Source organism: Pholis gunnellus, assembly GCF_910591455.1.
Source record: "Pholis gunnellus genome assembly, chromosome: 2".
Taxonomy (NCBI): domain Eukaryota; kingdom Metazoa; phylum Chordata; class Actinopteri; order Perciformes; family Pholidae; genus Pholis; species Pholis gunnellus.
Genome location: NC_136536.1, coordinates 12,048,737 through 12,192,915, shown reverse-complemented (window position 1 = coordinate 12,192,915; position 144,179 = coordinate 12,048,737). Strand labels below are relative to the sequence as shown.

Here is a 144,179-nt window from a genome sequence, read left to right as displayed (position 1 = left end):
AATAGAATACAAAGGCAGGCTCCAGTAGTTTGTCATGTGTACTTTATCACAGGCCACTAATTACTGCACAGACCTGTTAAGCACATGCAGGCACACACTCACACATACAGAGGACACTAATTACACAGTCAAATAACTATCCTGCAGCTCATTTTCCCTGCAGACAGTCTTCCTGCCCTTTTCCCCTCCACTGCTTGAAAGTGGGTCAGGTGATGTCTTCAGGTAGAGCGCGGGAATCACACACATGAAAGAAAGAAAAGAGACGCAACTACCCAAAGAATACACGAGGAATTTTACATGTCCTCCCCCATGTGTTCTCCTTGTTCTGTCATTTATATTGTCCAAGGACAGGTTGAACATGTTATCTAATTATTCTCCAATGAAAGTGTCAAAATACTGATACAGATGATAACCCAACCCCAGAGGGACTGCAGCAGTAGCCCACTCTGCACAGAGCTGATGGCTGAAGGTCTCAATGAGCTATTGACCCTTTTACATAAGCACGCTGACTGATGGCTGGGAACTCTTAATTTCTCATCGTCCATGAATGTAAATGAGAAGGCACAATTCTAAATGGGGAGCAGCTAAGAGCCCAGCCACCAATATCCAATGCTGGGTATCAGACAAGTAATTATTCTTTATCTGCCACCACATTCACAGCAATTATCTAGAATACAGTTTTATTATTAGCAGGATGGGGAAGAGGGCACAGAGGGTATGGGATATGGGATCGAGTTAGTTGGGGTTGGGGGAAAGGCGAGTCATTCTCCGATGATTTATGTTTCATTTCATTCTTGTGACTACTTTGAAATTGCATACACTGGCAATGTTTCATGTTAGAATGCAGTGCTCATAATCTTGACCACACTCTTTTCTTTAACCTTAACCAACTTGTTTTAGTATACCAACCATAAATGAATGATCTCTTATCTGAGCCACAATCTAACCTTATCCAAACCATATCTTTAGCTGCTAGCCAGGGGAAAAAAAAGATAAGAAAACAATAGAATAACACTTGCATTGAATGTTTTGCAGAAAGTGCAGAGACAATATGTTTGATATGTTTAAGAGAAATGTTAGTCGAGGGAGATCTGTAATTAGCCAGAAAAAGAACCCCTAAAGCCTGATAGACACAATTTGTGTAAAAAAAATCTCATAATCTGAACAAATTTATAACTAGATTCAGTGTGCCCTACACTTTCCTGTGATTCCTTTATGCCCCGAAATCCATTGCTAATAAAACCACTGAAAAACACCGCTCCTAACACCTCCAGAACTTGTATAACATTTACACCTTTTCTTTGGTATAAAAGTAATCCAGTTATAGAATACTGTACAGCCAAACAGGAATGGCTAATGAAGCATATTTGAATGCTGCCAAAACGTAACATTTTTTTAGATGTAGCCCACATAAAAACTCACTGAATCCATAACAACATGCTTCCGGTTTACCAACTGCAAGACAAAAAATAAGGAGGAGCGATGGATTCCGTAAATATATATTATTTAAATATAAATTTGAGTGTTTGGGCACAACTGTCTTGATTTTGTCGTAGGATGACCCTTAGTGTTTGAAAAACCTCTGATCTATAGAATAAAGTAGGCAACTGATAGTTTCATATTTCTTGTACACAGTTGATCTAGACTAGTTTTGAGGGCCATTCATTCTCCAACCATTTTAAATCCTCAATTCTGTTTCCAGTTCCCTCTCACCTTCAGGTTGTGCCAAGTCTCAGCAGAATGGAACCATTGATTCTGTTTTGTATTCAGCCGAGCAGACCACATGGAACCTCATAAAGAAACTTAAGAATGCTTTTCCACTAACAACCCCACATGATGCCTGTAATCACATCTGAGTACTTTTTCATTGTTTAAAAAACATCTTTTTTTTTTCCATCGGGCAATTCGTGACTGAGTTCTCTTGTGCCAGCTGGTGCATTTCTGTTGCTGGACAGGGGCCCATGGCTAACGGGGTACCCCAACATTTCTAGACAGAAATGTAGATGAAATAGTGAGGACAACAGGAACGTGCAGTGAGTTCCCAGAACTCCACAATTTGCATAGAACCCATTGTTCCCCAGATATAAGCACAATTAATACAATTATCCTACTCAGAGAATAAACGAGTTTTTGATCCGTCACTGCAATCCCCACAAATAGCTCAGTTGAGATGTGTTGTGAGATGATCAGCATATTTGTGTGTCAGTATGTGAGTCAGCACACCTGCACACCTACAATGTCCACCCTTTTCTATGCAGCAGAATGTGTGGAAGTGAGAGAGGGATGATGAGCGTGAGTAACAGACGGAGTGAAGGAGAGAGGAGGGCGCCGATCCAACTTATGACAGCAGACTGCAGGGGAGGGGCTCTGTCCTGGGTGACCTCTGCTGGTGCTGCAGCAGGTGATCACTCACTCACAACACACTCACACACAGATGTAATAGCCTACTGTATTGGCAGGTGCATGCAGTCACTACTAGAACATGTGCACACACTGACACACACACACATTTAGACAAAGTCATACTGACTCCGTGATTCTTTATAGCTCCAAGACAAGAAACTGTTTTCCTTTCATTTCACTGTGAGCACCAGGAAATCCTGATTTTATTCCTAATTCATTTTTGCCTGTAGGCATCTAAATAGCGCTCTGCAACAGGCATTGTCCTCTTTGACAATGAGCCAAGAAACTTAATTACCACATCAGCTTTTTTTTTGTCCCTTCATCCTTCTTCATTTTCTCCCCTCACCTATCTCTCTCCCTGCATGCCTCCCTCTGGGGTCCCTCTATATTTAGAGATTGACCTTGGAAGTTGCCTACCTGCCTGTTGAGAGCAGCCAGGCTGATGAGGATCACTGCTTTCATGATGAGATCTGTCCTCACCTTTGGAGTAGAGTACTCTATTATTGATTCTGGATGTGGTTTCACTTTATGTTGTTCTCACCAGCCTTCGAAAACAAGAGAGAAAAAAATCGATGACCCAACTGGTCTGGAGGTGTGGCTTAGCTTAGGGAGGAAACTTGGGCGTATATTAATGATATCTATACTGCATGAGTATGCACAGCTGAATATGTTTGCCGTATGAAGAGATCTCCTTTACAATGAGGCTTAGCAGCATGCTTTGAAACATTCATTGAATTCGGAAATCTCCCCTATTAAGTGTTTTCTTCCCACACTGCAAGCAGCAGTTAAGTGCAGCCTGTCTAGTCAGTTCAATCAAATCAACAGCTAATGCATATGAGCTCCAGTCTGTTGCCATTCTGTCGGTGGTGTGTGTCTTACTTGACAGGGACTTGTGGCAGCACCCTGTCAGAGCCAGCATACCGGAGCCTCGTTGAGGACGGCAACACCCGACCCCACAGAAATGATGGTGACAGGAGCGGAGGACGCAAGGGAGGACGGAAAAGCGAGGAAAAGGTTGGAATGACGTCAGGAAGAGCTCATATATGCGTTGCAGAGAAGAGGCTTGGTAGAGGAGCAAGTGAGGAGACGAACATAGTCAGCAGGAAATTGAAGTTAAGTGTGCAGAAAATGAAAATGAATGGAGGAGACGGGACAACAGAGGTGGAGAGGGTAGCAGATAAAGGTCACAGTGACAGAGTGATGAGTCATCCAGCAGAGCACAGCAGCATCTCTCGCTGTTTCACACTATCACCCTCTTCACCATCTGTTTGTTTTGACAGCAAAAAACTGAGATGACTGGCAGCAGATCACCCCAACAGCTAGAAAAAAAAATCTAATGTGTCATCTGGGTCTGAATATGCTGCAGATATTGTTTTGAATGTTTCTTATTTGTGCGCCTGCATGTGTTTGAGTGCGTTTGTCTGAGATTGTTTTGTGTGTTTACATACAATGCACATGTCTGGATGGGCAGTCCCACCTTGTCTACTCAGCTTGTGGCTGGAAACTGTAACCGATCAGCCAATCAGCATCCAGAATTAGTCAGAAGCACTAGCAACAGCATCATCACCCTTAGCAACCATCCTTCCCAGCTACCAATGGCATGGCTCTGCTACTGAACATGGAAATAGCACATAACTGCAAGTCACAGAGAAAAATGCATTGTAGGTGGCAGGTGTGAGGGAAATCAAAAGTTGTATCTTCTCTTCTATCATGTTTTGTATGTTAGGGAAATTTGTAATGATTATTGTATTCATTTCAAAAGAGAGTGAGAGTCAACGGTTTTGGTTCAAAGTGCTTAACAGGGGCAGAATTACAAACATAAAAAACACAATGTGACCATATAAGGGCCAACCATTTACATTTAAGAATGCACAAAAAAACAGAAAGTACACAATTAAAACATGGCTTAAAAGCAGGCCTATAGACATGAGTTTTTACCCAAACGCCAGTCTAAACAGGCGTGTCTTGTGCTGATTTTTGAATGAGTTCACAGAAACAGCAAAACGTAGGGGTGCAGGCAGAGCATTCCACAACCTTGGTGCTACTGCCTCAAAAGCTCGGGTCACCACGGGTCTTAAGGCGAGTCAAGGGACACACAGATAATTTAACATGTGTTGACCTGAGTGAGCGGGCGGGTGAATAAGAGTGAAGTAGTTCAGCCACATATGTAGGAGAATTAGCTGTGATCCTCTCGTGCTGACATCTGTGTATGTGTGCGCGTGCACATTCAATCTGCTGTTGGCCTCATCTCCACTTGGACTGCTGTTCAAATGGAGTCCCTGCATGGTGAGACCCAATCTACCCGGGCAATACCCTGATCCTCTTCCAGACACACACTCAAAACACACAGACACACAAAATGACGCACGACCCACACTCGCCCTTCTCAGAAGTCACGGGCACATAGACACTGATGATATTATCACAGACAGCTTGATACCTTCAGTGCACCTGAAGAGGGCCGAGTCTGTCCTACATGGCCAGTCTCTTCAACTTGCTCGACAAACCTTCCCTTGTTGCTATGGAGATTTCCCGGTGAAGCGCCATGGCTGGCGGGGAGCTTTGATGACGTCATAGGTATTTTTGTGATCTCAAAGGCAGATATCTTTCACCAACATGTTTAATAGTAAAGCCAGAGAAAGAAAGAAAAAAAACAGCAAAGAGCCAGATAGATAAATAGTTTAAAAGGGGATAAGAGTTGTCTATAGTTGTGCTGCACTGATACACATCTGGAGTATTTAGTCAACAACTATGACCACATTTCCAATCACCTTAAAGAAAGGCGGTTTGGTACTTGTGGACACACAATAGCCTAGAGATGTGCCAGAGTTATTAGCGAGCTGGTGGGCTCACTGGAGCAATAAAGCACACTTGCTCATACACAGGATGACAGTGTGATGGCTGTAAACGTCTGTGAGAATGTTAATATTTACCTCCTGCGGCACAGAGATGATATGAAGTTTTCCACTGGACTCATACACAGTTCAGGTCTCTTTAGGGTTCAGCCATGCAGCCTAATGTGCGGCAATAATGTTCTCTTGAAATTGGGACTCACTATTTATTTTCCAAGCCCAATTTAAATCCCTGGTGATGTTGCAGTTATTAAATCTGTCAGATAGAAATAGAGTATTTTATTTGTCAATGTTATCCGTCTGTTGCATTGATGTTTACAAATAGATGAAGTATAATCTCATAAAGAATTGGCCCAGGCACCCTGATACAGAGAGGTTCAGCACAATCACGGTGGAGACTGTTGCTGCGAGCCAAACACCATTTTTTTCACGAGGAAAAGACTGTCACTGTGTACGTCTCTGCGTGGGAAACACTTATTAAACAGTGACAACAGCAGTGCCAACAGCATATTTATGGATGCTACGATTATCTTGTGAAATTAGATAACATTGAATGATTACAGCTTTTATAATGTCACTATTGTATTTGTCATGCACAGAATTACATTTTGATATTGTAAAAGCACTGAAAACACGTATTATCATTTATTAACACCATACTGGAGTGAATGATATACTGTAAGTGGATTAACTGTATAACATCCACACAGAGAAAGTTGTTTCAAATGTCTCGAGTCATGACATAATCAAAACATACAGTACTCACACATATCAGGCAAGAAGGTCTGTAATTGGACCTAGATATTCTCCAAAACATAAATGAGTATTCTCTCAGTAATTGAGTGAAAACAGACTGCAGCTCCTCCAAAATAAAGACAGTACAACTCATAATCTCTTTATATGGGTCATGTTTAAGACAGCACAGAATAACACAGAACAAAATGGAATACACAGCCTCCCCCTGACATTATTCTGCCCCATCCCAAAAGAAAACACCAGTGCACTCTGGGATAAAAGAGAGCCATTCACAGGCATGGATATGTGTGAGTGTGTGTGTGTGAGTGTGTGTGTGTGTGTGTGTGTGTGTGTTTGTGTGTACAGTGCATGCATGTCTCTCTATCTTTCTCCATGTGCAGGTCAGGGGAATAGCTGCAACTAGCACACACACATAAATATATATATATATATTTTTACATATTAGCAATACAGAGCACACAGAGCTAAAAAAAAAAAAGGCATATGGCTAACAGTCTTTGATTTGTATCACAGTTTCATATCAGAAAATCCCGGTTGGCCTCAGTTGTTGCCACTTTTGACTTGCCGCAAAAGCTGTTTGTCAGTTATTGTCCGTAATGTCATATCATTACCCAGAAATATGAAAACAGAATGTGTAAAGTCCAGCAATTAAATGTGCTTTGCAAAATTGCTGGCTGTCCTTTTGAAGTTTATATAGAAAGCAGTATGGAGAAATGTCCATAGCACAGTTCCAGCTGAATTCTGTCACTGCCTGAATCAGTCTCGATCTTTGATGGTTCCACTCACAGTGTGTTAACTTCAGAAGAGAAGCAGTCCGAAAACTGCAGCTACAAAACTGTATGTAGAATATGTTATATGTCTGTTTTTAGTCATTCTTGCGATTACATTTTAAATTCAGTGGTCGGGTGGGTGGGAGCTATGCACCCAGTCCACGAGGACAGCGGTTAGGAGGAGGGTAAGGGAAGAAAAATGTATCCAGTTGAGCTCTTAAATGTAGCCAATCTGGCCTAACGGGAAGACCAGAGTCATTGTGCCCCTAAAGAGAAAAAAGGGTCACTATAGGTTAATGGATAATCTATAAAGCTGAGCAAACATTTCTAAGAAAATATCAGTGAATGTTAGTTGAAATGTCACAATGTCACATTTATTTTCCTTATCAAACGGAGTCTGATTACCTAAATGTGAGGCAGTATAATTGGGGTCAGGGGTTCCAGAAGGTTTGTGCAGAAAAATGGAACGACCTTCATCTGAGAGTGAGAGTGAGAGAGAGAGCGAGAGAGAGAGAGAGAAGAAAAAGAAAAATTGTTAGAGCCACACAGCATAGCCAGACCCATCAAACCAAGGCTGCTCCTCTTCTCCCTGCTTTCTCATTACCACTCGTGCATAACTCAAACAAACTGTAAACACTGTCAGTTCAGACGGCGAGGAGAGGAGAGGAGAGAGGAGGGGACGGCAACTTTTGGATAAGAGAGTCTCCAAAGGTCCTGTAACAAGGGCACATTTTACTAGAACTGTCCCCACTGACACATTTTCCATTAAGCTGTTTTTGAGTGGAGCAGATGTGCATCCTAACTGCTCACTCACTGCAATTTACTCTGTATTGGAGCAACAACTAAATGTCTACACTGTAATACACTTAAAGAAAGAGGAGCAGAGGTTAGGAGAGGTAATTGGAGTTTGTTACAGAAACAAATGTGAGACTGGATTAAGCTTCAGAGATACACATTAGCAAAGGGGGGAAGGGTAGAAAAGACGAATGTGCATGGTTAAGTACCTTATTTTAATAAAATAGCTTCTAGACTGACCAATCCAGTTCAATGTTGAACAAGTAGCTCCTGTCTCCTCCATAATACATCTTGCTCACTGATCGATAGATCAGTGTTTCTCCTCACTGAAGCTTTTATGTGACCTAAGAAATGAGTAGGCAATTTAACTGATGACCAATACGGAGTTTTTCACTGAAAATATATGACGTCAAGATCAGGGGGCAAAATGGAAAAGAATAATCAATGAAGAGGTCATTCATTCTGTGGGACCTCCCACTTTGCCTTCAGGGTAAGCCAGTTAATGAGACTCCACTATTTTCACTCAACCATGACTGGAGAGGTAAACATAGTATTTGTATACTTCCACACACATGTGCCCACAAGCACAAGTTCAAGTGCACACACAGTCAAACTAAATAGATTCAGAACATGGCGGCTTGACAGATTCCCCAATCCTGCCCTTTTAAAATGTTATCTCCCTCATCCCTCATTTGAATTAGAGTACAGTCAATAAACCTATAGTGCAAAGCAGTTTCAAAGACAAGAGTGATGTACAGAAAACATTATTTTCAATGGGCCTTAATCCAAATGCACACACTGAATCTACAATAAAGATGAATTTTTATAAACATGCTCAAAGGAACAAAGGAAGACAACGGTCACAAAACAGGTGAGCCACCTGATCTGTTAGGAGATGATGGCCACCAGGGAGCATCATTGAGAAAAGATGGGCCTGTTGTTGGTGCCCGTGTTTATTTCATAGACCAAGTCAGCTGTAAGTTAACACTAATACAAGCTATGACAAAAAAATACAATATTTGGGGATATTGAGTAAAAAAGTAGTTGTCTAGTAGCTAGTAGTAGCTGTTTGACCTACACCTGTGAGATGTAACTCAATCAGATACCTTTACCTAGACAAATATGGCCTGCTTGAATTGCCAAAAAAACAAAACAAACACTGGTTTCATAGCTAAAGGTAAAGAGGTAGTTCATACTCTTTGTGAACTACCTCTTTACGTTTAGCCAGGGGCATGACAGTGATCAGAACCTACCAGTTGTATCAGTGGGAGAACAGCAGCCTCTGCTGAGCGACCCCAGTAGCGCACTCGGGACAGCCAGACACAAAGCGCTCCCAGTCCATTCATAATTCCTCACGCGCCGACTCTCCTTCCACTTCTCCCGGCTCATCACCTCTGAGTTGTGCCTGCTTAATTTTGGGCGGGCAGCGCAAAGTGGCAATTTGTAAACAGACCATCTTACTTCAATTTTTCTTTGTGTCAATGCTAAAGTCACTGAGTGAGCTTGTTGATTGTCGATAGTGGCGCTGGGCATGCCTGATCATGTATTTTTACGCACGCAAAGCGTGATGACGGAACAGTCTTATTAGAGACCGAGGACAAGCTTTTTAGACGAGAATCTTAAAATACGCTTCCAAGCCACCTGGAAGGTTACTGTGGAAACAAGGGTGCCATGGCAACGGTGACTGGGGTTACCGCGGAAACCACCGTCGCCATGGCGACTGCATCACAGCGGGCTATATTTGAGGCATCCAAAGAGAAAGCTCCATCTTTGATCGCTGTATGTGTGCGTGAAAGAGGGCTGTGTTTCTCCGCTTTTACGTGTGTCTGGCACCGACGAGGAGACACCGACAGTCGGCGTGCTGCTGTGTTTATATGGTGCCGTTTACGCATTAAATAGACTAGTGGGGCAGTCCATATCAAGGAATTAAAGGGGATTATTTTTAAAGACATGTAGCATTTGGACTAGACTTTAACGCACAATAAAGGCATATAACAGAACGGTCTAATTGAGATAATATATGCAGAACTGTGTTTTCAGACAATGTGTTTAAACACACACATTTTTAAATTATTCTGAATAATATAGGCTATGACTGACGGATCACGACTCATAACGCATGTTAATACTTTATGAGTTGTCTTCGAGTAACATACATTTGTATTCATCTTTCACAGTTATAAAGCTTCTATGTTGTAATTAAAATATTGGCTATTGCACAATAATAAGCCTAATACTTTAAGGAGCTCTTTCTCTCCAAGCGCGAAAAGAAAACAGAATTTCAAATTCAGATCACCGACTTGGAACATCCTGATTCTTTTAATGGAGCACAAAGCAGCGTCTCTGAACAGACAGGGATTGCTCTCTTTCTTTCTTTCTTCGTCTGATCTAGCGCAGCTTCCCACTCTGTGGTGCGCAGCGACAGAAGCAGCTGTGTTTACGCACCACCCCTTCCTGTGTTCAGGGCCACGGCTCTATAATTGGCTACACGTCGGTGAAAATCTTTTTGTTTACATTCACACAATTCTGCGAGTCGATTTGCGTGGTAGTGGGGAAGTTGGGCGGCTGCTTGAACGCGCTGTTGATGCCATGCTCCTCTATCACCATATACTCGCTCTTGCTAAGCGAGGAAGAGGAGCGTGTCTTCTTCAGCTCCTCTGTGTCAGTTAGCGGCTGACAGCTGCCCACGTGCAGGTACTGTGCCTGCTCTTCTCCCTCCGTCTCTCTGTGGTAGAAGTAGTTGAAATTTGAGACGATGACAGGTACAGGCAGGGCAATAGTCAGCACACCAGCGATGGCGCACAGAGACCCCACGATCTTTCCCCCGATTGTCACGGGGTGCATGTCCCCATATCCCACGGTGGTCATGGTGACAACAGCCCACCAGAATGCGTCCGGGATGCTGCTGAAACCCGAATCTGGGTCGTCTACCTCAGCAAAGTAGACAGCACTTGAGAAGAGGATGACACCGATGAACAAGAAGAAGATTAGCAGGCCCAGCTCACGCATACTGGCCTTCAGAGTCTGTCCTAAAATTTGGAGCCCTTTGGAATGACGCGAGAGTTTGAAGATGCGAAAAACTCGAACGAGCCTGATTACGCGCAGAATGGCTAATGACGTGGCCTGCTGTCCGTTTCCTTGCCTCTCTGCCAGCTCTGTGCCCAGAGTGATGAAATATGGAATGATGGCCACAATGTCAATAATGTTCATTATGTCTTTGGAGAACGTGGCTTTACTAGGACATGCAAAGAAGCGCACCAGCAGCTCGAAGGAGAACCAGATGATACACAACGTCTCCACAACAAAGAACGGGTCAGAGAAGGGGCTGGTGAAATAGGGGAGTGTGCCATTAAACTCAGGTGCAATGGTGATCGGATCCCTGTTATCGTCCCTGAACTCCGGCAATGTCTCTAAGCAGAATATGACAATGGAGATGAGAATTACCAGGACAGACACTATCGCTATGCCCCGTGCGGGACCCGAGCTTTCTGGGTATTCAAAAAGCAGCCACACCTGTCTTTGGAATTCATTATCTGGCAACGGCCGCTCCTCCTCCTTTATAAAGCCCTCATCCTCCCTAAACTTCTCCATAGCCTCCTCACCCAGCTCATAGAAGCGGATCTCCTCAGAGAAAATGTCAATTGGCACATTAACGGGTCTCCTGATGCGCCCGCCAGACTGGTAGAAATAAAGAATGGCATCAAAGCTTGGTCGATTGCGATCGAAAAAGTATTCGTTCCTAAGAGGATCAAAGTACCTCATCCTCTTCTTGGGGTCCCCCAGCAGAGTCTCTGGAAACTGAGAGAGGGTCTTGAGTTGCGTCTCGAAGCGTAACCCCGAGATGTTGATGACGACCCTCTCGCAGCATTCGTGATCCGGTTCATATCGGTCCAGAGAGTGGTGGTCCGGGAGAGCCCCCGACTCTTCTAGCATGTTGTCACACGCGACAACAGTCATCACGTCGGCCTCTGTCTCTGTGTATCCGTGGTTCACCAGGTTGTCGCCCCGGGTTGCGCTTGGCGGGGGTGATTGCAGGAGGCTGAGGTGGTCGTCCATGCGCGGATGAAGAGGCATTCAGGGGCGGCCGCCTCGCCCCCCCGCGAACCCTGGTCACCCACAGCCGCCACCACAGCCTCTTCTCCTCCACTGTCTCTCTCACTTTCTCCCTGCGCTTCACTTTTACTCTCTACTGTTGCTGTTCCCGCCCACGAGGAACGAGCTGGGTTTATAAACAGGCCATCCACCCGCCCATGGCGCGCCATCGCTGGGTATCTTTCCCTGTCCTCCGCCAATCGCAGGACGCAGCGATATACACAAGAAGCAACAGACGAGCGTCATTCAACTCCATCGTTTGGGCGTGCCCGCCTCCATCTGCCCCCCCCCCCCCCCCCCCCCCCCTCCGTCTTGTAGACACGCGCTCCAGCACCCACACAACAGTCATATTTAAACAAGGTCATTGCCCACAGATAGGGCATTTTCAAATAGGCTACTCATAAATATATCAGAGCCTAATTCTTTTTTGGGGACATTCTTAAAAGACACACCAGCATCACGTGTTACCCTTTGTTAGACTATATATTTTCTTCACCCAAGAAACATATTTGGGTGTGCGATGGTATAATTAAATGCGTTTGGAAATAGACTATTGCACTTAATTCTGCCGTCACAAAGTAATGGTTGGAATGATTGGCATTCATCTGAAACCTGAAGTTGCCCATAATGCCCTTAATACCTGCGTCCCAAACGTGTGAGTGAAGAGGAGCAAACAAGGACAGCGGTGATGGTAAAGGAGTGGAGAGAACAGCTCGATGTGAGATAGAAATGTTTTGTTCAAGTAAAATAAGAACAAATATGTCGAATAGTAACACATTTTTAAAAAACAAGTATCTAAAGAAATACAAATTGATATCAAGGAACACACAATCCATGTCATATTTCAGGGCTAATATTGTAAATGTCAGAAGGGAAACTACACACAGCATCACTGGTGACAGATGTGATCAGATATAATCATAGAGGAGAGAGAGAGAAAGAGGTAGAGACAGAGATATTAATCCTTGCCTTTCCCATCTGAAACGTGACTTGTTTTTTTAGTTTCTCTGATTATTATCATGATACATGCAAAAGCAAGAAATAGGACGTATGTCATTTTAGCAATAATAAAAAGAGTGTGATGATTCTTCACAAGCAGTTTGGGGAAGTATCAATTTCTAAACTGACCACAAAAAGTTTTCTTAGTCACCTGTTATTGCTCCAGTTGTCTCCTCTAATTGCTCAATTTAGTTGGCAAACATTTGTATTTTGGTTATAGGGACTTTCTGCCCCTTGGGGTTGCTGTCCAAGGTGCTGAAATAATAAAAACTGTGAGAGTTACCAGGGACCAAAACATTCTCACCTGCAGGTGGACATATTTTCCTTAATTAAATCAACCTGAATGGAAGGAGCCAAAGCATTACAGTAACTACACTAAAGCCTGATGGAGAAGACAAGAGGCCAGAGAAGACTTATAGACGCTAGCGGTTATCTGTAATCTGTAGCTATAGTCAAGCTGATCATAAATGCTGTGCTCATGAATTATATATATTAAAAAAACACCTGTGGTTTCTATTTGTATTTCCATTTTGAACTGAGTATTATAGTTGTTCACTAAAGCTGAGAGGTGTGCTGAAAACCAAGTGTTTCATTGGCTCCACTTTTTTAAAGATTTAATTTCTCATTAGCTGCCTATTGACTTAACAGTAATCACTTCATTTGTAGAACAGGATCATGTTTTGCCACAAATGTTCAAACAAGCATTTTCACAAAAAGGATTTTCCTCATCCTCTTTGTTCTTAAATCAGAACAATGAGGACGAATGGATAATTACTGTGCATGTGTAGGATGTTCTTTTATGATAAGAACTTGATCACCTGCATGGACAGTTTGTGGAGAGGGATTTCCTCAATACTTATATAAGCACATATTTTCACAAGGTTAGAGAAAATAAGGACAATTCCCCAAAGTGAGGACATTGTGCTGGTCCTCACTTTTATAAAGAGCTGCTCTGGGTTTGAGGATGAATATAGTCAGTGAAAGGTCTTCATAAATAAATATTACTGCCAATACCAAACACATGTCTATGCTCCCTTGTGTGTGTGTGTGTGTGTAGGTTGGTAGGTGGTGGTGGATATGTGAGCCGAGAATAAAATGAGAGAAAGCATGAAAGTGGACTGGTTACTGAGCTAAATCTACTCCACAAAGACAATACCAGAAATCAAGAGTTTCATAAAACCAGCTCTCTTTCAGTCTGCTCCTCTGATGACTATAACCAAAGGAGTCACATTTTACCTTCGTTCTTTATACACCATGTAGTGCACGCTCAGACAACAAATCAACAAGTGGAGGGAAGACAATATCAAAGACAGGATCGGAGGAAAGAGACCTCAGGCTGATTGTGAGGGATGACTGTGTGCTGCTCATGAACATCTGCTTCCTCCAGATTAAATTAAATGAGCATTGAATGACTGGACTAATCTGAGAAGTCTCCCGTTAACATGGGCAATGCGTGGCAACACCCAATCTTACACATACAGCCACACCGTAACACACCCACACACAAAAACTTGTACTACACTTGTATATTGCATTCACTTACATTTATTCCTTGCAGGCAGGCATACCCTATAATGTCTAACCAATCTTGACCCTGAAGTGTACATTTTAAATGTTGCAACAGTGGGGCACCATTAGTGGTTTTAACCAAATGAAAGGTAATAAATAAATAACGTTATAGCAAATAGTTAACCTTATGCAGACCAGCCTTTGGTTCCAGAAGGGAAGCGAGTCACCAGAGAGAGAAACAAATACAGATACAAATTCAAAGGGGTATATTGTACTTGCGTTTCCACTACACTTGTTTAAGCTATTGCTACTAGCTACCTTTCACTAACTTAAAGGGGACATGTCTCCTATATTCAGTGATTATGCACACATATTTGGGTATTTGGAGTTCCTACTAACCCACAAACTGTGAAATGAGACAACCCAGCCCGTTTTTCTGATCAAAAAACATGATTCAACAATCCATTCAGATTTGGCTCCCCTTCTACGTCACATGCAGGCTCATTATCAGAATATACAACCCACGGCTTGAGAACGATCTTCTCAAGCCATGCACCCTGAGACTGTATATAAGAAATGGACGTAGTCATTGTGACATCACCCATTGGTTTGTGGACTGCCGTTTTGAAGCTTTGAGTTAGGCCCTTTGGCCGTCGCCATCTTGGATTACACAGCACAATTCTATGGTTGTTGTAAAAATAAATGTATGGTTAAATAGAAGAAATACAGAGGACACAATTAAAATGAGATAACAAATAGGTTGCAGTGACAGATCCCCTCTCTGGGTCTAAGTGTTAAAATTCTGACAATTCTATATCTACAGTATATGCATGACAATGACTGGTGAGGACTGTATCTCTGCTCCATTCAGTGTGGAGTCTGTTTTCCTATTGAGGCCACATTGAAGCTGTCTTGTATTAAAAGGGCCAGTCGGTCCACAGGGATAGAGCTCAGAGACAGCCAAAGGGCCTTTTAATGTGGTTTTGACTCTCCATGTTAAATATAGGACCACCCCAACTCCCTTATTAACCTACGAAATTAGGCTACCCGGCACATTGCACTTGAATGCCTCAAACTGGAATGTGGCTGACTGAAAGGCATTGAAACAGGCCCAAAGAGCATGTGAGGGGGAAGTGGGTCATTTTGGAGGAAGAACAACTCAGCTGGCTGAGGTCATGGACATCTGGTTGCACTTGAGAAAAATGGGCTGGTTTTGATGTTCTGCAAGGGATGCACAGCAGCATCCACTCACACAGTTCCTGGAAAAAGGGTGAAGGTAATGTCTTTAAGAGAAAACTAAGGGTGGGGATCATGATCATCATCTGGCAAACCTGTCCTAGCGTCAGCCGATCAGCATTTCTGTGTGGTTTAACTGTAAGCTCTGACCCCACAAGTAGATTTGCATTAGTTTCTCTCAAAAAGCATTTGCTTTCAGGCCATCGCCACATGAAATATTAACATTTGCTCCATTACCACCGACCACACTATTGCCACCATACAACTGTAATGGAACATTTCTTTTTCTTGTTTGTCTTATTTGTTTTCCTTGTATCTAATTAGGCTATGCTACTGCCAATCCACCCGCGCCAATGATTCTTCAGTTTCTTTCCTCTTAGGGTGTTTGTGGGAGTTTATTTTTGTCTTCACAATGAGTCCCATGTTGATGACATGCCAATTTACTTGTACACAAATTGTGCTAGTTTAACAAAGTTGCCTCTAATGGCATAAAACAGCCATTCTAGTGGCTCTGGGAGGCTGTATTTAGGCACAGGGGTGCTTTGAGCTAAATGCTTACGTCAGCATGATGACATACTGTATATTCTGAAAGTATAATGTTTATGTTCATCATCTTAGTTAAGCATTTTAGAAAGCTAAAATGTTGGTGCCAAACACAAAGCACAGCTGAAGCTGATGGGAATGTCATTAGTTTGCAGGTGGGACAAATTAAGCTAATATTTTGACCTGATGGTGGCGCTAGAGACAAAGTCAGGGGATCAACAAAGCCGGTAGAATTCATTATCTGGGAACCATGCACGTCTGTTTTGTGCCAACCCATCCTGTGGTTGTTGAGATATACCACAAGATATGTGAAAACTCTAATGTGCTTGTGGCGCGAGTGGAAAAATCACAAGGTCACCAAAGTCAGTAGGATTCAGCCATGAATTTCATGGCAATCAATCCAATAGTTTCTGAGATATTTCAGTTTTGGCCAGAGCGATGAACAGACTGTCTAACAGACCAACATTAGCATGGCTGTGCATTAGCATGGCTGTGATGGTGCAGAGACATCCCGGATGTCTGTGTGGCTCTGGAAATAAATGTCACTTGATCACATCTTTCTTGAGCTGTGGAGAAAGTTTAAGTGCTTCTCTGATTATATGCCCCCGGGAGAGGCCTTAGGGAATGACAGGCGGGCTAATGTCAGAGAAAGAGACAGACAGAGAGTCATCTTTTATTCATTAAGGGACAGCGGTAAGAGTCTAATTTATATGGTGTCTGAGTTATGCCATCCATTTAGCTACACAGAAAATTTACATTAGTGAAGTAACCTTATACATTTTTCTGCAGTTTTTTTTAGTTTACAATGAAAAACTCATGTTGGAAGTAATTTGCATAGCAGTATTTTTATTGCTAATGAACTGGCCTAGCTGATGACAAGTGCTATTGTGAGATTCAACATGAGTCTTTGTTATTGCTCTAGACAACTAATTAAATCCATCAGTAATATATACGATGAATTATATCCAGTTTCTAATCATTCCACTTTTACAAGCAATGTCTTCCTGTTATATAGCCAGTGACATGCCCTCAACTCCAGCATCCTCTCCCTATCCACACACACACAGACAGTAAAAGCACACAGGGTTGCTGTAATCTCAATATCACAAAATGAAGGGGAGGCCCATAAGGACATAGCACCTGTGTGTGGATGAATTAATCAACTGTTCATATTAGCATAACTATAGATATTAGGGCCAGAGTGCAGCTGCACAGGACAGAGGAGGCAGACAGGAGGAGAAGCAGAGAGGGGGAGAGAGGGCCATCTGTAAAACAAAACCTGACAGGCCAGGTCCTGCTGTAACCCCGGCAACAGAGAGAGGGACGAGGGGAGAAAGGTTGCGGGGAGAGGGAGGAGTACGGCTGGAGCTCGCCTGGCTGTGGCACTCTGTTATTGTTTGAGCCTGATGATCATGTCTGCATGCTGAGCGGAGACAACGAGATGAACAGATAGTGGGCGTAATTGACAGCATGCATGTGGAGCACCACACGTGGTTTCACCTCACCAAATCCACAGACAAGATCAGTCTTTGCTCGGTTCCACTTTTTCTGTCTTGAAACGAAACTTTGTGCTTTTTTGGGGTCGTAACGATAGGGTTTCTGGACACTTCCTGCATGACTGGAGTGGAACAAATATGAAGATGTAGCAGTAGGCAAAAGCGTATACATAATAGATACAGTTCCACCTGACCATATCAGCTGCAGCAGCAACGGAGCCGGGGCTTCCCTGCTCGACACAACAACCATCAGTTCCATTTAGATACAGACGGCTGAAGTAGCTTGAACTGAGGACTGAATGTGTTATCCATATTATAGCTCTGGAGACCAAGCAGGGCTTTGATGAATTACAGAGCCTTATAAATGTCTATGAATTAGAGTGTTTTCTCCGTGTTCTGCCCTGGACCCTACTGAGTAACCAAATCTTTCTCAGTCTGAGAAGTCAGAATGAATAACAGTTACAACCATGAGAACAGCTGCTGAATAATTGCATTACACGACAGTCACTTCATTTGTCAGTCTATAAAATATAAACCAGTGTGCTCTTTTCCTTGGTGGCAGATCTGCAAAGAACTGGGAAAGCCATGTTCGTGGTACTCTCAGGATTAGAAAGGCATTAATGTGAAAGCCCCAGCCTCCTCTCTCCTCTCTTGACATTGCTCACACTTTCATTTCTCACATCATCTCCTCCTCCATGTCTCTCACCTCCACTCATTCCTTTCCACACCTTATAATCTTTTTCTTATCTGCCTAACTTTTTAACGTTCTGATCCTCTCCTTAGAGGCATCTCCTTTTTTACTCCCTGCTGCATTTTCTTTTCCTTGCTTTCCTGAAGTTCCTTTATTCAAGTTAAATAGTCCGATGATAAATAAAATTAAAATAAATAATATTTTTAACAGGTGGCGAGCCAACGCTGTTCAGTAATCTGTAGAACCAAAGCTATCTCACCAAAGTCCATTTAGCTGTTGGGTCTTTTCTTACAGTGGTCCACTGAAGTTTCCCAATATATAATCCACAAAGTTCGATTTTGACCCTTTGCTGTACAATCGCCAGGAAATCCTGCTCTTTTACCGGTAAAAAACGAGTTGCTTCCCCTGTCTGTGCGCTCCAAAGTCAGTAGGCTTCATTCTCTGGGGACTCTAAATGTTTGTACACAATTTTCTGCCAATCCGTTGAACAAATGTTAAGATATTTCCCGGGATAACTGAAGGTTATGATCTGCTTGATTCATTCTCAGGGGACCATAAGGATACAAATATTTCATGGCAATCCATTCAACAGCTGTTGAGATATTTCAGTCTGGACTAAAGTGGTGTACCGGCAGACATGCAACTGGCAAACAGACATTGCCATCCAGAGAGCGATGCTAGTTACAAAAACACACATTCTGCTACTTTCAATGCAACAACCGCGTGAGACCTCTTTCCCACCTTGTAATGGCATCAATAGGTGGAAGGGTCACTTAACACAATATGAATAGAAGCTGAAGTGTAAATGCATGATAGAGGACTTCAAGGAGGGATAACATTCACTGTAGGCCACCCTTCAGCACCATTTCCATATTCCTCGTTGGTGGCTTTCTCCCGCTGTGCATTTTACAATTAGATGAAAAGGGAAAAGGAAGGTGTTTGGTCCCCAGGATGTGCGCATATGTGTGTGAGTGAGTGTGTGGTGTGTGCTTGAGTGATACCATGGGAGGTCTGATATCTTTTCAAAGCCTGCCTGGACTCCACAGAGGCCGAGGCAATAAGTCATTAATAGAACACACACACACACACACACAATGTGGCTGGAGCTCCTTGGGGGCCTCTCTGGCCATACATCCTTGTTAAGTGGGCCAACCTGTCTTTGCCAACAGCAACTGTGTGAACGTGCACTTTTCTCCTTAGTTTTCTTTGCTTCCTGCCATCTCACTCTTTACCTCTCAACATCACATGTATATGAAACTTGTGGCGTCTATTCTTGCAGCATAGCTACCAATCTCTTAATTATCAGAGCTCTGCAGTACATCTCGTGAATGCATGCGAGTGTGTATGTAGAGGACATTTAAGGAATCCATTAAATAATTGGTAGTGGCCTTGAGCACGAGGCGCATACAGGAAACTCTAGTCGTGCAGATTCAGCAGCCTTATCTAATTAGTTTACTGTCATTAACATATTACAACACGCGTGACAAGTTAGCTTCCTCCCCTTTGTAAAACCCAGCAGAATGATCATGTTTATGCAAATCATGGTTAAAAAGTTTATTCCCTTTAACGATTGATACAGTCAAGGTTAAGTTTGAATGATGAGGGTTTATAAAAGGAAAGTATCGACACAGGAGAACGACGAGTCACCACATTTGCATGCACTTTCGCTGACTATGAAAAAACATGATTATTGGTGAAATTCACTATAAGCTTCTACAATATTCACAGTATCTGGCATCATGATACATTGGTACATTTCAAGAAACATTGGGTGTCTAGATAGGGCAAGAACAAATGTGTTAATGTGTTATGCATACTTAATTTCAACCTATATGTAATTAGGCGGTTCGATCCACTAGTCCATGTCGATGTGTCCTTGGGCAAGACACTTAACCCCAAATTGCTCCTGCAGGCTGTTCCTGTGTATGCGGCCTATGAATGGGTGTGAATGATTAGTTAGTCCTGATGGGCAGGTGGCACCTTGCATGGTAGCCCCTGCCATCGGTGTATGAATGGGTGTAAATGAGTGAATGATGACGTGTAGTGTTAAAGCGCTTTGAGTGATCGGAAGACGAGAAAAGCGCGATACAAGTACAGTCCGTTTACCATTCAAATACACTGTAACAAAGTTAATTAAATCTTCTATAATTTACAATTTGTTTTAAGACCAGTGGTCTGCTTAGTCTACACTTTTTCCATATTTGTTTATGTTTTTGCATGTGTCTTGCTGCATAATCATCGTGTTTGCTTGGATGTTTTGAACCTCAGCTCTCTGTATTTTGCTGCTGTTGCCCTACACACCCTTTGAGGATTATATCTGCTGGGCCTTGCAATAGCAAGCAGCATGGTTTCCCTCCTGCTGCCAGAGACTTGCTGGGAGGAAAGTTTCCTGTCCACTAAAAGAGAATAACTTTACAGGATTCAGGATTTTTCCAGCTAGTCCAGTGCGCTCATTGTTTGACAGACATATCTGCCCCACTGCTTCCCTGCAGAAACATCTGCCCTCACACAAAAAACGTACACATTTGTTCTCACGGCTGATGGGTTCGTAGAAGTTTGACATTGGAATATGTTGGAGCAATCTACTAGTAATATCCAGATTGTTTGAATATCAAAACATGACTGAGTATTTTCAATAACACCAAATGTGTGGAATAGGCCAACTAGAAGAATATATGGTGTTAACTCAAGCATCACTCATACAGTTACCAAAGTGATCGTTACTCCTTTTGTTTAGTACTGAAATTCTGGTTCACTATTAGATTACAATACTGTCATATCGCAGTGAATAGTTTTCATTCATAAAAAGAAGATTGTTGGTAGGAGTGAAAAGTGCTAATGCTATACAACTTTCACCACTGAGTGCCTTTCAATGGCTGCAGATTAACATGCATGTCAGGACTGACACAGGAGCCACTCCAAACACCAGCTCTTCTCCAGTCAATACACACACACACACACACTATGAATGTGCAGTCTCTCACTCACACACACACACACACACACAGTTCGTGTTTGTGTGTCCACTATTATGTTTTCCTCCATCTTTCTTTCTCTCCTCTTGCCCACCATTCACTCATTCATCAGACTCATCTTCTTTCCATCTGTCTTCATCCCCCTATCACCGGCCTCTCTGAAAGGTGTTGCCTTGATAAATTATTCAGTTTTGGCATTTAGAAATCTCTGCCCTTGTGAACAGCGAGCACACATTTAAATGTGTGTGTCATATAAACTCTAACCTCAACATGTGTTGTATCCTCTCCCCACCAGTACATGACATATTATGTTTTTTTCCTAAATCCATAGACGTTGTGGTTTCTAAATTAAAGGAATGTTGTTTTTTTTCAAAACATAATTTGAATTAGTGATTTACAAACTGAGAGACTACACATGTATAAGTGAAATCAAATCGATACCGGATGAACAATAACAGGGAATTTCTAGATGTTAGTGGCATGAAAGGATGTGAGGCTGAGGCATTCAGTGCACATTTTAATACAATGTTCAAAGGTTGAAACACATTAACATGAGAGGCACATCTGTAGGCAGTGGAAATAAAAGGACAGGAAGGCCTGGCACTAATTACAGTAAAACAGGAATATTGGAGGAAATCGTATTTCCAACTGGATTGTTTAATTAAAGGGGAACATTTTGACAGTTAATTCCCGACTCACATAGTTGTCATGCAACTTGAGTTTTACTGGAGAATAAACTCTTCTAAACAATTCCGGGGATGTCTCTCCTGCTCCAGCTTCTTCAACTAATAACTGTAAAATAATTTGCTGTCACTGCTTTGTTAGTTTTGCAACACATATATACACATATATCAACAGGTTGCCAACCTGTTTCTTTGAGAGACTTTTTTATTATCTTGTCACTGCTCTTTTTTAAAACTCTCGTTGTCATTTAGTACATTGTGTGCCTGTGAGCCGGTGCTCGTTAATTAGACACACAATTGTTGTGAGAGAGGACACTGTGATGAAAAAACGAACCCAATTCCTTGCAGCTCCCAGTAAAAGGGTACAGATATGATTATACCAAGCATGCACACACACACACACGCACACATGTACAGTGATACACACATTTTCACATGAACATATACATGAGCACATATATGATTAGTGTCAGCTCTTGCAGTTCAATGATTTATCCCTCTGTCAGGGGAGATAGAGAACATCTCGTCAGATGGATCCACTAATGTAAAGACTTTACGAACCCAGTAACTTGGAATCATTGGAGAGACAGGCACTTCCATTAAAATAGAAAAACTTTCAAAACAGTCGAAGAACTTAGTAAGATAATGACTCCTGTATACTATTTTAGTGAGTGGCATCAAACTGAGATTACACAGTGCTAATTATATTCAGAGGAAGAGAAGAGGTATATTAAAGTAAGTACAGAGGGTATTTTTGTTCTGTCTTCCCCTACAGAAGAGGGCAAAGGGTTAATAGCACTGAGGCTGCAGAAGGCCTGAGCAACTGGAGAAATTAGAGCAAATAGAAACTGCACAAAGACCCACGGAGACAGGCATAGACATACATAATGTGGAGACACATACTCACTCACCACAGACCTCCCCAGCTATCCACTTTGACAGATGACTTCCTCGGGCGTCTAGGGGATGCGAGACAGTGTGAATTGAATTTCAGGGAGAAAAAAAGGGGAACGCACACACTAATGCACAGAAGTGCACACTCACACACATGGCCCATGACATTGGCACAGTTAAGTCTAAATTACATTGTAGGTTCCCTCAATCTCTATAAGGCCGAGGGTCATTTTGTCCCCCATTATGCCTCTCCATCCTCCTTCCATTTTACACCCTTTGTCTCCTCCATCTTTAAATTCACTCACCACTCATCCATTCTCCTCCTATTTGGGACTCATCCTGGATGTATTTTGTGTTGTCTTTCGAATGGGTGTTATTTTTATGGTGCATCCATAAATGTTCATATGGGTGTATATCCTGAGGGAAGACACTTGTTTTGAAATATGAAAAGAGAAATCTGTGACACAGGAGAACTGAAGCTGCAGAAACCATGATTGTTCTTGGGGAAGTAATTTTAGACTCATGTGGCCAAGGAGGCCTCAGAGTAAAAATTCTGAGGTCATTTACATAATCACACTTTGGCTAAAGGGCTCCATCACTGAGCATGTAGGTTAGATGGGGGAATACACCTGGGAGAAAGAAAATTCATGTAAGGCAAGCTGGATGTACAGGGGATCGGAGACTTCCTTTCTCATGCAAGTTCCCCATCCTCCTCCTGTAACAAGTTCTTGTTGCACATGGAGCTGCAAGTCAAAGTCTACTAATTTTTACACCCAGTGTTTTTTATTCATATGCTTTTCTTTTATATTTTGGTTGACTGTAAATATATACTCGAAACCGATCTCATGGTAAGCATATAATTAGCATTTCACCAACCCTTCCTCGTGTCATTAGAACACAACTTAGTTTTTTTTGGGTGTCACTTTACTCAACGGGGTTAATTTTGTGAAATGTCTTTTTACGTGTCACTTTAACGCCACATCAGTGGTTGCGGTTATGTTCATGCAACACAGCCACTTAGTTTTAGGAGAAACATCCAAGTTGGGCTTTAAATAACATGAACTAAGTAAAATATGTACGTAAACAACACAACAAAAGGCTGTTCTCCCACTAGATCTCAGTTCACGGATAGACACTATAAAAATGAGCATACTTCCAGACTCCTCTATTTCTTTCAGTCACTACCAATCGAGACCCCTGAGAAACAATTCAGAGCCTGGGATAAAGTTATTTTGAGGTTCAAATATGAAACATTACAGATTGGAAAACATAAAGGGGGCATGCCATTACCAACCCTTAGGGCATATTTCCATGCAGCTCAAATTAGACCAGTCATTTATTGGTGTACCAATGATTATAAAGCAAAATGGAAAAACCTAGAATGATATGTAGAAGGAAGGGAAATTCAAAGCCTATTGGAGACAGAAATATAGCAAAAGATTTTCTTGAACAGATGGATGTTGTCACCCGATTTATGTTTACTTAGTTTAAACTCAACAGCTTCGCTACGGCGAGTTTAAACTAAGATTAATCGCTCTTTCCCCCCTACATCGAACATGGACGCGTTTACATTGCAGTCGGTACAGACTGCATGGCATACACATGGCTACATGGCCTTTCTTGCAATAAGCAAGAAATGCGTTCTTATTGCATGCAAAATACTGTACAAATTGTTTTGTCAATTCATACGCCATTTGGTAAGAGCAAAATATTCCCTTTAAGCTCCGTTTTTGGAGAAAGAAATCAGAAGGCCGTCTTTACTTGAACATTGTAAGAGCGATGTTCACTGACGGAAATATCTAGCTTCTTAGCTGCTGAACGCTGCAGCCAGCTATTTGCTAAATATGTTATATGGTCCAGGTCTGATAGGGTACAGAAGGTGTTTTTTTATTTTTCACACAAAACAGCTACCTGCCGCAGCCAAAAATGTGTCAAAAATGAAATGTTTCAAGCCATAAAACCAAAACAATGAGCTAAAATACATTATAAAGCCCCTTAGAGCTGAGGAGAACTGCAGAGTCGGGTAATAACTCTCTCTCAATGTTTGTCATTGTCAAAATATTGACAGCAAGTAAATAATCCCTTGTTTTTCCAATATCATACACAATGTACGTGTCCACAAACAAAGGTACGACGGATACACTTGATATCTATGTCTATTAATACAGCCATCAGGCTAACTAAAGACACATCAAAAGGCTACCTGAATCTCTTCTGCTCAGCCCTGTGTGAACCTACAAAACAGTGACCTTCAGGAGGACAGAGCAAAGAGGGAAAGACAAAGTACATGGAATCCAGGAGGGAGGGGAGAAGTAGATTAGAAGGGTGTGTGTTTTAGGGGAGGCGGTCATTCCATTAAACTGCTGACTCCACTCTGGCCTGTGATGGCCTTTACCATAGCAACAATGCCTGATGGAGGTATCTTAATAATGTAACAGATGGGAGAATTAAGCTGCCAATCAAAGAGATTCAGTCTCCACTGCACTGAGTGAATTATTCACCACAGGCACTGATTAGAACAGGGGGAGAAAGCGAGAAAAAGAGGCTGACAAAGGTGTGGAGAGTGTGACAAAGGAGAGTGATGTCACTCGGGAGGAGAGGAAGAGAGACAGACAGAGAGGAAGAAAGAAAGGTATTCTCCTGTTATGTAACTCAGGGGTTGAAAATAGCTTGTGGCTTATTTCAAACAGCTAAAGACAAAATAGCATTTGTGTTGAAGGGCTCTGCTGCAACGTAGTGTGCTGCCCCTTTTATGTCTCCTTATGTAGTAAACTGTAGTAAAATATAACGCCTTGTTTTACATGCTGATTTATGTCTGAACCTTTTCTTGACAGCTCCCCCGTTTCTTCTCCGTTGCTCTGACAGCTGTGAGTAACTGCTAATAATTCAAAAGGTGAAAATGCACACTTACACACACACACACACACACACACACACACACACAGGAAGCATATACAAACATGTCATCTTCTTGTCACTGACAGGAATGCAGATTTGACAACCAGCTGCAAACACTCGACAATGACAAAGGACAATGACAAAATATGGTTGATCACTTTTCATCCGATTCAGTCACAAATGATTTTTATTTTCCCCTCTCTATTTGACTCTGTCTCCCTCAATCACACGCACACACGCACACACCACTTCCTGCCTTTTCAGTTAGCAATGCTTGAAACACGACGCTTCCCGGCAAACCTTTAGTCATTAGGATGCAATTAGCAACTTTAATACATTGAGCTCATATATAAATACAGCCTTCATCACTTCAGATATAGCAAAGGGCAAGGCAGGGATGGAAAGAAGCTGATAATTAGAAGCCCGTGGCACAAAAGGAAATGTGCTACATAATCATTTACATGTGCGTGCACACAAGACAGACATGCAGGAACACACACACGTTTTGCAGAGGTGAATTCACCTCAAAGTTCCCAGATCTTCAGGATTGCTCCACAACAGTATGAGTTGAAAACAATGGAGATGAGTATATTTCTATCAGGAAAAATTAAGTTATGAATGATCCAACCAGGTTCATCAGCTTTTACCTTTCTGGTTAGCTCTGTACTGTACATCTAACACAGCATGTGAGTGAAAACACACCAGTCCAAATGTGCAGTAGTGGGAAACCAACCAACCAGCCAGCTTTTCCTTCATGACCCAGTTTAGTGTTTTTCCAGGATTGTGGGCGACCCTCCGTGATGGAGGACTGTTGGATGAAACATCGTGTTTCCACATGCCGGTTGTGTGGGGGTGAGTGTGTGTGAGAGATAGAAACCGAGTCTGCTTGTGTTTGCATGTGTGTGTGTGTGTGCGTGTTGAGGGTGGTAAGGCACTGCTGAGCTTTGTTTTTGTCATGATTACACATGGTGGAATAACACCTCAGGCAACCAGATGGAGTCTCTCTGTAAAAGAGCATACACAATCAAGTTCATCTTTGAAGTACCATTTATTCACTTTAAGAATGGACATACTGTACAGCAGTGAAACTGGCTCTCAAGAAGCCTTTATTTGAAAAGTTTAGACAAAAAATATCACTAAAACAATTGGATGCATAAGATGTGAAGAAATTCCCAACAACTTGTTCCAGTCACATATTATTAAGGGTAACATTTGTCACATTTGTCACATTTCTCTTGTCTTCTTTCTACAGGAAAAGGTTACAAACCTCAACATCTGTGGGAGCTTAATATTTGCTTTTCTTTATTTGGTGTATAGCTGTTAAGTATTATCCTTTCATTTATGTTGGATGGGGGAAGTTGAAATTGGAAACTTGTCTTCTGTGGAAAGAATGATTGCCTGTGGTGAAGTGTTTATTTGCATGTGTAAAAGTACATGAAACTTAAATTCACAGTTTCACAAACTGTTGCTGAGGTGGCTTTGATGAAACCTGAAATGGCTTTTACAGGTTTGAGAAGTTTTATTCAGAAAGATTATACTGTGTACGTGTAATTTCACATGGAGCATAATCTTCATAATGGACATATTCACCGTGTACCGAACCTGAATCCAGATAAAGACAAACACAATGATGAACCAATGATGAAAAATGCACATCGAACACATGACAGTTGACTAAAACTGAAGTTGTATCCTTTCAACCTCCTTCAAGTTAACGCAAGATCAATATGATCAACAACTACCTAGCTTACCTCCCATGTCTTCCAACAGACATATTTAGCAGATCGTCTTACTTGGATGGGTTTGGCTTTTGTTGCAGTATTTGATATTGATAAACATGCACTTTGCCTTGCTGCAGTCTGGAAGCAGCATGTTCCATCATCTCGTTATACGTATAATGCACCTTTAGTCATTTCCCTCTATGCCAAGGAGCCAGTGCTTAAGATAAAAGACCCTTAATTAGATGAGATAGTCTGCGAAGCCACAGCAGCGTGCTCATTACTCAAGTACCTGCACTCCTAGAGAGCACATTTACAGGAGAGCCTCATGTTAGGGTAGCACATATATCTGTTTGTTCTGCTTCATAGAACTCTCCTTTTAGAATTGGGCCATTAATAAAGTGATAAGAGGCTCCATTAGTGAAGGTTATGGCAACAGGCCGAAACAGCTGAGCATGATGTGCATCAATGTGTACAAGCCCCGGTTTAACATTGGGGGGGGGAGGCTGAATGTCACCGACACAATGTGTGGCGTCTGTGCGGCTGAGCCAGTAACCCTCTCACTGAACTATTAGCACAACACCTTAAAGAGACTCCTGGGAGATCAGCATCTGTAGTTACTGCTGCCCTAAACAACAAACTGGCAACTCACACTCAGCATGACACGAAAACAGACATGCTCAGTCTACAGAGTTTAATCCTTGTGGCTCAAGAAGAGGATCCAGGGCTTCACAAACCTCAAAGACTCGGACTGACACTTAGATTAATTGTTGCCCTTTTTTGTTTTCAGCTACCATTTTCCACTGAGATCGACACAACGACCACTGCTGCCCCCTCGTGGTCTGAATGAAACTGAACAGGGCAACCAACAGTAAAGACAATAAGTGGAAAGTGCTGCACATGCTTCACATCATGAAAACACAAGAGAAAATGTGGAACACTAACGTAAAACTAAATTAAGAAATAAAAAAGGAGGGAGGAAAGGTAAGTAGAGGAAAAGGAGTATTTTTCTTTTTAAAGAATGAAAGAAAAGAGACATAGCGGGAGACAGCCCGCCTTTGTACTCTAGTACAAAAGAGCAGACAAAGAACCATGGACACCTGATCACCAAGGCCTTGGACCAGAGAGAGAGAGAGAGCCCGCAGGAATAAAGAGAGAGACGGACGAGGGCATGGGGTGCATTTGAGTATATGTGTGTCTGTGCAAGTGTGTGTGTGTGTGTGTGTGTGTTTTATCTGGGGAAGGGGTGAAAGCCAAGAAACAGGTCCCCATTGTGCAGTATGGGGTAATGAGGGAGGTAATGAGGGTTTGGGTTTCCAGAGCTGCCCATTACAGTGCACCAGGCTGCTCCTGAGAGAGCCAGGGGATCGAGAGAGCAGACGAGGGGTGGTGGGTATCAATGAAGATAGGGGAGCTCGATCTAGATAGCAGTCGACTGCCGTCTGTCTCAAACTACCACACAGGGAGTAGAAGTGACACTGTGGATTTTGATAATGAAAGGTAATGGATGATTATGATTTGACATGTTGAAGCATGCACATGTTAAATATTGCTAATTGCATGTTTCCGTAAAATTTGAAAATGAATATTTCCTGCAAATGATGTTGCTATTTTGGGTTTGATTGGCATATTTGTTTTCATAGCGCCTCACTGTAGTATTATATATGACCACCTGAGGGCAGCAAACAACACTGATGCCACAATGTTTCTTCCCAAACTCTGAAAATAAGATTATCATTATCATATCATAGTAAAAGTTATGCACTCAACAATGTACCAAAAGCATCACAACAAGTAAAAGTACCAACTATGGAGCAAAATCAGATTTGTATTAGTCATGCATTAATGTGTGAGCAGTCTTTTACTAAACCTATAGCAATGCACCACACATAAGCTCATTTGTTGTGTGGGAAAACTACAATCCGCCAAGTAACTTGTAACTATAGCTGTCAAATGAATGTAGTGGAGTTAAAAGTACACTCTCTCAAAGAATGGAAACACTAAAGTATAGGTAAAAGTACCCAAGAAATGTACTTAAGTTAAGTGTTTAAGTAAATGTACTCCTCCCACCACTGCCAAAACATAACCATTACCTGATTTGAATTGTAACCTTAAAAAGTATTTTGAAGAAGTGAGAACTGGCCAAATTGTTCAAAAATGTCAGTTTGTCCTCATAAAGATAGGCAGACAGAAACCAGCCATCTTTATCCTCATTGTACAGGAGATGACACAAGGAATGCAAACATGCCAGGGTTGAATTGAACAAATGTACACACGCATGTGCAAACACTTTATCACTTTACACGTGTGCATTTTTACTTTAAGACAGCGCTGGAACTTCCTCTTCCACGTTAATAGCTAAACAACCACTATAATGCAAACAGTATATTTTGCCTAATCTGACATGCTGAAATCCACGGTGGAAAAAAACAGACATTATTAGGTGAGGATAGATTCACTGTGTACTACATGTGTACTTTCTGTCTGTAAACACAGTAAACTATAAAGCTGTCATCTGCAGGAACAAGTCTGTAGCCAGTTAGCAGCACTGGCTGGGAAATAATGGAAGATTTAACAGCAGCACTGGCTTTATACAGAGGTTAATCTGCGCTTGAATTCTGAATTCTGTAGTGACTCTATGGCTTTAAAGTCTCTCTCTTCTCTGTTCCCTATAAAGGTGTATGTCTCAGAGAGCTTTACTAACCCAGCTTTACAAGCGTTTGTCCAGAGACACAAATACCAGCCGATTCATCTCTGCGTGTGTATCCATCAGAGCTGCAAAGCCTTGGATGTCACCTTGTCATCCCCCGGCTTGGTTCTCTGACTGTTTAAACTCAGGAGACTGACACTGAGACTGGGGCAGAACGAGCTAGCAAGTGGAATGTAAGCATTTGGGAAATGTGAGAACTTGTCTGCGACTTGCACTCTGTGTGCAGTCTGCAGCACTATTGTGGTCTGTGCCTGTGCTTGTGTGGGTGCGAGCAGTCGGAAACCTTAACGTTTACCTGAATTGCTTTACAGAGATTCTAGTTGCTCCTGGTGACCATCTGCACAGTTATTTTTACAGTAATCATTTTACAGTAAACCCCAGCTCCCTCTCTTGCTACATTTGCATTCATATGTTCAAGATGAAAAAGGCCTGGAATGCGGCCTGGGTTAGAAAGAGGTGGTACAAAACAAGGTAACACCTTTGGGTTATCTGGCATCTTGCCATGACATTTTCCATTGCACTTCTAAGAAGACTGTGTGCAATTCATTATATAGGGATATAATATGAGCACGTCATCACATGTGGAGACTCGTCCTCCTTATGGGGACAAGAATCCAGTCCAGTAACTATTTATTTTAGTGTCCTGGTTTTATATATTGTGTGTGCTTCTATCTTTGTGTGGACTAATTTGAGTTTTAGACCTCAACAGAGAGGACATTTTTAGCAACAGTAACAATGGCAGTGTCAGTTGGTTGGTCCACTACTTTGGTACAGACTAAAACATTTCAACAACTATGACACGAAGAGTCATACAATCTTTTAAAAGCATTCTTGGTCCCCAGAGGATGAATCCTAATGACTTTGGCTCAATCACTTTGTAGTTTTCTGTGAAATGGCTCAAAAACTATTGGATGGACATGACATTTGACACAGACATCCATGGCTTTCAAAGAATGAATTGTGATACCTTTGTTGATTTATCTAGTGCTATCAGGACAAAATCAAGGTTTGTCAAATACTTTGGTTTATGACCAAATACATGCACAACTAATAACATTCCTATCAGCCTCAGCTGTACTTTGTGTTTAGTCCTGACTAGTAAATGTTAGCATGCTAAAACTAAAACAAAACATGGCGAACGTGGTAAACATTACCTTCTCTCTCTGTCGAAATCATCATTGTGAGCATGTTAGTACAGCCTCGCGGAGCCGCTAGCTTGGCTGTAGACACTTTGTCATCTTGGACAGTGAGCACATTCTTGCCAGTCTTGACTCCTTCAAAGGGCTGTTTACAAGTTAAGACTTGGTGTTAAGGTGAGAATTAGATTTGGGTTAAGGTTAGGGTTGGGGTTATGCATTCAGCTCTGATGGTTAAGGCTGTATTAAGTAATAAGAAGTAGGCTACAAGCAAAACTTGCCTTTAATAGGAGGACAGAAATAAGGCTTTATCAATCATACTTTGGGCATGCATTGCTGTGCTGAAAGCAGCAATAAAGTACACATCCCTGACCTAATAAAGTGCGCTGTTGATCTACCCACTGCATAACAACGACCGCACACGTATACATTTTTCCACAGAGAACTACTGCGTAGAACAATGTTCCTCCACAAAAACAAACAAAATATGATCCGTCTGTATCTTTTCATTCATTTACCACAGCTATAATTTAAAATGAAACATGCCACTGTAATTGACCACAAAACAAAAACTAAATTGCAGTGTAGACTAGCAGAACCATATAGCAGAAATATTTGAAAAGTCCCAGAACACCAATCTGAAAACAATTACCGGGGGCAGCAGAGAGAGAACACACATTTCAATAAATGGGTATGTAGCTTTTTGGCCACTGTCCATACCACCTACAGTATATTCCCCTGATGGCTTTCATTTATGTAACTCCCAGCAAAGCCCAACTGACTGGCTTTGAGCTATGATGCTGACTGGCTGGACAAATACTTTAGGGGTTTGTGACGGTACAGCTTGATCCAAAGGAATGAATTTATTATCAATGTTCTCTGGGAAATAACTCAAAATTCTTTCATTGAGCAGGGATTTGAGCCTCTTCCCAGTTTGCAGATTACCTTGTTTTTTGCTCTTTGAATGAATTCCTAGAATGACTCTACACTGTGAAATCCATGATTAGCCAATACGCTCCAGATGTGTCTGCAAGTTGCGCTTCGCCGCAAAATTTTAGCTAAAGAGAAGATGGCAGCCTCCCTGTCAGCCTATTAGCTCTTAAATATACCCTCGACACTCGAAGCACACACCAGCAGCCCCTGCACAGCTCCTAGTTGTAAATTTCCTTCTCTCTCTCTCTCATTCTTCTCTTCACACACGCTGTTTGGCCCAGGTCCCAGTCATGCTACTCCTCCATTAGGGGTCCTTGTGGCAGTGGGGCTGCCCTATCGAATGCCTGCGTTCTGTTTGATCCCATCCTAGATTTCAAAGGGAAACACCTGATCCCCACCCTGGGTGAGGTGGGTGCGGTAGGTGTGCATTGGGGAAGGACAGTGGGCAGGGAGTACAATGTTTGTTATAGATGGGTATCGGCAGAATCCTGGTCCCCTCTCTCTGCCTGTTTCTCTCTCCCATGGATCGTGTTTCAATGGAAAGGTAAAGCTGGACAGGCGGTCAGGTGGGCTGGGGTTGAGCTTGTGGTCTACTCATATGTCAAATCCTCTGCATGAGGGGCCTCATCTATGAACTGCAGATTTTTGTGTGTAAACGGTAGCCTACCTGCCTCAGTTCCACGCTTAAGATTTTTCAATTACTTCTTACGCTTGAGGAAGTGTGTACATTAGGTGTGTGGGTGTGTGTTGCATGGTTTTAGTAGTTCTATATTTGGAGTTATTATTGCAAACAAGTTTGTTTTACATTTCATGTTCATTTGGATTGTGAATCAAGGTGATGCAAAACAAAAGTGTGCTGATGGTATAGACGGGGCGGCAGAGCGGAAATAAGGCCGGAGACGAGGTACCGGACGGACAGCTATTTGTGTGGACCTGTGACTGAGGGTGCTTTCTTCTCTTCTGCAGCGTCTGCAGCAGTTCGAGTGAGGAGAAGTAGCAGCACCGTGGTGAGGACGAGACGCAGAGGATCCAAAATTAGAGAACCCAAACGGGAACGGTCAATGGGAACCCCTCGCTGTTACTACTCCCTGCAACATAAGTATGACCCAGTAGAGTCATTTGGACTCTAGAGTCACCTGTGTTTTGCTGCATTAACCCTTATCTACCTGGGTACATTTTAGTGGTTTCTGCCATTTTAATACACTTTTTTTTAAAACCTTTGTTTTATTTATTGAGTTTTATAATTTTTTTATTTTCCTTTTGGACTTTTTTTTATTCTGTGGGTTTTTATTAAGGTTCAATAAATTATTTAAAGTCCTCCTGTGGTGCTTCATTTTTTCTTAACAGTGAATTTACATTTTTATTGCTGGTACAAAACAATAACATCAACAATAAGATCTCACTCTTGCGTGACATTAAACTGTAATAACAGTAATTTTCTGAAATTAGACTTTCACAAGCTCACAGGGACTTCAGTTTAATATGAAAACAAGAACAAATTATTCTACGGTGAAATTGTTGTTTTTGATATGGTGCCAAATATCTCTTTTGTGAACTGCTTTTTTCCATCACGTTAAAGCACTAAAACATATTTTCTCAAATGGCTTCATAATATAAATGATGTGATACTACATGAGCACACAATTTCCTGCAAAATTTGGAACAATTTGGGTTTTCACATGAGATTTATGTCTGTGTGAATGCCAAGTAAAATAGTTTGCCTCCGCTGATCTCATCTTTGACATCTGTCTTCTTATCTTTCTCAGTTGCTGCATGTTTTAGACAACAAGTCTATTGACAGAGTTGCATTTTTTTGCATTCTCTTTCTCCCTCTACTTCTGTGTCTGTTGCTGCGGCTTTTCTTTTTATATTGTGCATTTTTTCTTTCTCAGCAATTTCTCATTGCGTGTGAAAAGTGTTTTTAATGAAATTCTTGAGTCAGAGCAAGGTCAGGTTGGACCTGTTGTAAACGTGGACCCTGGGGGCCGAATGTGTTCAGGAGCAATGGTAGGAATTCTTACAGTTCAAACAAAAGGCCCAATCCCCTTCCAAGCAGGTGGAATTTCTGCCAGCGGATGCGGCTGTTTGGCACTCAGGCTTTATGAATGTGAAAGGACTACCTTGGCCCTGATTGTTGACACAAGGCAGTAATCTGATGTTCTGGCTTCATTTGTCTGACATGTATACAGATGATTAACACTTGTGTGTTCAGACACAAACACAAAGTGCAATCATACAGCATATCCTCTACTCTACCCATCAGAGGTAGAAGAGAATGTTTATTACTTTGTTTTGACATTCAGAAGTTTGAGTCAGAGTGAAACGCCACAATAGTTGAAATTTGTAAGAAAATGTTTGACACAAATTGTTTATCTCAAAGTCTTTCCCCGCCTTATGAAGCAATGGAGGAACATTGTCCCTTGGTGCAATGATGAAGGCAAGTCCACTGATGCATAGCTTACTGTTTTAATAAACTTAACTAAATTATATTTTAAGGACCGACGAGTGTTTTGAAAGAAACAGAATCCGAAAGAAATCCCGAAAAAAGTCCTTGATTTGTGCTTTTGGTTTCCAGCAATCAGCAGTATACACCAAAGAAAGTCCTCCAATAATATATTCAATTGAGACATCAGAGGACATAATACATTTCTATATACAGAGACATATTTTAGCCAATGTTAAGAGCTGTAAATTTGAATTTTAATCTGTAGAACGATCCTGAGAATCTGCAGAATTATGACTCCTTTCGACTCTTAAATCCCCCATGCGTCCATAAAAAGTCTGGACAGCAATCAAGTGGAAAACCTCCGATGCAAGATGCTTTGTGCACATGTGTGTGTGTAAAAGATAAATCATGCACGGTCAGACCCAGAGGTGTCTCTGAGGCAGGTTGCACCACTTTGTCACAGAGTCAAAGACGCTAAACATGCACCTGTGTCTGGAGCTGTTGCACACAGCTGTAAAGTCAGGAAAAAAAGAGGATGTGTAACGCTGGCTTTACATATTTGATTTTGCTACAAGCAGCCATGCTAACTAAATGGTTAAGAAAGTGGCTTTCTCACAGAGCAGCATGTTGGGATCCGCGGCGGTCTATATGCTTTTCTTTATGAGGTGAATTAATGAAACACACAGCAGCTCATTATGTGAGACCTTTACAGCATGGGTTTAGTCATCAGCAGCTAAAACCTTCCATTTGTACAGTATGCATGCGCTGTTGCACGCATGCAGAAACACACACAGCATTTCCTGAAAGGCTAAGTAATTCTGTGATTAAGCCGTGAGGAAGTTCACACAGTAGAACCATAATGTCACATCAATTAACCTGAACCCACCGAGCAATTAAAATCTATCCATTTCAAGTTATTACATCATCATCAACGTCATTTACATTGTGCTCAGGCTTTCTGGTTTTGGCAGCAAATCGCCACTCAATTTCCATATCTACCCAGAACGCAGTGGGGGTTTACGCAGTTCTGCTTATTTAGCTAAATTAGGCAGTAATGCCTTTACTGTGGCTAAGCAGGCACGCCTTGCAGCTCCTTACAAGATCTCCTCCGTCATTAGCATTGAAGTATAGTTTATCACCACTAGTCACGCCTGAAAGCCTTATGGTAAAGCATGATATCCTGCACATTCATTACAGCAGTGCAAAAAAAATGTCGACACGGTGTGGGTTAATAAATGCGTGATCAGCAATAAGGACAAACAGATCTGTCTCTCTTTTTGGGGTTTTATGGTGCTGCATAATCATGCCTTGTAAAGAGTTTATTCATGCAATGAAAAGGTAATGAGCCACACTGAACAAAGAGTGAGGTGGGGTTAGTTTTTCCAAAATAAATCTCATAATTTGTCAGTATGGACCATGTTTATATTCACTTTAGCCTTCCGAGCCCTCATCGTCTCCCCTCATCTTCAGCCACATTCCTCCAGATGGGACTGGGTGTGTTTGAGTCTGCACTCCAAGTTCTTGTGAAACTTCAGCTTATCACCTGGCATATCAAAAGACATGATTTTCTTCACGCTTTCAGAGTCAAATGGGCTTTCTGGACATAGTCCCCCCCCCCCAGCTCCGACCCGTGTTATGGTTTCCAAATTGAAACTTAAGCCCGCAGAATGTCATACGGCAATACAATGCAGTGTGCTAGCCATGCTGTGCTCAGCATATGTGGGCAGGATTATTTTACTAGAGTCCGATGTTTTATTTAGCATGCGTCAGTTGTTAGTGAACTGTGTGTGTGTGTGTGTGTGTGTGTGTGTGTGTGTGTGTGTGTGTGTGTGTGTGTGTGTGTGTCATGAGGGCATGCACCCGTGTGTTTAAAGGAACATGAAGGAACACTAATCAACAGTATTACAAATGTGATTGATGAACTCTGGCGGATTACTGCAGCCGAAACATGGACCACATTGCTTGTGTGTGTGTGTGTGTGTGTGTGTGTGTGTGTGTGTCACCGTGTGCAAGCACAGGTCTGTGTATCCATATGTGGATGATATTTTATTCAGCAGATGTCACTGCCCCTGGTCACACTCATCTGAACATGAAGACACACAGATGCAACCCAAAACCACGGGCTTGGATGCTCTCTTGTAATAACCCTGACATCATTAAAAATAAAGGGGGGAACACGACAATTACCTCCTATTAGAGTCAGTCTTGCTCAAGCGCACTCAGTCTGCATTGAGTACACGGCCATGGCTGGTGGTTAGACGATCTTCTGTATAGACGGATTTTATTTCAATTTCAATTGTTTATTTTATGAAAGTAATATTGGAAAATAAGCTATCAAGGTATGTCTGGACTATAGTGTCTCTAGACAGGACAACTGTGTAAATATGGAGATAACCTGAAAGCTTTTACATTTGAATCTTCCTCATCGTGAAGACATAAATAAAATGAATTCAAGATGTATCCTGGCCATAAATGTTTTTTACAAGCACGTTTTTCATCAACATGTTGACCAGCGTACTCAAAGCAGGAATCCTCCAATGAGCTGACTTCATAGGAGGGAGGAAGTCATTCGGTCTGAAAGCTGTGCTCTCTGGCCAAAACCCTACTCAGAGACGAATCTCTGGGTTACATTAGCTCTGATCTCTGTTTATCTCATCGTCTACTTCAAAATTGACTGTGATGGATGCTTGTCTCTATATATATATATATATATATATATATATAAATATATATATATATATATATATACCTCTTTTGATGTGTTAGGTGTCTGTTATTTTCAATTCCACTCACTTTTATCACCATTTTGCTTTTCACTCTTGCACTATTTTCCTAACTTAATTTCTGCTATTGATAACTTATTATGCTTTAATGTATGTCTTCACTCTTCATCTTCGGGCAAACTCAAGGTTCGTGCAGCCAGATTATAAAATTTACCCTGGAAAGGCTCTCTAAGAGTTCTGTATACACCTTTCCAACTTCCTCGAATGTAAACACTTTAACGATTCCTAGTGTACTGCAGTGTTTGGTGCTATGTGACAGGAAGTATACTGGACCCAAGGGGTATTTCTAGCAGCGCAGTTCCACTGAAAAGATTTGTAAAGATGGTTTGTAAGCAAAAGCAATAGTGGTCCAGTGACGGCGTTTCAGTCCACTCAGAGCATGAATTCCACATTTACGATAAGGCTGGAGTGCTTTTACCAGAGTAGGGAATACTTAACATGCTGTCTGAGTTACTTCTCAAGACTCCAGCTTGCCTGCGTTTCTGACATTGATATGACCAGTGCCGTATAGCTAAATCGTAACCAAGGACCCCGATTTCACCTTTGGTGTATAGCCAAAATGTAAATCATGAGAAGGAAACAAGGCACACAACCCTCTCACATCCACTTCAATGTCCTGGATAAACAGCTTTGCCTCTTTTATTTTGGTCAACAAGGGAAGATAGTTGCCAAATCGGTAATCTATAGGCATTGACCTGTAATGTAATTGCCAGTGTCTGGTAACAGTGAGTTACCCACTCAATATGTAGACAGCACTTATTAGGCTGTGTTAAATTGATTGCCTCTGAGAACATTGTGCCAGTGATTTTCCATGGCTGTCTACCCGACCGCAGACATCAGGAATACGCTTCCATACTTGTGCGAGTGTGAGGCAGAGCCATAAACACATGTTAATGGCTATGGACACCTGTGAATACTTCACTGTAGGGCCTCTTTCTCACACCACATACACACACATATCTGTCCAGTAAGCTGCTAAACTCACATCTGCGTCTGTCAGAGTGGGTGTACGTAGTGAAAGTTGGTGGTTTTCCATTTGATTATTCTTTGTGAGTCATCTCCATATGTGTGCAAGCTCTCTTTCTCTCTCTCTCCCACACACACACACACAATCCCTCCTGCAGACTAGCGATGGAGACCACCTGGTCACAATCAGTCAGGGCCAGGGGTTAAAATCATTGTGTCTTTAGTGTGGTGGAAAAGGCTCATGGAGGGATTGGCAGGGCAGGAAGGAGGATTGAGTTGGACTTTACAAAGTGTGATGAAACCACACTTTTAAAAATGCATTCATTCATCTGCGTTTGTCGAATCTACCTCTGACAGGCGTTCAACCGTGACAGATGTGGTTATCGTGTCATGCTAGCTTAAATACGGAAATACTGTAAAACCACACTTTCAAGTCTTTTCAAAGTCATAGCTCCACTTGCACTGCTCTGATGTATTACAAAAGAAATAGCTGTGAGCAGGAAGGAATCATGTGGCTCAAAACGGGACAGATCACACATTTCAAAGTGTTTCCTGTAAGAGAAATCGGGCCATGAGCAAAAGTTAACAGGCACCCAGGCTGTCTGGTACTTACTTTTCAAACTTTTGACATATTACATCAGACCTTTAACTCAGGAAGTAACGCTAATGTCACAGCGTATGGTATCTGCTACCATGGCATACTATTGAGCCCAGGTAATCATTCGCAGCTGTCTACGAACCCACCGAAACAGAAACATTTGGGATTCTGGAGGATTTTAGTTTTGTCGAACCGGAGTAAGCCAGCGGATTGACACTGACAAGAGCAGACAGTGGAACAAAAGATGGCAACCATTGGGTTTATCCAAACAACGGCAGCAATTTCCTGCCACCTCTGGCCCGTACCGAGGCTCAGCGCCCCTTTACGGCGCAACATGTCAATCTCTAGGTAAAAGCTGGAGCTTGTCAAGGAGAAAAAAAACAGACTATCTTGAGTAAGATGTTTTCTCTTTGCAGCTCTGTGATACTGTAAGCACTTGTAAAGTAGGACAAGAGCCGATGGAGTCCATACGGTTTCCTGCAGAGCATGACATATTTTTGACAGCACCTGCCTCTCACCATTTATCTCCATCGACACACTGAAGCAATGCTGATTAGTTGTGTAGTTTGGACCCTGATTGTCTGAGAGTGCACGGGTGTGTGTGTGTATCTGTAGACACTTAACTGTAATTGTGCTTTTTAAACAGTTTGACAGCGTAGACCCATCACTCTGTTTTGCTTGCCCACTTCAACTTCAGCACTCAGTGTGGTTTCAGAAGGAGCTGGAGGTCGTTGGCTTAAAATAGCTGTCAGTGGCGGTGTTATATCCTGCTCTTATACTCATACTTATACTCCGCTCTGCCAGACGCAGATTCAGTGCCATCTCTGATGTGGTGAAATCAATCAGTGGAATCGTCGGCTGGCTTTAATAGTCGCCTTGTCTCTGTGCCATGTCATTCTTTCCAAAAAAGTTCCATTTTGTCTGTCTTGTGTCTCTTACTCGCCTTTTTTCCTTCTCGATCTATATCTTTATTTCGTCCTTTCTCTCCTTGCTACGTTTTCCAGTCAAGATGTAAACCAGAGCTGGCCCCGATGGCAACACACAAGATGAGGTTGTTGCTACAATAAGCATCTCTTAACAAACAAAGAAATGTGTGTGAAAGCCAAGGCTGTTCACTGTACCCCAGCCCTCCGCCCGACATGTGGCCGACACTCTGCAGAACCTCGACGTGGCAGCAGGAACACATGAGATCATCAAGGACTCGCAGGACATATTGCAAAATTTGTCATTCAGACACTGTTTTGTCAGGTTGATATGGGCTGAACTTCATTGACTATTTTCTGTCTTTTGTGGCTACAAATTTGCTTCCTTGAAATATAGCCCCTAGTTTTTCATAGAATTAAGATGTTTAAATACGTCCATACAACAGTATGACACCGTTCACCCCCATTAATTGAGAGGCCAGATGTGAATTTGACCGGACTGACACACGTTTATCTTGCTTTTAATTTTTTTCTTTCTGCTGTTATACTTGCAAGCTTCTTTGTTGTCACACTGTCTGCAACCAGAAATCTAATATCTTGTTCATGTTTTGAAGCTCATCTCATCTCATCTCATCCCATCCCTCCGAAGGGGAATCTGGATTTGACTTCCAGTTTTGGCCAAAAACTGGCTTGAGCAAGATCGAATGATTAACTAGCTCCTGGTGCTGCTGAAGAGCTGAGCCTGTGCTCTGATCTCCCCAACAATGAAATAAAAAGAATAAAGATCCACATATGGGATATTGTTTTCACAATTAAAACCACAAGCTTTTTGAATGTGATGTTGTGCTGATATTGAGTTTGCGTGTCATCTGATAAAGTAGGTCAAGAAAGACTTCTGGTTTGTTCACGTCTCTATTGTACACCAGGCTACTGGCGCTGATGATGTCATATAAATACATGACTCATACCATAACATCGTTATTGATCATTGCACTTCCCATTTCCATCGCTCTCTTTCACATGCAGACACATGTACACGAGGGCGTGTACTAGAGGCATGTGTTGTATGTGGCTTGGTTCATGGTGATGTCATTTTACAAACATTCAGCGCTGCATGCTTGTCAAGATTGAGGAGATAAAAGCACAGGAATTCCGTAAGGCACTTTAAATCTTGTCCACAGGCAGAAAGGCTCGACTCTGGATTTACATGCACGACGATACATTCTTACCCAGATTGCTCTTCATATTCTGTGCTCTCCAGCACAGCCCTAAAACAGAAGCTATCTACAGCCATGACACTTCAACTCATGGTGAACTCTAGCTGACTTCAGAGTCGAGTTACAGACATCTGAAGCGTTGCAAAAATGCCCCATTTACATATACAAATTCATATGAAGCTAAGATTGACGGCTAAGCACTACGGTGCTTCTTACCATTTCGGTCTTTTTCCTTGACGGTTGGGAAATACAACTTTGCAGTTGCTGGAGGATTGGTAAAGGGTAGCAACGTTTGGGCATAGTGTGGTCACAGGATGACGAGGTTTATGAATGGAGTGGAAGAGACATCATTATGGCTCCGAGACCCTCTCTCGCCACTAGACAACACTAAACTCCAGAAGGTCTCGGTTCAGCAGACCGCTTGGAGCAGAACGTGATGTGTATGGATTTGAAGGTGTGTTTGTGTGTGTCACTGTGTGTGTGTGTGCACGCATGAACTTTGAAAGGGCATCCATTGCTAAAACGTTAGCTGAGCTTCTCGTCCCTTTCTGTGAACTCTAAGGGGTAAAGTGATAAAGTGAATGCCTCATATCACAGAAAATCAAGCAAGACGTGGTCTTCATCTAATAAGAATGTTTTTAATGGCAAAGAGCGAGTGGAAAAACGCAACAGCAATTACTGTGAAAGTCAAGCTTGGCCATAAACATGGGCTGGAAATGCTTACTGCAACATTCAGCAGTGTAACACAGTAAGCACCTTCATTGCGCAGACAAAGGATATTGAAATCTCTTTGGGTTCCATAATGAAAGGATTCTGAAACAGTCCCCATCTTAGAGTGAAGTGACTGAGCTCTGTGCCGAACAGTGGGTGAAGCCGGTCCATCTTTTCCCAGTTAAAGAGGCTTAGAGAGCAGCCATCTAACGCCAGTGACCTGCGTGGATTAAAGAAATGTCTGGCATGGAGGCAGGGTGTGTCTGCCAAGCTTCAACTACCCAAGAAAAGTGTTAAACACACACACACACACACACACACACACACACACACACAGGAATCAAATGAAAAATAACCCTTTTTTTAATATGCTTAAAAGCTGACTGTATGAAAATGTAAACCACAGATCGCAGTGAGTCTGGGTTCCACATCATTTCCAGTTATTCAGGAACAATTAGCAACGTCATTCCATTCTGCTGACGTTTCCTTCAATCTACGTGGGATTTCATGGGGTGTGCAGCATCTTGAGAACGTTTTTTAGTGATAAGGTCATGAGAGTTTATCAGTATTTTCTGCAGCACAAAGCAGATTATTGTATTTAACTTATCCCAGAAATTACTACAACTGAGCTCCTGCTGGGATGACAATAGTTTCTAAAATATATTTAAATTAGCCCAAACCACAAAGCCGGGATAATTGCAGGGGGATATCTCACTCATCATCCAGTATCTTTGTATGGACTCTTTTCTTTCTTTGTTCTACCATTTCATAATTTTCTGCCATCCAGCACCTCCGAGTATTTAATCCTCATGACTGTTTGACTCTGCCTCTCCCACCCGAAGAGAAGCCCACCAAATATCTCAAGGAAAAGAAAAAAAAAAAAAAATCAGACAGATGTGTTTGAAAGGAACATCTGTCCAGATCTATCCCCATGTCAAATGAGGCGCCAAGTACAATGAAACTCAAAGAAAGTGTTTCTCAGAGGATGAAAAAGAAAAAGAAAAATTCCCCAAGGATGTTCTTTTAGTAGACGATTAGACACCAATTTCCTCTCATAAGGCTCAGTTTCCTGCACATTGACCCGAGATAACTGCAGTAAGAGTAGCTTGGATGTTGTGTGAGTATTTTGGCAGAGATGATCCTCAGCCATGTCAGGGCCAGAAAGTGAGAGAGTTTTGGAATATAAAGACATTTTGTATTCAATATTACTTTGAACGGCGCTTTGGACTAAGAGCTGAATGTTGGCTCAAGGGACAACATTTTATTCAAAGGTTGTTATTTAGAAATTGCTATGCTCTGACAGAGAACATCCCATTGCTGCCATCCACTTGAATACAGCTGGCTTCTAAAGGAAGATTCAGAATGATTATATCTCGACTCTTATTTAAGTCATTTCTATTGGTTTGGATAACATGGTGCACACCAAAGTAACTGATGAGATCTAGGAACGCGGTAGCATCACTACAAATAAGTCTGACAGGGCAAACAAATAAGAGTGGTCAGATGATCAGACAGCTTACTATAAAGCAAATAATCTGTCTGTCTGTGTGTGTCTATCTTGGCACACTTGGCGGGTGTACTGCTGGGGACCCAAGGAAGTGCCGTGTCGACTTTGGTGCAATTTGGACAAGCGACACATTCAATATGAATGAAGTTTGAATAAACAAGTGAACAGTGCTCTGTGCGTTAGCAAGGGTGGCGCTTCAGGGTTCTGCAGACTCAGAGTCAGGCATATCGCCTGCAGCGGGCTGCTCACTTTTGCTGCTGGATGCTTTGCAAGCAGCAAAACCCGGAGACAAACAAATAGGCCCATCTAAACGAGCACGGCCCAAACATGCACTGCAGTAGTTTAGTAAATAAGCCAAACTAAAAGGGAGCCCAACAAAAATGTTGGCTAAAGTCCATCATTACACAGGAAAACTCTGTTTGTGTACCTCGATGCAAGAACGGTAGGTCAAAGTTGAACTGGGAAGGAACACTTTAAACTGTGATTCATGTTTACAACTGACAGTTCAGGGGAACTTCTAATACTTATAACTTGTAAAAAAAAAGGCTAACTTGGGTTTATTTAAAACTTAGACTCGTCATGTTTGTTGCCATGTCTGCCTAATTTCTTTTGCATTCCCAATTCCAGCAATGAGTTACTATAACAATAGAAATTAAAACCAAAACCATGAATTTATGCTCTAAGTTGGAACACACCTATACATAAGGATTAAACATTGGGGTTACTAAGAGTCATTCAAAAACTAATCAGGAAATATCAAACTAATGAGTCATTACTGAGGTAATGTCTTTCTCCAATGATCCTACCCTTTTGAGAATAGTTTGGTCAGTAAATTGGACATAATGCAGCCACTCTGGCAGCTCTTTTATGTTGTATTTCGGCACGGCGATGCTTGGAGCTGAAAGCGAAAATGCTCACAAAGCCAATGATAACACGCTGATCAGGGAAACCACACCAATAATCTGTAAAGTGTGACTAAACAGTTACATTAGTCACCCTGTGCTCGACATTTAGCAGGTCTGTCTCTGTGTGTGTAGGCCTGTGTGTCATCAGCTCGATGGCAAAACATTAACCTTCTATAACTTCCTCTGGGAAGAGCAGGCTCTGATCTATACAGGTAACATAAAGGGTAAATCCCTTTGAGCTTTTGTAAGTTTCTCCAAAAAATTCCAAAACTCTATTTGTTATAAAGCCGCTTGGTTGATCGTCATTGTATTAACAATTAAATCAATTCATTCATAAATTAAACAAGACTTTTTGGGTGCACCTAAATTCTGTGCTGGCTGAAATATTCAAGACTATATTTTACACTTTTATTAGAGATTTATAGTCTTTTATTTATCCAATAATTTAGCAGTATAAGCCTCAGCCTTGTTCTTCATGATCTGTGCTCAATGCTGCTATATGCTGGAAGAAGTTCTCCATGCTCCACCTTCGGTCACGGCCAGTCCATAGTGTTATGTAACTGTTTTTTCCTGGACATATTGTTCATTGCTCTCACACTCCTTACTTTTTTTTTTGTTCTCTTTTCACCTCTTCTCATTCTGTCCAACCTTCACCGTGGAGCTGTAATGGCTTTAGCAGATGCTGTTTTGAAGCAGCAGATAGTAGCTACTGTGTGGCAGTAGATGTGTTCTGGGTTTTTGTTTATGGCTGTAACTAAGCCCTGTAGGCCAGCACCAGCCCTGCTGTCCGTCAGATGTCTGCTGCAAACCGCCACACACAGACCATACAATTAAGAGTTGTAAAAGTGTGCAGTGAACTGGGAATTTTTGTTGGTGGTGCATTTGGGTGCTGGAATTAAGGTCTGACAACAGAGCTCAGTCATACAAATGCCACATATACATTGCATTCAAATGGTATGATATGTTGAAACTCAACAGTAAAAACAAACAATTCTGAAAAAAACATGCCTTTTAATTAAAACTTGTCATACAATTGACAATTGGTGGTATGGTTAACGAAAGGTATTATACAGAGTTCAGATTTTAAGTCGAACTAGCTACACATCAGCACATAAACACACCATTACTTTATGTCAAACCTCTATGTGCGATATAAAAGGACAAATATTACAAAAACTGAAATATATCTGCGTGCTTTGGGAAGTGAATGGAACAAACTGAAAGTGTATGCAGATGTTAGATATTTGTCTGAAATAGTAAAAAAAAAACACTGGTATGCTACTTTAAGTTCTGCGGAAGCACTTTTTTTGACACACTGGTCCTGATTTAATTTAATACAGACATCCTGAATTATAATTTTTGCATGAATCTAAAAGAAGACTAGAAGAGAAAGGATTTTTACTGAATTCAGGAGAAGACTTATGCAATATCGGGGAAGTTTATTCTTCAGTTTGTTAGAAAACCATCAAGAGTTATCTGAAGTGGATTTTTCGAAAGCAGAAGAAACAAATGCATCAAACCAAAGAGTTCGGAGGAATTTGTGCCATTACTGATCCAACTGTTTATATCAGTAATTCACTATGTCCAGGGCCTTTCCAGTAAACTCTGTGCTTTGGTGAGATCTAAACAAATGACAAAAATGGTCTTGAAGACTTATACAAGCTTGGTCATGGTAGATCTGGTGTGTGTCCCTCATTAATGTGGAAGTGTGAGCTGGTGTGTATGTGAATTATTTGTTCCTTCTCGCAAATCATCCCAGTCTGTTGGTGGCTCTCCACAGCAAGCTGGTGAGCTCATTTCCATTACATGTTGTTTGTTATGCTGGTATTTCCAATCTAATCCCCTTGCAGACTCTGTCTGACACTGATGTCTTTTTATCTAAGCATACCAAAGGATAGCACAGGACAAAGGAACGAGCCTAAAAGCTTATAAAACCTTCACATCAAATGCACCGTTTAGTTTCAATATGTTGGTGTGAGCGACGAAAGCCACTCAACTCTTTTGCAATGCCATTCTTCCTAGGCTTATCACTCGGTTTATTAAACAACGTTTGGTGGTTCTCACATTTTACGACCAATTCGTCATTGCTGTTTACTTCTGGTGATTGCATTTGTTCATTTGTGAAGAATATTTTACTGAACAAAACATGCAAGTATCACAAATGTTTGTTTGCCACAGAGCTTATTTTCGGCAATAATGCAAAAGCCAATGGAAGAGTCCCATTGGCTTTTTTGCCAAGGAAACCAGTGCAATGCCAACTTCAGGGTTGGCCTACAGAAATACGTCATCCCTGCAGCATTCTATACTAAGTCAGGTATCTGTGTCGAGTTTACAAGGTTTACAAGGTAAATACCGGTGGCTTTCTAGACTGCTTTGGAACAAAAACATCTGCTGCTTAGATTTTCAGGTTAAACTTAGCGTCATTCCGGCATTTACTCTCATTTCCTGTATCTGGTGTTTACAGGATGGTGCTAGGAATCAACAGAAGCTGCAAGAGACCAAACAAACCACAGACTGGGAGTGTTTCGACTGTTAGAGGTGTGAGGTCATGCCTGGAGGTTTTCCTAAAGTGTGTGATCACTAATAAGCATACCAATCTTATTTTCTCTCTGTTGCATGCCAACTATGTACAGTGATCAGCGGTGCTCATCAGCTTTTACCTGTTTGCAAAACTATTCCGATTAGTCAGAGCTGGAAACACCCAGGGATCTCCATGGCTGCCATGGTTGTCATACAACAACTTTAAATCTGACGAGTATAAACAGGTAGTTTCCCAATTATGGCTGTTTCCTGCCCTTTAAGGGAGGTTATTTATTATATGTAAACACATTCGGGTGCAATAAAGATGCTAATTATTGTTAATTAGTGTCTCTAGTTGCCATGCCAGATACTGTAGACCCTTACTACAAACACGTCACACTGGCAATAGAGCATCTCAGTGTTAACATGCAACATTAAACCGATTTCATGCTTACATACTGTAAGAAAACACAACTTCACACTATACAGGTTGTCTTTTTCACCTGTGAATGTGTACGTGAGTGTATATGTATGCAAGAGTGTACATGTTGACTCGATGTAGCCTTTTAAAAAGTTAATGTGAGGTTTTCAAGGAGTAAAGCCAAGCCAGCTGCTTCTTTGTTTCTCTCCCAGGTGTCTCTCTAAACTTACCCCTCATAACTTCCTGCCGTCCTTCCTTCCTCCACCTCCCCTTTACAATTCACCTTAACCCCCTGACTCAACCCTCTTGTCTAACTCCAAATTAGTTTCTGTCTTCCCTACAAACACCTTATTCGCTTTATTGAAACCACTGATGTGTGATTCCATATGATAAACCTTTCACAAACTTGGCCGACATACTTGCATCCAGTTTTCATCGATGATTAGTAGCCAATTTTGTATTGCTTCCAACAAGTCACTGCATCAGTATCCCTAATCACACAATAGGTGTGGTCATATTACAACTACATGAAGATAAGATGGTGATTGGTTCAACGGTGCTAACATGAAAGCTGTTAACATTGTGAATGGGTGTGCATATGGCTGGCACAACACTGTCAGTCATAAAATGTGTCAGATATAGCTGTCAAATGTCAACCCTGCGTCCTAAAAACTAAAATACAACTACATTTACGAATACATTCTCTATTGTGTTTTGAGGGAAACTTTTCTCCCGCATTAGAATTGCAGCTTTCAACACATTTTAAACATTGTGATTTGACACTAAATTCTAAAAACACAACAAAAGTACTTACTTGAGTTAAAGATCATGGCGTGGCTTTAAATAAGTATGTTTGTTGCGTAACCTCATTTACATATGTAAGGTTAAGCATTAATCGAAACGTCAAAATAAACATTTACTTTTTGTTATATATGGGACCCGAAACAGCAGTCTCCTGGGTGATCGTCATGTGTTTGGATGACCCATCCATCCACTCTGACCTCTTCCCCACGCAGAACTCGGAATTTGTTACGTAATCTGGGAGAACATAAATTTCCCAAGAAAGGCAATTGACAAAGTACTTTCGTTTTATGGGAACATCGTTTTTAACAGACCAGGCTGCAATGTGGCATTGTTACCAAAATCCTGAACAATTTGACAATGTTATTATATTCAACATTATAAATATATTTTTACAACTTGAGAACAAAGAAAGCATTTACAACATTGTTATGATTGGATTTCAGTGTACTTAGTATTATTTAAAGTGTGCCATGCCACCTTAATGACAGGATGTCCCCTTGATAAATTGAAGTTTTCATTACAGATCAGACAAAACCGTTCCATCAGTTCCAAGTTTCCACCGAGTCAGTTTAACATAAACCATTCATGACCCTCAATTAAATCACAATTTTACACCTGCGCAGTCATCTGGCAACAGAAACTGATTGGTATGTAAGAGACATCACCTACTATGTGAAGAAACTTGACAACAACGCAAAGTACTTCATTACACAAAATGAGTAATATTGCGTTCTTCATCTAGTTGTTGGCTTTTTGTCATTAAGACGTAATTTAATTTATAATTTATCAGACGTGACAGGATATTTACACTAGATTTAGCACCTGGTGCACATGAGGAAGCTGCAACACTGGTGTGTTGAAAAGTCTAATGACATGAAGGTAGAGGAGTGTTGACTGCTTTTTCACAGGCTGCCAGCGTTTATGTAATGACCATAGTGAGAGAGAGGGACGCTCATCGACATTTCTCTCAGTTGACTCTCCTAAACATTTACATTTTTGAAAGAAAATTCTGCTGCTTATTTTAGAAAATCTGACTGTACACAAGCATAAAATGACAAGACATTAAGTTGGGAGGCATTAAATTCCTATTTGCTCAAATGCTGTATAAAATAGGTTTTCATTTATTCATCCATGCAGTTAGATTATGAATGTGGTTGTACGAGGATTCGTTCTTTCCCCAGTCGCATGTCAAGGGAAAAAACGTGAGAGGAATCTCTCTAACAACCTGATCTGGCTCATTCAGTGTGGTATAGTATTTTAAACTGATTTTATTTTCTTTGATCATCGGAAATCATACTTGTACGAGAAATGTATCTCAGGGATCTTGATCCTAACTATAAAAAAGTGCAAGAGTGCAGCTCGTGACGTTGCGTTTGTGTCCACCTGTCCAATATTCACTCTTCTTTTAGTTCTGGTCTGGTCTCCAACGCCTGAACAAAATATCTGACTCCTCAACTGTTAAATACTCTGGTATGTTCACCAGCTAGTCGCCAACTGAAAAATACAAAGAGATACTGTACGTTGTGATACGAAATAAGGATATTGCAGTGTCTAATTTAAAAAATAGTTTCAATGGTTGTCACATGTTTATATTTTGTGTTTGTTGGCAACAGCAGAAAAGAAACAGGTACCTGCTTGTGCTTGCAGTCATAAGTTATGAGCCATTAATGACCACAAAAATTCAATTGGAGTGGAAAATTCTTTGACAAATTGAGGGGAAATAATGATCAGTTTAGCGTGATGTGTAGCCATTAGAGGACATGTTCTGACAAGTGCCGAGGTAGTATGGGAGTCACAGAAGTTGAGAAAAAGTGATGTTTGTTTATACCTTTTGGCTCATATCAATGGAATTTGCGTAAAAGGGGTCAAATAAATTCTAGAATAAAGTAAAGAAATGAGGGGAGGATTGATGGAAATTGGATTTAGTCAAAAATGATGGATCATTTTCAACATATTACCGCTATCTTTGGCATGACCGTTTGATTGCTGCCGGAGAGTTGACCACAAACTAGATTTAGATACGTGGCTGATGACGCAAGCCAAGTGATTTCCTGCTCGTAGCTGGTTCTATTTTGTTAAATTTTTCCACATGGGAGATGTACTGTATGCAACTCAATGCACCCTGTGTTTATGAAAACCATTACTGGCTCCTGTTTATTATTGTTGTTAATCAGACTGTATGGGTGATATACTGTATGTACTTTAGAGGGCTTTTTCCCCGCAACAATGTGTTTTGAGGCAGAGATCTAAGCCTACATGTCTATGAGTTGTGAGCTGTGAAGCAACAGACCCTGAGGCCAGGGCTCCATTACAGGACACAATGCCCTCTGTGTGTGAGAAACAGCCAGGCACTAAACAACTTTGCTATAGAGTTGGGGTATTCTGACATGGTAACTATGAATGTATTGTCTCAGAATGACTATAAGGCAGACAAATGATTCCGATTAGCCTTTTCAGACACTACAACAGTCAAATCTCAAATCTATTTCTATTCTCAATTTATGTTTTACAAGCAAAGTCCTGAACAGTTTAACAGGTTGGAGTTTAGAAGACACAATGTATGGATTAACTTGAACTTGAAAAATATGTAATTATTATGGTCATTCAACAATAACATGGAGTCTATAGTGCGTCCAGCTGTGGGATTCACAACAGCATATGTTCTTAAGACTTAAGCTCTCATACCAATAACTTTGGCACAGACCCAGACACAAAATGAACACAAGATGCTGGATTCAACATTTTGCCAAAATCTCTGGGAACGGGATGCGGTAGCAGTGGGGCATGTCACAGGAACAATAGTGAGAGAGGCTAAAGGGTAATACAGTTACTTATCCAGCACAGAGAACCACAGTAACAGAAACAGGCACGTATAAACACACTCAGGGACATTTGGTTTAATGAAGTGCTCGGTTTCCTCTGAGAGGAGATTAGGATTGGAAGGAAAACTGTGGGAACAACCGGAAAACTAACCAGCTTGTGACAAACGTACTAATGTACATAATTAAGTGTATTTCCATGAAGTTTCAGGTATGTTTTGCTGTTGCTCTGAATCCATCTATACATCCCGTGCATGGTGCACACAGTGTGTATGAGTGTGAGGCCGGCTGTTTGCTAGCCTGTGTACACCGCATGGTGGGACAATAGCGGGATTCTGCCCAGCGAGGCCGTGGGTGGAAGAGGACAGAAGAGTCAATGAGTGAAGAGGCTTCTGGGATGCGTCAGCGCAAGGCCATGATGAGGGTGTAGGAGGACGAGCCCTCTAACTCAACAATGCGCGGAGGAACAGCCATTCAGTCGCCTCGCAGGAAGACACGCACACGCATAGAGCCATAGGCACACACAGTCAACAAAAGGTGCAGGTGAAATTGGGCCATTCATCCACCTTCCTCGTGGTATATGGATAGCTGGGCCAGAAAGCCTTAATCAATGACTGATTCTTTGGCGTAGGTTTTCGCTGGTCATTAAGGAAAAGAAAGAATGAGCGATAGGGAAAATGTTAGAGGAGAGATGAGTCATGAATCATTGAGTCGAGTCTGACCAAAGCTTGTGCAAAAAAGAAAAGATACGTCACGCAGAGTGCTTTGTGCATGATCTTATCATGGCCATTAACAGCAATAAAAAGTCATGCCAGGTATCAGATGTAAGAGGGTAATTAAGGAGTTTCATAATGTGTGCTTGTACATTTATTCAGCAGGAACATTTTGCTCAAATCGTATTCTTCACAAAAGTGTCATGTAGTTAAAGGAAATTAAAAGGTAGCTTATGTGACCATGCTGGAAACCAATGAATATTTCTTCTTTTTAATTATTTTAGGGTGCAACAGTGCTGACAGAGCTACCCGTGTTTACCTGAGGGCGAACCAGAAGGTACGCTTCTGCGACAATGTCTTAGTCTGGATGGCGTTATTAACTATTACTTGTGTATGAGCGCAGTGCAGAGCGGTGGCCATGAGTGCCACCGCTTTTTTTTTTTTTTTTTAAAAAGCCCCGAAAGCTCGGATTACAATGCACACACACGTGCACGCAAACACACACACACACACACACGAAAGTGATTATTAGTGTCATTAGAAGCTAGGACTATGGTTTATATGATAAGTTTCACTGGAAGTGATACACTATCAAACACATCTGCCTCCCTTCATTCACACTAGGCATAAGAATGACTTATGGTTTACTGAAATTATAAAAAACAAAAAAACAATTTCTATCTTACCCTTAGTTGTATCTTCATACAGTTTTTTTAGCCAGGTCTTGAAATACCTTGTTTGTTGAATGAAATGGTGGTTCTAAAAGCAATTCACATTTCCTTTTAAAGAAATTAAACAGAAACATCTTGTCCAGAAACAGTGTCACTATTGAAATATAATACATAAAACCCAAACTGCCTGAATAGATCCATGAGAAAATGTTGTTTGTTATTTGGGTGAACTTACCCTTTAAGTCTCATTTGGCTTGATAACCTATCACCTGGATTACTGTGAATCTTATTAAAGAGAGCGACGGTCAAATTCATTGAAGTATGACGTCATTCCTTAAATGTTTGAGATGAATGGGGATGCGTGCTTCAAGACGAGCATGTGTTCGTTTCAGCAGGCATGTGCCTCCCTGTGCAGCACCTTTGTGCCAGGGAGAAACCTGTCCGACCGCTTCCTTCAGATATCACTGAGATACATATCGAGCGTGGCTAAGGATCAGACTGTTGTTAAGAGTTTCGAAGAAACCAGTGTTTGGGTTTGGATGCTGACTTTATGCTGGCACGCTGTACTGGTGACCGACAACCGAAGATCTGCGGCGCTATGGTATCGTTACGTCTAGGCGGGATTCTGACTTAGAGGCGTTCAGTCATAGTCCCACAGATGGTAGCGTCGCACCATTGGCTCCTCAGCCAAAATATTTGCATATTTAACAATTGGGTTTCAAAATATGTAAATGATGAAGATTATGTATGTGCAGAATACAAATTATTATACATATAATTATGCACTGGGTGGTAGTATAAGCACAAGACGTCAGGTCTTTGCAGGCATTCACTGGAATTTATAGAGCTATAAATTGAAGACCACACATTCGGGCTGGATTGTGACTCATCCCTGTTACAGCATACTTTACAGCACCAAACCCTGACACAACCACAAACAGCCTTGTTTTCATGATCAAGGGTGTGTTTTTTTAAAGTCTTTTTTTTATAAACACACAACAAATTCAACGTCATTATTGTACAGTTGTATCTCACTGACATACATATTATAAATTACATAATTAAGTGACTAAACTGTTAAATGACAAAATCAAAAGGTTAAAAAATATTCTACTTATACAAGAACTTACCCAAAACTGTTCTCCAAAGCAGTTTTTAAAGTCACCTGCATTTACGTGTCGGCCAGAAATGAAGGTCAAACTCATGCACACGGACCCTCCGAAGCATCCGCGGCACGCAAGTGCCTGAAATATGAGGATATTGGTGCACTCTTGACCTCCTCTCTACCCTCCCAGCCCAAAACACTCACCCCTCCACTGCATTTCTCACCCTTAACTAACCCGTGTGGGGTGCAGGGTCAGGGTTCACTGTCTGGGGGGGTTCCCCTTTCAGGCTCAGCCGCGATAACAAGGGCCAAAGCAGTTTGACAGTGGCACAAGCTTGTACACACACACACACACACACACACACACAGAGAGAAAATGTCGCCCACAAAAACAGCCCCACCAGATTTAGGGAAATGCCCACTTGGGTTTGAACGTCTCAGTGGGGGTCGATATTCTTGAGCAAAGAGAGAACCCTCTCAAGTTTTCCCCTGTGTTATTTCTTCCAGGGCCCATTTGCACGCAATCACGTTTTCTCATTAACACCAGCTCAACTCAAAGTAAGAGCATTTCTATTTTCCCAAGAGGAGGAGAAAGGGATGACACTGACACGCAATCCTTCCTTTCTCTCTCTTTTTTTCTCAACTATCTGTCTGTCGGAGCAGAGGGGTGGGATGGCTGTCTGCTCAGCGCCAGGGGCTCTGACAACGATACGGTTCAGGTCAGAGAGAGGCTGTGAAAGAGAGGAACGCATAGAACCAGAAAGAGGGTGAGAAGGCAAGACATGAAAATAAAGATGCATAAACAAGAGAGGGAGAGAAATGTCAGAGAGGGACTGTTGTGATACTGGAGCCTGGAGGCCTTGCTGAATGCAGGGTGTGGCTGATCTCTGCCCAGGGTGAGGGGATAATCGTAGTTGCATGGTTTGACTTTGCTTGTTGCTCTATCTACCAATTTCTCTCATTTGACATTGACAAGTAGCAGGGGATGAATCCCTGGCTGCAACAGATCATCAAAGTTCTATTCTTGTAACTCCATGAATTGAACTGTAGACATGTTCATTGTCTGAATAGCAAAAGACTGAGCATATTAACGACATCAGCCATTATAAAATGGTAGTGTACTACATTTCCGAAATGGTGGAACAATGACGTTAATGCACATTCATGGCGAATGCACGCAAGTTGGACCCCCAAATCCATATTCAAGCATATACTTATGCCAAGATGGAAATGACTCAGGTCTGGAACAACAATGACAATCTTGGGAAACTTTCACAGCACAGGATATACCCAGACCGTGCGATTAGGTGACGTCAAGTCTCAAATTAAAAGTAGCTGAATCATCCCCGAGTGAAAGTTTATTTCCACAGATTAGCGCAAAAGAGACCAACATGAATGGAGAGGATGAATAACAGCAGCTAGTCGCAAATTATGAGCAGCTGTAAAAAAAAAAAAAAAAAAAATGTTTCGTCACAGAGCATGTGGAAAGGGTAGGCACTAGGACCTGAAGTGAGCCACACGGGAGGGAGGGAGCAGCTTTGGGACTCCTTTTACTAAACTTTCAGAACAATCCATTTCCCAAAGAGTGTGGGAGGGAGACAGACAGAAGTGAATGGCCCAAGACCTGGATTCACAGCTTTAAAAGCAGGAGCGGGATTTGGAGATTGGGATAATTCTGTCCTTGGCCTGGAGAGAGTGAGGTGGAATATAGCAGAGTTCATCTGGAAGTTTTCCCTCACTGGGAGAGCAGAGAGGCATTACCAGGGTGGTGAGTCCTACCTTATTCTTTTAAAACTTGAATTAAACATGAATGTTAAATGTTAATGTGTGTGGTATGTGTGCATATAGGACAGAGAAACAGAAGAGAAGTTTTCTCCATACCTGTCATTAAGTGAAAGTGGAGCCTCTGAATTGAGGTTGAGCTCAGCAGCAGCCAGTTAAGTTCTCTGTTGGGGGGAGAACATTTCAGCTGACTACCAGACACACACACACACGCACACACACACACACACACACACACACACACAGGAGGTACTAAGAAAAGTTTAGATGGGTTATAAAATGTCCAGTTACACACAGTAGTTTTCCAGGTATACACAGATGGAGAGAGGTAATAGAAGAGGAGAGGATGTAGAGTGAAAGAGAAAATAGAGGTAAAGATTTAAAAAAAAGGGGTTCTCCAAACTTCAATGGGAACCAGTTCACTGTTCAGAAAACTCATGGGACATCAGGTTACCTTCATTCTTTCTCTCCCCATTTTTCCTGTCTGTCTCTCTCTCTCTCTTTCTCTCCCCCTCTTTTTCTATCTGTCTCTCTCCGCTCATGTTACACAACCCTTAAAGGACTTGTAGATTCTGATGAGCTCCAAATGCCCGACATGAAGTAGTGTTGCTGAGGTTATCCGTATGTCTGGGTGGGGCCTGGTGCTTGCATGGGTGTGCAGCTGATCAATGTTTTACACTTCGATATATAATTGTGTGTATACAAGCGTGTGCGCTAAACACAGACCTCGTGCCCGCCACTCCTACCAGGGAATTCCTGTCGGGCTTTGACAGGGGAGGAATGTCAAACGTTTACGCACACAAACAAACATCACACACACACCAAAGGCTTCAACCGTGACCTGTAGGCACAATAGTTTGGCCAGCCACGTTAAAGCTCTTGTGTTGTTTTGATTTAATTTGAATATGAAGAAGAAGTAAAAATATAGATGTTGTTGGATTGGGGTTTTAAAAAAAGCAAAAAGCCCATATTTTTGTTACACACATACTGTATCTTTACACTGTCTGCTTCAATAGCATTGTGGTGTGTGTGTGTGTGTGTGTGTGTGTGTGTGTGTGTGTGTGTGTGTGTGTGTGTGTGTGTGTGTGTGTACATCTGTGTCGGATAAGAAAACTTTTTAAAACTTTCAGCGTAGGCAAAGGAGTAAAGATCTCTTTTGAGAGAAAGGTGCTACGTCCTGTACAAAATAATTGTTCTAAACTGTTTACGAGCTTCAATTTTGCTGCCAGTGTGTGTGTGTGTGTGTGGGGGGGGGGGGGTTCATCACCTCTCTGTTGGTTCACAGAGGAAGTGGAAAGAAAAAGCTTCAGCAGTCTGGCTATATATCTTACATGACATTCAAGAGATGGTGTGCATGTGGTTAACGCGGGATAATTCAGAGTGCATTCTCTTAAAGCTCAACTAAAATGAAAATGCATAGGTGTTTGAGGCCTCCTATAGATTCTCTTTATAATTTATAATTATTTCATGTCACCTCTTTTAAAGGAAAAAAATAGGAAAATTACATTTTATATTTGATGGTCTCATGAAGGCACCCACTGGTTTTTCGCATGAAATCATGTGTAAACGGGTTCATTGTCATGGTTCTGTCACAGTGAATTTGATGACAGTAACCTGAAACACGACCAACAACAAAGCCATCAATGGTAAACCCCACCAAATATACAGTATGTCTACCAGTTAATACAGTAGATCTACCACAATGCTTGAGCTATAGCAGAGACAATATCATTGAAAAATTGCACTTTCTAACATCATTTTGCAGGCTAGATAAATTGTACTTTTTACAAGTTTTTTCAAAAATCAACTGTTTATAAACCAACAATTAAATTGCCTCTGCCCAGAATTGTAATCTACAGTACAGCATTGTTGTTTGCAATGTATGTTGGCTCCACTGCTGGCTCATGTGTGACTCACGTCAATCATGCAGAATGATCCAGAAGCTTGCCGACTAAAAGGGCACTTGTGATAGCGCTTTAATGGCAGTTTTTCCCCCCTTTGTTCCATATTAATGTTACAGGATATTAAATTGCAATAAGGGATGATATCTGTAACTTTGGCTGGAGTTTAAAATAGAGATGGCTGTCCTCTAAATTTCCTCTCAATGTATTCATTAAATCCAGAAGAACTCCCAATGGCAAAAACAGCTCAAGCTCTACAAAGTAGTGTGTGTATGTGTATGGAGGGCAGATGGACACTGCTGTTTTCCCCTGCAGACAAAGATGTCTGATTATTCATGACCCTCTCAGGTTTCCCTTTGAAGCTGAATTACAGCTTTCCCTATGTTAGCACCTGTGTGCCTGTGTGTGTGCATATACGTAGGTATAGTGTGCGAGTGCGCAAGAGATATAAGGTGATACTTTACAATTATTTAAATATTTGAACTAAGACCATGGGTTGTTTTCTATGTAACATTTGGGTTATTTTCCCAAAGAAAAATATGGAATGGTTGTTATAATCTTGCATGTCCCCATTTGTCAGACGCACATTGTTTTGTACAAGCAACAATGCATCTGTGACGGTTATAAGGTAAAACTTCAGTTTGCTCAGTGAATTATAATAACCAGTAAATGACCCAATGGTAATATACTAAATAACAGTAATACTGGGTCCAAACAACCCATTAGTATTGGGTAAAGTTAAGCCAGTATTGCATCAGTTTGACCCTGTGATTTTGAGTGTGAAGTAAAGTAAATCATCATCCAACTGAAGTGGGATGTAGCTACTGAGTTTTAACTGGAAATTCTCCATTCATTCATATAAGCCGGAGATGGCATACCTTTGAAAAATATGTATCATGTTAAGAGCAAATTGACATTAATATTCGTATCTATACATCTTATTATTAACAATCTTACTTTCAATCAGGAGACGTGTGGTGTTTGTGTCCCAAAGTGTTGTTAAGTTATTAAGTTACGTTAGCTACGTGGGTGCATTAATAAATAGATTATTTGTGTCTAATAAATTATCATACATGTCATACAATTGCAAATATTTGATAAATAGCAGTTGCGTTTGTTCAAAAATGTCTCAAAGGTCAGCGCATTAGAGTCAGATTTCAAGATGCGTTTTGATTTAACTGTGGCTTTGTTCAGTGCTCTCTAGTGTGGGGACGTAATACAATGCAGCTCAACAGGCATGCAAATTATACTCAGATTATGACAGAAGGAAGAATCTCAACCCCCTGAACACATAAAGGATGGAATGATGTGAGCTATCTAACTGCAGAGTGTTGTATAGGACACCTGGGCAGGGGAGAGGCTGCGACAGCACACCTGGACGGTCAATTTAATTGGCTCCATTTAACCTGAGGGGTAAAAACCAACCACACTAACCTATAAAGTTAGACTACAAACATAAATATCATTGAAATTATGTCACCTAAACACAAGCAAACACAAGCCAATATCCAACATTGTTGTTCTCGTAACTCCTGTTGTGAAGCCCGAATGCACTGTGCTGGATTTTGAGCGTTAAAGCACAAAAATGTCCCTAAATAAAATAAGGATTTTTTTTTTTTGGCCTGGAACAAATGTGTGCCACTATCGGACATTTTCTCCTCAACAACATTAATAATATAATTTAACATGACCTTTTTAATCACATCATATAATTCCAATCCTTACTTACCAACATACCACCAGACTTTGTTTGACTCGACTATTGTTACTAAAATATCTGGGACAGTGCTAGCTGGCAACAAAAAAAGGTTACAAGGGTTTGTTTACTTCACACAGGATGTATTGTGTCCTATCAGGTCGCAAAGATCCCTTGAGGAAGATTAACACTTTTTCTCAGTTAAAATGTAAACTTTTCTACAAAAGTAACGAAGTTTGTATGTATCCCTTCTTACCTCCCTGACATGCACTAAGTCTTACCCAGGTAGAAAAATATAATCCTATTTGTTTTTTATCCCAAATCCAAGGAAATTGACTTGTTGAACTGACTTTTTTTTTATTATTGATTACATTATTTTTGTGTAATTTTGCATCTTCGCCTCGTAAGGCTTTCTGTGCCACAGTCATATGTCAATCAAGCATTTTAAGTCACATATTTTTCAAAATATATCTTTTCAAATTCAACAGCCACTTTGTATTTGCCATTATCTTGTGTTATACATGTTAAATGCATGCGTTTAGCTTAAGAGCAACGCATATTATCAGGGAAAAAAAATGTCTCTCTCCGTCTTCGTGACAAAGAGGTGATGTTTAATTAAACATCCCGAACAAAACTTCCCTTTTTGGGAAAAATAAGGAGATGATGATTCATAGTTCAAATTGTAAACCCAGACCCTGCTTCGGTTATCTTTTGGGTCACTAGAGCTGTGGTCTGGCACAGGTCAGTGCACAGACTTGGCTGAGAACATCTGGTGTAAAGTGAACCAGCTGAAGTGTTCTGTCTGAAACCAGTGGGAGAGGTAAGAGGTCAGAGTTTGGACTCGGGGGTTACGTCTGTGTTTGTGGAGGAAAACGGGGATCTGCAGGTCGCTGCAGGTCAGGATCCTGAACCGTGTGGCACTGGAGCAATGTGGAAAACATAGAAACCTGACGTCACCCCCAGAGCTGCAGTAATTCTTGTTGACGTTTCCTTTACAAACATCGTCTCACAATGTTTGGGGGAAAATATATTCAACAGAAATCACAACTAACATTGTTTGACATTTGCAATTTACGGGGGTTTGAACAGAATTGTTGTCAGACATGAGCAGATTCTTTTGTCCCAGCACCTTTCCCCCCCATATGGACCTAGTTTTCAGCACTATACAAAATCAAGATAATACACTCCTGTGTTTGGACTTCTCTATACATTGAAAACTGAATCCAGGACTGTTAATGCAAGTCAGTCTTTGTGTTGCAGATCTGATTTCCACAGGTGCTCCATCAAAGGGTTATGTTTGCCTGTGTCTGCCTGTTTCTATGTCTCCACTCATGTGTGTGTGAGTGTGTGTGTGTGTGTGTGTGTGTGTGTGTACACTGTGTATAGATACAAAAAATTACAACTAAATGTGCAGACATGCCTGCTCATTCCACATTAAATGCCTCTATGACTTTCAGTTATGGCTCGCTTTCCTCTCATGCATGTGCACGCAGCCCAAACACACAGTAGCCGGTAAGTCACCAAATTACCAGGGCTGTTCTTACAGTAAGAATAACAGTGTTGTGGTCTTAATCTGTTGATTTAGTGCACGTCTGGTGTTTTGAACTGTTTCACTGCAACCACTTTTTGTGTGCGCGTGTGTGTACTTTTCGATGATGACACGTCTCACTCTCACTTTCCTTCCCCTTTATCCCCATTGGTAGGTTTGTCTATAGCTTGTCCGAACATGAAACTCTCCCTCGTTGCCATCAACAGAACAAGAATACTTGATCCTTTCAAACGTTTGAATTCACTCCAAAGCCTCACAATTAGCAGCTGCAAATAAAACAATATGTGTTTCAGCCATATAATAATCTGTACTTACAATTTCCCAGAGTGATCAAGTTTACTCCAACAAAGAAATTATGTGTATATGTATACATGTGTTTATGTTGGATACTCAAACACCCACAAGCCCCAAGGATACAAGCAAAATCACTTATTCATATTCTGCTGCTTTGGGAATGCACAGTGTGCAGGAGAAGGAACCACTGGCTAGTCATAACAGACTGGTCTCCCACACAATGAGCAGAAATTAATAAGGAGCCATTCTTCTTATGGTTGTTTTAGCCAGACAGGATCCAAAAAACTAAGCAGTTTTCTCCACCTCTGCTTTCAAACAATCTGATTTATCGTGTCATCGTGTTATTTTTTAGTTAAAACTCGAGGATTAATGGTGTGTCATGAGTTGTTTTGGGGAGGATGACGCTGTAGGAAGCCATTTCTCTTTGCTGGATTAAGCCTGTGCATCCAACTCCACGGCAAATATTAACTCATCTAAAGCCCCGCTGCAGGTCACATACACACAAACACACATGCAGTCTTGCTGGAAAGTAGCCTCTACATCTCTTTCACCATAACTCTGCTCACACGCTGAACATGGCATGCTGCTAACAGACAGAGGATGGGCCTGGGAGGTCCCAAGCAGACAGGTGGTTGACATCAGCTAGAGGGGTAAAAGAGGGAGGGGAGGGAGATATGGACTGAAGGAGATAGGGAGGCAGAGAGACACAGAAGCCGAGAGAGAGAGAGAGAGAAATGACGGAAAGATTTTTCAGACCACACAGAATATAAAAAAGGCCAAGGGGTCAAGTCTTCAGTGAGAGGGGTGAGACTGTAATCAAACAAATGCTAGAAGTGACGACAAGATCATATTTTGTCCACTCTTAAGAGCAGTCCTGACAAGGCCCTCTATAGCAAGAAGTGGATTGCAGTAGTTTGATTAAATGGAGGACACAACTTCAGACGCCAAGTGGTTTCAGTAATGCTAGCATGCTCACCATGTCAATGGTAACATGCTGATGTTAAGCAGATATGCTTACCATGTTAGCACCAAGATATGAGCATGCTAAGAGTCACTAATCAGCAGTAATCTCAACATACAGCAGAGGCCAAAGGAAATGGCATTTATTTTACTGGCATTTACTTAAGCATAGAGATATTTCACATAAAAGATCATGCTTCCTCTGAAGACCATAGATGTCTGCACAAAATGGTAAGGCAATCTAACCAATAGATGTTGAGATATTGTAGTCTCAAACAACCAACACTGCTATTCACTGAGCCACGCATGGCTTAAATATAACGGCAACATCAGGATTTGAGGTTACTGCAAAGAGGCTGACAGTTACGCATGATCGCTCTTTAAGGCCACATGGCAGCAGGATGTAGTCATGCAGGTGAGGTCTTTACCTATTTTACTTCGGTATCCCGGAGTGAGATACTTAATCTCTACATGTTTCAGAGGTGCCGCGCTGGCTGGCTGACTGACTCTTTGCCCCCAAACAACCGGGCCAAAAGAAAATTGAATTAAGTTTAATAAATCAAATCCATGTTACATCAATTTAAATTGAAAGGCAAAGCTCAACATTAGCCTGCAGCCAAGCACTTTCACTATTCCTCTCAAATACAGTCGATACTTTCATCTTATATTTAGGCCATTGTCATCACAGAACTTCTCTCATTAATTAGCTCTCCACCCTAGCTACCCTTCAGATGTGGAGAATATGTAAATGCTTATTGTGTAGCGCAAGACAATAGCAATACTGTACATGCGTATCTTATAATGTCTGACGCAACATATACCCAATTTGCGTCTATGGGCCAACACCCATGCTCATGGCATCACGCAAGTGGGACGTAATGGAAAAACTCGGGTGTCTGAGTGAGTGCATCTGTCTATTTACGCCCACGTTTTACTTCAGGTACTCCAGCAAATTTACCTGGGTGACTCACTCACAATCGCTTTGTTTTGCTGTTGTGACAGCGTGCAGTCAAAGCGTAAAATGCAAATCTATACTCTCGATTTTGTCGAGGTTACGAGCTGTGAAAGACGCATTCAGAGCATATATCAGATCGTAAAATGAGTCAAATAAACCTCAAGATAATGAATTTAATGACTCACTCCAACATTAGTGATCTTTATCAGACACAGAACTGAGATTTATTTCACCTGATCAGTGTTTCAATCACTTGCATGCGGATATACTCTCCGGGTGGATTAGTATGAACATGAGTGAACCTCTGCTTGGACAACATAGAATCTTTTGAAGTTCTGCTTCGGTGGATGCCCTGGGAGAAAATAAGCAACATGAGCTAAAAGACCTCTGAGACAGGTGGTTTTCTTCCTGCTGGAGCAGAAAGGGGAGAAATGTTGTATTCTGTTAAAGTTATTGAGAGTAAAGACACAGCAATGAAACTCCATGTGTCTCTTACTCCTCTACTCTTTGCAACTCCCCAGAGCCTTAATTCCTCCCTCCCTCCTTCCCAGTCCTTGAACTCCTCTTTGTCTCAATTTCTGCTCCCCTACAACCTTGTATTTCCATGCTCTGCTTCTTTGTATCACATCCTTCTTTATTTGCCAAATTCCCAAGGCATCTCATTGCCCATATGTGCCCCGCCCTCCATAACTTGTTGCCTCTCCCCATCCCTTGATGTCTCTGATTCCTTCCTCTCCATCCCCTCTCCCCTCTGTCTACATCTCCATCCGTGGCCAGACAGGCATTCCTGCCTCTGGTCCTCCTCGTCTCAGTGCTCCACTGTGGGATGTTAGATTCTCACAAGGAAAGGGGAGTTATTACCACGGCCATGCCAAAAGATTAAACACTTGTCATGAGAAGATTGTTGAATGTCAAGGTCATAAAAAGTAGGGGTCTGGAAAACATGTTAATCATTGTGTTCGGCCTGCCTTCAAGGCCTGGAGGACTGGCCTCCCACGTCTGTTGGTCCAGGACAGGGAGAGGGTGGGTTGACTGGGGATGGGCCCGGTTGTAGGATTGTTTGGAAGGGGGGTTTCTGGCTGCGGTTTTGCCTTATTGCCAAAATAAGAAACCTCAGACAGAGTTAATTATAAAAGAAAATGATACAGCATCATACCACTAAAATGCACTGTTTGTGACAAACTTTTGAAAGTAAAATCAAGACACAAAGCTCAAAGTTCACATTATTGCAGAAAAACGCCTCCTCCAATACTGTGTATGTGGTGTTTTGCGAAGGCTCCGCGATGCACCAAAAGTTAAAATATGTTAGACATTGACCCGAGTTGTGCTGACCTTTGTGTGGGCAAAGCCAATCGTTGTTGACCACTGCTTGGACTGAAAGATGGCCCGAAAAATGTATTACTGGTTTCTGAATTGTCAGAACTGCATTGAAAAAAAGTAAAAATACCTCATACCAAGACTAGACAAAAAGAAGGTTTTAGCTATTTGAGTTGAATATACTGAGTCTCTGAAACAGACTGATCTACTGCTAGCAACATAAGCATTGTAACATTAAAGCATCAATTAGCACAGCTGGGAGTGCCGACCAACTTGGAACACGAAGCACAATATCCTTAATGTTCCACTGCAATGTGAATATATATCCACATTACATAGCGGAAAGGGCTCATTCATATTGCCATTGACCCTTTTTACTAAATATATCTTAATTATTTGCTATGCAATCCACAACATATTGCCCACCTGTTCATGAACATCTACAAAAATATCTATATTACATAACAGGCAGGTTTTTTTTCTGGGAACAAGCTAGAATCAACATTATAAAAAAAACAAAATAAAACAGTGATATTTCTCTGTGTACAAAGCGTTGCATTGTCTTGTCCTGCATTGTTTAAATGTTCTATTTGTTTCTCATCTTTCTTCCAAATGCAATTATTGCTGAATTTCGCCCTCAGCAAAAACGTTGTTTATTTTGGATTCCATTCACAAACACCACAAGATTCAATCTTTCTATTATGATGAATCAGTGTTTGACTTACTGTCGGACAATGTGTGACAACTGGGAAAATACTGGGGTTACATTGTAGTCATGTCTCTGCTTTGTCTCAGGGTTGCCCTTGCAAATAAGAAAAAACTCTGGGACAAATACTGTGCCAAGAGCCGACTTCAAAGTTTTACCACATGTAGCACTAATGCATATCTGAAGACGTGCAAAGTCTCAACTGAAAAGAAGATAAAGCCCAGAGAGATACAGTATATGCCAAACTTAAAGCCTGTGGTTCCTGGAACTGTGGTTCAGTATCTTGGAAAGGAATAGGAGCCTCGTCAATGTTGAAGTTCCTCTGAGCCTTGCTACATCTAAGAGAAAGCAAGACATTAGGAGTGTATGTTGACTTAAAGTTCACATACGTACATAATGCATATTATTGCAACTATTGTCTGACAGGTATGTGGGACAAATTTAGAAGGCATATAATACCAAGCTAAGCACAGTTTTACCCTCTTGACTTAATACCTTGACTTTGTGCATTAGTGAAAAGTGGAGCCATATGCACACATCCAAGTCCAACAGTTTGAATTATGCCAAGACAAATTCCTTCTATGCTACTCGAAATCCCATTGTTTCGGTTTTTGGCATGTCTTTAGAGAAATGAATTTACAGCTCCTACAGCAGTAGCCAATTATTTGTAGCCCACAAAACAAAAAAACAAACCCACACAGTCTTGGATTGATATGGCAAAGGTCGAATACCGGTTCTGTTGTGTAATTTTCCCAAAACACAAGGAAATGATAGATAATCCACAAGAGCAGTGCTTTGCACCTGCACACATTTGCTATACACAGAAATGGCCATGTATCCAGGAGGTTACCTCTGGCTTTTAAGCGGGAGAGAAAAGAAGAACATTAGGTCAGATTCCAGGAGCAGAAAGGGAGAGCCGGCATAAATGAGAGACAGACTGTCAGACAGAAAGAGCCATAGAAAGTCACAAAACAGCAGGATGAAGACGCTGGCTCATTGCCAAAGTCTGTTCCTTATACTTTCCACACCTTGGCTCCCTGCTTCCCTGATATTGTCAAGATGCCCTGAACACAGATATATATATCTAAATATATCTATAGATATATAGATATAGACAAATATATATATATATATAATGTTTGTTAAAGTACCATACACCAGAAAAACTGCATTATAAAGGCAACTCCCTGATCATTGTTGTCCTCTAACCAATGTAACATATTGCTGGACCTTATTGAGCAGTTGGGATACATTAAAAACAGCCAAAAGGATTTGGACGCTTGGTATGATACATTGAGTGGTGGTGTCAATAGAGCATTGAATAAATGTCTTAAGAGAATATGTAATAGCCATAAAGGCTTTAGAAAAATCATTCAAACCTTACTGGAACCAAGATTTGCAGATGTTATGAGACAATCTAAGAACAGCTGAAAAATAATGTCTTAGATGTAAGAACGAATCCCTGAACGAAGGGCTGAAGAAAGAATTCAAGGAAAAGAAAAACTCATTTGAAAAGATGTTATATACTGTGAAACGTAAATATTTCAAATCAAGTGTTGAAGTCACCGAGGCTGTTGAAAGTGTTGTACGAGTTGTTTCAGTATTGTTTTGACCGCGGCATTATTCCGACTCAGTGGCAGAAGTCTGCTATTAAACCTATTCTTAAAGCTTCTCAGTTATATGGGTATAAGTCTTATTAGCCGAGTGTGTAAATTGTATTCTTCACTTTTACATGACAAACTTGTAAACCACCTTCACAGGACAGGTTTTCTTGTGGCCGAGAAAAATGGATTTAGAAAAGCCAGAGCGTGTATTGATCATATAGCTGTGGTCACTTCCATTTTACGTGCAAATATTAAGGAGAATCGGTCCACATTTGTTTGTTTTACTGATTTCCAGAAAGCATTTGACTGGATTAATAAGGAACTTCTTCAATATAGGTTATTAGAACCTGTTGCCCATGTTCACGTTAATGAATACACAACTGGTTGGTTTCCCCAAAAATTTGGTGTGAAGCAAGGACATGTTTTTTCTCCAACATTGTTTTCCCATTTATATTAATGATTTAGCTCTTCAAATGAAAGCTTCTAATTTGGGTGTTAAAGTTGATGATCAGACGGTGGGCATATTATTAAATGCAAACGATGTAGTTTTACTTGCTGAACAGGAAAATGATCTGCAGATTTTGCTGAACGTTGTTGTGGAGTAGTGCTGGAAATGGAGGCTAGCGGTAAATCAAGAGAAAACACGAATAGTACATTTTAGACGAAAATCATTAGAGAGAAGTGAAGTTGTTTTTAACTTTGGTTCAACAGTGCTATCATACACTGACCAGTATAGATATCTTGACGAGCACATGACATTTAAAAAAGCTGTCACTGTCCTCGCTCAGTCAGTGGGAAGAGCACTGGGATCTGTACTGAACACAGCTAAACATTGGGGTTAATCTAGGACTCCACACTACTCTAGAATTCATGTGTATGTCCTGTGTCTAGGTTTCTGGTGTTTGGGGTTTCTGCGAACACACGAGTTGTAACACTGTGCGTCACAGAGCTATTAGATCCTTCTTGGGAGTTCACAAATCTACTTCGGTTTTGGAAATTATTGGGGAGACATAGGTTGGGAACCTCCAAACATCAGACCTAAATCTCAAATGCTTCGTTTTCGGAATAGACTTGTGAAGATGTTTGATCAGAGACTAACTGAAACAATATATTTCATTGGGATACATAATGCATTGCCATCCCTGGGATAAAGGTTTGAAATCTCTGTTTAATATAAACACGTCGTCATTCATTTTGCAGACCATATTACTTTGTGATATTCAGGAGATTAGGGCCAAGCTGTTTGTCATGAATAGAGAAAAACGGTCTGTTGATATATGGTGTAAACGAAAGTTACGAACTTTTTGTCTCACAAAGAATAACTATCGTGCAGAACTTTAACTTAAACAAAAGACAAAGATCCCGATGTGCACAGTTATGCTCAGGAACATGACCATAAACTCTAGAGAGCGGTATGTTTAATTCCACGCCAGAGGAGGACAGAATCCGTTTGTTGTGCGAGCTCGGGGAAATTGAGAATAATCTATCTACAAGGACATAAGAGATGTAGTAGATTCTAGTAAAATTACCTCCATTTATGTTGATTTCTTCTGGCTGGATGACTATGAAAACTTTGAGTTGTGCTTCAGGAAAGGAACCTTTTTTGTAGGACATTTTATTTGCCAGGCCTGGGAGAGAAGGCAGAATGTGTGTGTGTAAATATATATTCATATACATACAGTACATACATACACACACACACACACGTGTATGTATTGGAAACACATTTTAGCTTTGTGTTGAACAGGCCAGGCATATTTTATTGCAGCACCCAGTAAAAACATCAAGCTGAAGCTAATACAAGCTGATGTCAAAAACTGCACGTGCATTTTTTTTCCCCCACATTGTAGGAGTTGGTTAGTTCATGCCATAACAGTTTGTACAGTAAATGTTCTTTTATTCTGCATATCTTGCATCATTTGTCATTGCACTGTGGAGTCAAGAGCTTTAACAGGTTGTGTGTGCCCGTCACTCTCTTCCTGTGTCCTGAGGCCAGAGCAGCAGAGTTTTACTGTTTGAAGTATCCCTGATGGATAAACAGTTGCATTGGTTCTCACAGCAAATGTCTTTTAAACATGAAGACGAGGGGAAGGGACAGGGCAAAGGCTGATCTCCATCTCTGCTACTAACATGTAAACTATCACATTTCTAAAGTCTGATAGCGTTCACTTTTTGTATTTTTTCCGCCAGCCTGGAATTAAAACTACGGGCTGGTTTTGAATCGTACCACTTTATAGTAGCACTTTATCTGCCATGTTCTGATGTGATATGGAACAATACGTCGTTACCATCCTCACTTAAAGCCACAATCAGTTGCACCTTGCCAAAGTGAAGTTGGACTTAAGGAAATATAAGAATAACCCATAGACTGTATATAAGAAGTGGACATAGTCATTGTGATGTCACCCATCGGTTTGTGGACTGGCGTTTTGAAGCCTTGAGTTTGTCGATTTGTTCCACCCCATCTTGGATTACAGCCGTCGCCATCTTGGCTTTTTGCAACCAGTGAATAGAATTTACCATATTTGGACTGCGGAGAAATGACGTAGAGATAATGTATACGGCTCTGGTAGTGGCAGCGGGCATCAGGCCTTTGTATTAAAAAATGCAATTATATTGAATTGTTTTTTTAACCACAGAATGACTGTTTAAGGATGACTGTTTTTACTGCTCATGGTGGCAAAGAAATACTTTTAGAACTACTTTTTTCTTCAAATGGTTATGTAATGGTTGCTTAACATAAAATCAAGCAGAATTATAAGCAACATTTAAATGTTGATATTTACAGATTTTCTTAAAAAAAAAATGTAAAAGGTAGAATTTTCTGACTGTCCAACCGGTGCTGTGTATCAAACATACAAGACTTTTAAAGTGTTTCCAAGAATAGCCAGCCTCACTGACAGCTTCTCAAGAGTGTAACTTCATTGCACTTTTAACAGACGCTGCATGACATCATTTCACGTGACAAAAAAACTTGATCCATGGCAGTAGATGACAAGCTTCAATTACAACAGTGAATGGAACAGTGACTAGATGACAAATGGAGGAAATTACAATTATGAATATGGCTCTAATATAAAACGGAATCTGATAAACATAAGAGTTTCAATTCAAGTGAAACACTCTCCAAAAGTAGGAGTTACTCAAAGACCGATTCTTTTAAGTCGTTGCAATGATCAAGCATTGATTAACGAGTTTACACACCATTTCATCAGAGGAAATAAATATCTTCAAACATTTGGTTGCGGTTCAAAAGGAAAAGAGAGCAAGTTGACCTGGCAGTGCTCCCTCTTTGATAATCATTTCCCGTGGATGACAGCAGGAGGAACTGCACTACACTGACATGATGAGAGACACTGTTTACCCTGCTCTGTTTTCCCCTGCATCACCTTTCTCTCCATCTCTGCAGCTGTCAGTCTCTCTTTCTCACCCCCTCATAATCTGATGCTGTTGTCATCGCTCCGATAGAGAGATGTGAGTTTGTTCGAGAGAACTGTTGACGTGCCGCTCCTGCACATCTTTTAACAAGGACTTGTATCTAACGACTCATGTACCACACAGATAGGAAGAAACCCCCGCTAAATGTAAACTAATCTCGGATTGATGGCAGGCAACACTCTCCTGAACTGCTCATGATTTGGCCCACCTGCCTTGTTGTCATTGTATCACACTCAACACACCGTACTGTAACCACATGCTGTAATTTGGCAGCTTGTAGGAACCAGAGTCTGATCAATGGAGCATCTTGTGGACTGGCACACTAAATGAAAATGTGTGACTGGCAAACACTGCTTTGTCAGTACCAGTAAACGTGTGGCTCAGCTCCACTGCCTTGGGCTAAGTAATTAGTCTCCGGCTGAAGTGTTTCCCTCTCATGCTGCCCAATGATTGGTTTTCCAGGTCACGACCTTGCAGCTGTGTGACGCATCTTTTCATTCCACATACTTTTATCAACTTTGGCAATCTTGTTTAACCAGGTAGTGCCATGTGGTGCCTTGAACGCTCATGCCTTTGTAGCATTTGAAAGTGATGCATGACTCAACGGAGATGGTCTTGATTTACAGTTTGGCAAAGCTGGGGAATCAGCGTGTTGTGAGAAAGGGAACCTTCTTAGAGCAGGGGGACGCTGCAGCAAGCCACATGAGGCCGTTTTACAAAGTCTGTTCTCATAAACATCCTCTTTGGTGCAAACTGTACAGGGCATGAATCATAAAAGGATATCCAACAACTGCTTTGTTTATGCCAGTGTGTATTAATACAGTATGTTCAGTGTCTGGAAATATGAACCATATTGTGTCTGTCACTTCTGTGGTATTTGCTTCAATGGTTTGGAATACCTTTGTCATTATTTGGCTATTACATGTGAGCAGAACTGTCTCCAACTCATCAGGGCATCTCCCATGTGCATTTGTGAGATTTTTTTTTCTTTTTCTGCCCTGGACACTAAAGAGGAAAACAGCTTACTGTCCTGTGCACGTCAAAGTGCGGGGAGCCTCACACAGAACTCAGACTTCCTGTTTTATCAGTACCATATGGATCCCCCCCCCCCCCTCGTTTGATGTAGGATGTACGCTTGCATGTAAAATCCATTGCACTATTTCATCTAACATTTCCTATTCCAGGCCCGGTCTTCACCCAAAAAATGTGTCAGAACTTTTACACAATTCAAGGAGCAGAAACCGCAAAACCATACGACAAACAAACAACATTCGGAGGATGTCTAAGCACTGTTCACTGAAAGCCACAGGAGCATCTCACGAGCTCGTATGGCGGTTTGTGTGTGTGTGTGTGTTTGTGCTCGTTTGTTATTTTGCATACAGTATTTGTGTGAGGGGGTCGGAGGGATAGCCAGACAGATTGTGATCCAGTGCTGAAGTAATCCCATAAGTCAAAAGGTGCTTTCTAAACCGCTCTGACCCCTGTGCGCCTACGCTGCAGTGTTTACGCTGGCTCCACTGGCATTAAACACAAGCCACATATTTTTAACATTAGGATCCTCCAGGCGCACCCTGGGCCATGTAAATAGTGAGCTGCCCGTCAGCCGGGATCAATCAACTCACTGCCTGTTTGGACCAGCTCCATATGTGTGCGAGTGTGTAGGCGTGCATGTGTACGATTGTGTTTATTGAAACCAAAAGATATCACTCGAAAGTCTAAAACGATGGCTTTCTCCACCTCCCAAAACTATTTTTAAAACACCCGTGCACATATATCACATACAGTACAATCACAATAGGATGTATGTGAAAAGCTGAAGGCTGTCTTCAAAATCGTTTTCAGTAACTATAGTTATATTTAGATGGGGTGGGGTAAAAGTAAGAAGTAAGAAGCATAAACAAACATAAAATACTCAAGTACAAGTTTCTTAAAATACAATACTAGAGTATATGTACACATTACTATAGTTTCTCTCTACCACTGCCATATAGACTAACAAGTACTCTTGGTTTGTTGGAAAATAGCTGAAAAGTGAGACAAGATACATTTCTCTCATGCATCAGAGTTTCTATTTCGGATGGGAACAGGGTCAGTGACATCCGGATATTTCTCATCTGCCTGTCCGTTGTCTTTGATTTGTGGTCTATGCAGACAACACTGACCTCTTCTGGTTGTTATATGCCACACTCTGAGGATTTCAATACAAGTAAATCTGGAAGACCCAAGTGCCACAAATAAATATATATATATATATATATATATATCCAGCCAGGACGTTCTTTTCTCACAACAACGTTTACAGAACATTGGAGATAAGTCACTGACGTTCCAGTTTCAACACCTCAGTAACCTTCTGAGTGTTTGTGAGAGAGCAGGTGTGTGTATTCATACACATCAATGCAAACTATTCATATAAACATCCTTACATGCATGGCACGTGTGTCTGAGGAAGAAACTGTTTGCATGTGTTGAAGGGCTTTACGGTCAAAAAAGTGTGTGCTTATATATATATATATATATATATATATATATATATATATATATATATATATATATATATATATAAACGGAGGTGTGAAATGCCACACATTCCAATGTATGGCAAGTCTAAACTCTTAGAGTTAAACATGGTGAGTGTGTGTGTACTTTGTATGAGATAAGGTCAGACAATGGTACATTCTGTATGCCTGTGAGAGCAGTGGTTGTCTATGAGTGAGTACTTTACTCACTATTTTACTACTTGTTCAAACAGTCTAAAAAGAAAACTTTACATATACTATATGTCCAATGGGCCATCTCAAGGATAGAAAATGAGTTCCATTTTAGTTTTCTTGTGTCGGTTACCAGTTTCAGTAAAATATGGATCCCACAACATAGAATTCACTGCTGCACATAAAAGGCTAAATCATCAAGCAATGTGTTTAAGTTAAGTCTTTTGTCTGTATTTGTGTGTTACAGAGCTGTAGTTCAGGGGGTCCAGATGGCAGGCATGAGGGGCCCGGCCTGCACTGGAGTCTGGCTCTAGAGTCCACAGGGGCTCCCACTTCAACTGGACACATTCCACAGGTAGGCTACACATAAACACTCAGCACAGCAAAGCACGAAATAAGTCATGTTCTATTACGAGGACCAAAGACATCCCTGCGAAGCAGAAAATGGACTAACGGATTCAGCAGCTAATTCAGTTGTAACGAACACTCCAGTGATCATCAAAAACACGTGCTTTAAGTAAAAGACAACAACAGTAATAAACAATTACAAACCGCCAGGGAAAAATGTGCCCAAAACAAGTTGAGTCCATGCAGGAGTCAACAAATGTATATATTAGGACATTCACAACACGGCAAAACACAAAACCAAATGTAAATAAATACACATTGCAAATCAAACCAACACTGCAATAGAGATTTCAAATTAATACAGCAGCATAGCAAAGTAAACACACATCATCAGCTGCAAGCAGTAGCCATACATGCTAATAAGTCATTCACTCATTACGAATTGACTCTTAACCAGCACCAGCACAGCCAGCCGGGCTCAACCGGGAAATAAGCCAACAACGATGCAGCTGCAACTTATTGGCATCGCCAAGCAAACACAACCTGGCAACACATGCAGTGCCACTGACCGGCTGTGAGTGAAAGCACAAGAAGCGCAGCAGCAGGTACTTAGGTTGGGCCCCGGCATAATGGTGAGCAGGAAATCCGACGAAGAGTCCCCTGACGGAAACTGCCTCGGCCCGACAGCAAATCCAGGAAACTTCCCAGGGTTTTTATCCTGGCATCAAGTAATCCAATACGAGAAGCAGGACTGTGTCAGGCCATGAATGTAGGCTCAACCCAACTGACATTGATAGTAACAGGCTGTGATGCCCGCGCCGTGCACCTGCATGAACATGATTGGATGTCACTAGTGTCTTAGTCGATGTGTGAATGAGCCAATCATTGAGACGCATATTGAAAACACCCGATGCTAATCAGCCAGTACAAGCGCAACTGGATAAAGATAAATGACAGCACATCTCATCTTTTCAGAGCCATAAGAAATGCCATCAAATTGCTTATTGTACCTGACAAAGTGTCAAACATGTATATAGCAAATCCTCACATTTGAGCTTCCAAAAATGTTTGATATACTCACTTTTTATTCACTACTTCATTCAATACGTAAAAACATAAACAAAAAAAACAACCATTAAGATTTAGAGACAAGTGAAAAATGAAATGTATTTATTTTTCTCCCTTCAATGTAAGCAAGACATATAGGCGCAATATCTGAACTTCTTGTCCCCCCTTGTGCTTGGCTCAGGACGTGTGCCCATGAGGTCGTCACCACTGGTCCTGCTCCTCCTGATCGGCGTCCAGGCTGTACAGAACATGGGAGGTGGATTGGCCCGGTGCGCCGGGGCAGCCAACCACAAAGTCGAACAGCAGACGGCAGCCAATCACAGAGCAGGACAGCAGCAGACCACAGCGGGGGACCACCTCTCTGAACACCATTCTTCACAAGAGCATCATAGGACCAGCCACCACAGGACCAAGAGGCCCCATCGGTCAGCTTCATACAGCCAGGATAAGAGCACTGTCGTCAGGCAATCTACGTCAGACTCCCCCTCAGACCCCTTCAACCCAGTAGTGGACCCCAAGCTCTTCTCCAAGAGACGTTACCGCTCCTCGCCCCGTGTTGTCTTCAGCGAGGTGGCCCCATCACATGATGCCCTGGAAGGTGAGGGCTATGACATTGAAGGGGTGAGTGGGGTGAGGGTGAGGCGCAGAGCAGGATCGCATACCATGCACCGAGGGGAGTACTCAGTATGTGACAGCATGAATACCTGGGTGGGCAACCTGACACGAGCCACAGACATAGCTGGGTATGAGGTGACAGTGCTGCCCAACGTCACAATCAACAACGTGGTGAAGAAACAGTTCTTCTACGAGACTACGTGCCGGTCCCCAACGCATAGAGGTTCCGGGACTGCAAACGGGGGAAGGCCAGCGGGACGGGGTGGCAAACAGGGCACCAGATCAGGCAACTCGGGCACCAGATCAGGCACCTCGGGCTGTCTCGGCATCGACAATCGCCACTGGAACTCCTACTGCACCAACACACACATATTCGTGAGCGCCCTGACCATCTTCAAGGAACGGACAGCCTGGCGTTTCATCCGCATCAACGCTGCATGTGTGTGTGTTCTCAGCAGGAAGTCTTGGGGGGGACGACTGGGGCACTGACTGGGGACGACGACTCCTGACCACTGAACTATGAACCAAGCACACACATTTCTACTAAACAGCCACTGCAGCTTTATTGCCAATACTGTAATCCTCTTCCCCACCTCCAAACATACACACACACTTACACACACACACCTACACACACACACACACACACACACACAGAAACAGCTTCATTTATCCAACCCTTTGGCCCCTGACCCTACCTCAGTCTGAGAAGTCCTGGTTGTTTTAAGTTATGAGGACTGCATGTCATATTTATAGTTTATACAGTCAAATATGAAAATATATACAGTATGTGTATATATACAAAATGAATTCAAGCTTTTAATGTTGTTGTTATTGTTGTGTTGTTCATGCTGTTATTTATTAAACACCTCAGTACTTGCCTGGTTTCTTGTGTCAGTTTAAGACAGTGTTGATGTTCATATTTTGGTCTTATTAATATTTTCATGTTAATAATGAATTAAATGACCATTTGAAATATGAAAAAGGGTTGGTCGCAGTGACAGTGAGCAGGTCTGATAGAGCCACTGTACAATACCTGAGCACCAAACAGCATAAACAAAGTTAGCTACTACACATATTTCCCCAAAGTAGAGAGGAGAGTGATTATTGGACTTGCATTCATCAGAGACACAAATCAAGTTAATGCCAAGGCTGCACTGTGTCTGCTCAATGTGTAAATGGGCAACTGCTTGTTTACAAGCTCTCCATATCAACCTGATGAGGTGATAATATGTGATTGTGTTTCACGACCCCAAGAAACCAAAATGAAAAGGATTTAAAAGAATTGCACCAGAATAATAGCTAGCTATCTCTCAAGGGTTGCAAGTTTGCTTCGCAACATTTAACAAACACGAAAGGTTGTCAAATCTCACATAGGTGTTGAATTGGGTTGAAAACTGGTGACCGTAAGGGCTGTGAGCATATGATTCACATATTTATATATATATATATATATATATATATATATATATATATATATATATACTCCACTAGAGCGTCCCATTGACAACAATTAGCTGTGGGCCGCTATTGGCTCCCTTTTAGTGGTAATTTAATAATCAAAAGTACATTTAGGAACATGCACAAAATATGCCAATTCTAACACAAGGCTCCTCTGTATGACAGCAAAAGCGATAATAATAATAATGAATTCAACTCTCACAAACCAACTGACACAGTGAATATGAGGCTCTCAGGGTCTCATCTTTACCAACACATAATTCATCTCAGTCATATATCATATATATATATATATTTTGGATGTCTGTGACAGGTTTCGCAAGAATATGCTACCCTCTTGTGGTGAAGTTGAAAACTATACCTTATACATGTTGAAATGAACAGAAGAGGAAAATTAGGACTGCTAAGACTGACAGAGCACACCCTCTCTATCTCTCTCTCTCTCTGTCTGTCTCTCTCTCTGTCTCTATCTCTCTGTCTCTCTCTGTTTCTATCTCTCTCTCTCTCTGTCTCTCTCTCTCTCTGTCTCTATCTCTCTGTCTCTCTCTGTTTCTATCTCTCTGTCTCTCTCTCTCTCTCTCTCTCTCTGTCTCTCTCTGTTTCTCTCTTTCTCTCTCTCTCTCTCACACACTTTTCTCTCCTCTCACTGAAAGTTGGATTCAGCAGCACCTCCTCACATCACCACCTTCCCCAGGTTCCTGGCTGTGCTCTCACCTTCACTAATGCTGCAGCTTCAAAGATCATACACGATGCTATTCAGATCTGGTCGCGTTGCCAGGGAACCTCGCTGCAGAAAGACTGTACGATCAAAGATTTTTCAGAAGGTGACCCCGAATAACCTCTCACTCTGGCAGGAGCTGTGATAGGGCGGTGTGGTTTGTTAACAGCTCTCTGCGTTTTGCTGCAGTAGCTGTGAACTCATACAAGGCAGTAACCTGCATGTAAGAGAGAAAGATGACGCAAAATCTGCTTCCCATCTCTTATACTTTCTAAATTGTTATCCAGGTCAAGTAGGCAAACACGGGCGTGGATATAAAAGCAGTGAATACATAGCACTCACTGTCAAAGAGCCTTCAAACAAGTCACAGCTTCTCATTTGGAAAACCCTGCATTTGTACCACTCAGCTCTAAACGAACCAAGAGTACAACTGCTCAGATGACTTTCACTGAAAATAAATTGCCACAGAGTCAATGATTGCAGTATGACCAGTAGATGGTGGTATGCTGCCACAGATAGAAATCTCTTCCACTGCTAAAGGCTCCTGCCACTTTGTTGTTGTATTAACTAATCAACGATCAAGGCGTTTCAACAACTAATATAGCGTAACAATTCTACTAAATTCACCGACCCTCGCAGCCAAAGGATATCACAGTCTGTCATCAGTAATGACCACAGAGCCGGGGGAAAAGGGTCCGGGCCCTGCCCCAAGCATGGGTGTAACAGACAACACAATAACAAGAGCTGTTACTGATGCCACCCATTCCAGAGAGGAGTAAAACCAGGACTTTATTCAAATTCTTAACACGCTTACAGTAGTAAATTTGTCCGGGTCACAAGTAAGAACAGAGCTACCACGCCAGCCCCAAGATGAACCTGTTTAAACATCAAGTTGGAGCTGCAATTCAATCCAGGCAGACGTTTGCTGTCTTTCTTCATGGGGGTTATGACCTGCACGCATTTTTCTTGTTCACATGTTTGGAACCACATAGCAACTGAGCCACCGGCGGCCAACAACAACCAACAAGCGGGGACGCAGTGCTCTTGTCCCAGTCTTATCTGCCTTTCCTTTTATGGCACTGCTCTTTTTAACTACTACATCCAAACTAAACCTCGTCTGTTTTCCCTCTGTCCCCGCACAATTCCATCAATAACTTTGCTGTTCTGAGAGTCTAAGACGGCTCTGTTCATGTGTGTGAAAAGAGCCAAATGTTGATCATTATTCACGTAAATTCATCATCTAAGCGTTTACACTAGTCCTTCTCTCCTTCTCTCCTTCTCTCTCTCTCTCTGTCGTGTCATTCCTGTCTGACTCTTTCTTCCCTCTAGCATTAAGCTTGGCAGACCATTTTGTTCCTCTATATGGACATTTTCTAACCAGTGCCTAATTACCCGGTGATAAAATGAACTACTCTTTGGACGTTCCCCCTGCTCTCCATGGTTGTGGGGAAAATATTTATATTGAACATGACGTTGCTGCTGAGTTTCATGCTCCCAGTCACTGATGACACTGAGGGAAGACATCAGGGGCGACTCTTTCCATTCCACTAATGGTAGAATTAGGTTGTACTTAGCTGATGCTTTGCACAAGGTTGGGCAATGTATTTAGGAATAAGAGGTGAATTGTGCTTCAAATTAAGTGAAATGTAAATAATTAAAATGAGCGGGTCAAGTGATTTTTAGTGAACTTTAGTAAACTTTGATTTCTGCTGTGAAAAAAAATATTTAGTCAACTCTCTTGCGGCAGCTTGCGTTTTTAACGTCTTTGACACCTTTACAATGCTACACCGACACTTGGTTTGTATGAACAGGAAAGGCTTGCGTAAGGTTATTGTGCTGTTTCAGTTATGAAATGCCTCACCATCTTAAAAGGAAATTGAGTAAATCCTGTTATAAAATGATGTGATTACAACACAAACCGACTAGTTTCTTCATAGAGGCTGGGCTTTCCCGAGATGCTGTAATTCTGCAGTAATTCTGTCATAAAAATAGGCTGGTTTCCATACTTTATATGTGCAGGATGACATTTATTATTATTAGCCTGATATGTCTTAATCTGACATGCATGTGAAAAATATGCCACTATATATCACAGTAAAAGAGATGCTGTAAGTGTATAGGAATGGTACCTGACTACTTCTTTATCGTTGCCATATTGAAGGTGTGTGAGGATAATGGGAGGGTGTGGTTCTACAAACACATTTTGATGGGAATATACTGATTATGAAACACTTATTTAATTTACACTTATTATGGGATACATTTAATCCTACTGTGAGCCAAAGGGATAAAGATATCCTTTGGCAAAGCATAGTTCAACCACAATGCCATATTATGTAGCATTACAAGTTGTATATTTAGTATGCATAACATGAACAGAAATTGTGGTTTGTACTAATAACAACAATCAGCCCTGACAGTAACAACAATATGGTGATCTGTTTTCTTCTTGTGTTAATCTCTTTTTTCGGTAAGATTTTACCACTTAAATACAATTGAAATACAAAAAGGACATAATGAACACAAAGTGAATATCAGCTAATAGGTAAATGGTGGCTTTTTGTTGCTAATTCTTCATCTTGTAGTCTCGGTACCCCCTTCAGCCCCTCTCTGCTTTGTTGGAAGGGGCGGTCTGGAAAGAGAGAGAGAGAGAGAGAGAGAGAGAGAGAGAGAGAGAGAGAGAGAGAGAGAGAGAGAGAGAGAGAGAGCGAGCGAGAGAGAGAGAGAGAGAGAGAGAGAGAGAGAGAACACACAAGTGTTGAGACCGTTATTGTCACACTGCGCGGAGCCAACACAACCGTCAGAGCATTTTGCGGGAATAAAGGCAACAACCATCCAGCCAAGATGTCGAAGGTGGAAGGAGGAATGAAATGTGTCAAATACCTTTTGTTCGTGTTCAACTTCATCTTCTGGGTAAGTGCGTGTGAGTGCGTGTGTGGCGATGTTATGCGAGGCGTGCGTAAACGAACACGGAGCAAGTGCAGCAGTGCAGACTACTCACAGTGCTGCAAAGCTGACGTGCACACCCCCACGTGTTATTTCAGTACCGATGCTTCGATTGTTTTCCCGTTTTCGCTTTCCTTGTGTGCTTTATTTAGTTGCTGACCATCCGGCGTGGGTTTACCCTGCGTGGTGCGGAAACGGTGACAGCTTGAGGTTCCTAGTTTTGTCTCCACCGGGTTCAAATCAGATTTTCCACAGAGGAAAAAACCCGCCCTCATTTTCCCGGGGAAGCGTGTTTTTGAAAGGAAGGCTGAATGAAAAGACAGAGAGAAGGGGGAGAGATTGAGAGAAAGCATGGAAAACAAAACTCAGCAGTCGGCTCCCTGCGCCACATTAACAAACAGAGCTGCAGAGGTGATTGATAAAAGTTACGACCACCTCGGAGCACAAGCTCAGCTCAACTGCTCTTCTTTTTTAGAAAGCAGCACTCAGATGGAGGCACAAAAGAGCCACTTTGCTCAAGACAACTGTGGTGGATGTGAAAGCTGCGTGTCTGTTTGTGTGTCCTGCACACATGCTTTGCACATGTCCCTCCTTAAACCCTGCCATCCCTGTTAAGTCCATTCACTGCATACTATAAATGAACATTCTAATTTAAGATCTACAAGTAGTTACTGGATAACCTTGTGTGTTTGTGTGTGTGTGTGTGTGTGTGTGTGTAACAGTGCACTTTGGGATATGTTTTGTTCCACTGTTCTCACTCCACAGAGGGGACGCTCCTGTGTGCGTGTGTGTGTGTGTGTGTGCGTGTGTGTGTGTGTGTGTGTGTGTGTGTGTGTGAGAGAGAGAGAGAGAAAGATTTTCCAACAAGCATCTGTGGAGTGGATCAGGCGCTGAGTGCAGCGTGAATGGATCCATTGTGACAGCGGGACAATAGCAGCATAACTTCAGTGCGCTGCTCCTGCCTGGCTAAGCATCAGGGCTGCCGGAGCCCTTAATGCAGCGACCCCACCGGTCCAATCATTAAGTTATCCTATCTCCTCTTACCGGCTATTTACACTTCCAGGATGGGTGTGGCTGTTGCTGAAATCTCCTTTTTTTTTTTTCTCAGTACATCTGACTGAATGAGAGGTGAATTATGAGAGGTGACAGACAGGTGGAAACAGACCTGTTCATGAAAAACAGAGAAAGGAAGACAGCAAATGTGAGAGGAGGGAAAAGGGTCATTGGGAGATTGAGAGGGATATTAATGTGCGTGTGTGCGCGCTCACATGGCAAAAGAGGGACAGCTGACCCAGATAAAGAGAGAAAGTCAGATCGGTATGAGGATAGCGGGATATTCTGTGGATGTGCGTGTGTGTGTGTTCCATGTCGCACAGAAACACCAATATGGGTGCTCCTCCACTTTTTGGTGCTGACTGCATGCGAGTTCTGCACATTCCCTGCACTTTTTCAGCTGCCAATGAACAGTGAACACTCTCTGTCACCCCCCCCCCCCCCCCCTCTGTTGATGGTGGAGTGAGAGATGATGAGAGAAGAGTGTGTGTGGAGGAGGGGCAGATATGTTTCCCTTCAAATCCCCCCCCCCCCCCCCCCCCCCTCCATGAGTGGACAGAAGAGCAGAGACAGGCCGGTGGCTCTTCAACACTTACTGTAGTGGGACATGCTGTGAGACATGCTGACACTCGCACACTTAAAACACAAAATGAAGTTGTGTTTTTTTCCAGAATAATTAAGAGCGTCATCCAACCATCCTCATTTAGCACACACAAAACATGCTCATCGCTCAATGCGTACAAAGTGGCTATGTGTTTATGAGTCTCGATGACTCCCTGTCACAGCATGATGTAGTGAGATTCCTGCGGGGCTCCAATACCGAACCGTCAATGTAATGCAGGCCACACTGTTGTATATGTTACGCTGATAGCTCCAAATACAACAGCTTACAACGGAACATCAATACCTTGCCGGCTTGTCTGGCCTGTGTTTGTGTGCTGTAGTTCACTGACTGCCCTATTTAGTCAAAAAGCCTGGGAGGTTAGCAGTGAGGGGCAAGCGTTGCTTACTCGTGATGTGTGTGAAATATCCCAGTGTTCCTTCTACTAGTCAACAACAACCGATATGACACACTTTGGGACCGACCCCTATTGTCTGTATACCATTCAATTCTTTTGTCCAAGTAAAAAAGGTAATTGTGTTTTCTCATACGGCAGCTGTAGAGCCAACATCTTACCTCTCGAGTGAGAGTTCAGAGGGCTGAAATGAGCAACCTCGTCTCCAAAATTACACTCCCAACTGAACAGCATTTTAAATTATCTTTCGAAGAAAACGTTTTCTCCCGTAATACGGTCGCAGTTTGAAACAGTTTTGGGGCAAGTCCAAGTTCATGTCTTGGACTTTCCCCAAATCAAACAGCTGAGATGTTTATTTTCAAGAAAATTAAGATATTGTTTTAAACAATGAGGTAAGACAGGATAAAAAGATGGATTTATCTATTGTAAGAAAGAATTTCACGATCAAAATTGACACACAGAGTGGATGCTTATTGTGAAGAGGCGTCCCAACATTTTGAAGATTTCTGGTAAAATGCACCGAATTCACAAATCAGTATTGGCAGTATATATTATCCCAATATTCAGCCCTACAAACTGTCACGGCTGCTAGAGCAGAACAGGCGGGAAGGAACCCGAATGCAGACGCAGAGACTTGCAGATTCAGCGATGACATTTTAACACAACAAAAATAGCTCACAGACTAAGAGTGCGAGCGTCAGGCAGGAAAGGAGGCAGATAACAAGGGTCGGGTCACAGCAAGAATGACGAGGAACAGGTGAAAGTCATAAGGGCGGGGCGGACGAAAACAGGAAACAAACTAAAACAACAACCCTAAAACCACGACACAAACGCACTAGTCTGTGTTGCGGAGGTTGATGTGTGCCACCACACTCCCCTCGCCCTGTGGCAATAGAGTACAATAGGATTTACTCCATAATGATCCCCCTCCTATTTACACTTTCCCTCTGCCTATCTTTTTTAATGTGCGCTTGCATATGTTTTCCCAAACATATGTCAGACTAAATCACTCAACAATTACTGCTCGGTTTAAAGTAGTCCACCGATGTTTTGCTTTTGTGTACTGCTTTTTAGTTTATTCCTGAAAATAAGGTCTAACCTAGAAAGTGGTTAATGGCTCAGACTGTCTCTGACCAAGACCACAGTCCTGTGTCAGATCAGCCCCCGTTTCATGGAAACAAAAACACTATTTAACTGCCCTGTTAAAAAAGTAGGCCTTGTTAGTGTAAAAGAACCTCAATAAAGCTACGACAGTGAGCTTTCCGCCCCCGTCTAGAAATATCCAGTCGTATAAACTATCTTCCAAGGTGTTATAGGATAGAGAGCGGCTGTAAGGTAACTCTGCCATTCTAACTTCCATCTGCGTTTTAGAGACACATACGCCATACAGGGCCTACACAGGCCACAGGTTGGAGTTTCAACGTTGTCTCTGAATAAGATGCTTCTGTCTTCCATGTCCGCAGGCAAAGAGAAAAGATGACGGGTCGTCTAACGACTTACACTCTCTTTCCCTTTCTCCCTTCCCCTCTTTCATTCTCTCTTTCATTGTGTCCGTCTGTTGCCCTCCTATTGTGCGCCAAAACGTATAGTCCCAGGGAGACAGTGGGTCTTTGTCCTTTGGGTGAGGTTTGGAGGGAGGGGGGGGGGGCGAGAGGGTAGAGGAGGGGTATACATGGAGATAAGTCAGGGGGCGGGCTGGTAGATTTGAGAGGCAGAGGGGCCGAGAGAAGGGAGGGGAGGGGTGTGTCTGGTGTCAGACGGGGTAATGATGGCAGACGAAGTGGTGGGGGTGGGGGGGGGGGGTGTAAGCAGTGAGGGGGTTAATGGGACCTTTGGGATGACTGTGTGAGTGCCAGAGCTGAGAGCGTGCTTAATATGTCAGCTACTGCCTGCAGTGTTGGATGCCTTTTTTCTAAAATGAGAACTTTCAGTGTGGTAGCCATTCAATGCATGAAAAGGCTTTTAAATGGAGCCGTGATAGTAATGAGGTTCGGGCTGAGCTCTGAGCTCATTTGCAATTGTGAAACAACCATCTGCTCCTCCTACACCACTAACACGACCTAGCTTGGGACAACAGCAACTCTTAGCGCCGTGTGCATTTCCACACGATTCAGCGGGCAGCAGTCCTCGCCTCACACCTCCAACAACACCGTCGCACCACCGGGTGCTCCGACAAATACCAGGGTTAAATAGATCCAGAGCCCCTCTACGCACTAATCCAGCCTGGTTCAGTAAGTCTACATATCTGCAGCCTTCACTTTAATGTGCTTTATCACTTTGGACCTGCTAATCCTGAAACTCCAAGAGCTCAGCTGTCCCATACATCACCCCGCATGACGCTAAATCCTTAGTTTTGGAGGAAGCCTGCATCCCAACACCTGTCTTATTCCGATGCTTTACAGCTCAGCTACTGGCTTTGCTTCAGACCAACACTATAAAATATAACTTGAGGACCTGGAGTGGAGGAGGAGAGGAGTGTAGAAAGTGAGGGCTAGAAGATAAAGAATAAAAGAAGTGAAGTTAGAGAAATTGTGCAGAGTTTTTAAGTGGATTTCAGTGGACGAACGTGGAGCGGTTTGTTTTTGTCTGAACTTTGGAACGGGGTTTGTTTCTCTAAATAAATTCACGTAACAGAGCCAGAGGACACAGAAACAAATAGTCACACTACATAAAATCTGATATCTAGGACACAGAGAGACCATGTGACAAGCACTCCTTAATACTCTCCATTTAGACAAATCATTTTATTTCTCTGCACACAGACACACACACACACTGTGTTGTTTTGAAGCTCAGCTCGGAAAAGGTTTTTAGACTCCATAATCCTCAGGGGGCCATGGGCTCAGTGATCATTAAAACCTCTCAGTATTGATCTATCAGTGGTGCGCCCACCACAGTCTCTGTCCTTGAGAGCATCTCAGATCTCTTGAAAACAAAAGCGTTTGCTTCAAGGTCTTCAACTTTTGAACCACTTAAGAGAATTAAAGTTTTTTTTGTTGCAGTGAGTTTGCAAGACCATTGCAGGGAGTAGTTCAATGTATGCTGATGGTGGTTTAGATGAAGGAAACTATGAGCAACATGTAGCCACATTTCCAAACAAACAGGAGAGCCTGTTTAAGCTCAAGATGCCACACTGCTGCCCGCAGCCAAGCGGGTCATTTTCTCCCTACTGGGACGCCAAAAATCACTAAGGGTTCTTTCAAAGTTAACATTTCGCTGGGAATCTAGAACACATAAATGATTCACCCATGATACTGACAAGTATTCATACCATTTGGTTTGACAAAAAAAAAAAATCATTCCATTTCAGCCCAACAACTCTTACAGAGATTATGCTCCTGTTGCCGACGTGCAAAGGGTGGAGGGTCGGAGTGGAAACTCCACAGCACCATTTGCTTTATGTGGAAAACTCCATTTAGGGAGAGCAAAAGAACAAGCCCTCTGAAGGCCTGAAAATCATGCACTTACGCTCTTGTGATTTGGGTGAAAAGAGTCTCTCACCTGTGATGAATGCCGAAACCAAGAACATTGATTCTCTACTTTACTGACCGTATTGAGGACCGTCTGCAACCATGTGACATTTCAGCAATCCTTATATCTATAGTTGGTATTTATTAGGGTTCAGTTACAATTAAAGCCTGCATGAGTCTCGACAGCGCATGACTGTGGACTACTTGTCTACAGAGGTCCTGTATTTGTTGTTCAATGCATTTTGTCTGAAATAAGTGGTCATTATGTAGCTTATTACAAGTCCGTCTCGCTTCTCTCTCTGCAGTTGATGGGATCGTTTGTTCTGGCAGTGGGACTGTGGCTGCGCTTCGATCCAGAAACTGTGTCTCTTCTCAATGTTGACAAGGCTCCAGACACTTTCTTCATTGGTGAGTACCATCACACACCTCAATGTACACACAGTGTAGGTGTGTAGGAACATGCTGTAAGTGTTGTTGTTGCTAGTAATTGTATATTGTTTTGTGTCTATTTTATGTTGCTCAGAAACCACTCTAAGTGGGTCACGGAAAGTAGTATCAGCCGTTAGACCTTTATGTTGACTGATATTAGGAATGGAAAAATTAAAATCTCCTTATTTTTGCAGCATTGAAAACGTATCACATCATGACACTATTGTGTCTTTTCAAATCAATCCATGAACTTTGCAAATAAGTAACGTAATACAATTTTTAAATAGTATGCTAGACACACATTAGTACCATAAACATATCAAAATGTCATGTTTTTGGCTTTAAATATGTTTGATCACAAGTTTCAGTGCAACTCCCTTTGCCTGTGAATGAAGGTCTGTTTCTTTGGATATTCCTTCCACGGGCCTCCATGCACATCACATACACACAAATACACACTCCACAAGCACATATAAAAGCCCACACGCACACACACACACACAGAAATTGTGTTTTAAGGGGGAAGTACTGAGTGCTTCTACGCAAGTCAGGCTTGTTGTGCGTGAATGCGAAAGTGTTGTGAGTGTCATAGTTTGATGGGTGTCTCACCAAGTTTGCCATGCACGGTGAAATGTCAGAATGCAACATGCTCTCATGCTTTTTTTGTATTATTAGCGTCTGCTTCTTTCGCGGTGGAGATGAGTGTGAATAACAGGAAATGACTGCTGTACATGGAGCTTAAATGCATGAGAGAAACCACAGGGCTGCGAACCACCTTTCAATCAGACACCCTGCCCACATGGAAAGAGACGGAGGAGGAGACACTGAGCGTTGGGACAGTTAAAAGAGCATTTGGAAGAGGTCACTCATAGAAACAGATGGGGATCCGTGGCAAAGGTTTGAAGGAAAAACAACGTGGGACGTCAATTGAAATGACAAACAAAAAGGGAAAAGAAAGAGGTGCTTGGTTTTCTTGTGTAGGACTATTCTTCCACATCCTCTCTCTGATCACAGCAATCAGTGTGATATAATGTCAGTTATTCTAACAATCTCCAGACTAAACCATCCTCCTCCTGATGTTTACTGTATTCTCTTCTATCTGAAGCCAGTTTAGAACTGATACGGTTGTGTGATGTTGGTGAGAGTTTTTTCTCTTACAAAAGCCTTTAATACCTTCAAGGTATTTCCATGTTTCTGTGCGTTTGTATGTGAACTAAGACTCAGGTGTCTATGCGGTTTGACTGAGGATGTGGGGGGGGGGGCTTCTTGACGTCAGGTCCTCTCAGAGTATAGTGCTGCACATGGCTTTGACATTGAGTGCGCTGTCCCCACAGACACAGCTGAGAGCGCTCAACAGTTGCTATAAGAACATGACAAACAACTTCAGACGGAGCGCTGAAGGGAAAACCAAGTAGAGAAACAGCGTCCCTTTCAGTTTGTGAATGCAGCGGCATTACTTGTCACCAGCTGCGATAAGTTAAAAGCTGATCAGCAGGCTAATTGATCGTTAGACGCCTTAAAGATGGAGCCAGACAAAGTCCTCCAACCATTATGTACTGTTCCTCTCGCTCCCACTGCCTTTCTCTTTACACATCCATGGACCACGACCCCGTCTTGTGCACGACTACAAACGACCCTGTCGCCGATTGGCTGTGTATGAACTCCGGATTTTTTTTTTTTTTTCAGTGCGCACACACAGAACAGACAGCTCGCGGACCGCAGGGAGAGCAAGTTTAAGGCGGCAGCTAAACTCTCCTTCCTAACAAACAAAACAAATGACGCGCCCAACTCAATTATTGTGTCACATCCAAGTCTTTTTTGTTGGCACATCAGGGATCCTATAAACGGTCTTCCTCTCCTGTTTCCATCTAAGCACGTATCACCTTAGGGGCTGACGCGTCCTCACTCACCCCATCCTCTGCAGAGCTGTCGCCTGGCAACAGACCCCACCTGTATGAGTGCTGTTTCCCAATGAGTGGGTTGATGGGAGATCAGGGCATCTAAGGAGGTCCCACTTGGAGCTTCTCTTAAATAAGGCTGTTGGCAACGAGGCATCTCAAATGAGGACACAATTAAAAGGCATAATAAGCGGGTCCACTCCTAAAAAAAAAAAAAAAAAAATGATCTAAGCACTAACCACAGAAATAGCACATTCTTAAATGTGAATACCATCGTCCCAGCTAGTCTGCTCGGCAATCTAGAATATAGTGACTTACATTTGTAGCTCTATGCTTCCCTCTGCTGGCGCTGCTATGGATCATAATGGCCAGATGAACTAGACGGGGAAAGCTGAGCATGTTAACAGAGATGTTGTAGGGAATCGTTTTTTACCAGCACGTTTTAAGCTGGGATTTCTTAATGATGTTGATGAATAGAGTGTATCAAATTAAAAGGTATTCTGATTTGAGGTTGTTTACCTCATGACTTTAAACATCTTTATGTCCTGCTTTTTCGTTTATAATTGCATCAGTGTCTTCTTTTCCTCCAGGTGTCTATATCCTGATAGCTGCTGGCAGTCTGGTGATGTTGGTTGGTTTCTTTGGCTGTTGTGGAGCTGTTCGGGAATCTCAATGCCTGCTGGGTTCAGTGAGTACAAACGCATACGTACCACAAGAGCAAAATCTGAACTGACATGCTTTTGTCTTAGTTAGATACCTTTTAATTATCTTTAAGTTGACATATATTTCACCTTCCTATGTATTGTCCCTCTTTATTGTTTCTGTGGATTTCTTCAGTTCTTTGCCTGTCTGTTGATCATCTTTGGTGCGGAGGTGGCAGCAGGGGTGTTTGGATTCTTAAACAAGGACAAGGTACATTAAATATTTGATAGCTTAAGTAGTAAATTGAGTTTAATGAATCCTAATGGCACCACATCATTCACTATCCACTATCACACAGATTATCAAAGACGTTCAGACCTTCTACACAACGACCTACAATGAAAACAATAACAGCACATTGATCATCTCATACCAGAAAGTAGTAAGTATCAAATCAAATATTTGGAGCAACACTTTTTTCTTAATGCATAGAAAATGCATTATAAAAACTGTTTGCTCATGCTTCATATTGTGTTTTTCTTTCCCCTTTCAGCTGAACTGTTGTGGGACCATAGAAAGCCCCTGTCTTGAACTCGCAACAGATACTAAGGTAAGATCTGACACCAGCTCCAGACTCAAATTCTGCCCCTCTAATGAGTCACGGCGTCATACAAATCATCCTGGTTCACGACAACTTGACACTGCTTGATTCCTCTTATCTTTGGTCTGCAGGACTGTGAGACAGGCATCAAGGAGTTCTTCAACAGTAAACTCTACATCATTGGATACGTGGGCATCGGCATCGCTGGAGTCATGGTGAGTCGGCGTCCGAGAAGACTTGAAAACACACACGCAAATACGCACACATTGCGAGCGAGAACGATTTTGTTCAAAATGTGTTTCGTCCCAACAGATCATTGGGATGATCTTCAGTATGGTGCTCTGCTGTGCCGTTCGCAACAGCAGGGAGGTCATCTAAGCTGGACCCTTGACCTCTACCTCTTCTGCAATCAGCCCCAAAAGACTGTACAGCCTTCAGATCAAATGTCAACCTTAGTCCATCATCCATCCAGGGACCCTGGAAATAGATCATGTTCAAAAATATCCTTTCCACCATGATGCTAAAAACCAGCTCTCCAGGCCTGATTTTCCACTATTTTCTCTTTTTTTTTTATTATTTGTACTCGCAAGCAAAGTAGCACCCTCTACCTTCCATAACATTCTGATAAGACCGAAACAGCAGGATCAGTGTGATTTCTGATGTTGACCTGACAATCTGTCAAATTGTTTTCCTCCTCGTGGCCATTTGGTCGCCATTATAAATTTTAACCCACATACTGTCGCAGTAGTGTCAATTCTTTTTCACACAGCCTTGACACTGACCCCTCGACTGTGGGAAACTTTGGCCCCGAGAGAGCAAACCCGAGAGGTGAAAGCAATGTTGTGTTACATGAGATCACGGCCTTAAAAAAAAAAAAAAGAGGTTGGCTGGAATCTCGTAGGGAATCCTGATTGGTGGAATCAGAGTGGGGTGTCAAGAGGGAATGGCCAGTGAATGTTTCGGGAATGCATCCATCATGCAGCCCCTGTGCCCTCACTCACACACATACAGTATACACTCTCTGTGTGAACTAGACTAGAATAGATTTTTCTCTACAAGAAAAATCGTCAGTTATCTTAAAGGAATAGTTCAGCATCTTGGAGAATACACATATCCACTGTGTTGTCGAGGATTAGCTTAGTTTAGCTGTGGTTCATATTTACTTTACAGACACGAGAGTGGTATTGATCTTCTCATCTCACTCTCGGCACGAACGTGAATACGTTTTTCCCAACTCTTCCTTACGTTTTAGTCCATTTACAACAAACCATGCATTCTATATTTTTCAAACAATGCAGGTACGTGGTGGATTACACAACTCAAGCCAAGAGTCAAAAGCTGCCTGGAGAGGAAATGTAAATTCAAAAATCGAAAGCGCACACCAGCTGAACTAAAAACCAAATTCCTCTTCTATAAATGCTCTCTTACAGAAGAGAGTATCCTTGAGTCTATGTTGACTGTGTGTCAAGATCATGTGGATGCATGTGGATGTTTACAGGCTAAATATAGGCTAGCCAGTCAACTGAGAATAGGCAGTGGGGCTGGGAAATTGGGTTATTCAAACCAGTAGGATCTCTCCCCACCTCCATCTTTTTTCCCCTCTGTGCCTTAAAAGTACACCACCCACAACAAAACAAAAACTGAGAAATAACCCCTGTATTCCTCTCATCTCTTCAACCTCAGCAGACAAAAAGGTTTGGACAGAAATCCCCGACTTCCAACAGCTTCTATTTACCCAGGTTCACTCAGGCCACTGTTAATTCTGTAGGGTTTATTACAGGACTCTGGTATGTAAATATATGTGACTTTTCTTGTAGTTGTACGTTATTTGTGGATGATTTGATAGTCACTATTTAACAAGCCGTGTGTAGATATGAGCTTGTAGTCGTCGTATGATGTTCATGTAGTCACGACAGTGTTTGCGATAGTCAAAGCAAATCCACACAACTAACAGCTTCTTAATGTGCCTTTCTTTCATAACAAGCTATTTGAACAACGGGCTGTCGGAAGAACGTGGCAAAAGATTGTAGCAAAAGTGTACATATGTTTGTAGAGTTGGACTGCAAGGAATTGTCACACACATTCGACTTGCCATTATTCTTTTGGTGTGTCACACTTCATCTCTGCCAAGAGAAGAAGTGTGACACAAGCCTCTTGGTCATTTTAGAACATTTCAGTGTAACGTGACACAACTGAGGATACAAAAAAGGCTTTTTTTTTTCCCCACTCCAGAAGGCGGCGTTTACTCTGAGTGACACAACCGAGTCACTAGACTGTTACTTCACAGGCTCTGTGAGGTTAAAATAGGATGATCTAGGAACAGTTAAGTGTGACTCAATCCACAAAGCTGTTGCTGTTTCTCAGTTGTATTTGTTTGAACAAATCTGGAGATGTAATGTACTGTGCACATAAAAAGACACTGTGTACACAGTCGAGCCTTTCGTAGTTGATTGTGTGTTAATTTATTTTGATACCATTCCAGGCTTCTCAGGAAGATAGTTGTTTGAAGTTTAATAAAGCTTTTAAAGTTTACATTGTTTGCCGTGTCTTATTTCATCACAGGGGTTTACAATTTCTATTTATTTCCTGTTATATTGAAATCTAGTAATCCTTGACACAAGAGCAGATCAGTTATTAGTAAAGCGATGAGACTATAGTGATGCAGTTGTGTGCATGACTTTGCTAATAAAAAGACATAACAGCTCTTTGCATCAGTTGTTCCAGATTTAAGGGGTTTGTGTGTTTTTCTCAGCAAAAAAAAAAAAGATAACTCAGGAAACCTGCTTTTTGGACAAGGTTGGAAGGTGGGGTTTGAGTATTTTGCATTTGTCTTTCTTATTCTGACATGTTGAATAACTTGTTAGATCTCGTTACCAAAGACATTTCTAAGTCGTGATATCAAACTCCATTACAGACACCGCCTTAGTCACGTACTCCACTGGCTAAATCTGCACTCAGTCCTTTCCAATACAGAAATATAACCTCCCCACCTTACCAAATGTAATTTAAACAGGCCGATACTTTCATCAGAGCTTATCTGAAAATGGTGCAGTGTTTTATTTACACTCAAAATTAATGAAGAAAGGCCTAGTTTATTCTTTCAATTATTGGTTACGGAAAATAAAAATGAATCCACATTAAGTAGTAGATTTCCTAATGTAGTAGGCTTACTTTATAGGTTTTTGAAGGAATCACGTAATCCCCAGGTAAGCCAGTACTAATTCACTGTAGCACATACATATACATTACGAGGAATCGTGTGCTATAGATCCAAGAATGGGTTGTATTTAAACATGGCTTTAAAACGGCTTGAAAATGACGGTTGCAGAAACGCATTCAAACAGATCGACTTATTCCATCATAACGTGATATTTATTTTTCCTTCCCAGCGCGATAGGATTTTAAATCCCCTCTGATTAAATAGGTTTGGTGGCATGTGTTTCATGTCAGAGTTTCACCTCTCTGCGCTTGAGCTGAAAGGACAGCTGAATATTTAGTTACGCCTGTGATGCGGCAGAGGCTCCAGGACTCCCCAGGGTAGAGTTACCCCAATGCTGCAGCATGAGCATTTTTACAGCCTCAAACGTATCCATGCCAGTGATGCATGTAAGTAGGGTAACCCCCCTTAAGATTGCATCAGAAAAAGTATTACACTGTCTACAGTCAAACCTGCCACTATTCCCTACAGCCCTACCTGAGGATACATGACTGAATATGCAACTCTTCAGGCTGCACACATAAATAACACAAGTGAACACTGCATTCATAAGTATTTATTAAAACAGAATGCCTGTTTATAGGTCACGATACACCTTTTCCAGAAGATTTGGTCCCAAAAGCATATCAAATCACATAAATAAAGTCATGTCCTTCATTAGACTAGTTTACCACCATCGCGTCTAACTCCGATGTAGATCGTGGGTATAAGCCAACCATTGGCCGCCTATTTCAGCCAGCATTCTCTTCTCCATCTACGATCTATCCATCGCTGCATCCTGTGCTTAGTGCTGCCCAAGACAATTGTGAGGTGTTTAAAGAAATACAAGACAGGGCATTTTCCCCTCTAGCAGGATATGAATGTGTGGAGCCAGACCACAGCGAAAGGTCTGGCGAGACTAGCCATCATCAAACGCCATTTCCTTCTCTGCAAAAAGCAGGTCTCCAAAGTTAACTGCAGACGGTCTTATTGAGTTGTGGACTTCAAGCCTGCGTGTTACATAAAGAGTTTGATGGCTGCCACAGAGAGATTGCCCACAGTGTCCATTAAAAAACCCAAACACCTCAACATTGTCCTGAGAAATAAACACCGTAAAGCACCTACGAATAGTTTCAGTTTAGTGGTTAACTGTAAAGCAGTGTAGATAAAGAGAATGGGCAAACAGTTCAATAACACAGGGAATTTACTCCTTGCAACAGAAAGTAATTCAACACAGGATTCCTGTATCAGACAGGTGAACAGGAAGTCCAAATGTTCATTCGGTCTAAAGCTATGACCTTTTAAACAATCAGTTTTACAGATCTTTTCCAAACCAGGTTGTTCAGAGGAAAACACCTGACAATTATTAGTTATTGATCAAATTATATCTGCTTTATGCTACATACATAGACAGGGATCAACATCCATGGCCCAGTTTCACATGTAACCCTTTAAAACAGGATTGAAGTTATTCAAGTAATGTTTAAACATTCAGCCTTTGTTATTGCATAGTAGACGCTCCCTTGCACTGTAAGGTCTCTTTTGCAACATCATGTAACCGTGGTTAGACCTAGTGGTCTCCAAGATGTTTTTTTTTGGAGGGGATATACAGGTTAGGGTTACAGTGCAGGGCAACTGATATGGGGCATAATGAGGGATGGGGGCTAAATCTAGGAAAACATGGGAGGGGTTTGGTGTGACAGGTCTAGAGTCTGATCTGAGTGCAGTGGTGATTAATGTAGGACTATCTAGTCTCTTAGTGAGGAAAGCAATTCTGCTCTCACAATATGCTCCACTGAGGCCCAGATAGAAATACAAGTTTCAATCTCTTAAATTAGACCAAGTCATGCTAAAGGCATAATTTGAACCATTTGTTATTAAAATGGCATCTCTCTGGTCGCTTTAGCGTTTTTATCTGAAAGCCTCCAAAAATAAAGAAGGTGCACAGTGGTAGAGAACTAGGTCCATGGCTATGCCCAGTGCATAGCTGCCTGTAATTTACTAAAGCGGTAGACAGACTAGGAAACAGCTTTTTTATGTAGAGTAGATGTTGGACGGCGTGTACCCAAGCAGGAACTCTCCAACTCCTACAAAGTACACAACCTGTGCAATGCCAAAGAGTGGGGCAATAACTAGGGCCCGGCAACTGGCCCCCTTGAGGAACGCTCCAGGACCCTCCTTTCTCAGGATCTTTCTGCAATTGAGGAGAGTGTGCAGGGTTAGCATGTAACCTGTGCCATTCATGCAAACCCTGTGGAAGGAAAGGCATTCTGTTTGATGACTGTATGACTTATTTACCTGATGCAGTCCACCACTCCATTGTAGGTTTCCTCGTTAGCTCCTTTTTTGAGTGATTGTAGCCTTGTCTTGACCACTGCACCAGACATACCAAGCATATTAGTTGAGAATTTATAACAATCTTTGAAACAACTTTAAACTTTCAGTTAATAATGCGTATGTTTGGTGAGTTATATCTCCATAGATTGAGTCACTGACCGTCACAGGGGCTGACAGTCACAGCAGCGATGGATCCAGCCAGGCAGCCAGACATGAAGGACCAATAAAAGGGCACAGATGGGTCTTCAGATGAGCGCTGGCCGAGCTGGTGCAGATGTGCGAAAAGAGGGAAATACACAACGGAGAACGGGATGTCCCTAAAAAGGCAACAAAAAAATTGCATGTTAGCCACAATAAAAGTTGACAAACGATGGAAAACCAGTTGAAGCTTTGGTTGGTAACTTAACGTAATAAAAATAAATGTGTCACATTTACTCAAACTGTCACTATATCCTGACAGTAGTCCATGAAAGAGAAAACCTGTTCCTTTGCCACCATTTAGTGCTCCCAATGGCATTTGCAAGAATCAAGCGCCCGAAGAAAAACAACCGATCAGACCTGAGGAGTCTCTAACGCAACTGTCATTCATTGCTCAAGAACCAATCAAACTGTCAAACTAGCCAGCGCTGATCAAGAAGAATCAAGATTCTGTTACTGCATTGCCTATTTCTCTTCTCAAATGTTTTCAGAAACAGATTTTAGTCTACGGTTTAGCTGCAAGATTAGAACCGCTCTGTCGGCGGTGCTTGGTTTTGGTTTGATTGTTTTTAAACATGGCGGCCGGGTCGCAAAACTCATTTTACAGCTCAACAGTACAAGTTAACACGTTTCTGAAAACATTTCAGGTAAGAAACACGCAATACAGTAACAGAATCTTGATTCATATTTGATCTGCACTGCTTCGATTGACAGGAGTTCATGAGCAGTGAATGGCCGCTCCTTCAGGCAGAGGAACCTGATTTTTTTTCACAGATTATCCGTCAGGATATACTGACAGTTTGAGCAAATTTGACAAAACGTTATTTTCATAATAGTTATCAACTGTGGTTTAAGCAAGAGCAAGCATGTCATCCCATCTCACCTCATCAACGTGGCTCCGAGTCCCCTGTACAGGCCTGTCACTCCTTTCGTCCTCAGCAGCTCTCTGGTGATCTGTGTGGCGGACACTCGCATGACTTGAGGCGCAGGGCTGGTGATGTAGGAACGGCTAAGAACAGTGCTGGTCCCCCCCATCTTTAGAGTCGTCACTACACTAGGCACCACCCTCTGCTGGGCCGCTGTCAGAGAGAGGAAACATATTGTAACTGTTTTAGGGTAACTGTAAGCATTATTTCCTTGTAATTACCTAGCCTGCCAGCATCCTGCAACTGGATCTTGAGCATCTCCATGGGTGTGGTGATTATGACCTGGCACATTCCTGCACAGCATCCTGCCAACATCTCCTTAACCACCGTCAACCTGCCACTGAAGACACACGGGACAGGTTTAAAAAAATAAATAAAATGGAATGACGTTGCCCTACAGGAGTCTGTCTTAATCTGTGGTACTACTCACCCATCTTTGCTCAATCGGTGGCGGAAGAAGTCATTAGCAGCCAGTTTGATGGCCTTTTCGGGGGTTACCAGGGTGAGAGTTACTGCTGCGCCTGCAGTAACAAGCATTGACAAACTTCATACTAATGAACCATTGATGCAGCAAGATGTTTGTTAAATAAATTAATTCCACATCACAGAGGTTGTCAATCAGATAAAGCAACAATGATTCATATGAGGCATAAAACGTCCATTGCTTCAGTGCAGTGAGTTGTGGTTATGTGATCACTGTCTTACAAGACGAACCACTGATTAATCTATTTTCATGGAATTTGATCAAAGCACTTAGCCATGACACAGCATGGAGGATGAAAAAAATAATTTGAAGAAACTTGGCATAAGAAAAGCATCCTTCTTTGGGAGATGAAATTGGTAGGTTTGGTTCCGGCCAATCAAAGTGTATCACAGGTCTTGATATTCTATTCAAGGAGACTATTCAGGCACATCTTAAAAACGTCAGTATTTCACAAACAATGCGAGTAGTGTTACCTCTGTACATGCCAAAGTAGCCCTCCGATTTAACTGTCTTTATTAGGCAATCCATCCTGAAGGAGAAAAAACACAGACATTGATAATTATGCAAATCATTTAACGGATGCCCTCATGTGTATGCATATTATAATTAAGTGAGTATTAATAAAATAGAGTCAGGGCTTGGAAAAGGAAAACTTGGGAAGAGTCTTCATACAAGGAGATAGTTTTCAAAATATGTGTGGTAGGTAATTATTAAAAAGGTAAATACTGAACAGTGAGAAGGGGGAAGGGGGCCATCTGTGATCTTTTCTTTTGGCTTGTGTGGCTCTTACATGTTCTTGTAGAGTTGCTGCCCGCTGCGCTGGTTCTGTAGGCGGGTCTTGGCCAGGTCGATTGGGAACACACAGGTGACTCCTACCATGCCTGCAATCCCTCCATTTATCAGTTTAGCTGGGAGGCTGTTTAACGACAAGTCAGAACAGACATGTGCATAACAATCATTCCCTTTCTCACGACATTCCTAGAAATGGAGTACAGGTGTACAAGTACTAGGATGTGGTCGTCTAAAGCACAGAATTAAGGACACCATCTCCATAGGAAAGTAATTAATTAGGCTTTTTAAGCGTGTATTCTGTTTGTGAGGCATTAGCATTGCAACAGAACTGGGTACAGAGTGACTGCCTCTGGAAATCCGCTCATCCAAAAATAACTTGTCGACAGAGTAAATCACACAACATACACATATGTGCAGAAGGCGTTACACACCCTAAGGCTTCTATGATTTACCATGTTAGCTCTAGAGAAACAGAGGGCAAACTACAACTGTTTTATGTGACATTAATGCAGTTAAAATAATCAAAGCATGCTTTATTCCTATTTTGCTCTTTGAGCAGCCTACACACTGTATCATGCTAGAGGGGTTTGGTGTATTGTCCTAATGGACAGAGCAGGTTCATACCTAATCTGCTGTTGCTGGGCCATGGCTCTTGGTTGTTGAGAGTGCAAAAGATGGTCCGCACAACAGGAGGCAGCAGAGGGAAAGCAGGCTGAGAGTCCCTGGGAGACACTAAGCAAGGCGAGAGGAGAAAGAAAGTCAGTCTTATATAGAGAGAGGCAAGTCCAGCCCCGAAGATCCAGGGATACGTTTGACATTACTCTCCACCCACTGCACCGCCAGCCAATAACTGGAGCCAGGCTTAGTCATCACCCAACCGAAATCAAACCACAAGCCAACTAGCTCCCAGTGATTCATCTCCTTATCTTGTCTTGACAAGTCTGTCAATGAAAACAATGTAGTAATATCTACCACCTTATTAAACTTGAAGCAGTCAAATGACTTGGGTTAAGGGAGTCAGACAAGTTAGATGACACGACATCTTGTTCATTGCAATTATAGAGACACATTCATTGTCATTGACAGAAACATGATTATCAGAAACACATGAACTCTAGAAATAATAAGGATCTTCAAGAAGAAACTCGAATGCTTGAAAACTGAAGTGAGAATCTTGCAACTTTTCTTTCAAACTTTTAACCTTTTGCTTATAACCTGTAATTTGAGGGCCTATGGTACTTTGGTAAAACAGTCAAATAAATAAATTGAATAAAGGGCGTATGTTTGGACAATATGTTAAGTGCTAGCACCAATTTATGCAATCACATGTTAATTGAAAATTGGTGGATCTAATATTATGATTATTATTTTAATTCTCAGCTGGTAAAGCCTTTTGGTATTGTAGCCGACACATTTAATCAGGACTTCTGATCAGATGTACCGCTAACTCTGATAAGGTACCGTGTCTGCTTTGACTATGTTCCGACCTTTCACATGAATAGATCTGCTCTGCACTGCACTAAACCAAAAGTTGCACATTTTGCACACCTGTCCTGCTACTTTAACAAGCTACTTCTGGGCTGCAGTAGGCTAAACTGACAAGGACAATTGCGAGCTAAAATATGTCAATGAAGCAGGCTATTCGAACGAAACATGATGAAGGTAGACCATAAGCTATGTGTCGGTAAGAGCATGCATGACCCACCTTAAAATTAGAAATTAAGTTTAACCGCTGTCTTCGCATCGCTGCAGGAGCCGAATGGATGAATGAACGTTAGGAAGGAGGCAAGGAAGCACAAACAGCCAGGGACGTTTCGGACCTGACATCTTGGCCAATGAAAAGAGTGTATTTGTAAAGTGGGAGGGCCAACTCTGCTCAGGAACATACGTCACACAGGTGTGCATGATGCAACTTTTCCGAAAGCTTTCTCACAGGTTTGACAGAAACTTTAATTTAATTTAGCCTTGGGTAATTAGGCCACGTTAAATAATGACTTGACCTCAAATTTCGGTGTTTCTGCCGGGGCTCTGGCATACAACAGTATGCCCAACAGTGTTAGCAGTTACTCCTGTGGCTGTTTGTGAGACACGTGCATAAGGCTACTTTGTGCAAACGATGTGTAAACTCCTATTATTAAAGCCACGCAAATGAACAAAATCAGTCTCCTCACATCAGATTAGGCAATATTTAATATGAAAATACACCTGTTATGCGCTTATTTATTTCCATAGCCAACAATTATTCTCATTTCTGCATTCAATTTACACAATGTTCACAATGAAGTTACAATGCATGTTCAACACAGTGTTTTATTTAGATACTAGAAAAAACAACAACATGAGCAGCTGGAGCTTAGATGCATAACAATAACATCAACAAGCACTGCTGGTCCATCAGCTGTATCAATTGCCATGCATGTGCTTTGACTGTGTTAGCGTCAGGTTCCCACGGAGGGCTGGGTCTGGCTCGTCGCACCGCCAAGGGTCACGGTGCATCGTTCATTGGAGATACGGCTCGAGCGGACGCAGTGGTGTGTGCGCGTGTCGCAGCGCTGGCAGCTGCAACGTTGGGCAGCAGCATAATACAGCTGTGGGTTGACGTCCTGGGTGCAGCCCGGCACATGTGCGACTCGGTACACCAGGGAGAGAGGTACACAGCTGCGCTGGATGAGGAAGTTCCTCCCAAAACGTCCCCTCAAGTTGGTGTCCTGTAAACATAGAGTTGAAGTTGGCCAAACGTCTCCCCATATCACCTTCTCAATGTATAGACCTTACAAAGGTATACTGAGGCAGGCCTACTTGTGCTTTACTTGAGTATTTTCTTTATACATTTACTTTACTATATTTCGGGGGGAAATATTGCACTTTTCCCCCACTACATTTATTTTAAGCTTTAGTTTCTGGTTACTTTGCAGATTTAGATTATAAATACAAACTATAATGTCAAATAATATATTATAATATTTCAGTAAAGGTTATGCAGCCCAGCAGTATACAAAGCAATTAAAATGATCTCCACCTTTACCAGCTGCAACATTAAAGTAATATATAACTACGTATTGTGATCCAGAAATATAATTTACATTTTTCTTAAATGGGCCATTCTGCACAATGGGTACTTTTACTTTGGTTACTATAACTACATTTTATGCTAATACTTTTGTACTTTCACTTGAGTAATAAATGCAAGACTTTTCTACACAGTAGTATTACTATTTTCATTTTAGTAAAAGATCTGTGTACCCCTTCCAGCACGGTCAAATTTACAACTCAGCAAAATGATGTTTTAGAGGATTTAGAATGCGGAGTCAAATGCTGTTGCAGTATGTTGCATCGCGTATTCTTATCATGAGCATCGCCACATCAACATCACCTAATCATACACTTTGTTGAACTATCTACAAAATGCTCGGATGAAGACTTTCCATCAACAGTGTGAGAGTGTGTAGTCACCTGTGTGTAACAGTAGCCGTTGCAGATGGTGGTGTTGATGGCCACACACTGGCCACAGTCGCGCCTCTCAATCCATAAGGTGTGATTTTTCAGCATACAGGCACACACCGCTCCATGCATCAGTGCACACAGCAGCATGCATTTCAACACTAACAAAGGCATGCTGATAGTGCAGACGGTGAGACAGTCACTCTGAAGATTATAATTAAAATAAAAATGCCAAAGATGCACTCAGGAGAATATCCTTGCAACAATACTGATTTGTTAAAGTTCATGAAATCCTAAATTGAAGAGAAAAAAGAGAAAAATCACCCCTTGACATGTGACCCCATGGTTGTTCATGAAATTACAGAGATGTCCAATGACAACAGTGTGCATTTAAGTGTGAAGGATTTGATTGCACAGGAAATTGTTTCAGTTATCCAAAAATCGATATTCCCTTTTCAAAGTGAGATGATCTTTCTGTGTCTGGATTCTTCCTCCCGCTGTGTCCACTCAGTTCCCCAACTCTGCCCTGTTCCTCTCCTTGGAGAATATATGAAAAGACCAAGGGTGTCCGTCCTCTTTTATCCACCCCGACTGCCCCAGTCAACTTCAGTCTACAACATCATTCCAGAAAGCACATGTCAGCTACAATGTTTAGAGTTAAGAGTAGTCTCAAAACACAGGGGTAGAGCGAGTATGTGTGTGTGCGCATGAATGGGCAGTGTTCATTTTCACAGGTCATATTGAAGAATATGGGATCAACCATTTGGCATGCAGCTGGGGGTGGGGGTGGGGGTGATCTGTAAAAACAGATACAACAACAAGATGTGGAAAAAACGTGTGCGGCTGGTCCGACCTGATCCGTGTGGTTGATCACCGAAAATGTTGGAAGTGAGTCTTTTTAAAAGAGACATCTTGAAGTATAATGAGTGTTGGCAAATTTGGTCAATGTACAATACCTATCGGTAGTGCTATGAAGAATCAATTGAAAGATTAATAATACAAATATGAATCAGTTATAAAATGTGAAAATCAAACAACAGATACATCTGTAAATATCTCCATATTCAAAAAAATACTAACAATACAAATCAAACACATGAGGAAATTGATTAAAAAAAAGAAAGTAATCACATTTAAACAGAATTTAAAGTAGTAAATGATAATATTTCTTTTATTTTTTGTTTACCCTCTGTGACAAAAGATGTGATCCAAACCATTAAAAGTGATTTAAGAAATGGCACGAAAGCTAAATTAAATTTACACATTTGACTGATGCTGGGTCAGCACGCACATGTTTCTGTCTCTACCTGAGGGAAAAGGTTACGCCCTCCTTTTTTAAGCCATTAATGCTCCTATTATTCCAATCTGTTCCTAATGTGAGTGGCCGTGCCCTCAGATGTGCTGATGCTGGATGCAGGCTTGTTCATATCAGTATTGTTTGGAAATACTGGTATATTATTTTAAATATCTAGAGGTCAATATATCTACAATTTACAGGGTCAACAAAAATACAGATCAGGCTTTTTTTTTAGAAAACTGATTTAAAATACAGTGACAGTTTAACTAGTATACATATACACACACCATGTAACCTGATTAGTTTTGATGTTTTGCCACTATTTTCTGCTTCTGACCTGGCCCTTGTTTCTTTTATCTTGCTGACTTTGTCATGTTGGGTCACATGTAACAAATCCATCAGATAATTACAAAAAAAGTGGGTCGTGGTCAGTTCATCAACTATCTGCCCTGACACAGATCCAGCTTTTTCCTCGGACAGGTGGATTATTATTTGTGTGAGCTTCATGAAGCAAGACAGCTATTGTGTTACAAATCATGGTACCGTACTTCGTGGGTCATACCTGGATTTATTAAAGACAAACAAAACAATCAAATCACTTGACTTGTCCCCAAAAGTCAACTGGTTGTGCAGAGACAGAGACAGAGACACAGCATATAACACAAATCACACAGACACATCATACGAATACAAATACAAAATGTGTGAATGACATAGCATACACAGGTTAAAACAGTTTTTTAGATAAATGATGTGTTAAACTTTATAATCACATAAAATATTCAACATTTATGTCCTGTGTAGGTTCAAGTACGTACCGTTTCCTTGCAGAGTTCAGGTAAGAGATGACACAGGGTATGACATTTTTTTTTTAAAAGAACATGATCAGTTATCAGTTTGTTGTGCCGTGGTCAACTCTAATCCCCAACCACATAGCTAGAAAGGTCCCAAATTAATTTAGCAATAGGAATTCTGTTCAACCCTTCCCTTGTCTTCCTTATCATCATGACATCTCCAGATGTTGTTTGAGGTTTTAATTTAGTGGCTCTCTGTTTCAGATTGTACAGTACGGGTAACTCTACACGCTCTGATAAGGCCCTGGAACTAGGTCAGACAGAAACATGAACCCCTTTTGCTCAGGGGTCTGCCCTGGCCATGCCCCCCGGGTCAACAGGTCACGCTACACCACCACCAAGTCCTTTTTCAGACAGTTTGCTTTCATTGACAGTTGTATTTGACTTCATTCTTGAGATAAGATGTCCAGGGTCATGGACTCTCACCTGGGGTCGAATACGAATTCTTTGGTTTTATCAACACTAAAAATTAGGTTGTGGCTGTAACACCAGACACTAACGGTGGAAATCTCCATCTCCTTGTGATATAAGACTAATCTGTTTTAAGCATGTTAAAGTTGCCGGTCCAAAATTATTGTTGGGCATGTCATTTTAGACACAGAAAGGATTATGGACTTTTTCCAGAGAACTGCGACAGTGTGACTGTCGAAGGACTGTTGAAAAAAATAATAGGACACCATGCAGCAGATAGTTCAGCAATTTTTTAGCAGGAGGACAGGCAAGCCAGTCACTTCTTATGTGGGTCATTTCTTATGTAGGTCAACTTTCAGCCAGTAGAAAGCACCAATAGTGCACAACACAATGAAGTAAAAATATATTCATCTTAGGGCCATCCTGCATCCCAAATAAAGGAACATTTAAACAATGTGAATAACACAATTACCAATAATTACCATTGTCTAATTCATATAAATATAAATAAATAGAAGTAATATGGAAGTGCAAGGCTAAAAAGTGGCAAAAGTAGTAAAATATTTTATTAAATTAAACAAAAAAAATGTGGGAGGAGAGTAGTCTGAATTGGGTTCTGGAGCTGTGCCCCACCTCATACATCGCACTCATACGCCAGCCGCGAGCGATTCCAAGGCAGTGAGCGCCACATCCGCTGCATGACGCTGAAATGCGTCACTTAGCTTCTCCTGCGACAGCTGCTCACATGGCCCATGTTTTCTGTTCACTCGCTCACCCGTATCAGGTGATACCCTGCGAGGGTAACTATTGGCTCTTGTCTCAGACCTTCCCCGAGGTGATTGGTGGAGTGACCAGGCACTCAGCATGTGACCTCTACAATGAGCTTCCACCCACGGAAGAGAGAAGGAAAGACGAATCGTAAATATATACCCCGTCATCAAAAAGTGCTCTCGATTATGGTGCAAATAATACTGAGCTTAAATGAAACGTGGTAAAGAGGCTGACTGCAATAAACAAACATTGGTAACGTAATAAACATACATTGGTATCGTACGATTGCTAGTTTTGTTTTGGTGGCTCTTTGAAGTTAACATCTTGCTCGGTTAACAGTGAAATGGACTCCCGTTGCATGCTGGGAAACCGTTTTCATTGGCCTCTTTCTTTCTTTCACGTATATCGGGCTGCATTTTGCACGTAACTTCTTCTACTATCTTTCTACATTACTTACGTAAATCATACAGGAGCACAATAAAGAAGATGCTTTATGTGAGCTATAGTCGATCTTTGTTTCATAAACAATGCAATCATATATTTTCCATCGAAAACTAGACAGATTGTTTCCTGGTATTTTTACTCGAAGTAGGCCTAATATGAAAATCCTGTATGTTTGCTCAATCTCTTGGACATTAAGTAAATTAATGTGTTATTGTGTCAGTAAAGGTAATAGAACAATTAAAAACAAATAAAAAAAGACAACAAAGAAGCAGTAAAATAAAATAGATTACACAAAATGTGCTTTCACAAGACCTACCTCCATCACAGCATTTTGTAATGTTTACTCTACTCTGAATTTGCTTAAAAACAGAAGGCTACTTCACATTAAAATGAGGTACTGATACCACAGATATACCACCATGCGTCCTGCTATGACTTCATTTTACCACTAGATGGTAGACAAACACTGTCTCACATTTAGTGCCCAATCATGAGCGGGATGCTGTGTGCATGCATCTTTTGATTTCATCAATTTATTCTCCACAGGCGGCTGTAAACTGAACAGTGAAACTCACCCGAACAGCAATGTTTAATAACACTCCCTAAACCCCAAGGAGATGTCCTCAACTCAAAAATTAAACCTCTGCGTGACAGGTGTAAAATAAACACAGTCAGATGTCACAGGTGGCGAGAAAAGATATTTGGTCCTCAGCCCACACGTAAGATATGTATTGTCCTTTCATTTGAGGGAATATATTCATTTTCTTAACCACAATCAAACCGCACAGCTTTGTGAACACATGCACACGACAGCTCTGTGGGCGGCAGTGAACATCTTGCTTCCTTGGTCATATAATAAGTTGAAACGGTCCTCTTCACATAGAAGGACAACAGCAAAGCAAGAGTGCATGTATGTTCTTGACAAAGGAGCTAAATATTGAAATGAATTAAATCATAAAGTGTAGCATCTTCAAGGACCGTATTGTCAGTTTTCTGTTTGTGTCTTATAGGATTCTTCTCACAACAGTTGCAGACACATTTGTTTTACCTGCCAATTACCTGAGAAAGGTGACAGCTCTTGTGTTTTATGAGAATGAAAATGTTCTGTCATCCAGGGTTATTCCTCCCTGAAAACAAAGGCAGCCTATTTCACGTATTTCAGAGAGAGAGAGAGAGAGAGAGAGAGAGAGAGAGAGAGCTTTCTGGGGGCATTTTTCTTTTTTGAGTGACCTTGGTACACCTCAGGAGGAGAAGGAAATAGTTTGACCCAAATCATCATTGGTGTCCTTGAAAACGCTCTTATTATTAATAACCTCAGGAATCTGGAGACCACCTCTGCTCCTCCCCTTCCTCTCAGCTGTGATCTTCCCTGTCCTAACTTTTATTCCGCCTCCTTTTTTTGTCTGCGTCTATACCTTTGCTTTTACTCGCACAGACGTGCAAAGCCCCCACAGGGCCTCAAAATCAATCTGACAGAGCTTAAAATAATCAACCTAGTTGTGAGAAGAGGGCTTACCAGTAGCCTACCGTGTACAGTAGCTCTTTCACATCAACACTGTGAAGCCATTGTACCGGCCTTGCTTTGCAGTAATACTACAGCACCCTGTACAGTAATTAATAAATAAGTTCTCCGTAATTTAAAAAATACTACTCTAAAGCAGCTGTTACCCCCTTCATCCTTATTTTGTCTCCTTTCCTTGCACTCACATATCGGTGCTCAATAAGCATTATATTGATACCCAGCATACACTAAACAACTACACGGTAATAAGCGTGTATTTGAGCACAGGATTACTTTTTTCACGTGTGTGTGTGTGTGTGTGTGTGTGTGTGTGTGTGTGTGTGTGTGTGTGTGTGTGTGTGTGTGAAAAACTGCCTATTTACTGAAAAAGGGTGGAATTAAAGGTTATCGGTGCTCCGTAATTGGTGACCCCTGCCTCAGTAAGTGGCGACCCCCAGACAGCTGGAGAAATATCATTGATCATCCAGGATAAGAATAGCATCTGGAAGCTGGCCTATGGTCAACGCTGAAAACATCTAATTTGGGTAATTAACGACAGCGTTCACAGTGACGCATCCGGCTGAAACTTCAAACAATCGCTATCTCCGTCTGTTACAACCTTTAACTAATGAGTTATCCTGCCAGTTAAACTGTCACTATGAGAGAAAAATTGGAAAACTGTAGCGTGACCCAGGTCTGATTTAAAAGACACATTGAATGAAAAACAATCCACTGAAGGCATGGTTCTTTCCTCTGTGTTCTTTTTCCTTTTCATGCTAAGTCCATTTCATCTGGTGAAAGTCTTTCCAGACTGCTATTTATTTTTAAAGATATGCAAATGTTTGCCAACCCAGTGTTGAAGTCAAGGAGGCATTGGTCGCTTTAAATCACAATTCAAATATAGCTGCACCAATTAAGGCCAACTTATATGCTACATTGAGCATGTGGGAGAAATCATTCTACATTACTGTATTATTTATCTCGTAATGTTGGACTATACAGACACGCACCTTGTCAGTGGATGAAATCAGCTGGAACTTCGGTGAGGCACATCCTTAATGTGATCATGCATGAATGTGAAGAACATTGTTGGGATAACAGAAATGCATCTGATTCACATTCATTTTTGTACTTTAGCGGTAAAATGGATCAGAGGGTTTAGCCCTTATAGTGGGAATAAATAACCAGTCTTTTTCTTGATTCCATTTCTCTCTTTATCTCTTGCTTACTCTCTCTTCCTTCCTTCACTTTTGCTGTCAGAGGAGGAGTGAAGTAATTACAACCTGCCTCTGACCCGCACTGGCCTGCAGCCCAACGAGGAGGACCTGTGGAGGGCCACCAAAAGAGAGGAAGAAGCAGAAAATTATGAGACAGGCTGATAACGAAAAATGGGAGAAAAAGAGCGAAGGAGAGATAGCAGAGGGGAAGAAAAAATAGAGAAGAGAGGGACTGAGTGTGGGATGCTGATGAGTGACAGAAGGAGGTAGAAGAGGGCAGGCGAGATGAAAGGATGGGGGGCGAGCAGGATGGCAGAGGGAGAAAGGGAGGCTAAGCTTCCGACAAAAGGAAGTGGGAGACAATCCAGTAAAACCCATGGTGAGTGAGTACATTTGTGTGTGTGTGTGTGTGTGTGTGTGTGTGTGTGTGTGTGTGTGTGTGTGTGTGTGTGTGTGTGTGTGTGTGTGTGTGTGTGTGTGTGTGTGTGTGTGTGAGTGCATGCATCCCTGAACATGTTGGAGCAACGTGGTAAGGGAGTGCAAGCAGTCGATGGTCACAGCATTAATTGCATTATATTACTTGATGCCAAATTTGAAATATACACTAGAAGGCTAGATTGCAGGCTGTTAGGGATTTAATTCTAAATTAAGCCTCTAAATAGAAAATTTGCATGTAAATCAATGTACCAAACCATTACTGTATGTATGCACAACAATTAGAAGCCTTTAAATCAGAGAGTCAAGACAACCGAGTGGGTGCCATGATAACTCGTAAAGATGAGTCCAGATGCACATACACACGTAACTAAGTGTGCTTGAGTCAGGATGATAATTATTAAAACACATCAATTGTTTGTCAACCTCTATTCAAGCCCGTGAGAATTATAATAGCTGATAGGCTTCTAAACTGAGACATGTGCACACACACACGTTCGCTGAGTTGACGCCAAGTGTGACAAAAAGGGAGAGCAGAGACAGCAAAGGAATGGAGATAGAGCTGTGTGAGGGGGGAGAGAGAGAGAGAGAGAAAGGGAGAGAGGGAGAGGGAGGGAGAGAGAGAAGGGGGAAGCAGAATGTGACAAAGTGAGTGAAGGAGAGCCAAGGCTCTGAGCCCTCCTTCTAGATGGCTACCGGCCTTGAAGCCTGTCGACTCCGAATGGCACATTTGGCACAGGGATGTTTGCTCTGAGTCCTCAAAGCTACAGTGCGTTTTTACTTTTATCCCAACAGCTGTGCTTTCTGCTCAGCTGACCTCTCCTCTGTGTCTCGCTGTAAAACTGTCTCTGTGCAGCAGCGGAGGGTCTTTGACAAGTGAGTGTGTTTTCCAGCTTTTGATGCACTCGTGGAGGTGAAGGTCAGTGCTTGTCATTCCAAAATCAGTGACTCATGATGATGATTCATGATGATGATTCATAATGAAACATAATGGTCATCTCACACCTCTGTGCCTGCCAGTTAGGAATTCTGCACGGATGCTGTCTTGGCCATATCTGATCCTACCAGGTTGTTGAGAAGACAAATGGCCACTACTTGATGGCCACGCATGCTGTTTGATCATTCAAATACCAGTGGTCAAAAGTAACTAGCATATTCAAGCACTGTCTTAAGTATAGTTTAGGGTACTCTAGGGTAGTTGAGTATTTACATTTTGTGCTACTTTATGCATTGATACACTATATTAGATGAACAGGCACAGCTGATAGTATAATGCAATCCAATCCTGCATATAGATGTACATCTTAAATAAAGTGTGTATTTGTGGACTGTTAATGTTTATCCAACTTTATGGCTTATCTTTGCCCCACACCCACCCATACATGATATTACCTGATGTTTATCAGTCAAAGTATTTTGATTACAATTTGCCTAAACATGCACTGTAATGGTGGGTGTAACCAGTGCAGAACCACAAGAAATGACTGATAAGACTTGCTCATATTTTTATGATTTCTAGTTTTCTAACACACACACACACACACACACACACACACACACACACACACACACACACACACACACACACACACACACACATACACTCACTAACAAAGGGTTTTTCAGCAAATGAAAGCTGCAGCAGACTCAAGGTCTCTTGTGAATGTCTGTGGTGTTTGTGTGTGTGTGTGTGTGTGTGTGTGTGTGTGTGTGTGTGTGTGTGTGTGTGTGTGTGTGTGTGTGTGTGTGCTTGTGTGTGCTTGTGTGTGTGTGTGTGGGGGGGGGGGGGGGGTTGTGTGTGTGTGTTGTTGGTATACGGCTGCTAGAACAGGAAATATATCTGTTGCCTCTGCATCAAACTATCTTTCTCTCTCAGACACACACACACACACACACACACACACACACACACACACACACACACAGTCCACTAACAAGCATGTGCACAGGCATGCAACCTCACAGACACATAGAAACCCAGTAGTTAGTTCCTGCGTCATTACAGTAGCCATCTGTCGGTATGCAGGCACAAGTACACCGACTTGGCTGTGTGTATGCATCAACTACATAAACACACACACATTGCATATCCACCAGCACACACATTCACCAAGGACATATTTCATCCCGGTGACCCTCTCTGCCCTGCACACCCTGCTGGTAGCCTGGTGCATTTTACATGAAGCATTAGATTCACATGGATCAGTCTAAGAGGTGAAAGGTTTCCTCTCTTTATTGCTCTCATTTCTTCTACTCTTTTTCTCCTATTTCGCTTCACCCCTACCCACATGAATCTGTCTGTTTTTGTGCTGCATCTGCCAAAGACTGATGTCATTGTCCATCAGTGTGCATCAAGTGTGTGAGATGAAATGATGAATGTTGAGGTATAATCCCATGGTTTAATCCCGACCACTCCCAATCCGCTGCCTGCCAGCCGGAGGAACTCTTCTGACAGACACACAGACAGACAGTTTTGTTGAACCACACACATTTGGGCCTCCAGCAGCCTTTAATAATGATCTTACATTATTCAAATATGCCCACCTGCTAGGCACAGAGAGAGACATAGAGAGAGAGAGGGAGAGAGAAAGAGAGAGAGACAGAGAGAGACAGAGAGAGACATAGAGAGAGAAAGAGAGAGAGACAGACAGACAGAAAGAGAGAGAGACAGCAGGAGAGAGAGAGTGTGTGTGTGTGTGTGAGAGAGAGAGAGAGAGAGCAGGAGAGAGAGATTGTGTGAGTGAGTGTGAGAGAGAGAGAGAGAGAGAGAGAGAGAGAGAGAGGTGGAGGGAGGGAGGGAGAGAGATGGAGGGAGGGAGGGAGGGAGGGAGGGAGAGAGAGAGAGAGATGAAAGATTATGTATTTCTCATGGGTGGGACACAGTGAGTGAGTGAGTGGGAGGGAGGGCGGCAGTCAGTCAGAAACAAGCAAACTAATTCTCACCGAAGAACAGACAGTCGTGCCAGAGCAGGAGCTGCGGTTAAATCCCCTCTCTGACACTCTTTGCACATAAACAAAGGATCGTTATAGGTGTCCGTTGCTTCTCCTTCTTCGAGTCCAGGTATAGGCTACCAAGTGGGACCGGAGTTTCCATTTTGGATAGGGGGCTGCAAATACACGCACCCACACTTCTCCAAGCCGCGACAACTCAAGGTAAGGCACGTTGTATAAACTCAAAGCGTGGTGCATTAATTTCGCCTCACAACTGGATTTAATCCCCGCTGGCGGTAGACAGCAGTCGACAAAAAAGAGATATAAGAGATGTTTTGAGCCGTGATGCTCCTGCTGCTGCTGCTGATGCGCGCGGTGCGACCAACGCGCGTAAAACAGCTGCAGTGAAAATATCATAACTGGCACAGAGAAAGCTAAAAAAGTGTCTATGTGATCATCGTGCCAACACAAAGTTCCATGCGATACAGTCTGTAATAAGCCATGTATAAAACTGACTTGTTGAATTTTTGAGTGCTTGAGTGTTTGCCTGGTAAAAACAGCCCGTAGTCTTCAATGGAGCGAGTTACTGTAGACTTTGTTGTTTTTATTTTAATTGCAGCCGAAACGGTAATTTTCTAATATCCCTTAAATATCCAGGCTTTCTGTGTAGCATTACAGCAAGAAGCAAATAAGGTGAAGATAGCCTCTCACTCAAGTGGCAATTTTTTTTTAATTTGGAACCTCACTACAGTTCCTCATCAAATAGTCATTTTAAAATTACACGTAGTGCAGTGTTTTTGTCCCATTGAGAAGTTTTCCCAACAGAGTTACTGTCTGTAATAGTTTTGAAGAAAAATGAGTCCTCTCTGAAGCAAAAGCAAAGACAGGCTTTCACAGGTTCTTCCTCACACCTTCTCCTTATGCTTCCTGATTCCGTGAAGCTGCATTTAGCATCAGCTTTTCCAGTTATTCACTTGTTAATTATGCATCAAACAGTCAAGAAGCACCAGCCACGTTACTTTCTCCATACTAGGTCAGAATATTGACTGCAGCCTTATGTTGAAGGCTTTTAGGTTTAAAGTGGACATTTGAAACAACTGACAGCACAGTGAGCCCAAGTGTTGAAAGAGAGGCTGTTGTTCATGTATCTTTAATGGTAGAGTGGCAGCAGCTGTAAATCTACAGTTTGAATAATTTTATATGAACGCATCAAAAGTGATTAAGTGTTTATCAAAGCCACAACAGAGAGTATCATATTGATTTTTCTTTTTTTGCAGAGTCCACCCCCTACTGGCCTCATTAACTTGCTTTATATGATCGTGCGCAATTTGATAAACGAGGAGAGCAGCAGAGAGAAAAGAAAACATCACAGAAAGTCTAGTGTAGGCTACCACTGCACCCCGGAGAGAGACTAAAGGAGGTTGCTGAACTAAGAAAGCGAACAAAGTGTCTGAGGAAAAGAGGCTAGGGATGACAAAAAGGGGGACAGGCGAGGAAAAAGCAGAGTGAAGAAAATACACTTTAGATGGGGAAGAAGAGCTCGCTCCGATTTCCCGTCAGACACAACAGGATGCGAAAGAACCTTCTATCAGATCACATTTCTCTCATAGTTCACACCTGTCTGCTGAGCTGTCAGTCTCGCAATATACACTGTCACATAGTGGTTTCACCCGGATTAGTCCATTGTGTGTTACCTGTTCAGTAATCTGCCTCCCAATTCTCCATTCTACCACTCATTAACCTCCATGTCTGTCTATCTATCTATCTATCTATCTACCTATCTATCTATCCATCCATCCATCCACCTCCCCACCTACCTGCCTGTCTGTCTGTCTGGCTGTCTATCTATTTTATAAGTCTCTCTCCCCGTCTTCTTCGTATAGCCACTGTCCTTCAAGCCAACCTGTAAGCTGCAGTATTTTATGTTTGAACTCGTCTCTCGAGACCTCATTTAGAGAGCTTGTGAAAAGGCTGCAGCCTAAAGGACAAAAGGCTTTCAAATTATTTGTATGCTTTTTCATTGCGTACCGTTCATGGCGAACAAAAAAGATACAAAAACTCAACTATACTTGGATTTCTCTGAACAAGCCAGAAAACCACAAGCCAACACAACATGCATAATTAAACACAGTTGGTTTCGGGGATATAATGTGTGTTCAGGTGTGTGTGATGCACATTGTTTTGTAGTCACCAATGTGCTCTATTTGTGCGAATCGAAGATGCAACTCAGGTTATACAGTAACTTTCATAGCCACAGTTAAGCCTGCTCTCTTTTAAAAGTCTGGGAATTATGTTTGGAGATTTCCAGCTGACTGACTGATGTGCAATCAGTCAGAAACATTTGGAGGATGAAGTACAACAGCAGGATATTAAATGGAGTCGTAAATCATCTTGCAGTAGAATAATAACCTAGATATAATAATGTAGTAAATTGTACGCAACATATTTATTGTTGTTGAGCAAACATTTAAGCCACAAGTGAAATCTGCTTGTCCTTGATTTTCTTCTATGATTTGGTCACTTGTGCTTGTTTCATTTTTAGATATCTAAAAAAAACATCACAGATTTCAATTACATTTGGGGGGCAAGTCACTGTACGCCATGGGCCAAGGATTTATTTTTTTGGTCCTCTCCGGGTGTGAAACAACAATGAATTATTATTTCCTTTCATTTTAGGCACTTTATGTTTTTGCATTTTTGCTATTTTGAACTGCTGCACTTTCCTGAATTAGAAAAATGTATCACGAATGGTTATACTGCTGTTGGAATAACATATTTCGAGGAGATGCAGCTTTGGTGAAGGTATACTGATCGGTTATGCTGTTAAACAAGTTGAACATCAATGGCAGAAAAACGCTGACAAGGTCAGTCAAGATCTTAGGGCTCCTTTTCACATTTCACATTTCCAGTTTGAATGGAGGTTTAAATAGAGGAGTTAGTTTTGACTGCTTACTCCAGCCTCTCAACATCACTTCTATTGATTACCAAACCATCAAGGGTGGAGTATGGTTATTACAACACATATCTAATGCAAGTAGGTTTCAAATAATGACTTTATGATGGAAAAGCAGAAGAAGGAATGAGGATGGAGGAGACGAGTGATGCTGATGTTTACAGTAAGATATCGATCAGCCCACATATTTCTCTGAGTTGACTCACTGCAGTCTGAACAGAGAGGTTGAAGGAAATGTACTATTTAGAACACCAACAAAAAAAACAAAGGAGCATGGACTGGAATAACTTGAATATTGCTGATTGATAAGATTGTTTTATGTCAGAGAGAAAGAGGTCAGCATATACGGCCCGGGCCCAGAGGAAGGGCCACTTTCACAGATTTATAATTTCATCAATAGGAAGCCTAATACCAGGTCTCTGTAGATGCTGGTGCAATGCGGGCATCGATATCCCATTATAATGTAATGCAACGCCATAATAGCTGTTAACAGTGGATGCAGTCAACGCCCTCTGATTCTTCTGTGGTTGAATGTGACTGTTTCCCACTGAGATTCTGCTGCTGAGGCACGGGGAACGGGGTCCCGGGCTTTGCTGCAGTCTGCAATCACCATGTCCACCACCACAGAGCTTTTGCATCACAGCAGCCCAGGATAGGTTACAGATGGTGGCTGTAGGAGATTAAGATGTGCATTGATCCATCAACAGGACTTTTCAACCCTCTGTGCAATGTGACACAGTGTTCCCTCCCTGTCGCCATATTTGGTGGCAAGTAATGATCCTTATGTGCCCCAGGGGCTCGGAGGTAATGCTGTTATTGACAAGGACTCGGCAAATATGGCCCAAGCTGAAACAATTAAGGTGGAGAGGATGAAGATTCACACAAAAGTAGTAGTTGGGCCAGTGGAGCCAGCAGGGCCACGAGTAAAAAAAAAAAAAAAAAATCCAATCAACACCACTCCTTGCTTAGTTTCACACATTTTCACCTATGTTACATAAACATGAGCTTCAGTACACTCTGCACACACAGCATATGTTTGTTTTTTTTCCCTTAAATGAGTTTGGTGCCGGAGGTATCTCATGTGCTGTCCTCCTTGCTCATCTTCTGCCTTCCTGCTCTCACACACTACACATCTCATCTGCTCCGTCTGTGCCAGCTGAGCCCTCAGTTCCCTGGTGAACCCCCGACATGCTTTCTGTCTGTTTGTCTATCTATCTATCTATCTATCTATCTATCTATCTATCTATCTATCTATCTATCTATCTATCTATCTATCTATCTATCTATCTATCTTCAGTAGAGGTTTACAGTAGAGGTTTATGAGCATAATGCAAAAACATTATTATATTTTCATCAAAAAGCTGCTCTCAGGGAAATATTACTCTTTAATCTAGTGGTCTAATAATCTAGTGGCGGCTTTACAACAGCAACATTGACAAACTTGTTTCCTAGCATAATGTACATTACATGTAAGTATGTAGTTTGGAGGTAAGACCTGCTTATGGAGGCATGGTAGGCCCTACAACTGACTCAGTTGAGGTGTGAGGAAAAAGCTTAAGTTAGCATGTCACAGAGCACAAAAGGGGGTCTGCACACTGTTAAGCTTCAAATAAATAGTTTATTTCTCTTTTTCTCTTTTCAAGGCAACATTTTGATCTGTAAGATCTTCCTCAGGCAAGTTTGAAATAGATCGACTCTAATCAATAAGCAAACAGCAGGGAAAAACAAAACACCACAAGTACTCCAGAAAATAGAAACATGTGGAATACCAGGAAAAAAGTATAAGCTATATGGAATACAAGGTTAATATAATTGAACCTGAAAAATGCTTGATGGCAGTAAAAAGAAGGTAGTAAAAAAATGACAATTGTCTAGTTATCAATAGATTTACAGACAGATGCCACAAAGGCTTCTATACAAATGTTTATTTCCCCCACTGATTTAGGCTATCATTGTAGTGCATTATGTAAAAAGCCAAAAAACATTACTTTTTCATACTTTGCATGAAACATGTTCATGGCATAATTTACCAGATTATTATTTCAGAATAATGTGCTGAATGACTTGCATAATCATAATGAATGTGACAGGCTCTAGAATTGTTAAATAGTAGAATCATTCTCTAGTAATAGAGACCAGAAATTCCACTACAGTTGTGTGGAAGTGTGATTTATAAAAATGGTATCCAAACCAATAAGCAACTGAAAACACTATAGGTAGCTGTAGTTAGACTATAGAAGGTATACAGTGCACACATGGAGACATTTCTGGAAGATACCAAGTTGTAAAAGAAATACTAGCTATCATTGCTAGCTTCATCAGTCAGTCAGACTCACTCATCTGTTTATCTCTGATGCAGCACCACTGCTTGCCTGACCTTGAGTTCACCAACACCAATAGCAAGGAGATGTTGGGGCTATACCAGGGGCTGCCAGGGGCTTATACCAGATCAAGTTCAGAAAGGAGACACCCCACTGAGAGTTGATTTCCTGAATCTGTGTCACGTGGGTTTCACCACTGCCCCGCCTCTTTAGGAGACTAGCGGCAGGGAACCTGAACACAGATTATGACCATTCTTTTGATGTATAGTCACCAAAGTAAATATTGGACCCATTTTCAAGAGTCACTCATAAGAAAATGTACTTTGTTCGAGACCTTTAGCTGTCTCAGTAACACACTCTCTGGCCAGATCTGGCAAGTGATGTTTGCAAACGCCCCAGCGTTCCCAGGGTACAGTAAGTGTATCCCATTTCAATCATTGGTGGTGCTTGTAATGCGGTATCTTTGCTATAGATCATCTTTGCTTACACCCACTATTTAGCCAAGCAGAAGCGAGCTAGTAGCGGTTAGTATTGTAACTCTTTCTTTTAAACAGTTTAACAGTTAGTTGATTGTAAGTCTAAGTGGGAAGCTGCTAACCGGCTAACAGTAGCTTATACGTCCAATGTTTTGCTTGACCTACCCCAGCTGCTCAAAAAAGCAGCCATTGTATAGCTGTAATGCAATTGGAGACTGCAATATTTTGTTCTACATTTGTAAGCCAAACTCTTTCCAGTTGTTGCACTTTCCCATTATTACATAAAACAATATCACAGTTAAAGCTACAACACATTTACAATGGCAGGAATCCCAGATCCAGGTCACCGCCAAAATGTATCAACTGTTCCTTGGGCCAGGGATCTGTTCACCAAATTACAGCCAAATTCATTTGTAACTTTTTGAAATATTTTGCAGACAGAGACGGGAGAACACATGCACCAACCAACTTCATTGGCAGAGGCAATGAAAGAACTTCAGCATGTGTTACTACACTAACACAGGGACATCAGCGGCTCTCTTTCACAAACACACGCACACACACACTAAAAGACACGGTAAATGTGTTTTTTTAACTTGTATTGGGACGATAAAAACCAGAGCCAAACTGTAGAGGAACCGCAAAACTGCAAACTCTGATTAAAGCAATTAATTAAATAGAATCTGGTACCTCCAGCAACGTGTACCAACACAACACGGCAAGGGAGGAATGAAACCCGGGAAATCTTCATCTTCTCAGCTGAGGCAGGTTTAAGATGTTTCTTCACAAAGCATTGCATACACACGGGTATGCACTCACATAAACGCAACCACAATTTACTGTAATGTAAGTGCGCTGTGTTGTGGTAGAGACTCCCAGCTCTATGTTCAATAAAAAATATGTTTCCAATCATTTTTGTGCAAACTAATGGAGAGGGTGAATGGAGAAAGCAAATGTCAATGACATCCCCACAATATTGCTTTCTGTCCACTTGAAAGGTTGTAGCACATGAAATAAATAACACAAAGTAAAGACTGAATGTGTAGCTTTATTTGACATTCATGGTATCTATTTATTTCCCCCTGCATGTCATTTGCATTTGGAGCTTTTTAAAAGTTTGCCTCGAATTTCGGATAGGAAATATAGCTATTGATTGCTGACCTTTGCTCAATGTTGGCAGACTTTTAAAACCTACCGAGTACAATAGTAGGATACGAAAGGCAGACGAGAGACTCTTCCATAGCTTGGAGTTTGGAGGCAGCTTAATCACACAGATAAAAAAGATGAGCAGTTTTTTACTACACTTTGTTGTAGGATACTGAATCAACCAGTATTCAAGGCCTTGCAAATACATGTGGGGAGAAACAATGAATTAATAATGAGTTATCCTATCCCCACGGTTCTCTAGTGTTAGAGGAAAGAGAGAGAGAGACTGGAAGTGACAGAGAAACAGAGAGGGAATAGAAATACAAGATAGATTAGAGACAAAAAAGACCAATGGAGATCGAGAGTATACTTCATTAAAGTGGCATTTACTACCAGAGCCTGTATGTACTGTCCTCTCTGTCTCTACCTCCTCATCTGTCATTTCTCCATGTTCCCATCCCATTTTCCAATTTCCACTTTCTTAATGCTTTATTGCTTAGCATCTGTCACCGTTTTCCTTCCTCTCAGGCCATCTCTTGCTTTCTTGTGCTTCTGTTTTGACATCTTTTTTCCACCTCTCCTTATTTATCTCTGGCATTAGTCTGTTCTGCGAGTGACTGCAGTTGCCTTTTGTAGGGGAGGAATTGTGAACAGAAAGAGGAGACAGTGAAACTGTCCTGGCATAGTTTTCCTTTCCGCAAATAGACCTCTGGAGCCGAAGCTCCTCTAACATACTCCACATGGCCCAATTCCCCGTTATCTGAGTCCACTCACCTGTTAATTGGGGTTTTTCGTCATGCTGGTCCAGACTGAACAGAGCTAAATTTGGAGCTCTTGGCTGTCCTGGCTCACTGTTTCTTTGAGTTCAGCTAAAAAGTGTGGCTAAAACTGGGCTAGATTCTGGGCCAGCAAACAGTAGCTAGGACACAGATCAGACAAAATGACATAAGAGTTAGAAATGAAACCCATAAATACTATACACATAAATGGGTGAAGTCAGAATGATGAAGTAAAAAAATAAATAGAAGGGCAGAAGTAATTATAACTTAAGCATCAACGCTATCTTTATTAGTAATAATAATACAAGTCATAATAATAATACATTGATTTTGTATAGCGCTTTAAAGGGTACTCAAAGGCATTTTACATGATGAAGACAGCAAATAGATGACATTATAACAGTATGAAACAAAACAAAAACATACATAACTAGCATCGCAGTTTAAAAGCTGATTTAAATTGATGAGTTTTAAGTGCAGAACAGAGTATAGCAGCCACTTATTGCTTGCCCGTTATATTCGTCATCGGGATTTATCATTTGCTCTTCCTCCACCAGCCCCGGCTACATCACCCCTTACGTAACACCCCAAGCTGTTGTAAAGATGGATCCAACAAGCCACTGCTTTATCAGGCCTTCAACTGTGGCTCCCCATCGCATCATAACGATGGCTGCCAAAACTACAACCCCTCAACTTCTGGAAGCCGTTCCCCTGAACAGCAATATAATGTAGCTAAGGCAAGCTAAGGACATCTGTGGCACAGCATTTTTTTTAATTGAAAACAATTATGGTTGGGACTTTGCACAAGAGGGAATTGATAGTGTTGAAAGAGACACAGGCAAAGAAACATACTGGGATAATAAGGTACATTTGAAATACCTTTTTTTCCATTGGACCAGCGGGGAAGCGCTAAGTGTCAAGGTTCTTCACTTTTTCCTCCCTGGTTGAATGCATGGATGGATTCAAGAGATGAATAAAGTCTTTACTGTTGCGATGTTGCTTCAAGAATCAAAGACAGAAATAGGAATCAGTAAGAGTTTCCGGGCTGTAGAGAGTTCAACAGCTGAAACTATCTGTCCGCTCTATTGCAAAGACAACCACAGGGAGGAGGAGATGAATGGGGGAAAGAAAAAGAGGTCAGAACTGAGCCGGATTTATTGGCTCAGCTGGTCATAAAGGAGGCTTTATCCTCACATTGCATTATGCAAGCCAAGATCTCTGCTAGCTACAGGTGAAGGATGACTGCTCTGCAGACACAAATTCTCTCAGTCTCTCTCTCATCTTCCTCCTGCCTTCCTCCTCTCTGTATATTTCTTTCTCTCTCAGGATGGATGAGTTTAATATTGAGGTGGTTAGAAACAAAGGCAAATTTCTTCACTGAAGTGCATTTTTTACTAGGTCTGACTCCTGGAATAAAAACCAGCCTCCCCTCCTTGTCCTCCTCCGATCCTGCCACACCTCCCCCAATTCCTTACCTTCTGGCCTTTGCCTTCTCTTTACTTCCCCTTTCTTCTCCCTGCTGTCTCTTTCTCTCTACCATTACAGGAGCATCCCCTTGATTGCTTCAATGGATCTAGCCATTTATAAGAGATACCTTTTTTAATGTATGGGCGCTAATAGATATGCTCAGTCTTAATGTCCTTCACTTATTCCTTAATTTATTATATCACTTTATACGAGATGCTCACAGCCCAGCCGAGGCACCGCAGGCAGGATCTAAAACGTGTCCAGTGCAGAAAACATGGTCTTATCTGAAAATCCTGTCTTTTAAGAAAAGCACCAGATTGTATTGTTGGTTTTACTCATTCATGAAGCACAAACTCGTAAGTTCACAGTTTTATTGCTGACAAATTGGCAACATCCAACTTACACATTTTTGTCATGGGCAGCAAACAAGTGTCGATGGGCGAGCAGGATTATGTGAGGTTGGAGGAGATAAACATTTCAGTCTACCTCATCAAAAAAGAGCTTGAAAAGCAATAGAAAGAAAAAAAAATAGAGAAAAAGCAGCTAAATAGAAAAAAGCTAGAGCATGCTCTGCCTTTGCTCTGACCTGGTTCCAGTTAATCCGCCTACTTTGCACGATGAACATTACCTCCACACTGTATTTATAGAGCCTTTTGCTGTGTGTTTTTGTGTGTAAGCTGATGTGTAGACCTATATGAATGTGACTGTTTTTAATGTGTGACCACAATTGTAGAGTAAATGCATTCGTCCATGTCATATAGGGACAGGGGGTCTGATAGCACCGTTTGAGGGGGAAAAAGACCCATCTTAAACCCCTTAATGCAACAAGCAGCAATCCTTAAGCCTGATTTTTGGAACCATTGTTGAAGCACCATGTGTTACAGTTCCTCTGACAGCCTGACATGCTTTTTCCAAGAAAGCTCCAAAAGGAAATTAATTATTATTCAAATCATTGAAACATATTCATCTTTAAAGAAAGGGAATGCTTTGGGACATGCTGGCTTGACTGACAGGTGCCTTAAGCCACAATCAGACCGACTTTGCCTTCTGCATGGAAAAACTCAACCGTCGCATTCGTTTAAATGAGGCCTGTCCGGCAATGTAGCGGGGGTGCCAGTGCAGAGGGCCAAACTTTTGCAGCAATGCAATGTGACATCATACAGAAAAGTGTTACACAGTCCAATCAAATAGTATTTCTACTGTTTGTTATCATAAACCGTTTTTTTTTCTCCACAATGTCCTTTCCACGTCAACTGAAGCATGACTGATGTGGTGCTTTGAGCTAGTGCTTATGTCAGCATGTTGACAGTTGCTAATTTGCAACACATACTTTAGTATTAGAAATAATTATTTTTAGAGGTATTTGGTCATAAACCAAAGTATAGCAGAAATAAAGAATCACAGAGAAAGTTGATACAGTTCATTGTGGGTCTGACATTATTGTGTGCGCCAAATTTTATGGCAATCCAATCGAGACATTTCACTCAAAACTGTCAACCTCATAATGATGTTAGAGGAAAAGTCAGGAGATCACCAAAATCAGTAGCAGGAGAACCATCAGTGTCTGTAATGTTGTGCCAATCTATTGAATAGTTGCTGAGATAGTTTCAGTCTGAAACAAAGTGGCTGACAGATCGACATTGTCATACAGACTAATGCCGCCAGCCAATACCTACTTGAATCACAAGACATGTTGACTGTTGTGAGAATTTTTCCCAAAAGCACATTTGTAACCTAACCTTAACTAAGTTTGCCTTGCATAAGCCTAAAAGGTCTTTCATGTCAAAGACCTGCGCTTCACTGTTAATTCCTCAGCCACCTTCCTCGGATTTCTGTGTAGTATAAAGACGACACTGTTAAAGTATTGCCAATAAATGATAATGCTAAAAAAGCTGTTACTTGTATTTAGCAAAGCAACTGAGTCGTATATAAACCCGGTTTCCCAGTTTCCAAATGTCCAAGTAAACTAAATCAAGGCTTTGAGGCAGTGAAGACAGCAGCTCCATGGATACTGAACTCTAGTTGCACATGCACCTTTGACTCGAATGGGGCATATTCCAGGGAATAGACGATCTCCATTTCAGGACCAAAAACCAGAGACTGGTGCTCTCCTACTAAAATAGTAACTCAGAAGATGATTCTACATAAGATCACCTTCAGCAAGCTTCACAGGTATGCTGGATGCTATAAGGTGTGAGCAGTATACCCACACACTGTTTAAAAATAGAGAAGGCCCTGACAGTCCTACACAAACCCTCCCAGCAGAGACCTCTCTGTTGAAATGGTCTCCAGCCTTATGACTCTTATCCAAAACTTCAATCACTGCTCCTTTCTCCTCCTCTTCTCTGTTCCTCCTCCCTCTTCTTCCTCTCTTCTCTCTCTCTCCAGGGAAGGGATTTTGCTTCTATAAGTCTTCCATCACACTGAATATTTCACAAAAGCACTTTTTTCTCATACACACACACACACACACACACACACACACACACACACACTGCTGACTTTCTCACGGAAGCGTTCTCACTTTCATTCCCTCACGCTCTTCACATCTGTCATCTTCCATGCTTTGTCTCTGTCTTTCATTCTTCCCCTTTTCTTGTCATCTTCATCTCAATTTTATTTTCTCCTCTGAATATTCCTCATTGTCTGGCACCAGAGCTCCCTCTTCATTCCTCTTCGCTTGGCTCTCACCCACAACCAAAACTCTTTGCTCCTTCCTCTCTTATTTTTAACCCAAGTTACTTTCTTACGTCCCCCTTTGATGAATTTTCCAGGAATGCATTTGGAATATAAGTCTTAAAAGCATTGCACTCCTTGTAATCAATACACTCTCTGCTTGGCCTTTATGCTTCCTGCTTTGTTCATCTATAATGCAGATAGTGGCAGATTGGTTTTAACCAATGACTAATTAGTTCTCAGGTCAGTTCAGCAATATTGCTGTTAATTAGTTGCGATACAGTTAACCTCCCTAATACCGTTGACCTAAAGTTCCAGCAGCTGTTCTACACACTATTGAAGCTTTCATACAGGAATCTCTGCACAGATCGCCACTATAGAGCTGCAGCCCACAAAAGGGTAATCAGACATGTTCTCATGAGTAATTTTCTAAGTTCACTTTTCATAGGTACGTATCTAATGTTACAGTAAAAGAGGCAGTGCATCAATGAAGATTACGTTGTTTTTTTTCCTCATCTATCAATAATTCATGTTGTATGCCGGATAAGTCTATTTAATAGCCTTAGTGTTTGTGTGTGTCGTGTTCATTCAGTTCAGCCCCTAGAGTTTTAATATTGTGCTTTTCATCTTGAAAATGATATTCTTCATTTCATCATCAGTGTGAGTCAAAGCTTGCTTTGTATGTCTGCGTGTGTTTTGAAGTGCCTCTGAGGCTCTAATCCAGCCACAGAACAACAATCACCTCTCAGAATTCTCCTAAAGGCTTTTGTGCCATCTCATATAGCAAACAGGTGCCGATCTGCCCATAATGACCACAATTTGCCCCTCTTCTGCTTCCCATTCATCTTCTTACTCTGACTGCAATGACATTCGTACAAGTCAGACATTCGATCTTTGGAAAACAATGCATTTGGAGACATTTGAAAATAAGTCCTATTGGAGGACCTGGTTGATATTTCATATTTAGCTCGGTGCTTCACAACAGCATACTGTTAAACTACACAACAGCCTAGAGTGTAGAGGCGCCTGCAGTATCCTCAGGCTAGTTACACTAGAGTCAGCCACAGTTCGTTTGTCTATTTAAGCGTAATCAGAGCTGCAGACAACATCTGGAGTACACCCACATTGCAGCACCAGTACTTTTGTATTTCTCTGACGGGATATCAAAGTCTAATAGCTATACCTCCACATTTTGACAGGATGAGCTGAATTAATAATCAAGACTTGGAGGATGGAAAAAATTCTCCATTTTGTTATATGGGTCAAACTCAGGAAAAGAAAAAGAATAGACAAAGAGGACCAGTGGCCACAAGTTGAAACTAACCAACAGTAATATGATGAACATAAGAGTGAACAGGATATACAGGGTTTACAAATAATCAAAAAACCTCAGCATATCGGTTTGCCACAATGTTCAAATGTCACCTTGTGAGGTTCTTATCACCACAGATTGATGTTTATCTTCCACTCATTCATCTTGCGTTACTTTCTGCGCTGATGGAATTTGGACATTGCTTTCCAGATGAAGCTCTTGGAAATTGGAATTCTTGATAGGCAGCTGTCATGAGTGGACCACTAGTGCAAAACGATGGTTCGAAAGTAATTCCCTGACCTGTGTGTGTATGTGTGTGGGGAGGCTCCATCTGTGTGTGTGATTACGTGCTGCTGACATGCCCAAACTGGACCATGCAGTCATTATTTCATCATCCTTCTTTTCCTTACTGCTCCTTCTCTCTCTTTTCCGTATTCATCATAGATGTCCATTCTCTTGCCCTTCCTTCTCTCTCTGTCTCACTCTAACTTTCCCATGAGACCAAATGACCTCATTTTCCTCTTAAGACTCGTGCTTGAGCAGGCTTGTTCTCATCACACATGCAAACATGCACACATACAGAGGCGCTAGTGCAGAAGTAGCACAATTTAGTATCATAAATTGCATATGATGATTATTTCTCTGAATGCCCCAACATAACAAAAGTTTGGCATTTGCTCGGACTCTGTCTGCTCCGCACCTTGTAGTCGGTACAAACAGCAGACATTCCATCATTTACAGTAATCTGATATGACGTCAGCATTTCTATATGTAACAACAACACATGTGTGTATTTGTAACAGCTGTGTCCATAGTTCCTATGCTTCATATACGCGTGTGTGAGGCAAAGCCTTCAGGACTCAGATTACTGCAGATGTGACTAAAACAGAAATGACCACCTCCCACAAACTGACTAGAACCTCACAGAGCAGAGCTGTCCCTTATACCCCTGAAACTCAAAGGCAGCTCGGAAGATTATAATGAGCAGCCAAATTATGCTGAAATTAAAAAATAAAAACAGCTGAACCTTGAAAATTCCATTATCTGTAAGCCTCGGGTTCAAACTCAATCTGGAGAGAATGCATTTTTTGATGTTTCCAAAAGATGAATTAGTGACTATTGTTATCATGCACAGTACTGTGTGCTATTCTATTTGACCGTTTATTAAGCCAGATCAATTGAAAAAATAATTTAATTCAAAGTTCAACGTCTACCGTATGAGAAACTGTGACAATATGGTTACTGTAATGAAAGTCAGTTCACATCCACATTCACAAGCATTTGCTGTGTAACAGATAGTGGTGAAAAGCACAAGGCACCAAAACACTTGACGATCTGTGCTTGCTGTTTCATAAAACAGAGAAAAGACAGTCACCAGGATGCTGCTCTGATCGTGTCTTGTTTTAATTTTTTTATTTTAATTTTGCAGTCAATGGAGCAGTTCAGGCTCACGACATGTTGTCTTCCACATTCTTTGCTGAAGTTCCTTGTCGATGGACGTTTGCCCCAGTGCAGTCAATAGGAATCAGTAGAGATGTATAATGGACAAGATAAAGGAAGAAAGAGGTTTATTATGAGGAGATAGTAGGAATGGAGTAAAAGTGGAGAGATGGGGAGTTTTCTTTACTGCCGATTAGCTTAACATCCCGGCTGGGGAGAGACAGTGAGGGTTGTATGAGAGAAATGTGATAGCTTGTGTCTGAGTGTTACATCGTGTGTGCATCTCTATGTGTCTCTCCCCATTTCACTCTTGTTGATGTGTGTGTGCGTGTGTGTGCGCATGCAAACTGAGGTGTGGATTGAGCCTCTCAACTGAGGTCTGGGGTTTTTGGAGAGGCACTCTGCGTCTAAAGGCCACAAAAAGAATGAATTAATGCAGTTGGGATCACTGGTACACACACACACACACAAATGGATGCTGGGAAAGAAGGTTTTGCAGTTTAATTTATTCCCCAGAGAGGGCAAACCTAACAATGAGACCAATGGCTGAACACATGTACCTGTGCATTTGAATGTGTGTGTGTCTGTGTGTGTGTGTGTGTGTGTGTGTGTGTGTGTGTGTGTGTGTGTAGGACCTACACTGTAGGTGGATCGTGGGTAGTGTCTCTATGTGTTTGACAGAGAGAGTGAACAAAGGTGTGTGTGATAGAGAGGGAGAGAGAGAGAGAGAGTATATTCTCTTTCCACACGAGTATATCTCAAGCACCCAAAAGTGGATTAAGTGTAACCAGAAGAGCCCTTCGATCAAACACACACACGCACACAAATGAAGTTGTTTGATAAAAGTAGCATCACTCATGGACCTGAAGGGAGTTTCATTTTAAGTCATTGAAACATGTGCCTCTGAGCGTGTTCGTGCACACAGACTCAGCTCTTCAACCCTGTGCTAGGGGAGGAAACAACTTGGCAGAGAAGGTTGTGTCTCTCCACTGACCCCAGTCACAAACACACATGCATAATGCACACTCACACACTAATAGGTAGACACTGCCATCAGCTTTCCATATTCCTTCCCCTGAGTATTACATATCCTCTGAATGTTTTATAGTGATCTCAAACTTCTGAAACATTAGCAACATTGCCTCCTTCATTCTGTGCTTTTGTCTGTGGGAGGCGTATATGTAGCATTCTGTGAGATGCACTTGAGTCGGAGCTGACAGGAGTCGTTTAACTCAGTGGTTTTACGTATGACACGTGAGTCATGTATCTGCCTGGCAGGGCAATTTTTTCTGCACCACAAACTTTTCGCATGAAGTCTTTTTTTTCACAACCTGCATGCACGAGTGAAGCACAAAATGTAGTTTGGATTTTTGTTTTTCACTTGTGAATGATTTATAAATACAATATATATTCACATTAAAAGACATTTTGCATTGTTATACATCAGGATAAAGAGGAAACATTCGCAGTAGAATAAGTAGATCACAGTCAGAAAATATCTGTAGCTGCAGAGTTGGGATTGTCTTCCTTTTTAAAATGAGCTATAACTGCAAACTGAATATAACAACAACAAACAACATATTTAAAGAGTGTGTCACACACTTTTCTTTATTATCCATACCATAACTTCGAGAGTACAAGAAAATGTTTGTTGTCCAAAGCTCCACTTAGTCTCAGCGGAGTGAAGCTCCATTCTATTTCTTTCTGTTGTCAAACAATTGCACAAGTGGAATACTTTGATTTGTGATTGATGGCCAACTAGATAACGGGATACAACAGCTAGTTGGTTTGTAAGCAGATGTGTGTCGATGAGCTGACAAGTATACATCAGCTTTTTCAAAAACCTTTTTCCCCATCCCATTCAAAGAGCAAGACAAGCAATTTCAGGTCAACAAATACCACATGGGAGAAAATGCCAGCTTTATAGGGATAGAAGACCAAAATCAAGAAAAAGGTTTGTGTTTTCAATTAAATCCACGTTATTGTGAACATAGTCAAAAACTACCAAGGAAATAAAAATCTTCAAACAAAAAGCTGGCTTGTGCAGGGGACAGGTGCAATGCTGCTTCAGCCAGTAGACCAGCACTGTGAGATCATTTAAGCACACAGAGAGTCATGCTATTACACACTTGGGGTTACACAAAGAAAGGGGCGTATTGATTCTTATTTTAATGAAATTTGTACATTGGCAGTATTTACTCTATGTCCTTGCTCCACGGTAAAGCACACAATTCTCTGAAGGCACATGTGCTTACAGCTCAACAAGTATTGATGTAGTTCATATACGCGATGTGGACGCAATTAATGTAGCACCTGTACAATTTTGTAACAAATAGCCCTGCCATTTTATTGGATACTCCCTCTCCCTTAATGTTCAATTTGAGAACAAAATAGTAGGTACATCTTATATAATACATTATATCCTGTAAACATTATACAGCAGGTGAGACAAAACATTAGCCCCTTCAATAAAACTATGGCCTCAAAAGTTACCAGAGTTAAATCAACACCTTTCTGACACAATCTCAAGACGTTGGCGTTGGATGGGATTTATTCCATTCACACCTTGTTAGTGTGCAGTAAATGTGTTTTGGTTGTAAGTCAATCAGATGCATGCTATTCTAACCCTGGTCAAAGCAAATAGCTGATCAATAGTTTGTGATGACATGAACCAAGTGTAATCAAATATCAACCATCAAAAATCAGACCTGCTCTAACTCTCAAGTGTAATGGCACACCAGCAGTCTGCTAAGACTACAATATCTCAGTAGCTTTGGAGTTGCACAGACATTCACGGTATCCAGAAGATGAATCGTACAGACTTGTGTGATCCCCTGACTTTTCCTACAGCGCCACCAGCTGGTTTACATTTGTGCTTTTAAGCGAAATGTCTCACCAGCTATTGGATGGACATTCATGTTCTCCACAGTCTGAATTGTCTTGTTCCTTGACTTTTCATCGACTGCCATCATCAGTACACATTTTTTTACATCAGTACACATTTTTTACTGTATAATACAGACAAAGCAGCGCAAAATGGAAACAGAGAGAGAGAGAGCGAGAGAGAGAAAGAAATGCTCTAAACATGCAAATGCACATTTGTGCTTTATGCAATAGATTTATGTAATATATCTATGAATGTCTTCCTTTTCTTTCCGTTTGTGATCCCCTACTGCCCCCCATCACTCTCTAGCTATAGCTGTGTGGAGATCTGCTTTTCTATTTGATTTCACGTCCGACTTGGAGAGGAAGTGCTTGTTCCTGCAACTTTTTGTGAGATTTTGTACGTATGAGTGTCTATTCAACTTATCCGCACAAAAGGTTACTCACACCCACACACACACACACACACACACACTCACAAAAAGCACACACTATCCATCAGTCTGTGTATTATATGTATGCTGTGTGTATGTGTGTGCCTGCTGTTTTTTGCCTCAGGCTATTCTGGTGTCAGAAAGAGCAAGTCTGTCAGCCACATATTGCATCATTCCAAGTTAGCTACAGACACACACACACACACATATACACATTTTTGTCAACACAATAAAACAGAGGTACTGTAGCCCTTCTCCCTGAGGACGCACTTACTGTGCAAGACCTGCACAGATCCACTCTCCTAATGAGGGGACAGGAAACAGAGGACACACGGGGGGGGGGAAGGAGAGCGGTAAGGAAGGAAGTATTTCTGACAGACTGGTAGAAGGTTTAGAAACACACGAATCCCATAATTTAGAATAATAAGGCAATTTTCATGTGCTGTGTGTTCGTGTGTGAGGAGTCAAAATGGGCGTCTCTCTCTCCCTGGGCAGATGTGATGAATTTTCATTAGAGCGTTTCCTTATTAAGCCTGTTTCTGTCCTTGTGTCCGACAGACAGAGAGACAGACCGACCTGAGATGTGAACTGCTCTGTGAGAAATGAGGGAATTAGTGTTTTTAACAAGCATAGTGAGAAGACCCCGTACTGGGAACTCGGTGGAAGAAGCAAATGTAATGGGTAACACATACACAAATAATTACCATTATGTGGTATCCACACATGTCTAACTCGTAATACTGTAAGTTTTGTGTAAGAGTGCGTGTATTTAGAAATTCATTCATCCTCTTTTTCACTCTTGTGTCCTGTAGTACACTTGATTTTAGTACAGAATTGTGCCTTCATCTGCTTCTCGTCTTGACGTTTTTTTGTGAAATGAACCAAAAGGTTTTATTTAAGGAAATTAAAAATAATCAAATTTGCAGGGACAGGAGCTGCGGGGGAGAAGAGAATATTAAGGGCCAAATGAAAATTACTGAAACCAATAAGGGATTAAAAATAAAGGTAGAGGTAAACGACACTGAGGAGTGCCCAGGGGTGCTACCGGTAACTCACCTCAGGTGCAACACAGCAGTCTTGAACAGAAATGGTGCAGTCCACACTCGTATCCCAGAGTTTGTATATGCATGGATAATATGTAGGGACCTCACCACGGGTGCTTAGCCTCCCAACAATAGCACTCTACTTCAGCTAAAGAAAAAGGGAACTAATACCAAAAAGAATCAAGGCAAATAAACAAACCCAGTTGGTTTAACAATGTAAATTAAACAAAGAGTCAAAGCAAAGCAGCAGCAGGTGAACCACCTCATTTATGGGGTATTAACATATGCAGTCACTCATCGAAGGCAGGACAACAATGGAGTTGAGACAGAGGACAGGGACTAAAAAACAATAAACTATGCCAACAGGTGCGTTTTATAAGATGGCCCTGATTAGGGACTTGGTTGTGGGAGGGGCCAGCCGGAGGGCTGCATTCACTACTTGGGTATCATTCGCCACCACACTAATAAGGCCTGGGACCAACCTCGTGCTGCTGTGTGCTCTGCTCAATATTGAACACACTCAAATTCAGCTCAGGCAATCAGCTCAGCAGGAACAAATGGACTGATCTCTGTTTAACAACATTATCTTTTTACCAGGAAGACCGAATGGTAATGTTAACAGTATGAAAGTGCTTTCAGCCGCGTCTTGAATATTTATTGTGTTATTCTTTCCTAATTACACCCGGTGCAATTCTTGCATACGGCTGTAAATCTAATGAAATGCCCTCTGAGGAATTCTAAAGCCTGAGCACGACAGACGCTGGGGAAAAAGTCAATTCTGGCCATGTTTTTGTTTTGTGTTAAGTCAAGTAAATCATGGGTGGTCTTGATTAATCAATACGGAACAGGCTGCAACTGCCATGTCTTGTTATACACTGATGAAGACACACACAAGCAACACACAAATGATTAATGGCAAAGTGCAGAGCACATTTCTGGTAATAATTATTGGACATTTTATTAAAACCTGGTTGTAATGGTGGGCTTGATTACCCATATGAGTGCTTTTTTTGACACAGAATGTGTTCCTCCATTATACAGTAAGTGTGTGTACATGTGTGAGTGTCATCTAAAATGTATTAATTTAATATAACTGCTCACCCATCCACACACATACCGGGGCTAGTGTAACAGGGTTAGTGGTTGTAAAGTGCAGGAATGGCAGACATGTGCACACACTTCCTCCGTGTTATTACCATTAGTGTAACATTTAGAACATCAGGGGTTGCCACATCAACCCCTGATGTTCTTCTCCTCGATCTTGGTGAGGAATTGTCAAGATGAAACCTTTTAGACTGGCACTCTACTAAAAAAAGGGAAGGGTGAGGACAAAAAAGATAAGATGAAAGCCAAACAGAGGCAGCCAAAGATGCATAAAAGAAAAGGAAGGGAGAAAGCAGGGTAAGACAAACAGGCCTTTAAAGGACATGATCCCGCTGTCTGGTTGAAAGCAAAAACAAGATATCCTTGTAGAATCACACACCTGTGTCCATGCTGCCGTGACATGTCAAACACTAATGAGGGACATATAAGCTTTTTTGTCCAGTAAGGACAGGCGTATAGTGACGTGCACCGAGCTGTGCAATGTGCGTGCTTACGTGTGGATGTACACGCATGTGGAGGTTGCACAGTTGTTTGTAAGTGTGTGGTTTGTGCTCACATGGAGTCTGACATGCGAGGCCTGTCATACCACATACCCTCTGCTGCTCTGACTCTTCTCTCGAGGCAAACATTGACATGCTTGTTATATATCTTTTGAACACACACACACACACACACATCTAGTTGTTTATCTTATCACCTATCAAAGTCAATGTCGATTCATCATCACTTGATCGCTTTGAGCAGATATCAGGACTTTTGTATCGGGGTGATGCTGATAAAGACAATGTTGTTGATTTACAAGTGTCGCTGCGCTGCATCTGCATAACAGGGACAAGGACACACCGACACACCTAACCACTCGACTGACAACAGAACAAACACTCTGCAAAAGCAGTCTGTGAAATATTTACAGAACATACATTTACAAGTATTCTCGGCTTTCTGTAATGGAGGCGCATCAAAAGCCAAACTAGTCATGGCAGCTTGTCACACAGAACATAACCTTGCTATAGACGGCTTTTCTTTACCCTTTTCTTTCTTCCCTGTATTTGGACTGAGCACAGGCTTTTAATAGGAGAGGGTGGCTAAAGAGATGAGTGTCAGTAAAAAACAGATTTTCTTAGAATAACCTTGACGCGGAGAACCTCTGAAACACTTCCCCTCTGAGCTGATAAAAAGAGACTCTATTCCATTTGATTCATTTTTGAGCCTAAACACAACACTTGTGGAGAAGCACACAGGCACACTCACACACAGACAGGCACAAGCTCTTTGATTTAAGGTGCTGAAGACAAAGTGTGATGTCTCGGTGTGCCATCACACCTGAGTCTGTGCGTACCTGTATGTGTTAATGGGTGTGCATTCAAATGTACAACAAATCATGCAATTGTCAACAATTTTTGTATTTTTTTGTTGCATAATAGCATTCCTACACCATTCTTCAAAGGGAGTTTTTAGATCAAAGATTCTAATTCGTTAAATATTCATCACTTCAGTTTTGATTCATCATGTCCGAGCGGCCAGTCGTCTGGACCACTTTTGACACTCAATAGCAATATGAGAAGCCGTTAAGAAGTTTAAGCAAGAAAACCACTTAGGCTTAGGAAAAGAGTCATGTGACTAGCGATTCACATAAACCTCATCAAAAAATAATGACAAAATGTCAACAATTACTTTTATTTTGGAAGGGGACACAAACAGCGGCCTCCTGGATGAAAGTCCTGTGTTAGAAAATAATATAATCACAGTTACATCGACTGATCGACTAGTGACAGTTTCACTACAAACACTGAGGATGAATGAAACAACTCAACAAACATGACACTGGATGTTCCATCATCTTTGCAGAACATGAAAGTACAGATAGTTTTGGATTGCAGCTTTAAACAGATGAAAAACATGGAGGGATGAAATGTATGACTGCAGAAATGATGGAATAGTATTTGAAAATATTAATAATTACTGCCACTGAAATGTCAAAGTAACCAGAACACAGCGCCAAGTTTTAGTGATTCAAAGTAGCACCTTGTGCTGAGAGATCAGTGGGGGTGTCGCTGAGTCTGGCTGAAACGTTGCATTGTACTTCAATGCTTTCATTTCATCTCTGATATTGTGCTACCTCCACCTACCTAGCAGATATTCAGAATGCGTGCTATGAATTTGTTTTGCAGAGAGGTTGCCCTGTCAGCATGCCTTCAAATGCTATCTGACTTCTGGGACAGCCCTTAAAAATGAGTCACACAACACATTATCACACATAGCCTGTTGGCACATACATACATGCACCCAAATACACACACACACACACACACACACACACACACACAGGCATATAGTTGTGAAGCTGTGAGGTTGAGAGGTACTCTCAGTCTGCCTCTGCACACCTGTTTTCCACGTAGTTCTCAGGTACACTATTTTTTCTCTATTCTTTTTTCCTTTCTGTTCCCATCGTTTCTCACCTCTTCCCTCATCATCTTTTCCTCTCTCCCTTTATTATCTCATTTTTTCTCATATCCCCCCTTATCCCCTTCTACTCTCTGTTAGCTTCAAGAGTTGTACTTACTCAGTATTCTGCAGGTATATGGTTGTTTTAAATCATCTGAGTTTTAAGGGCGAGAAACAATCACCAGTGATAAATTCATATCTTCACACCTAAAAGACATACAGTTTGCAGAAATTCATTATGAAGACAGCTAGACTTCAAGCCTACTAACATTATCAACAGAATGTGAAGAGCTTACGTGTTGACATTATATCAAAGATGTCTATGTATTATGTTGCAGAGATATCTTATGAAATTAGCATATTGTTTTTTTTACTCTAAATTTAGATTGCATGGACCCTCTGGCAGATTTTACACATTGCACCGTTAGGTTTTAGGTGAAGTTAAATCCATCCTGACTAGAGGAAAGGTTTGGAAAAAAGTTGATCCCTGTGTACAGACTTAGAGATACACTCACAAATGTTGCAATAGTGCACAGTGGGACCGATTTTTAGAGACGGCAAAAGACTCAAAACTGTGTATAACCATAGTGTTAAAGTAAGCATCTCAAAAGGTGTTGGCGAGTTTATCTGCTGACATTTATTGCTTGGCAGTTATAATATTTCAATGGGGACTCTCTGTTCCCACAGGGATGGTGCGCTCCATTCACATCAAGCCAGCATCACCTTCGCCGTCCTGGACCTTGTCATTGGAATGTTGTTGTGCTTACATAATCTTCTGGCGCAACAAGGCCTTTTCAATCCACTGCTAAATTCCCCTCGGTCTCACTGGGGCATTACGCTCATGCACACAAGGGCGCACATATGGACACACATGTACACACATGCACACACATACACAGAGCCTTCTGCTCAAACTCATATCTGCACGTGACATATCAGCATCAACCTTTGCACTTTGCTCAGACACATGCCCTCATGCATGCACTCAAATACACACAAATAGTGTATCACAGCGCTCTGGATTAGGGGTACAGATTAGAGATTAGGGCCAGCACTGGGATTATGCAGTACTCTCCAGCCCCGCCTCTACCACAGATCAGAAGCAACTCTGCCCCTATCATCTACGATGGTGATGCTACACACACAGAGAGAGCGAGAGAGAGAGAGAGAGAGAGAGAGAGAGAGAGAGAGAGGGAGCGAGAGAGAGAGAGATTCAAAGAGAGTGAGGATTTGACATCACTGATTCTAATTCCTTAATCCTAAATTAGCACCTGCAAAATGACATTACCTCTGAGGATTTCTTTTGTCTCTCTGTTCTTAGTCATCGCTTCATATTTTCTATTTTTCTCAAATCCTTTCTTTCTCCGTCTCTCTCCATTACACACATGGCATAATCCTGAAAGTCCTCTTCTTTATAGCTGCCTCTAGCATCACTCACACTAACCACAGATACTATTCCCTCTTATCACATATTGCCTGACTTGGTCAATTCCATGGATTTGCCTCGATATAAATTAGATAGATATCAGATAGACTGGAGGAAGAGATCCCCACTGAGGGAAAGTCAAGAGAACCAATAGAAATGAATTATCCAACAGGAATGGGGTTTGTCAGCTGTTTAGAAGGACATTGAGGATAGATGGCTGAAGCTTCCAGGGAATCTGTGTCCTACAGTAGATGAAGTGTTAAAGGATGTGGGTGAGGATTGCCTGAGGACTGTGGTGAGATGGTATATCGATTGCTGATTCACTATCTAGATCCTTTATTTTCTACCTGGGCGTTTGGGCCCTCCTGTGGGGTCACAAGCTATTTAAGGGTGGACATGATACAAATAAAGTGAATATATATATATATATATATATATATATATAGAGAGAGAGAGAGAGAGAGAGAGAGAGAGATTTTCTTTCCTCCAGACATATATTTAAGTGCATTTATGGATGAATTAAAATTCATTCACATTCACAGCAAGTTTAGCACGTTTAAAAGGTCATGACTTCTGATCTACATCAAAAACCACTCCAAACACACACAGACACACACAGACACACACACACACACAGACTACAAACAAAAAAATGATTTCCCCTGTCATTGATACCCAGTGTCAGTGTTACTCAGGCCTCCAGTGATTGCTGAGGAAGCCAGCTGCTTTAGGGACAGAGGGACACTGCCCTTTATAAATAAAGTTTAACTTGAGCTTGACAGACGTTGCACAGAATCTGTAGACTTTAGCAGAGTAGAGAGAAGCTCAGTGGGTAGCTTCGTATCTGTTGACAAGGCTGGCACGCAACCAGGCTGCCAGAAGCGTTAGTATCCAGATTTGTTCAGAAATGGACTTGGCTGTATCTGTGGTTCTCCAATATACTGTATATTTTCAAGGCTAATAGCATCTCCCTTGGTGTCTCTGACTTCAACCACTGCAGGCTTTCATAATGTTTCATCAGTACCTCTTTTCCTCTTTAACATGCTTGTACATGCTGCTCTGTATTCCCTTTATCTGACTGTTACCTTAAGGTGTCATCAAAATAATTCATGCTTTACTTTCCCCCTTTGATGATGTGATTGAAATGCATTTGTCTTTATTTCTTAGGTGAATGCCGCCATGCCATTTGGGTGCCTTGCCCTGCGAGATGGGCGGAATTACAGTAGCATGTCTGATGTCACGGACAAATATGAGATTGGACAGGTCCTCCGAGCGTAAGTACCATAGCGCTTAAAGCATCGATCTCTGTTGCCTTTTTTTGCCCTCCTCTCCCATGTAGAATTCATGGACACGTTCCAGTATTCCCAAATTGTCTTTATTCATTTCAAGAATTATTTCAAATTGGACCGTTTTCCCTGCAGATTTGGTTTGGCATATCAAACGCTTTCACTGAAGAAATGACAGAAGGTAATAGCATGAGGCTAGTGTATAACAGACTTAAGAGACACATTTTTCAAATTTTAGCCTACCAATTGTCTGTACATTTTTGATCATGACAGCTCATGAAACCCACTGTTGGAAGTCTATCATTTATTCAGTTTAAATATTCTGTGTCACGCCTAAAATAATCTTTTGGACATATTCTCAACGAGTTTAATCACTGCTGCTTGAATGGCTGAATACTGAAAGTTGTCTTCACATAAACACCTCTCTTTGACACATTGAAGGCACACACACACACACACACACACACACACACACACACACACATTCACTCATACCAATCAGCGTAAGAGGCCATATGGCATCAGCATCCAGATCAGCATCTGGCCTCAGAGATTTCTGTTCATCTTTTATATAACACACACACACACACACAACCACACTCACACACATAAACAAACACACACACACATTAACTCAGTATTAAGTGCACACATTTGCTGTACATATGCTCTTAATTTGATGAAAACAAGAAGATGAAGGTGATTAGGCTGTGGTTAAGATTAGAATATCAGCTCTAGCCACATGAATGTGTTAGAATGACTTAAGGTAAGAAAGAAAGTGTGCATTTTTACATATTTGAAAGATTATGACTGTTCATTAATAGTCAACATTATAAAGAAAGAGAGCCATTGAATTGCTCTGATGGTATTTATTGAGCATGTAACATTTGATATGACATATCTAGTTTAATTTTGCATCGCACCGCTTCTCAAAATCCATTTGGCTGAAGCACATGCCCCAAAGGCTCAAAACCAAACGATGCCCGACTCATGGCAGCGACGGACCCATTTCGGATTTGTTATTCATGACTATTTAACCTACTCAATGACTACCCGCCCAATTAAAGTCTTTCACTGTATTTCATTAAAATATCCAGTGTACTTTGTCTCCGTATGCTGTGTCTCTCTTGGGCCTTATTCTTTTAGATGTGATCAAAAACATCTACACTTATTTTGTGCTGTAACATTATATTTACCTTCTCTGCCTTTCTCTGTCTGTCTGTCTTTCTATTTTTTTCTTCTTGCGTAGGAAGGAGTTCTGCGAGCTGTGCCTGGCTAAGGACAGACAGACAGACAAGGTGTTTGTCTGCAAGAAATTCCTCAAGAAAGACGGCAGGAAAGTCCGCAAGGCTGCCAAGAACGAAATCATGATCCTGAAATTGTACGCAGTCGGTCTGTGGACAGATGGATGTATGATTTAGGGATGGAGAGAGGTGGAGAGAGGGAGAATGAGAGAATGATTTGTTATTTCAACATATATGATATGAACATTTACAATCACACAATCCATGCAATAACCTTTAATAATGTAAGCTCAGATGTTTGAACCTTCTGCTTTGCACTGTTTTTGATAAAAGAGATTTACGCCCACACAGTCTTTTTTGTATATAAAGCTATTAAAAGGCCAGAGAATGGTTTTCATCCTTCAATTGCATGTGTGACTCTTCACTGTTGTAAGGTTACAGTCTGTGACTCTCTTTTGCTGCTCCAGGGTCAACCATCCAAACATCCTGCAGCTGATAGACACATTCGAGACCCGGAAAGAATACTTAATCATCCAGGAACTGTAAGGGTTTCCTTTACTGTCCTTTCTTGTACCATATGTACTTAAGTGTGTACGTCTTAATTGTGTATGTGCCCTCATGTGCCTTAACACACACAAATCAATCATCTAGAGCAGGGGTGTCAAACATACGGCCCGCGGGCCGGATCCGGCCCGCCACGTCATTTTATGTGGCCCGCGAATCTACCAGCAAAAAAAAAAAAAATGGAAATCGCGCACGGCGGAGCTCCTCCCCGATCCGCGCGCACACACCTCCACCAGCGTATGTGGCAGCAGCACCCCCCCCCCCCGCCGACAACCGGCCCTTTGGGGGCAACCATGATGCCGATGCGGCCCCAGAGCAACAATGAGTTTGACACCCCTGATCTAGAGGGTAGGGGTTGAGTCTACCCTCTTATTACTGTGTGCTCTGTTTCTCCCCTCAGCAACAGGGGAAGTTGTTAGATTTTATGAGGTATTTGCTCTAGTAACGCTCAACATTACTCAGTGCTCCTGAAGCACTGCTTTGCTATAATATGGTCTCTGAAGAGACCTCGGGATCAATACGTCACAGTGGGACCAATCCGCGTCACTTGTGACGAGTGCATTTTTCACATTTGCAACCTTATTGGAAAGCAATAACATTGATTGGAGCTGAGTGGCAAAATCATTTCCCTTCTGTTACTGAGATAAGTGATGCAGTCTTCTTTGTGTGGATCAGTTTGTTTATGAGTTGGTGTCTGTTCATAGCTCACACGTTTGCCCAGCCAATAGTCCTCCTGCTGAGGGCAATACGTGATGATCACACTCATCTTATACACTCTCTAGAGTTAACCAAGTCTTTTAGAGTAATGACCAACTCGCTGATTTTTAATTGCTCAACAGTGCAAGCTTTAGGCTAGTAGAAGCAGATTGTCTTTCTAATGGAAAAAAAAAAAACAAGAGCACAAGGCTTTTGATAACTGTGTTACGGAAAGATTAAAGTCAAATTATTTAGTTGCAACATGTGGTTAACAGTCCCACCAGCTTTTGATTTGTTTATATATTGCAATGTGTGTGCTGATGTTTTCGTGTGTTTGACTGCATGCAGTGCCACCGGAGGAGATGTATTTGACTGGATTCTAGACCAAGGGAATTACACAGAGAGAGACGCTTCCAATGTCATCAGGCAGGTCCTCGAGGCTGTGGCATACTTACACTCCCTCAACATAGTTCACAGGAACCTGAAGGTAAATGCTCACTCCCTTTCTCCCTTTTCCCACATTATGGCATGTGCAGGTGTAGTGACTTTCATTACCAAACCTGTAAAAAGACTGGTGACTTGCCTCTAAAAATACAGGAAGAAATGTACTAAATGATTCAACTTTTCATCACACATCATACCCCGAAAGTTATTTCAGTGTATAGTCAGATGAATCTCTTTGGAGACACATAAAAGCATTGCACTGCCATCTCAGTTAATGACTCAACATTTGATAACCTTTTTAGCAAGGGACTAAACACGGTTTTCATTGCTTAATGCAATCTCACGTGATACAGGCACACGGAGACAGATTCATATCTTTAGCCCCCATTATTAACCCATTAGGATGGGATTACTTCATGTTTTAGGCTCCAGACTCCCCCTACTGGTAGAAGCTGGATCTTTTTCCGTCTATATTGTATATACATTATATGGTCTGGACTCAAATATCCTGTGAACTCATACAATTAACTGAAGATTACATTTTCAGATCAGAAATAGAAAGACAAGCTCCCTCCCTTAATCAAGAAGATATGTTTCTGGTTATTCTTTTGCCTCATCTGCCTTGTCAAGATCCATTTCTTCTTGCTAGCAGTTTGTACTCGTGTCATCTTAATTTTAACAAGCTTGACATGTAAAACCAAATATATATATACTGTTGGAACCATGTCTACTCAGTGATTAGATTGAATAGGTTCAAACTGTGATTTGTCAGTCTGTATTATATTCAGCTGATATTCTGTGATTCAATTTCAATATGATTTAAGAATAGCTTTAAGCAACACACCTGTTCGAATTCCAGGTTGTTATAGGCACTGAAATATGAACTTGTTCCTATTTTGATCTGAACAAATTTAGATGCTCAGCTTCCAGTTTCTATTACCAATGACATGGTGATTTCTTCTATTCTTATTCAACTGTTGGTCAGAGGGATCTTTGTCTCTTTTTGCCATCTGTCCTGTGAGTCTGGTTGAACCATTGTACAGGGTTTAAATGTACAAAACATAACTTTTTTTCAATCCCTTTACACAAAATAACATCTATTTGTATAAGACAACTTTCCAAAACCTAAAAGTGTGAAATAAAGCATTAACAGTTTTGTGGCAATGATTGATCTGTTCTTGTCAACTGTTATGAAATTGCAAAGTAATAATAGAAAAGGTAATTGTTGACTCATCGCCCCTTGAGCTTAAGAAGGGTGTGCCATTGTTGATTTTCTACAGGTTGCAATGGTATTATTATTTGTTGTCTGCTGATTATCAATTCCCATATATTTGCAGCACTGAACCTATTCAGTAGTGTGTAGGGTTTCAGTCTGCGTGTATTTTGATGAGAATACTTAATTCTGTCCCTCATTTATTTAGCTGGAAAACCTGATGTACTACACAGAAAACAACCACAACAAAGTAGTTCTGCGAGATTTCTACCTGTCCCGGTTTGAGAACGGACCCATCACAGAGCCTTGTGGAACACCAGAATACCTGGGTATGATACTCTCCACTATTTGTAGATCTGTTTTTATGTACAGTATAACTTTACTTCTTTAGGTTTCTCCATCTCTCATCCACTCACACGTCCTTCTATTAGCTTTGCCTCCTGCCTGCAGGGCTGTTTGTGAATAAAGCCCTGAGGGCATACTTTACCTATTTGATGTATTTACTTCCATGTGCTTTTGAAGATCAAAATCTGTCAGAGATAAACAGTTATAGTGAAAAACAGTCACGAAACTCAGTGAAACAGAATTGAAGACATCCAACTCTTCCTCTCTTTTCATGTCTTCTGATCTCACTCCCCTCATTCTCTCTCTGAGGTTAATACAAATGCAACTTGGAGTACAGAACTTTGCTTTGGCCTGGTTCTCTCCAGTGAAAGGTCAGGATAGTTATTCATAGTTATTGAGCTGAGTACTTAGACAAAGAAAGAAAGAAAGGGAACAGATGCCCTGATACCAAAGTATGGTTTACATCGTGTACTACCTTGTCGCTTGCAAGTGCCTTCACCATTTTAAGTGTTGATTGTAAAAATAAATGTTATTTCCCAGCCATAAAACCCCAGCCATTCAAATCTCTCTTTTTCTTTTATATGTCTGCTCTTTTCGTTGCTGTCTTTCAGCTCCTGAAGTGGTGGCTCGTCATCGTTATGGTCGTCCTGTGGACTGCTGGGCTGTGGGTGTCATTATGTTCATACTGTGAGTCTCCATCATAAAAGTTACCAAAGCAAGCCGGCCAATACAAACTGAGCTGCAATTTCAACTGAATAATTGCTTTGTTGTTTATGAAGGATATATCCAGTAGTTATTTGCATGGTTTCAATATAACTTCTTTTGCTCTGTCTTTTTATGTATGTTTCCCTTGTTTGCAGGTTGTCAGGTAACCCTCCTTTTTATGATGAAACAGAGGAGGAGAACACAGATCTACATAATCGCATCATCTTCTGTCGCATTGTTGGCGGTGAATTTGAGTTTGATTCTCCATACTGGGATGACATTTCACCTGCAGGTACGTAGCTCTACCACACGATGGCAATACATACAAAGTTACATTTTCAATTACATGAGGCATTGGCAGTGGCAGTGAGAAAATTAGATATTTAATGTCACATCGCTCAAAATTACTATCTTATATCCCACTCTTCACAACCAAACCAAATCATCCTTCATGATTTATAAAAATGTACATATTTTTCGTCTTATCATGACACTTAAATTGACCTTTTGTCTTCATTGTTTCTTTCTCAGCTAAGGAGCTTGTCTGTCGACTCATGGAAGTGGACCAGATGCTGAGAATCACAGCGCAGGATGCACTCTGGCATGAATGGTAAATGTGTGCACATGATCACAAGAGCAAAAATGTTTTGGCTCATATCCACAGGGTTTGTACTCACTTGTATGCTGTCTGTCACCTGTGCCAGGATTGCAGGGAATGGCGCATCAGAGAAGAACCTAAAGGATGGTGTGTGTGCCCAGTTTGAGAAGAACTTTGCAAAGGCCAAATGGCGGGTATGAATTCACTCTCACTCTCTTCCTGTAGTAGTAAATAGAGTTGGTGATACTATAGCCTAATAAGCAGCATAGAATGGCACTATATGTAATGATGATTGCACATGAGGTGCTTTTACTGTAGCTCAGCATACAAGCATGGAGAGGTATGTTTTAAATTTAAGAAATGATTTGGTGGTGGTCAAAGGGATGTCGTAGGGGAATGAATGCTGAAGACCAAGAAGTAGTAAGTCGAGATGGCACTGCTGACCTGACAGCATAAGTAATAGTTATAACCTTCTTCTCTCTTTCCCCATATGGTTCGCAGGAGTTGAAGGTATTGTAGTTCATTAAGAGGGAGAGTGGAAGGACAGAGCATGGGCAGAAACTTACCTTCAGTCCGGCATGAATCAATAACAAAACATCTTTCTAATGGCTGATCAACCTCTTGAATTAAGGTTTCTATTGGAAAAATTGTCTAAAGTAATCGACCAATCGCCAAACACTTCAGTTAAACCTCAGTCAGCCTTAAGATGTGTTGACCATGTTTGGACCGGTGAAACTCTCCTCAGAGGCTCTGTTCCTGCCCACTGTCACTCCTGTCCTGTCCCAGAAGATATCCATCCACTCTGCCCCACTTTTCTTCATTGGATTAAGGCCCAGATGTTCAAAGTGGCCCGCTCTGCTCCTTTCTTACTCCTCATCTGCACTAGTCTATGAAACCAGATTGGTAAAAACAACATTATGACCAGCAACGGGGAAAAGGGTTTGCTCATTGCTTGTGTAGTTTTTGTATCTGTGTAGATAAGGAGAGGGAGAAATGGAAAGGATATAACGGATATAGGCCACTGTGGACTGTTGAACAGCAGTAATTTAAACTATAAGGCCCTCTGTCATTCCTCTTCCGTGAATCCTGGCTCATTGCCCCATACTGTACCTCAGTGTTACATTCAAGTCATACTTGAAGCTGTACAGAAGCTTCTCAGTTAAGCTATGTTGTATTCAGTGATATGTCTGTGTCCCAATGGCTTTTCACTTCCAGAGAATCAATTCCCTGGTTTAGAAACAACTTCTAAGCTCACACATTTTCTCTAACTCCTTAAGTGTTTGTAGATCGAAAGGAGTCAGATGTGTTCATTTACCTTTTCTAGACAACAAGCAGTCAAGGAGTGGCTTGGAGAGAGTGAGTCTTGAGATTGATTTAAACCAGGGTACAAAGTGTCATAGCCTCCTGGAAGTAAACAACTGGCACCAATCTTACTGCAATGTCACTTCACACTAATCACATCTCAGCGCTTAGTATGATGATGCTAAATCATGGTGCCGTGGTTGTCTTCAAAGCTTATTTTCTATGCTTTGCCATAACCAACTATAGTATCAAAGTTTTTTCTTTTTTTAGGGAAACAAGTCAATATGGGTGTTTATTAAAAAAGTGACATGATGTAAATCTAATTCTCTTTACATCGCTATCCTTCTCTCCTTTTTTCTTTGCCTTTGTCTGTTTTGCAGAAAGCGATCCGTGTCACCACCTTCATGCAACGATTAAAGAATTCAGAAGCACTGAATGACAGTTCAGCCGAGGCTCAGGGCAGTGAGGAGGCCGGAGATGGTGAAGGCGGTGTGTCCCAGGGGACAAGTGATGAGGGAGACAAAGGGACAAGTGATGGAGGGGTTACTTCAAGTAGTGTGTCTTTAGAAGTTACTGTTGAAAATACACCGGTGGGTATAGACCAGGATGAGGGGAGGAGTAAGGTCAGAGAAAAACAGGATGAGGTAAAGACGAGTATAGGCCCATCGGTAGGAACTTCCCCATCAGATATTCCTGAGCCTTCCAGTCAACAAAGCCAAACAAATGCCACCCCCAAACTCGGACAGGAGGAGCCTGATCAGGCCAGTGCAAAGAAAGCAGCAGGTGATGGAACCAGGAAAATGGCTGCCAATTTGGGTCAAAATAAAGTTGTTCCAGAATCCAAACCGACTCCCGTGATGACACCTGACCCCTCCAAGCTGTCGGACGGTTCTTCAGGCATTACACTTGACAAAAAACACACATCCGCCTCCCCTGATCCCAGCAGCAAACGTAAGATGGCTGCAACGCTCCATGGCCTTCCACCCACAGCCCCTGCAGCTGGAACCGGCTCAACAGAGAAGAGGCCAGCCACACAGAGGGAGCAGAAGGATGAGCCTGATGGAAGCTGGTGTCAGACACAAATACCTGAGGCAGTGGCAGTCACTTCAGCAATGGGGCTTGGAACTGGGGTGGATGTAGGACCAGGAGTTAGGTTAAGGGGTGATGCTAGCCCAGTGGGTAGGAGGGACAGGGATGCCAGGACAACAGACAGATACAGCGCTGAGTTTAGCATAGCGAGGCCAGGTCCTGCGACAGGACAGGGTTGTTATAACGTAGGCAGCTCTGCTAGTTTGGGCCGTCATGCCACACCATACAATCCAGAAATTGCTACTGTAGGGATGGGGATGGCAGGGAGCTATGGGAGTCCATACAGTTCCTTGTATACGAGCGCAGGAGGAGTAGGGATGTATGGGACTGGGCTACCACATGGAGGAGGCGGGAGCAGCACTACAAGCGACTGGCAAATGGACAGTGTGATCGAGCAGATAGAAAAGCAAATGGCTGCAGTGCTGGAGAAGATTGAGGGAGACATGCCCTCGCTGCTTGAGCAAATCAGTGACTGCCCCACTGAACCACCACGGGCCAGGAGCACACACCCCTCGCCTGCCACCTCCCGCGCACGCTCCTCACAGCACTCCACGACTGCAACCTCAGCCACTCCTCCACCTCTTCCAACCTCTCCCAGGCCTGCGCTGCCATCTATCCCTCGCCTTACTATCCCTCCACCCTCCTATCCCCCACCCTTCCCACCCACACAATCCTCACCCCAGGCTACAGGAGAGCAAGAAGATACAGATGGACAGATGGATGCTGCTCATTCCAGCCAGTCCCCCAGAGCTGGGATGGGTAGGGGGCTATGAAGCAGGTGTCCATGAAGCAATACACGACACCATTTTGAGGTTTTAAAAATGTTCTCCCAGAGGTATCATCCACTTACTCCCCAGAAGAAAAGAAATCATGCAATGTTGTTTGGTTTGGCTGTGGCATATTGAGAATACTGGTAGCGAGAAAACTCCCAAAGGCATTCAAATACTCTCATGACTGGAGTGTATGGGGAGTATCATAGGGCACTGTATCGCTCTGTAGGACAGCTGCAAAGAGAAAGAGAGTTTGCGTCTCAAATCCAGATTGTGCGCATTAATGCTTACCACACAACGTCCTCATGCTGGAATCCAAGCACTCAAATCCATAAACAAATTATGGAACTACACAAGTAGGAATAGCTTGGTAAAATTATCAACTAATTGTGAGAGTTACAGCAAGG

The 144,179-nt window shown here is 41.7% G+C and overlaps 5 protein-coding genes across 5 annotated transcripts; 3 read left to right on the top strand and 2 right to left on the bottom strand.

Moving 5' to 3' along the window:
- Nucleotides 1–10,060: 10,060 nt before the first annotated feature.
- LOC306713111 (potassium voltage-gated channel subfamily A member 3) lies at nt 10,061–11,914 on the bottom strand (the record flags this gene model as incomplete). The annotated part of the gene is given in 4 exon segments (XM_079182690.1): nt 10,061–11,650; nt 11,654–11,673; nt 11,676–11,856; nt 11,858–11,914. Coding segments are annotated over 4 exon segments (1,848 nt in total).
- A 42,934-nt stretch (nt 11,915–54,848) lies between these two features.
- ngfa (nerve growth factor a (beta polypeptide)) lies at nt 54,849–74,952 on the top strand. Its single transcript, XM_079168552.1, has 3 exons — nt 54,849–54,966; nt 72,359–72,466; nt 73,709–74,952. The coding sequence occupies exon 3, from the start codon at nt 73,720–73,722 to the stop codon at nt 74,629–74,631; it is 912 nt and encodes a 303-aa protein (XP_079024678.1). The 5' UTR covers nt 54,849–54,966; nt 72,359–72,466; nt 73,709–73,719; the 3' UTR covers nt 74,632–74,952.
- Nucleotides 74,953–79,125: 4,173 nt separating this feature from the next.
- On the top strand, nt 79,126–90,902 carry LOC306705312 (CD9 antigen-like). Its single transcript, XM_079172040.1, has 8 exons — nt 79,126–79,234; nt 85,112–85,214; nt 87,724–87,821; nt 87,971–88,045; nt 88,134–88,217; nt 88,329–88,385; nt 88,508–88,591; nt 88,689–90,902. Exons 1-8 carry the CDS (start codon nt 79,166–79,168, stop codon nt 88,752–88,754), a joined length of 636 nt encoding a protein of 211 aa, XP_079028166.1. The 5' UTR covers nt 79,126–79,165; the 3' UTR covers nt 88,755–90,902.
- Nucleotides 90,903–92,133: 1,231 nt separating this feature from the next.
- Nucleotides 92,134–98,070, bottom strand: LOC306702640 (mitochondrial glutamate carrier 1-like). The gene is made up of 10 exons (XM_079168281.1): nt 98,015–98,070; nt 96,934–97,041; nt 96,308–96,433; nt 95,991–96,046; nt 95,464–95,554; nt 95,255–95,373; nt 94,991–95,186; nt 94,069–94,226; nt 93,871–93,946; nt 92,134–93,766 (listed from the first exon to the last, which is right to left on the bottom strand). Exons 2-10 carry the CDS (start codon nt 96,954–96,956, stop codon nt 93,607–93,609), a joined length of 1,005 nt encoding a protein of 334 aa, XP_079024407.1. The 5' UTR covers nt 96,957–97,041; nt 98,015–98,070; the 3' UTR covers nt 92,134–93,606.
- A 36,625-nt stretch (nt 98,071–134,695) lies between these two features.
- camkvl (CaM kinase-like vesicle-associated, like) lies at nt 134,696–143,775 on the top strand (the record flags this gene model as incomplete). Its single annotated transcript, XM_079182679.1, has 10 exons — nt 134,696–134,790; nt 136,052–136,183; nt 136,514–136,588; nt 137,655–137,793; nt 139,172–139,292; nt 139,920–139,995; nt 140,169–140,305; nt 140,545–140,623; nt 140,718–140,805; nt 142,294–143,775. 10 exons carry the CDS (start codon nt 134,696–134,698, stop codon nt 143,773–143,775), a joined length of 2,424 nt encoding a protein of 807 aa, XP_079038805.1.
- Between the last annotated feature and the right edge of the window lie 404 nt (nt 143,776–144,179).

Excerpts from the sequence above, each read along its gene's own strand:
- ngfa (XM_079168552.1), top strand. The coding sequence starts at position 73,720 with ATGAGGTCGTCACCACTGGTCCTGCTCCTCCTGATCGGCGTCCAGGCT.
- LOC306705312 (XM_079172040.1), top strand. The coding sequence starts at position 79,166 with ATGTCGAAGGTGGAAGGAGGAATGAAATGTGTCAAATACCTTTTGTTC. Across the intron at positions 85,215-87,723 it reads TCCAGACACTTTCTTCATTG|GTGTCTATATCCTGATAGCT; the intron begins GTGAGTACCATC and ends CTTTTCCTCCAG. Across the intron at positions 88,386-88,507 it reads AACTCGCAACAGATACTAAG|GACTGTGAGACAGGCATCAA; the intron begins GTAAGATCTGAC and ends TTTGGTCTGCAG.
- LOC306702640 (XM_079168281.1), bottom strand. The coding sequence starts at position 96,956 with ATGGCCCAGCAACAGCAGATTAG. Across the intron at positions 96,434-96,933 it reads GCCCAGCAACAGCAGATTAG|CCTCCCAGCTAAACTGATAA; the intron begins GTATGAACCTGC and ends GTCGTTAAACAG. Across the intron at positions 95,374-95,463 it reads CACCGATTGAGCAAAGATGG|TGGCAGGTTGACGGTGGTTA; the intron begins GTGAGTAGTACC and ends GTGTGTCTTCAG.